Genomic DNA, 135,482 nt, shown 5'->3' with positions numbered 1-135,482 from the left:
TCCAGCCTTGAAATATGGCTTCTTGCAATCCCAGAAAAAAACGACATGGAGATGCAGGTGAAGAAGATGGTGACGATGATAGTGACGATGATGGAAACGTTTACCGAGGTTAAATCATGTGCTGGCCCAGTTCTCACTATTTTACATGTGTTAAATCTTAAATCTTCATAGTAATCATATGAAGACATACATTTGTCCATTGTGCAGATGGAGCGATTGATGCAAACATTAGATAACTATGGTCATATTTAGTACACAGCAGTAGGAAATTCCAACCCCTTGAGTACAGGCTTCCAATACCCATATGCTGAATTGCCCACCCAGCTATTCTTCCTTACCCTGTGATTTTTACCCAACATTTTTTATGTCATGGGCATCTGTATTCTATCTTTACAAATGCAAATATTTTACCTAGAATTATAACACTACTGAAAAATTTTTGTCAAGCAAGAAGTTTACAAAGCAAATACCATTAGATCATTTTAATTTATTATTGAATTTTCTATTCAGCACAGTGAAAACATTTTTATGTTTATGCTATTGAAATTATAGTCATCAGGATCATTTTTTGTAAACTATTCCCCGAACATCAGATTTATTGGCCAGTCATTTTGTCTATATCAAATGTGACTGATTATAGCTTCTACCCATAGGACTTTTCCTTTATGGTTATTATAATGGAGCTTCAGCAGACCCACATTTAATTTACATGAATTCAATCAGCTTGGATAAAAATTAAAATAAATCTAAGAGTTTCCCAAAGCCAACCCCAAGGGATTACCAGACATTAAAAGGTTTTAAACATAATGAGGGGAAAATTGTGTAGTGATTACTCTAGAAAGAGATTAAGGAATTAATGGAGGGGGTGTGTTGATGAGACACACTTTATTAACATAATCTCTAAATACGTCCTTATACATTATAATTTATAAAAATTGCAATGTACTATATAATGGAGAAATTGAATACAATCTTAAGAGCAATGAAAATTAACATCATAAATTAAAGGCAAACAAAAATGAATACTGTTATATTGGTATTATGTGCTGTTATGTTGGACATAACATCACTTATTCATAATCCAGTCAAGAAATATTTAACCTGAATTATATAAGAAGGAAATATCAGGTAAACCAAATTGAGGAATACCCTTGAAACAACTAGCCTTGTGATCTTCAAAAATATAAAGGTCAAGAAGGACAAAAAAGGACTAAGAAATTGTTCTAAATTAAATAAGATCAAAAAATGTGATAACCAAATACAATACATGATTCTAGACTAGATATGCTACCTGGAAGAAAAAATACTATGAATGATGTGATTGGGATAATCAATGAAACTGGAATACAGGCATATATTATATATAATTAATACAGCAATATGAAATTTCCTGAATTTGGTAAGTAGATTGTGGTTTTATAAAAAAATCCTTAGGAAATATATTATGAAAAATCAGAGATTAAAAATAATGATGCATTCAATCTATCCTCACATGGTTTAGCAAAAAGTTGTGTGTGTGTGTGTGTGTGTGTGCAGTGAGAATTAAAAAGCAAATAAGGCAGAATATTAACAATTAATAATTTTTGTAAAAGATATACAGTTGCTCTTTATGCTTTCATGAAAATCTCTCTGTAAGTTGGAACTTATTTCAATCTCCAAAATTTTTCATTAAGGAATTACAGTAAGGCCATAAAGAAACACTGGCCAAAATTGGAGAGAAATTGCTAAAAATCTAATGTAGAAAATGATAATGTTAAAGCCATCAATTTGGAATTTCCACAAAATTGTGGAAGTGTTGTAGAAACCCTCATATTATTTGCTTGGCGATTATGGCCCATGTACAGGATTGTATGTTGTGTATGTTATCTAGTTATACATACATATTAGTGTACAGGCTTTCTACCAAGAATCTTCTACTCTGTATTTATGGGTAATTTAGGGATTTTCCAGGGTAATTTTTACTATATGCAATTTTCAACTTACTTGAAAACTCTAAACTGGTTTTAAAGTGTTTCTTCAGTTTATTTCTAGAAAGTCCAGTTTCTCTAGAAAAATGCTGGGTAGCTGTATCCTGCACCCATGCATTTGCCCTGGTTTCCCGTAATTGCTCTGTCAAATGCCGGCTCTGGAAAATATTACCAAAATAATCTGTTGATGAGGCAAAACTGAGACTTTTCTTATCACAGGACACAGGTTGATAGTCTTAGCAGAATCTCACAGGAGAGCGAGCATAGCCAGGTTCTACAGGAGGACTTGGGGGTTTGGTTTAAGGTGAAGTTTTCAAGATGGGGCTTGCTTCAAATTGGGCAAAGTTCCTAATATGGCAATTTAAGACTGACATTTTCAGGTCAGTTAAAGAATAAGTAATTACTTAAAATTATGGCTGTATTGCCTGCGATTCTGAGAAGGAGATGCTTACTCAGATGAGGGTAAGTTAGGTAGTATGGTGTTAAGATGAATGGACTTCCACAAACTTTTTAAAACAAGCAACACAGTCATTTGAGACTTCATATTCCTGAGCAACAGTTGTCTGAAACAGCAGGGCCATGTTAATACATACTGTGTTTGTGGTTTCTACTCTCAACTCCTATTATTTCAGGCCCAGGAATGATAATAAATCCCCTGCATTACCAGCTCTGGGGTGCTTAATCAACTGTGGCAGGTTTCCTTTGGCCCTGCCTACACTCTTATAGATAATCTCTTTATTAAATTCTCTGTAATTACCCCATTTGAATATGTCATCTCTTTCTTTTTGGAACTGTAAGTAACTGTTAAAGAAAATTATGAGTAAGATAAACACTTGTTGATTTATATATATTTATGAGTTGAATAACTCCCATAGAATTGCTCTATTACCCAATATTATTCAGTCACTTTGCTAGTGCTATTCCCTCTCAAGTATTGTGAAGTCACTGAGGTGCCTCAAAATGCAAACCACAGAATAAAAGATCATGCTTCGTGCCTGGGTCAACTTGAATCCACATACAAATGTGGTCTCCTTGTTAGTCTCCTGGCCCTAGCAGAGGACAACAAATACTTAAATGCCCCAGACTTGCACTGACATGGTCTAGCTCTGTTCTTTGCCATAGTTCTGAAAACTCTATTTATTTGTATCTCTCTGGTCTCCATCACCATCATGAAAGCCTACACAGCCACTCAAAATTGCCTTATTTAAGCAAACACCAGCTGCCAAGAAGTGGACATTTGACTGTAAATCCTAGCCAAGTGCAAGGGGAAGCTACCAGCAGATTTCTTGCCTATTCTGCAGGCCTGTCTGCATTTCTAGTGCCATTCTTTGAATTTGACCAGAGGTGTGTTTGTGTGTGTGTGTGTGTGTGCGTATGTGTGTGTATTTTGAATCCCCCAGTACCACCACCTGCCCGTACCACCTATTCTTATGACAAACCCTTTGTGTAATATGTGTCCCCTAATTATCTAATAGTGAAAATCAGAAAAGAATTGCCTGCTGACTCCCCCATATTGTACTACAAAAACGTGAAAGAAACTAAATCTTTAAAAGAAACAAAGCAAAGCAAATAAATGTGCGTCTATACACATTGCCTGAATATTTCTCTGGCCTTTCTCCTCCCTACTAAGATTACCATCATCCTTAATATACATACCTTGCAAACATCTGCCAAGTGCTGTATTGAATTATTTATTATGATTTAACATGGCTGTTTGCTCTGTGTTCAAACTGTTTGGAGTGAAATAAAGAAAAGGACATAAGGCAGACACAGAGGAGCACAATTGTAGGCAATTTACACTAGGTTTCATTCATCATTCTTTGCTTTCATGCCAGGAACTTTTGCAGTTTTGTTATAATATGCACATTATATTTATGTCAATGGGATACAAAAACTCATATAACACATACCCCAATACTTTCAGGAATAAAAGTGAACTATACACAAAAGCCTATGTCATATGCAATTGCACTGGCACTTTAGAAAAGAGGGATAGTGTTTTCCTAAAGGACATGTTATGAATATCCAATGTATGAGCAGGAAATATGAAGCCCAAAGGTTTCATATTGGACTCTACTCTGAAGGAGCCAAGTAACTGAAACCTGGAATTCATGGGCTTCTCATACCATGTAATAAAAGACAACAGCTTTCCTGCTGAGACTATGTGTTTAATTTTTAATTTATATGTTACATCCTATCTAATCTAATATAGTGGCTAAAAGCCTCAGATTTCAGGTTAGATAAACCTGGATTTTCATTCCAGCTCTTACTCTTACAGGCTCTGTGGGCTTTTTTCAAATTGATTTCTTTCATTAAACCATGGCTACCTCAACTGATATTAGCCTCTACTTATAAGGCTATTATGAGAATTAAATGAAATAATGCATGAAAAATAGAAAGTATGATGTGTAGCGTATGCTAAACTTGGTGTACAGCAGTGTCATTTGAAGTTGCTATTTTAATATTGAACTTGCACTGAGTGATGGCCAGTATTCACATTAAGCCTACTATCTTCCTTCTGATGAAACCCAATCACTAACTCTTGCTAATTTGTTACTGCCTCCCAGTTACTAATATTTAAAAGTCCACTGGGGATTTTCATGTGGAAGTCCATCAGCACATTTCACTTAGTTGGTCACCATATACATCATGTCTATGAGCCCACAAAGTGAGGGAAAACATTCATGAGAGTTGTTGCAATGATTTCTAAATCCGATTTAGAAGATGAGAACAATATTTAAATATAAAGATGTTAGTAAGTTTATTTCAGGTCACTCAGAGTTATAAAGACAACCAAACTACTCTATATTCATTTAGTGCCCAAAAGTTTACTACGATCTTCACATATAGCACCTCTTCAATAAAAAGGAAAGAGGACTATTATTCCTGCTCAACATGTAACAAAACACAAAAATGGAAGCTGAAATATTTCATTTCCTCATTAAGTAAATCCATTAAATGATTTGTACAAGAATGTTTCAGATATTGAGGCTAAAACAGTGAAGCAGATAGAATCTTTTCATTACAGGTTCCTTTTGCTTTGTATAGATTTTACTGATTTATTTTTAGTTGACAAATAATTCTTGTGTACATTTGTGGAGCAAAAGTGATATTTTCACCTGCAAGTATGTAGACTTTGCAGCAAGAGTCAAGGAAGGTAATCAGCATACTCATAACCTCACTGATTATTATTTTGTTGGAGAGTATATTACCTACCAATTCAGTGTCTTCAGAGATTTTAAGTTCCATTGGGATTTTTACCTTCTATTAAATCATATCAGAATTAGAAACTGGAGTCTGCCGAAGAGCTATTTTTCACTGAGTTTTCTTTCCTTTCTTTTATTTTTATTTTTTTATTTTTTGACAGGCAGAGTGGACAGTGAGAGAGAGAGACAGAGAGAAAGGTCTTCCTTTTGCCGTTGGTTCACCCTCCAACAGCCGCCATGGCCGGCGCACCGCGCTATGGCAGGAGCCAGGTGCTTCTCCTGGTCTCCCATGGGGTGCAGGGCCCAAGCACTTGGGCCATCCTCCACTGCACTCCCGGGCCACAACAGGGAGCTGGCCTGGAAGAGGGGCAACCAGGACAGAATCCAGCGCCCCGACCGGGACTAGAACCTGGTGTGCCAGCGCCGCAAGGCGGAGGATTAGCCTAGTGAGCCGCGGTGACGGCCTTCCATTGAGTTTTCAAGAAAGGCTTAAGTGATGAGGTGGCATTAACAGAGAAGGGAGTGGGGGACCCACTGGAAGCCCTGAAGAAAGAGCATTCCAGGAAGAGGGAGCAACAAATGCTCCCATCCTGAGACAAGAGGAGGCTTGGGTTATTGACGAAATGGCAAGGTAGACCATGGGGCTGGGGCAGAAGGAGCCAGGAACTCTACAATGTAGTCTTTTAGACAAATGGAAAAGCTTTGGGATCTTTACTGCAGGCCTTGAGAGAGCTGTTGGTAAGTGGTAGATCTGGGACATGACCCTGAGTCTTCAAATTCAAATCTGAAAATGGCACATACAGAGGTCAGCAGAGCAAACCCTGGATGGCATCTTTAGGTACCACGAAAAGTCCCACACTGTCTTCTCCTCAACTGCCCATCTGGGATAACTAGAATCTATCTAGTTCCAAATCTTTTCAAAACCAGTGCATTCTCAGTCATTCTTCCTTTCCCTCCTTTTGCTTACAATGTACTAAGGGCCATCCAAGGGCCAAGAAAGTAATCACAGAAGACTCTGTGCTCTCTGCTGCAGCTGCTTGCCAAGTTTTAGTTCTAATAAAGCTGTTGTGACCTAAGATAGCTGTGACATAAGATCAGTCACGTAGTTGCCTTTATTTTCCTCTTGCCACAAAATAAAGATACTGTGACACGTTAATATTCCCAAAAGCTGTTTCATACTAGGAACTTAACAAATGCATAACAGTGTTGACGTCCTTTCCAGAAAGATGATAGGTTAACAATGTTCATTAAGTAATTTCACATCCTCAACCTGTGCCAGGTACCATGAAACATAAAAAATAAAATGCCCTGGCCCTGACCAAACAGGATTCAGAATTTTGTTCAGAAACAGAATGTGTCACCGGAAGCAACAACCAGAGTTTAAGGTCCTTGAAATCAAGAGAAGGGTCATGATGATTTGGCCAGGTCCCTTAGGCCCAACTCCCAAGGATGGCCTATGAATCAGTTATCTGATTGGACTGCAGGCTTCCCGGAATTAATAAGAATCCTTTGCTTCCTGATTTCCTACTTCAGACTATGTAACATTTAAAAAAAATAATCACATCAGCCTTTACACTTAGAAAAAGGATGCCAAGAACATTCAGCCTCCTCAAAGAGATTAACTAGAGATATCATCATAAGTTCATTTATGTTCTATTCAACAAGGCAAGCCAAATGATTGTTTTCTAATGACTTTTGTGGGGCCATTGACACACACTCACCCTCAACCTTCCACTGGCCCAAAGTGCTTGCAATTTCCACTTTTTGTGTCATTCATTTGGGTTAAATTTTTTAGCTTCATTAAAAGTCCTTGTTAAATGCAAGCAAGTTACTAAGAAATAGCCCATTATCTCATTAGTCACAGATTAATAAATCATTTTAATGCCCAGGAGAAAGGCCTTAGGATACTGTCAGTATAAATGGCTTGGGGACAAGACATAATATTTGAGAGAACTAGAAGAAAGAATTCAGAATCAGAGACCTTAAAATGTTCACATGTGCCAGTGTTGTGGTGTAGCAGATAAAGCTTCCATCTGCAATACCCGCATCACATTGAGTGCAAGTTCTAGTCCTGGCTGCTCCATTTCTGATGCAGCTCCCTGCTAATGGCCTGGAAAAAGCAGCAGAGGATGGTCCAAGTGTGTGAGGCTCTGCTACCCATGTGGGAGACCTGGAAGAACCTTCTGGTTTCTAGCTTTGGCCTTGTCCAGCCCTGGTGGTTGCAGCCTGCTGACGAGTGAACCAGTGGATGCAATCTCTCTCTCTCTTTCTCTCTTTCTTTTTCTTTCTCTCTCTCTTTGTCTCTCTCTCTCTCTCCCTCTCTCTCTGTAACTGACTTTCAAATAAATAAATAAATTTTTAAAAATGTTCATAGGAAAACTAAAGCTATCAGAGTATGTATCAGTGAATTACAGAAGACAACGGGAATGTGAAGGGAAGGCGAGAACAAGTAAGACCAACTCTGGCAATTTTCCAGTGTTCTCTAGGTCTGCTCTGGCGTTACAGAGAGGCCCACCCAGAAGGGGGTTTGGGGTTATCCTGATTTGATCTCTCTTAGCGTATAGAAAAACCATTGTCCCAGGCACTTAATTGACTTACTCATCTACTCTGTGAGTAAGTGGAAAAATATTAAAAATCTGGATTTCCAACTCCCTACCTGCTTTGTTAAATTAAAAGAAAAAATGTGGTAACTCTCAAGATTCTTTGGTTAGGGTTTTTCCAGATCTTATTTCCAAGGCTTTAAAGCCTTTGAATGAAAGTGACTTTCATTTCGCCTATTATGAATGTTTGTTCAAGAAAAGGCTATTAGAGAAGGCTCAAAGACGGATTATAAGGCAAAGGAACGTAAACCCCATAGAGTACTTCTTAAAATTCAGAAGTAGAAAAGTCCTCTTGGATCAGACGTTGGTGCAATATGCAGACACATTTCCTCTTTTCTTCCCACACTCTCATCTTAAAAATAATACCAGACAGTACTAGACATCAAAGGCAGCCAGCTGAGACAGGAGGAAGTGACTGTTCACACAGGGAGGGACTCAGCAAGGTAAGTCCCTAACAAACAAGCCTTGGTGATAGATGGGACAAAGCCATCACATACTTGATCCATGTCTTCAAAGACACATGGATCTAGCCCACAAAGAACATGGGAAGTTTTCCTGATAATGTAGGTGATTCAGTTTTGTAAAAGAAAAGTGCTCGATGTAGACAGCTAAAAAATAAATAAAAAGTCTCCTTTTTTTTTTAAGCTCAAGCTAAGACATCATAGTACAATGAAAAAAAAAAAAAAAGAGTGCTTGAATCATGTAGATCTGGTTTTATCTTGTTTTGTTTTTATTCCCGGCTTTAGGATTTAAAAAAAGGATCTCAAAAAGAGAAATAAAAAAGGTCAAAATACAAATTCTATTTGCGTTATATATTTATCCAGTATCTTTGTCTTCTGGACACATTATAGTTCCTTGGCAAAGGGCAATGTTAAGAAGTGAAAGCGAGGTACAATCAGCAACAATCTACTTTTCATTGGCCATGTCACAGGCAAGCTGTCGACCTTTTTCCTATTGAAATAACAGTAATAGAAACAACTTATAGTACCGTCACAAGGATTAAAATAGAAAAATAAATGATATATAAAGCCTCTAGTATAATGCCTAGCACATAATAAACACTCAACAAAAAATATATTCTCTTTCCTTCAGGTACCCTATTAGGAAAACCAATGAACTACATGAAACAATTTAAGACATGTTTGCCTATATATCCTAACCCTTTAAATATGATTTCAATTTTTTAAAATTTGGGTTATTTATAAATTAAAGATTTTTTGGTCCTTGAAAATGTATATTTGAAAGAAAAATACCTGGAGTTTTAATATATAAAATTAGTAAGACATTCAATTGAGGAGTAATAAAAGTTATAAGATAAAAAATGCAGAGTATTATGTGGGAATGGCTATAACAAGACGAGTGAAAGATAAACAGCAGAGTGGAAGAAAACATTTGCAATGGAAGGATTAATAGTCTTATTGTATTAAGAGCTTTATTTTCCCCCACCATCACTTAAGAATTTTATTAAACAATAAGAAAACACAAGATGAAGAAAAATAGTCATGTTTGAACACACAAATGCAAAAACTGTTCAAACATTCATCAAGCATATGAAATGATTTTCAACTCTATTAAAACAAAAAAATACAAAGTAAAATAAGGAGATATTATTTTGACTGTCAGATTTCCCAAATCAAATACATTTATAATTTCCAGATTGGCAGATTTAAAAGCCAAAGGAAGGCCACTATTTTTGGAGGAAAATATGGTATAAGCTCCAGAAAATTTAAATGCTTATCCTCTGTGTACCTGAAATAAGACTGTAAACAGAATTATGAATATAATTACTAATCAACGTACCATGACATTTGGTGAAATATTGTTTGAAATATTTAAATCACTGGAATCAGCTAAAATGTCAAATATGTCTTAGGTTGCTTTTAGCTGCAAATAACAGGAAAAATATTTCACAGTGGCTAAATACAAAAAAAATTATATATCACATGTATCAAAAACTTCATGGAAAACATATTTCAAGTATTAATTAACCTATTCACCCAAAGTTTCATAAATAATGACTGTTAATACCATCTTTATCTTCTGCTTGGCATATAGATTTTGTTCCTAGTAACTGTACTTGTCAACTTATGATACCACAACTCTAGGCTCCATCACAATTTTTAGCAAAAGGAGAACAGTATTTTTTTTTAACATATGGAAATATCTTTCCAAGAAACCTTCTGGTAGACTTCCTCTCACATCTCTTTGGCCAGAATCCTATTACAGATACATTCCTAAGTAAATTCCCATACTTGATTTTTGGAAGTACATGGCCTAAAAACAGTAAATGTGTGATTCCAACCATCTTGGATCTACTTGAAAGGAACAGGGAGAGTAGATATAACACTAGAATAGTCCATGCTTTGATTGAAAAATAAAATTGACATAGTTAGCTATCTCCTGTGAGTTATAATTGAGAAGTAAATGAATCCAAATAGGAAAGGTTTCCCTGTGATAACAATTAGAATCTGAATCTCAAAACCTTAATGCAATGACAGCCTAAGTTTTATTTCATTCATATCAACAGTCTTATGCAAGTTCCTGGCTCTTTTTAGCAGCTTGCTTCCAAGCATTGGCAAAAGAATCTAGTTTTTTTGCTAACCTTTGACCCTTTTGTCTCAAATACACTGCTTCTGAAATCATTGCAGAAGGGAATGAGAGCACATGATGGTTTTTATAGGTGCCCTTAGAATGTGTTGTATCACTACATACATCCACTGACAACTCTGGCTGGAACACAGTTCCACAGTACCTCCCCTAGCTGCAAAAGAGGCTAAGGAATACAGTTTGTGTGCATAGGAGAAGGATAACAAAACCTCAGCTTGGTTGTGTTATTTTTGTCTCAGTTAGAGGAGAGTTTTTAAATGACATACATTTGACTTTGTATTCTTGTCTCTTTTTCATTTTTGCAAACAATTGGTACTGCTTTGTAAATTAAAAGAGTTACGAATAGAAAGGGAAGGGGCAATTCTTGACTGTACCTGAGAAGTTCATTTTCCTAGCACAAAAATCTTCTTCTCCTTTTTATACGATAGAGAATTTTATAGGGAAGAAAATTAAAGTGGAGACTGTAAGCTATGAACACACTGCAGAACGTAGTAAAAGGGAAGTAGTAGAAACCAAGACTTTGTAGTCAGACATCTGAGAAACACAGAGAGACATAAGGGAATTGGCCTTACCACAATTTTACAATTGTTGTTTGTATTTTCATTTACTTTTTTTATGTGCCTTATAGTTGTAAATACACATAACACAAAAATTAACTACTATTTCCAAAGATGCAATCAAGTAATCTTAAGAATACTTGCAATGTTGCTTAGCCCCTACCACTCCAGATTTTCTAATCATTCCAAGTGGAAATTATATACTTAGTAAGCAACTGCTTCCTATTTCTCTTCCCCCAGCCCTTGGCAACCAATAATATGTTTCTGTCTCTATGGATTTGCCTATTCTGGATATTTCATATCAATGCAATCATACAATATGTGCCCTTTTGTGTCTGCTTCTTACATAATTTAACATGAGTCTGTTAGAACTAGTCTTGCTCAGAAAAGGCACTCACTTCAGTCTGTGGCATTTCAAAATCACTTTTTCTCTGTACAAAAAACAAGCCACAGAACAACTGGAAAAGGAAAACACAGATAGGAAATTATAATAACATATGATAAAAGCAATAATAGATATTTGCATGGAGCATTTGGGAAACAGGAGAGAATGTGATTATCCCAAACCAGGCAGACTGAGAGGGAATCAACAAAGGTAATACCAGGTTTTCATGTTAGTGGATTATGTAAGGTTAAAGCAAAGTGGTGCTGGGAAGAGAAAAGAAGCTAGGTGGGACAGAGGAAATATAATGAAACACGTACCTCAAGACATTTCATGCAAATTGGCAGCTCAGCAGTCTGCTAAACTAATTATAACTCTGGCAAGCACACAGAACATGGAGGATTAGAAATAAGGATGGTGACATTGGAAGAATTCTCAGTGATGAAGTTTCATCTTATTCATGATCACTGGGGCCAGTCTTTCACTCAAATTAGATCTCATCTTTAGTCACAATTAAGTTACACATTTTAACAGTTGAAGGATATATTGATTCATTATATTCACATTATTTTTCTAGTTGCACAAACAGATACAATCTTTTTCAAGGCAGAGACACAGAGAAAACATTGCATTGAATCATGAAGAGATGTCACTGTGCCTTACAGGCAATATAAACACCCACATCAGGACAATCGTGAGGCATTTATTTATATGTGGTTTTTTTTTTTAAGATTTATTTATTTATTTATTTGAAAGAGTTACAGAGAGAAGTAGAGCCAGAGAGAGAGAAAGGTTCTTTCACCCACTGGTTCATTCCCCAAATGACCTCAATGGCTAGAGCTGAGCTGATCTGAAGCCAGGAGCCAGGAGCTTCTTCCGGGTCTCCCACATGGGTGCAGGGGCCCAAGGACTTGGGCCATCTTCTGCTTTTCCAGGACATAGCAGAGAGCTGGATCGGAAAAGGAGCAGCCGGGGATTGAACCGGTGCACACATAGGATGCCGGCACTGCAGGCCGGTGCTTTAACCTGCTGCGCCACAGCACTGGCCCCTTGTTTCTACTTTTACTTCCTTCATTCCCTGTAGTCTTTCTTGCTATGTCTGACAAAGCCTTCCCTACCTTCAGGCTAAACAAGTGCAGAGGTTGTTTTGCCATCCAGGCCTAATCCTGGAACTAAAGGACTGCCTTGGCCAAGGGCTACCTTTGGAAAGAAAGCTCAGTGTAGAGCTTTTGGGAAAGTGAGTTTAACTAGTTGATTTGAGTTCACCTGCAGCTCCCCTTGACTCCTCAGATCCTAGTTTATCCCACATGCATAAAGAACATCTCCGGTGGCATTCACTACTGGAGAAACATTCCTGAGTTAGCAGATGATTGCTCTGTGCCCCCGCCAACAACCTGTGCAAAAATAAAATATCTCCTCCATCTGTACATCACTCTGTGACCCTAATTTCTATGCAAGGATTTCTCTACTCTTATTAAATTCTATTCCTGATTATAGAAAACAGAAATGGAAAGCCTATTGCTATATGTGTACCTTGTATTTCACTGTATTCGTGATAACCATGGAATGGTCATAATTTTAAAAAGAATTATTAAGTGTGCCAAACACACTTGATATCCAATTAGTTTATATCTTTATGACTTTTAAGATCAGGGAATTAACATCAAAAAGACACAAACTTTCTTCTGAATAGCAAAGAAAAACAGAGAAGCCAAATTCTCAGAAGAGCAGAAAAACAGATGGGAGAGACTGTGGAATCTTAACACATATAAGAGATTTAGGTAGCTCCAGAATAATATTTTCTGTAAGAAATATCATTACACTTGCCCAGAGACCAGAAAACCATTGCTCTTTAGCCAAAGAAAGCAAAAAAAGAATCTTGGATTTCATGCCAATCCATTTCCCTATGCACATAGTGCTAGCTAACAAAAATAAACATTGAAAAATAATCATTGTTTTTCAGGCATTCAGAGAAGATAATGTGTAAGTGATCTTGCTTCCTCCAATAGTTTAAAGAGGGAGAAACATGTAAAATGAGACAGATGGATTTTATGTAATTATTAGGAAAATGGAGCAAGAGGTTTTGAACCAATGATGTTCACATTACTCACAATTGCCACAAACACAAGATATGCTATGTTGAGCACCAGAGTGGATAAGCAGAGCAAATTTGGAGTGAGCAGACCAAGGCTTGAATATGAAGTTGCTACTCACATACCTGACTTTATACACGTTTGTCACTGCTTCTAAGTCTTATTTTCCTATTTGCGAAGTGAAGATACTAACAAAACATATCTCACTGGATAACAGATATTTCTGTTATTGTGTTCAATTACTGTTGTGATAATAACTGGTGCTTCATAGTGTTTTAGTAAGTATTCAATGAGATGATACATATTCTATGTCATGCACATAGATCTTAATAAATTTTGGTATTACAATAATATGCCTTAGTGCCATTTATTAGGCTGCAAATCTAAATATTCCAGATCAGCATCTCCTCAAGTTTTTTTTTTTTTCTTGCTATTATTATTTTTCTCTTCACTCTATCAACACTGTGGCTCTCCAACTTTTTGCCATAAAATATGGAACAATCTAAGGGTCAGCATTGTTGCAAGTTAATCCACTACTTGTGATGTTGACAGCCCATATCAGAGTACCGGTTCAAATTCCAGCTCCTCTGTTTCTGATGCAACTTCCTGTTATTGCACCTAGGAAAAACAGCAGAGGATGGCCCAAGTACAGCAGTCCTTGCCACTCACATGGGAGATCCAGATGCAATTCCTGGATCCTAGGTTTGGCCTGGACCAGGACCCCCAGCTGCTGTGGTTTCTCTCTCTCTCTCTCTCTCTCTCTCTCTCTCTCTCTCTCTCTCTTCCTCCCTTACCTTTCAAATAAATTAAAATTCTTTGAAAAATATGAAATAATATAGAACTGAGACATCAGAAATTACTGAGACCTGAATATTCTCCAAACATCCATCTGAAAATAGCTCTAAGACACTGAACAACAAAGAATAAACAGCAGAAAAGAGAACAGGAATGAATACAGTTTACAAAGAAACAGTTTGTTCATCATAAGGAAGGATTTTCTAATGCAGAGAGGTCAGTGTATGAAATGGACAATCACAAATTCATAAAAGCTATGGCTGAAGAAGACATCAGAGTTTATGTTTTCAGTTTTCCTCTGGGGTTTGAATTGCATCTATGCAATCATAAGCTGAGTGCCTTCTTAAGTTCCTTCAGTGACAAGAGACTCCTGCAGTCCCCAAGGATGTCATCCCATTTGGAGAAGGCTCTCCGGGGTTGGCAGACTTCTTTGGTAAAGGGCCAGAGAGCAAATACTTTGATTTTGTTTGCCCCGTATGAGTAATGTCTCATTGCTACTTCTGTTGCTACTGCTGTTGCTGATTCTTCAACAACTCCTTAAAAGTATAAAAATGATGCTTCATTCACAGCCCATACAAGGCCACGGGCAAAATCACATCTGCCATAGTGCACCAGCTGCTGCTCTAAATTGTGATTATTCTTCCTAATACGAAGTCAAAACCTCCCTCCCTCAAATGTTTTCATCCCTTAGCCCTAGATAAATATAAACAAATGATATAATCTATTCTTGAACTACCTCTATTCTTACTTTGAGATGTTAAGTAACTTGTTCAAAGTTACACAGCTAGGATTGAGGAGAAATAAGGCCAGGGTGAGATCCAGGATATAAAATGTAGAGCTTCACCCATTTATATCTTTCCCCAGAGGCACACAAAAATATCAGAGTCAAATCTGTTGTCAACAGGCCAGTGTTGTGACATAGCAGGGTAAGCTGTTGCCTGTGACACTGTCATCCAATATGGGTGCCAACTCAAATACTGGCTGCTCTACTTCTGATCCATCTCCCTGCTAATGTACCTGGGAAACTAGGGGAAGATGGCCCAAGGACTTGGGCTCCTGTCACCCACGTGGGAGACTCGATTGAGGTTCTTAACTTTGGCCTGGCACAGCATTGGTCATTGTGGCCATTTGGGAAGAGAACCAGAGGATGAAAGATCTCTCTCTCTCTCTCTCTCTCTCTCTAACTCTCCCTTTCAAATAAAAAAATAAAAAAGCCTTAAGAAGAAATTGTTTCCAACTTACCCAGAATATTTTTGCCTTCATGTTAAACATCTGATTCCTATTGGTCAAATAACATGGTTTTAAATATCATTATGGTGTTCATTCTCTTTAAATTAAGGTTTTTTTCACTCGCAGAGATCTTTCATTTAGGTCTTCTTTTTTTTTTTTCTTTTTTTTCAGAGTGTCTTGACTTTCCATGCCTAAAATACTCTCATGGGCTCTTCAGCCATATCCGAATGCCTTAAGGGCTGATTCTGAGGCCAGAGTGCTATTTAGGACATCTGCCATTCTATGAGTCTGCTGTGTATCCCACTTCCCATGTTGGATTGTTCTCTCCATTTTTGATTCTATCAGTTAGTATTAGCAGACACTAGTCTTGTTTGTGTGATCCCTTTGACTCTTAGAACTATCAGTGTGATCAATTCTGAACTGAAATTGATCACCTGGACTAGTGAGATCCCAGTGGAAAGAACGGGCCATCAAAGAAGGAGGTACCTTTCTCTGAAGGGAGGAGAGAACTTCCACTTTGACTAAGACCCTGTCTGAATAAGATCAAAGTCAGCGAACTCAAAAGGCTTCCATAGCTTTGGCAACTCATGACTAGAGCCTAGGGAGATTTCTGACACCATAAACAAGAGTGTCAAATTGTTAAGTCAACAACAGGAGTCACTGTGTACTTACTCCTCATGTGGGATCTGTCCTTAATGTGTTGTCTAATGTGAAGTAATGCTATAACTAGTACTGAAACAGTATTTTACACTATGTGTTTCTGTGTGGGTGCAAACTGATGAAATCTTTACTTAATATATACTGAATTGATCTTCTGTATATAAAGATAATTGAAAATGAATCTTGATGTGAATGGAATGGGAGAGGGAGTGGGAGATGGGAGGGGTGTGAGTGGGAGGGAAATTATGGGGGGGGGGAGGCCATTGTAATCCATAAACTGTACTTTGGAAATTTATATTTACTAGATAAAAGTTACAAAAAAGTTGATGCCAAGCCCTAAAAAAAAAATTAAGGTTTTTTTTAAAGTTTACTTCCTCCTTAATAGCTACAGTCAATATTGGCATTTCCCCCATCTTACTGGTCAATATAATTTTGCACAGTATTTAATAAATAGGATATGGATTTAGGGTGCCTATGTTTATACATAGGATTATTATTATGATTCAGTATTATATGTATTTCCACATGCTTTGCACATATATTCAAATCCTTATTTTATTCTGTCTTAATTGTTAGGAGTTTTGCCTGTATAAGTTTTCTATCCCTTAAATTAATGTAAATCCTTTGAAATGTGTAACAAGAAAAATAAAGCCACCCTCTAATTACCAATGTTTACTCAAAATTGGATACAAGCTCCTCAAATTGCCATCACTTCCAAATAAGAAAAAATGTTTGCAGAATGCCCTGTGGATGCATAGGAGGCCGTGTCTGAGATGTCCCCACATGACTCTGCTTCCTGACAGGCTCGTATCACCTCACACCCGTCCGTGTGCAGTCACCCCCTCTTGAGTGTGTATTGGACCCAGTGATTGCTTCTTACAAACAGAATATGGCAAAAATGATAGGTGTCACTTCCAAGATGAGTTACAAAAAGCTCTCATTTGCATTGTGCTGGGGCCCTCCACCCCTTACCCCTACCCCCACCAATGTTCTTTCATTCATTTGTTCTGATGGAGCTGCTGCCCTGATATGGGCTTCCTTGTGGAAAAAGCCAAGCAGTGAGGAACCAAGGCTCTCAGTGCAGCAGCTTGTAAATGAATGAATCAGGCCCAGGTCTATGTACATAAGCATTCCTCATCAAGTACTGACAAGGCAGTAGCCCCGTGACACGTTGATGGCAGTCATGTGAGAGCCGTGGGCTGAGGTCTAAGCCACGTGGGGATTGCAGACCTCCCAGAAATCATGAGATGAGATGGTTGTTGGTTAAAGATGCTGTGCTTCAGAGGTATTTGTTCCACAGCAACAGCTAACGTGATCAGCATGTGGTCTGAAGGGAATCAGACTGCTTAGTGGATAACAGCTTTCCTTTGGGAGTGATGAAGATCTAACTGTATAAAGGCAATGGTGTCACAACACTGTGTATACCAAAGCCATTGAATGGTAAACATCAAAATACTTTGTTTATTTCATGTTTTGTGAGTTCTACTTTAAAAATATTTTTAAAGGGAGCAGCACGGGGCCGGCGCCGCAGCTCACTGGGTTAATCCTCCGCCTTGCGGCGCCGGCACACCAGGTTCTAGTCCCGGTCGGGACGCCGGATTCTGTCCCAATTGCCCCTCTTCCAGGCCCGCTCTCTGCTGTGGCCAGGGAGTGCAGTGGAGGATGGCCCAAGTGCTTGGGCCCTGCACCCCATGGGAGACCAGGAGAAGCACCTGGCTCCTGCCATTGGATCAGCGTGGTGCGCAGGCCGCAGCGCACAGGCCATGGCGGCCATTGGAGGGTGAACCAACGGCAAAGGAAGACCTTTCTCTCTGTCTCTCTCTCTCACTGTCCACTCTGCCTGTCAAAAAAAAAAAAAAAAGAAATGTATTTAAGCTATATTTATTTCTGAGAAGTAAATATGCATCTTGGACTTGGAGAATCCAAGTCAGCCCCTTTCTGCTATGTTTCATGTTGCTTTTCTAGATCAGTGGTTCTTAACTCTGGCTGCCTTGTAGAGTCATTTGGGGGGCTTAAATCAGTCTCATCCTCAGAAATTGTTTGATGGGCATGGAATGTGACAACAGCATTACATAGAAATAGATTGCTATTCCTGAGAAGAATGAAGAAATAGAATACAGGAAGTCTTTGTTCCAGATGTTTTAAAGGTCAGAATTTGAGCAATACACTGATGAGGATTATTCTGTTCCAGTATATCCTGGGCATGTGGGTGGAATTGATGAAAAACACCAGGGTCAGGCCAGTGCCATGGCTCACTTGGTTAATCTTCCGCCTGCAGCGCCAGCATCTCATATGGTCTCCGGGTTCTAGTCCTGGTTGCTCCTCTTCCAGTCCAGCTCTCTGCTGTGGCCTGGGAAGGCAGTGGAGGATGGCCCAAGTGCTTGGGCCCTGCACCCGCATTGGAGACCAGGAGGAAGCACTTGGCTCCTAGCTTCAGATCAGCATAGCTCCAACCATAGCGGCCGTTTTGGGGTGAACTTACAGAAGGAAGATCTTTCTCTCTGTCTCTCTCTCTCACTGTAACTCTGTCAAATTAAAAAAAAAAGAAAAGAAAAGAAAAGAAAAACACCAGAGTCAAATCAATGTCTTTGATTTGAGGATGAAGTCTGAAATTGTGCAGGTTAAATAATAGGTGCATAGAGTAGCATAGCAAGGCAATGCAGTACGTCTTTGTAGGAATTTCCCAGTGAAAGAGATAATTTCTGGACCTTTCTTCCTAGAGTGTCTACACTCTGTGTCCATATATATATTTCCCTCTCATCATAGATGTTTACAGGTAGAAACTGATAGTCTAGGGTAAGGTACACAGTAGGTGCTAAAAAAAATAAAAGCCTGAACTGAATTCTGTCATTTTGCAATTCTGGATAGTCAGAGCAGAGAGGTTTATTAGTTACAGTTCTATCTTGGGCTTTTCTTGGCATTCTCTTCCTTTTGTAGAATAACCAATTCTATTAGCACTATGGATGTAGCTTATCCATTTCTTCTCACATATTTAGTACCTTTACTTTCTACATTTTTCAAATATATATATATATAGTCACATTCTTTTGAAAGGAGTCATAAAAATAAACTCCTATAAGATGTAAAGCCAACTTTAATTTGCCCCAAATTAAATTCAATTGATAATTGAAATGTTCAAAAGTATCTAACATGACTGAGTCATGTTTTAAATCATCATGTCATATATTAGACATTTCCCTCAAAGGGACTTTGGATCACAGGGCTGATAAGCATTTATCAATGAATGACAATCAATGGGAGATGCAGGCATGCTTAACTAGGGGGCCTGGATAGCAGCGAGTCAGAGCTCACCTCTTAGGTTGGGCATCTTCCCCACTTCACAGTGGCTGAGGGGTGAGTGCCTATTTGGTCACAGGAAAGTTCTACTCACCCCAAAGATTAACATATAACTGGAGCATACTCAGGGTGCTTGAATTTTAAAAATAAACCTTGTGGTGACCCCTCTTTCACTTTATCTGTGCGGCCAAACTTGAAGGTAGCCCCACTCTCAAGACCTACCCCACTCTGGCCATTTCTCCTCTCCTCCCTTCATGCCTAGTCTCTTCAGCACTTTCTGTAGGCTCCCTGTGTAGGTTCCACACAAAATTCCCACATAGTAACCTTTAGAGACTGGCTCAGAAGAACAAGCCATCTCACAATGAGTCAATCCACTAGCAAGGGAGAAGGTCATGAGTTACATTCCAGGCCAGCTCTCTGCTGTGGCCAGGGAGTGCAATGGAGGATGGCCCAAGTACTTGGGCCCTGCACCCCATGGGAGACCAGGATAAGTACCTGGCTCCTGCCATCGGATCAGCGTGGTGCGCTGGCCGCAGCGCGCCGGCCACGGAGGCCATTGGAGCATGAACCAACGGCAAAGGAAGACCTTTCTCTCTGTCTCTCTCTCTCACTGTCCACTCTGCCTGTCAAAATAAAATAAAAAAAAATTACATGTTAAAATCCTAACTCCTAGTACTTCAAAATGTAGTCTGACTTGAAGACTGGGTAATCACCAAGGTAATCAAGTTAAAGTGGACCCATTAGAGTAAGCCCTAATCTAATCTGACTACTGTTCTCATAAAAAAGGGAAAATATAGAAACAGTGAGAAGACAAAGATGATGCCAGTGGTGTAAAATAGGGTCATGCAGAAGCCATGAGAAAATGGGCTTGGAGCAGCTCCTTATCCCATTGTTCCTAAGAAGTTCCTGTAAGGAGGAGAAATTAAACAATTTCACCATAATATTAACAAGAAATAACCAAGAGCTAAGCTGACTGCAAAGGATCTGCATGGACTTGATAAGAACGATCCATGGCCTGTGTACACAGCCTCCTCAGAACCTTATTGGCCCTACACTGACCACCAAAAGTGTGTATAAACTGCGGGCTGAGGAGGCCCAGAGAGACTCTCTAAACAGACTCTACTGAGAGTGGCAGTGTGAAAGTCCTGGGTGGACCCTCTGTACTCAGACATTCCTGCAAGAGTTTTCCCCAGCCAGCCTTGCCCTTGCCTGATACCAAGGCTCTGAGCTCACCTGACGTTAAAGCCTTGCCTGCCTGAAGCCCAGACTCTACTTGCCCTTCAAGACCTGCATTCTTTAGCCCAGAGGCACCTCCCATGATGATGCCATAAGAATCCATCCATCCTCTGTGGGTAAGACATGTCCTGATGAGCTCCAGAGGTATTTTGGGGAACCTTGGGTGGTTGGTTTGCCCAGTGTGTTGTGTGAATTAAAATGTGTGCCTTTCCCACTGCATAATAAAACCCTTATTGGACCCAACACAGCCTTGGTGCTGTTACTATGCTAGCAACAGTACCCAATCCTGGGTTGGCACTGTGGCGCAGTGGGCTAAAGCCTCCGCCTGCAGTGCTGGCATCCCATATGGGCGCTGCTTCGATTCCTGGCTGCTCCACTGCTGACCCAGCTCTCTGCTATGGCCTGGCAAAGCAGTAAAAGATGGCCCAACTCCTTGGGCCCCTGTACCCATGTGGGAGATCCAGAAGAAGCTCCTGGCTCCAGGCTTCGGAATGGCTAAGTTCTGGCCATTGTGGCCATTTGGGGAGTTAACCAGGAGATAAAAGAACTCTCTCTCTCATTCTCTTTGCCTCTGTCTCTCTGTAATTCTGCCCTTCAAATAAATAAATAAATCTTTTTAAAAAAAAGAAGTATCCAGACCTTGGTACACAGTGATTTTGAACTCCTGGCTTACAGAGCTGTGAGATAGTAATTCTGTCATTTAAACCACTTGCTTGCAGCTGTAACAAACTTATGTAGGGAATTTGAGCCTTCTCTTCTTGGTGAGGAAACTCTTATTTAAAATTATAATCCCTAATTTTTAGGGATGATATCAGATTACCCCTAGAATGAGCCAAATTATTTATTCTAACATAACAAATAAATGGAAACTCCTATCTCAACAAAAAGAGATCCTATTTCATTATCAAAACATGCTACTTTGGTATAATGTAAAATAATTATTTGGTCTTTGTTCCAGGTTCCTGGCCAAGGCTTATGAAAATCTGTGGCATTTCCCGACATGACTTTTTTTCAGAGCATACCCCTGTGAACCATACCTGAGTTGATGCTAACAGCATGATTCTGGGAGCCCCCTAGAAAGATTCAGGATGGGGGCTGGTCTACAGAGACAGCAAAGCACAATTAGAGGTTTGGGACTTCCAGCCACACCCCCGACCTACTAGGAAGGGAGTGGTTGGAGATTGAGGTCAATCATTCTTATGTCATGAAACCTCCACACAAACCACTTAACAACAGGGCTCAGAGGACTTCCGGTTACATACATTAAGGTGTCTGGAGGGTGGCACCCCGGAAGGGCATGGAAACTGTCATTCCCCTCCCTTTATTCAAAGAAGTGTGTCTCTTGCATTTGGCTGTTCCTGAATTGCATCCTTTATAATAAGCTAGGGACAGTACAGGAAGCACTTTTCTGAGTTTTGTGGGTTTAGTGAATTATTGAAACTCAGAAGGCATTGTGAGAACCCCTGTATCTATAATTAAGTCAGACAGAGGTGCCAATGACCTGGAGACCTGATACTCAAGCCTAACATCTAGAATGAGGGTGGTCTTCCGGGGCTGAGTCTTTAAATCTGTGGTATGTGATAGATACTCTGGGGAGCTACTGTCAGAATAGAATTGAATGGCTGGACACCCAGTTGGTGTTTGGAAAATCAGAGAATTGCAAAGACAGACATTCAGATTCTGAAACATAAATAAAAGATTATAATCATTCTGTTATCCATTCATTCATCACTAACTTGTAAGGGACACCTGCAACATAGGAGGCTCTTGGCACTGATCCTACAACTCTTAGGTTGGCAATTGCTTCCCAGGAAAACTCAGCCCCAGAGTCACCCTAGAACTTGAGCCCAGTCTCAGGCCTCCTGTTTCCTATGATGTCTCCATGAAATTCAGCACCTCCTTAGCAGCTACTGCCTGGGCAGCAGCTGAGTACAGACAGGAAGAGTGGGAGAAGGTGGGTGAGGCCAGGAAGGAAACCAACCTTAGCCTAACCTCCCACCAGCTCTTCCTTTCTTCTCCCTCCTACTCCTGTTCTTAAGGCCTTTTTTTCTCTCTTTGGACATGAAATAAAGGTTGGATGAAATACAAATTACTAGTTGGAGGCCACAGCAGTTTTTAAGTCACCCACAATTCTCACCTCCAAGCCAATTAGATTTCCCTGAGCCAAGTCAATTTCCTTTCACCTCTGCCATATACTTATCCTACATGAACACCCCACCCCAATTTACTCACTCCCAGAAACACAGGCATAGGCCCTCTGTCTTCTTTGCCTCTCATACCTCTGTTCTTTGGGTGGATTTCTAAGTCACTTTCCCAGGTTTCTCTAGATTTTTGCACGCAGGTTGGTACAGGAGAACTGTGTAGTCTAAGCTTCAGGTTGGGGCAGATGTGGATTCAAACTCTCCCTTATCCCCTACTATGCATGTATTCTTGGGTAAGTTATTTAAAACCGCTGAAGTGGTTTCTTTTTGTCAATGGAAGTTTTAATTCACATACATGAAGTGTAGCTGGGTTGGAGGTATCAGCTGTCATAGGTATACAAAATCATTAAGATCATATAACTTTCAGGGTAACCTTAGAACCTATACTATTCTAAAGTGCAACTGAACTATTTCTTACCATTATAGTAAATTAGCACATTGTGATTTAGAAACTTGATGTTAAACCTGAATGGAGTAAAGCCATCAGGCAAGAAGGAACATTTTAGATTCTGCTTCTCCTCTTCTCACTCCCAAGGTGTTGATGGCTATGTTAGAGCAAAATAGTTATATGCTTACATACCTACAGGAGATTTTCTTTGTTCCTCCTTAAATTTCATTTGTAAACTTTAATGTGCAAAGTATTATATAGGATTATGTGCTAAAAATCATGTAATACACAATTTTCATGGATGATATAAGGGATTCTTTGAGTAATTCTTACTATAAGTGTTACCTTATTTCTTGATTTGTAACTCAATTTTAAAATAATTGTTTAATGCTTTAGCAGAGCATATGACATTGGCATACAAATGAGTACATATACATTTTCAGTATTTTTGATATTTTTCTTTTTTATTATTTATTTATTTATTTATTTATTTTTTATTTTTTTGACAGGCAGAGTGGACAGTGAGAGAGAGAGACAGAGAGAAAGGTCTTTCTTTGCCGTTGGTTCACCCTCCAATGGCCGCCGCAGCTGGCGCGCTGCGGCCGGCGCACCGCACTGATCCGATGGCAGGAGCCAGGAGCCAGGTGCTTTTCCTGGTCTCCCATGGGGTGCAGGGCCCAAGCACCTGGGCCATCCTCCACCGCACTCCCTGGCCACAGCAGAGGGCTGGCCTGGAAGAGGGGCAACCGGGACAGAATCCGGCGCCCCGACCAGGACTAGAACCCGGTGTGCTGGCGCCGCTAGGCGGAGGATTAGCCTAGTGAGCCGCGGCGCTGGCCAGTATTTTTGATATTTTTCAAATGTCCTTAGTAACATATTCTTATAGCAGTAAAAACAATCCTATAGAAGAACAGATCAGCAAATATTCTGGCTGTCCATATCCTCATACACACACACACACACATACACACAGAGTAACTAATCATGTGCCCTTTCAAGGCATTCTCCCCATCAAATTTATACTTCTGTATATATGCATCTGTAGGATTTCTAGCAAAACAGAACCCCCCTACATACATTACAATGTAATGTTTTTCCAGTTATCTATCTACCTATCTTTCCATATTCAATATGTTTGGTGTAGGGAGGAAAATTACCTTTTGTTTACCCATCCTAGGTTCATGGTTGAGGCCCCTATAACCACAATAGCAATACAAGATCAGCAAGAGAGAGCCACCACACGTTTTTAGTATGAGTTTTACATGACATAGGAGCCTTCATAAGAAAATGAAGACATAAATAAATGCTTAAACCTGAGTATATGTTAGAGTAGGTTTAATGAAGAGTAGATAGTCACAGAGAAATGCAATTACAGGACTAAAGGGTGTGATCGAACAGTAATAAATTCAGGAAAACTTAGCAAGGTTTGTTTGTCCAGACTCCCTTCTGTGCCTCTACCTCTTCAGAGATGAACATACTCCCTTTCGTCAAGTATAGGGAAGGGATTCTCACATGAGGCCTAATAAGCTGATAAATAAGAGGGGCAGAAAAACTCTTCCTAGGTGTAAAGATCTGCTTTACAGAACAAGGGCCAGGAAAGGTGAAGGTAGCTTCCTATTTCTGCTATTTTCTCAAATGTCAAGGAGCCAACCTTTAAATACCTATATCCTCAATCCCTTTGTTGTAATAGTAAGTATAGCACTAACTCAGTCTATTTCCTAAAGACTTTTCATGCATGTATTCAGATGTGTTGAAAATTTTATCCATCCATGTTCATATCAAACATTGTGATAAATTGTTTTGCTCAGTATTTTTCTCTTAACATTATTTTTAATTTACCGACTCTGTCTCTCTCCTTTCCCATCTTCTCACAATGGTTATTTAAGCTTTTTACAATTGAAATAAATGATTGTGTTTCTAGGAATTGCTTGCTCACATCCTTGCTCATAATTCTACTAAGCTGTGTCTCCTTGTCAGTTTGAATCATACAAATTATTAGTACCTTATAGGTTTTAAACTGTCAGCTGTGTCTTTGAGAATAATATATTTTGCTCATTTATTATCCATGATTTGGTATATTTTTCCATACAAAGTTGTAAAGTTATATATATTTAAATGTTTCTTTTTATAGTTTCTGAAGTTCTGTCCTGATTAAAAAGTTTTTTCCTATATCTTCACAGTAAATGTAACATTTTGGATTTTCTTTTAAGATTCTTTTTTTTGTATATTTAAGCCTTTAATACACCTGAAATTTATTTTTGTGTTATACATGTATGGCTCCTACTTTATTTTCTTCCAGATTAATTCACTGTCAGATATGGTATAGCAATTAGATAATAAAAATATTTTCTGTAGCAAAATAAAGTTCAATTTTATTACACATTTAAAATTCATAAATATTAGAATGTATTTTGGATTTATTTGCTCCAATGATCTATTAATTTATTTAAATGCCAGTGCTATTTTATAACAAGGCAATATCTTTTTTTTTTAAAGATGTATTTATTTGGAAGGTAGCGTAACAGAGAGGAGAAAGAGAAAAAGAGAGTGAGAGAGTGAGCTTTCATCTTCTGGTTCACTCCCCAAACAGCTTGGGGAGGGCCAGGCCAACGCCAGGAGCCAGGAGCTTCATTCTGGTCTCCTACAATGCAGGCAGGGGCTCATGTACTTAGACCATCTTCCATGACTTTCCCAAGCACATTAGCAGGGATCTGGATCAGAAGTAGAGCAGCCAGTTCATGAACCAGCTCCCATGGGATGCCGACACTGCAGATAGCAGCATAACCCACAGTACTACAGCACTGGCCCTAGCAAGGCAATATTTTTATCATGCTGTATATTTTCATACTTTTCATAACTACTTTTGTTACATATTCTTCCATAAAAAATTGTTCATGAAATAAATATGGAAAAAAATTCTTAGAAAAATATGTGCAGAGAAAGTGTTGGCTTTAGAAGTTGAAGTGGTTAAAGCACTCACTTCTCAGTTCAGAGTGCCTAGGCTCAGTTCCTTGCTCTAGCTGCTCACTGAATGCAGACCAGAGGAGGCAGTAGGTGATGGTTCAAGTAGTTGGATTCCTGCCACGCGAATGGGAGATGTGCGTTGAATTCCTAGCTACTGGTTCAAGCCCTTCCCAACTCTAGCTGCCATAAGCATTTGGGAAGTAAACCAACAGATAGGGCCTATCTCTGTTTGTCCCTCAAATAAATAATAAATTAAACATAAACTGGCTGCTCCAGTTCCATTCCTTCTCCTTACCAATGTGCCTGGGAAGGCAGTGGATGATGATCTAAGTACTTGGGGTTCTGCCACTAATATGGGAGACCAGGATTGGGTTCTGACTTCCAACTTCTGCTTGGCTCAGACCTAGTTGCCGAGGCCATCTGGTGAGTGAACCAGCAGATGAACGATATCTCTCTCCATCTCTACTTACCTCCTCTCTGTTTCTCCCTATGCCTTTCAAATAAACTAGTTAAATAAATCTTTTTTTTTTAAAAAGCATAATAGCTGATTATATACTTAAATGAAAATAATCATACAACCATTTATTAGCAAATAAACCAAAATCAGTCACATATTCTGTTTTTCTAAGCTCAGTGAAGTCCAAAAATCTATTTTACTTTTAAGAATTATAGAGAATACCTGAAAAGCTCACCTGTACACATATGAAATAAATATCCTTGTATCAGGATCAACTACTACTGTAGTCAGATCAGGGAGAGAACAAAAGTTCAAGCAGAATATTAGATGTAGAGGGCTGTTCTGAAGTGTTAGCTGCAGAACTGAGGCTTCCTGCCAGCAATCCTGTGATTAGACTATGTTGAAAGTGGATCCTCCTGCCCCGTCCAAGCTTTCAAATGACTGCAGCTCCTGCCAATACCCTTCACCATGACAGACCTTGAGCTATACCCATCCAGCTATGCTGCTCACAAAGTCCTGACCCACATAAACTGAAATCGCATGTGACTACTGCTTTGAAACACCAAGTTTTGAATTAATTATGCAACTACAGATAACCGACACAACACTTGCAATGATAGGCTTGTTTTCATTTCCCCTCTTATTCCTTTAAATATTTTAGTTTGAAAATTTTCCTTTTTAATATTTATAGTTAAACATAGGTAGAAGTGCTTATTAATTTGGTATATCTACTGTACTAGTTGTATAGTACTGCTAGAGTACTAGTGCTTCTGTTCTCTTTGCTAGTGTCTTAAAACACCAGTGTGGGGAGCAACTCGGACTAGACTAAGTTACTGGAATTAAGACTTATTCTATGCATCTGCTCTCCCACAATATGGCGCTGGGAGAGGAGGAAACAGCTTCTGCTCAGCTGCCTCCAGTTCAACCAATGAACAGCAGGACCTGCTCCTGATTGGAGGAGAGCAGCGTACTCGGCGTGTGGGTAGCAGAGTTGGGATTGGTGGAAGAGGACTATAAAGGAGGAGAGAGACAACATGCACCAGGAACATCTATCTGAAGGAACACCTGTGCAGCCCCCGAGAGAGCTGGCCGGCGGTGTGCCTCTCCCCCGCGGAAGTGGGGAAAGTGGCTAGGGGGAACCGCCCTTCCATGGAGGTGTAAGGGACGGTAGCCAACCCGGGAAGAACCAGCAGCAAACCCGGGGAGGGCTGAGCAGACAAAAGAACAGCGCAGGGTTCTGTGTCGTTCCTCCACGAAGACGGGGAGCGACAACCAGGAACTCGCAGTGACTTGATGTAGGCAGGCTGATAGGATAAAATAGATTAGATCTGTGAGCTGGAAGACCACACCCACTGTGTGATCTCATGCCTCTACCTGATCCCACCTGTACACCCATCTGCCAATCAGTCTATGTAACTACCCCCTCTCTGGGAGTAAATAAAAGGCCTGGAACATGATGGACCTGCCACTTCTTCCCCTTGTTGCCTGTGCCTTTGGGCATGGCCTTTGGGCCTTCCATTCTCTGCTTTCCTGCCCACATGCTTGCTCCAAATGGCTCCATTCTGGCCTGTTCTCTGCTTGGCATGGACCCAGCTTAGCTTCTAGACTTCTCTTTTTCCACTACATAAAGCCCTCACTCTCCTGTGCATTTCTCTCACTTACCATGTTGTCTGGTCTATTTGAGCCAGCATTCAGAATTCTTCTCTGAATAAGTGGAAAGAGTCCACAGGCTTATTAATATTGAAAATTATTAATAAGCAGCCCAATATCAACCTCACTTAACTACAGTTACCTTTTAAAGATCCTTTGTCAAAAGGTAGCCTGAGATACTGGAGAATTGATTTAAATATTTGAATTTTGGAAGGATGCAATTCAGCCTATAACAATAACCCAGTCTAGTCATGGGAGCTGCATTTCTAGTGAATTCAACCCAAAGAGGGAAAAGGTCTTCTGCTTTCTTCTAAGGAGACAGTCATATCCTCAATGCATTAGGTGAGTTACAATCAGTACACCATGGAAGAGAACCTCTTACAATAATGGTGACTTTTCTAGACAGTTCATCAGTCACCAGAGGATATCACAGCAGCTTAATAATAAGAAGCACAGAATGATCATAGTGAACTCCAACAGGCTGCAGTCCAAGCAAATCTGCAGTTAAGATCCTTCCTGCCCTCCTACTCTTCCAACAGTTATGTCTGTCAGAAAGGAAAATAAAAATAACATGTCCTTCTCACTCTGCAAGAATATAATTATCTGAGAAGAAATCACAGGCAGGCATACCAACACACATCTTCCATTATGAAATTCCACAGTTGTTAACTAACAAGCACCATGTGCAAGCACTATTGTAGGTACTAAGGACTCCAGGGTGGATGAAACAGTTAGCTGACACAGAGGCAGATGATAATCAGGTAAGCAGATAGTTTCAGACAGTCATATGCTACAAAGAAAATAATACGAAGAAATGGAACAGGATGAAGGCGACTTTTGTTATCGTGTTTATGGAATTGAATTCTGAGTTGAAATCTAAAATGATAAAAGGGAGACTGCACATAGAAGTTTAGTAAGAGCATTCTGCATTCCAAGCAGAGAAAATGCCAAGAATAAATGCCCTGGGGAAAGGGAAAAATCAACAATGACTTTTCTTGTATTCATGAAAATGAACTGAGAGCAATGTGGCTAGAAAAGAAGAAGATAAGGAGATAGTATTGTAAAAGCACGGGGTTCATCATGTAACCACAATTACAAGATTCTATCTCCTTTCATTAATAATTAAAAGCCATTAAAGTTTCAGAAAATGGAAATAGGTGATCAGACTCATTAAAATCCCACTGTGGTTATGGAGGGCAAGAAAAGAAGAAATAATTCAGTTGAGGAGGCTTCCAGTAGCTCAGGCAAGAGATGATGGCAGATGGGCTAGCTCCGCAGAAGGTGAGATGGTGAGACATAGTTGATTATGGCATTTATCTTTGTTTAGTAGGCAGAGGTTTTGAAATATTGACATCCTGTATTTGCATTCATATGACCCTATTACTAGGATGACTAGGTTAACACAATGCAAAATTTTCTATGAATTCTTTTTAACAAACACTACATTATTAAAATGATGTAATTGCTTGGAATGTAACTTGCATGCATGTATAAAAACAATTTTAAAAGAGTGGTAATAGCAGACTCATAGAATGACAAACACCCTAAACAGCATTCTGACATCAGAATCAGCCCCTAAGGCATTTGGATCTGACTGAAAATCCCATGAGAGCATTTTAGGCATGGAAAGCCAAGACATAGTGGCAAAAACAGTTCTGCATGAAAGATCACTGTGAGACTGCAGTGGAAAGAAGGGGCCATCAAAGAAGGATGCACTTTTCTCTGAAGGGAGGAGAGGACTTCCATTTTGCATATGGACCTATCTAAAAACCAACGAACTTTATGGACTCAAAAGGTTTCCATAGCCTCAGCAGCTCATGTCAAGAGCCTCGGGTGATCATTGACATCATAAATAAGAGTGTCAGTTGTTAAATCAACAACAGGAGTCACTGTGCACTTGCTCCCCATGTTGGACCTCTGTCCTTAATGTGGTGTACTATGAGAATCAACAATAAAACTTGTTTTCAAACTGTACTTAATACTTTGTGGGTCTGTGTGGGTGCAAATAGTTGAAATCTCTACTTAGTATAGATTTGGTCTTCTGTATATAAAGTCAATTAAATACAAATCTTAATGGAAAATGGAATGGGAGAGGGAGTGTGAGGTGGGAGGTGGGATGGGAGTTGGGGTGGGAGGGTGAGAATGAGGGGAAGAAACACTATACCCCTAAAAGCTGTACATATGAAATTTGTATTCATTAAATAAAAACCTTCAAAAAAGAGTGGTAAGTTCTCTATAGGGAATCATTCCTCCAGAAATAAGACATAGGGGCCCATTTCTCACTTTGTCTCCCTTCTTAACAAAGACTTTCATCTCCAGAACTGACAAGAAAATGGGTTTATTTAACCCCCAGGATTTTGTTGGTCCACCTTGGATTAAATCCTTGCTGCAACATGATCATTCCTGTGCCTTTTTTCTTAATCCTGCATTTGTTCTAACAAAGCATTTGGTAGCAAAGAGTGCAGGTAGCAGATTTCTGCCTCTATCTGTTTGCAATCATCCAAGTCTATGTTTACCCTAAAAACCTGACAAATGTGCACTGTCAAACTGTCTATCATAAACCCCTGGCTGGCTCTGCTCAGGGTTAGATCAGCTGGGTCACCAAGTACTTAGCAAGGATAGTGGGCACTTACTCAGCACCCCACTGCTTCCACCCTGTGCACAGGCTCCCTCTTCATTTGGTGGGTTACTGGGTGTCATGAAGTTTCAGAGAGAAGCCCCTCACCTTTCCTGGTTCCTTCTCCTTGTAAAAAAATACTTTTAAAAATTCATAGAAAAAATGGATTAAATGATGTCTATTTTGGCACAAAAAAGTGTTTTAAAATCTAATTCATGCATACTTTTTTTTTTCAGAATGTGCATTTTCCATGAACTCTTTGAAGACCCAGGCACTTCTCCCTCAATGAGCTATATTTATCTAGGGTAAAGCCCTTTCTTTCCAAGTTTTTCCAGGGGCCTTCCTCTTTACTCCCCTTGGACCACCCATTCTCCTCAGTTTGTTGTTGTGCTTCTTACAGACATTAAACCTTTATGGCCCATTAAACCCAAAGCTGGAATTATTAGCAACTGAAAAATTTTTGAGTTCTGTCGCTCCCCCTCTTCGTGGAGGAACGACACTAAACGCTGCCTAGGCTTCATATCCGAGTCACGGCACCATTATGTCGCTCCCCCTCTTCGTGGAGGAACGACACAGGACCCTGCGCTGTTCTTTCGTCTGCTCGGCCCTCCCCGGGTTTGCTGCTGGTTCTTCCCGGGTTGGCTACTATCCCTTCCACCTCCGTGGAAGGGCAGTTCCCCCTGGCCACATTCCCCACTTCCACAGGGGAGCGGCACACCGCCGGCCGGCTCTTCTCGGGGGCTGCACAGGTGTTCCCTCAGCTAGATGTTCCCCTTAGATGTTCCTGGTGCATGCCGTCTCTCTCCTCCTTTATAGTCCTCCTCCACCAATCCCAACTCTGCTACCCACACGCCGAGCACGCTGCTCTCCTCCAACCAGGAGCAGGTCCTACAGTTCCTTGGTTGAACTGGAGGCAGCTGTGTAGAAGCCTCTTTCTTCTCTCCCAGCGCCATATTGTGGGAGAGCAGATGCATGGAATAAGTCTTAATTCCAGTAACAATATAGTCCGAGTTGCTCCCCACAGTGGGAGAGCAGATGCATAGAATAAGTCTTAATTCCAGTAACAGTATAGTCCGAGTTGCTCCCCACAGAGTTCCTCTTTTTCTTAAAAGCAAGAAAAGTTTTAAGTTTGAACTTTCCCTGAAAAAGAAGAAATTTTTTTCCATTTTTCCAAGACACCAAAGGAGAAAAATAAAATCCAAAGTTTTCAAGTTTCCAAACTGAAATATTTTGACATTCAGATGGAGCCACAGAGCTGAGTATGCAGACAAGGTACCATAAATAGCTATCAGTGATTTCCTAAGCAATGAAAACAGTTTCTGTCTTCACTAGCATCTGTATTTACCTCATATCATATCTGATGTGCTTAGTGATAGAAACCAACTCTACAGGGTCACCTAAGTACCTGGAAGTGTGTAGAGTAAGCAAGTCATCTCAGTTCAGTCAAAGAATTAAAGCCTGGTGGTGATTCAGACAGGAGAGGGAAATCTAACAGGTGGCCATGTCAGGGTTTCAAATGTTGACATGGGGGACTATCCTTGTTTCTAGATTTTAGCAAGCACACAAGGCCACAATGACCTGCCTTCCGGGGGAGCTGAGTTTTACAAGTGTATGGAACTAACTAAGGCTGACTGGTAAATAAGTTATTGGAAAAGTGATTAAGACCGAGAGATGCCACTAAGCAGTGCTAGCAGTTGCACAATGACTTTCCCTTGAACTGCACAGCAGGCGTGATCTGGCAAGATTAAGCGCTGGTGAACCCATCTGTTACTATTTCATCTTTCTTTTATTCTTTGGTTTTAAAAATATTATGTAATATATTATCTAATAGAGTTTTCATCTTTTTAGAATACTTTTAGTTTCATTGAAAATTGATTAGGAAATAAACAATTCCCACCTACCCGAAGTGGTACATTGGATCTTTGTATCCTTTTTCTCTTATTATCTAAAAAAAAATATTGATGCCTGCTAAAAATTTCACTTGAAAGAGTAAAAGTCATTCTAGGCTGGGTTTCTAAATGATGACATTAGATGAAGGAGAGGGGTTTCAGTGTTTGGTTCCATTTGTGATCTCCCTTTGGAGTCAGCCAGCTTGATGCCTGAGCTACAGTGCTGGATATAACTAGGTCTAGAGTGCACCATTAGACTTCTTCAAGACAGCCAGGTGACTCTAAATGTGTCAAGATCTAAGACATGGAGCCATGTTCAATCAAAGGAGATGGAGTCATGTTCAATCAAAATAGGGGAGAGTAGATACAGCTAAAGGTCTAAGTTTTTCTTGCTTACCTCATTCTGCCTGGGGCTTCCTCTCAGCTTGTAGCCCAATGAGGTTAGTACATGTACAACAAGAAGTTGGAGTATCACTCAGACCCCATCCCTGGGGCTGTGGACATCGGATCAAGTCCTTCCTAGTGCGCTGGCCACAGTCACAGTATAGTAACCACAAACCAGTCTTTCAGCTCCAAGAAATAGTCAACTTTTCATTTCAATCCTCCTAGCTAATATTTCTATAAATAGTGTTGGTTTTTTACTTTTTTCTGAAAATTTTCTTACTGAAGGAAGGGATGGCTTAGGCTTTAGCAATTCTCTTTGGAGCTTTAACATTGTAAATAAACTAGATATTGTCTGGCAATCTTGCTGACATCTGCCTCTTTACCATTTCCCATTTACAAATGTAGGCAGCAGTTGAAGAAAATAGGAAAAAAAGACCCTCCAGATGCCCTGCAAATCTCCATTTGTGTTGTCACTCCTCTGGATTTCTGAAATGTTTTAGGAGTAATCCCTTGAAGTCTCATTTATTGGGCACTTTTGTTTTATTGTTTTGAGAACTCTCATCTCTTTTCCCTTCCTTTTTCAAGTCCAAGGGTATGGTTTACCTGGTACAACAAAGAACACTTAGCTTTGGTAGTACATGGAGTCTTTGATCTGAGTCCCCAAGTTTCTTAGTTTCTCTGCAAGGGTGTAAGAAAGCTGTAAAATAATGTTTACATGCAGTAGTGCAATACAGGCAGATCTTTATCCTGGGTGCTATGTCAGCAACAGCAGTCTATACCTCATAGTGAAATCTGCAGACCAGGTACCTGAGGTTGAGATTTGCTCTTTCTGATACCCACCAAGCCCAGAACTGGCACAGCAGAAGAAGGGTAACATCAGTGATGCCCTAAACAACAGCTGTCTCCACAATCCTCATGGCTACTGTCAAGGGCTTGTGGCTCAGAGATACTTCCATAGCATCTGGCATCCAATCCTTATCCAGACACTGCATGCAAACCAGGCACAGGTCTTCCCCATTTGAAGAAAACAACAGGTTTTTCAACTCCCAGTGCCAGCTTCCCTCCAAATCCCAAAGGAGAGAACAGAAGACTGAGAAGGAAGTGTTAATTGCTTCTGGGGGTCTGGAAATTCTGTTACATGGCTTGGGGCTAAAGCTGCAGAAGAACTGAGATAAAAAAGCCCAGTCTTGGTTAGAAGAAAGTTTGCCTGGGGGATATGAGGACTCTTAATCACTGAAAGAGAACAAATGATATCATTTCTCTAACTAGCATTTGCATTTCCCCATGCCACAGGTCTCTCTCTCCCCATCCAATCTAACTAGCCCATTTAAAGGGTAGTTGCCTTTTGTACTCTGAAAGACTTTATATTTTGGTAGACCGATTAATTCCTCTTTGTTAAATAAATCTTTTATTTACTTATTTTAATGGTAGAATTACAGAGAGGGAGAGAAAGAGACATCTTCCATTTGTGGGTTCACTCCCCAGATGTGAGCAACAGCCAAGGCTGGGCCAGATCCAAGCCAGGAACCAGGAACTCCATCTGGATCGGCCAAGTGGGTGGCAGGAATTCAGCCACTTGGGACATCATCTGCTGCTTCCTAGGATGCATTAGCAGGAAGCTGAATCAGATGAAGAGGCAGGCCTTGACCCCAGGCACTCCAGTATGGGATGCAGATGTTACAAGCTGCTGCTTCGTAACTAGCTGTGCCACAGTGCCTGCACCCAATTAATTGCTCTCACATTATCTAGTCACATGTACACGAATCTTATTTTCCTCATTGGGTATTAAGTCCCTTAAGTATCACAAATAAAATGTTTGCTTTTTCTGCCCTATGTGTAGGAGGCGACAACAGTAATGACTTCCCCCTCATATCAGGCAAAGTGAAATCAGAACCCGAACACCAAGCCTGTGCTGTTTCTGAAGCTGATTGTACTTTCCTTGTTTCCTTATACCACTGAAAAATAGAAACTGTCTTCCATCTACGGCTTCCCCTGTTCCTTTAAAACAATGAGATATGGAATCTCTTACTGTCATCAAGAATGTGGGCCTGGTTTTAATTTAAGGGGAAAAAAAAAGCCCATGTCTTATACCCAAACTCTACAGGGAATTCAGACCTGTAAAAACATGTGGAAATTAAAACATGTTTTCATAAATTCCTAGATGAGCTGGACAAGTAGCATAAGCTTTAGATGATAGGAGAATATCCCATGTTAAAACTTGAAACTAAATTCACTAAACTAAAATCTTTATGCAGGAATACTCCCCTCTCCTTTAGGATCCCATAAATAGTACATCTTCTCTATTTCAATACATCATCTATAAATAGAACCAAATTTTGTATGTGTGGTAGAGTGGAAGATTATGAAACTTCCTGGCTTTCTTCAAATATTGTATTGTGGATAAAGTTATGATTTTAGCTGGTGCTTGTTCAATAAATTTCTTTCTCTAATTACTGCTGTAAGATTTGAGGCCCCTGTAATTCCCCCAAAACATCTACATAATACAACATAGCAACAGTTATACAGATAAAAGTGCTACAAAAGGAAAATTTCAACTTAGCTTTTCACACATAAAATCATCACATTACAGCACCAAGAGTTGACTCATATCTTCAATTGCTCCCCATATGACCTACTTTAACATCCTACATAAGGTAATATGGGTTGACTCACTTTGACTAAATTTAATACTTATATGACTATTGCATCACATATTTCAAAATTTTGTACCATAGAAGTCCTAATATGCAATACTAAAATTATTGCTATCAATGAAATCATTTGTACTTAAGCATACTCTGGTTTCCTTTATTCACCTACACACATTGCATGCTGCTAGAACTAAATATATAGTTTTCAGAAAACCTAATGCAATCAAGTGACAGCCACCAATTTAGAAAATGTCCAGTGCTTTAAATCTGGTAAAGTAAAATTCTTCATCTCATCCCTTGCATTGGCTCAAGCAAGAAAGAACGGAAAAGGAAATGTAGGTACATGGCTCTAAAATACAATTTTCTTAGCATTTCATGTGGATTGTCTGCTTCTTCAGAGTAAGCCTCCAACTTGGCTGTCTACTTGAGAAACCCACAATGGAGTATCTGGGTTTAGGTATTGGATCCACTCCCAAGTCCCTGGAAGGTAGCAGGTGATGAGTCAAGTAGCTGGGTCCCAATCAAGTAGAAGATCTGGACTGAGGTCATGTTGTAATCAATTGGGGAGAGAACCAGTGGATGGAAGGTCTCAGTCTCTTTGCCTTTCAAATAAACAAAATACTAAAGCACAATTTTTTTAAAAGTCTTAGTGTTTCATTCAATTGGCTACTCTAAATCTCCTCGAAGTTGTCAGTTCTAATCTTTAGGCTTGTTGTCACTGACCAGGTGTTGGTAAAGATATGTGGAAACTGGCAGTCTCAAATAAATCACATTTAAAGGCAATTTGCCATAAGGCAATAAAATGTTGAAGTGTGCATTTAACCTAATGATGATTACACTCTAAAAGCTTATATCAGGAAAATAATTAGATAGATGAACATATAAATAATTTTATCACAGCATTAATATACCTTACTATTAGGACTAATAAGCATTAGATAAATAAGTATATATTTATATAGATAATATGTAAAATATGTAGTTTTATATATTGACAAAAAAGTATCCATAATATAATGTCTATACATGCATACACAAACATACTATATACGTAAGGATATATATGTACCCAAATAAATTTATATAAATGGTTCAATAAATATAGAGGCATCTGAATGACCAGTTAATATCATCAGTGGAAAACATTATAAGGTAAGGCTATTGGTGACTTAAAACATTTTCTCTGGGATAGGTGCTCTGGCTCAGCAGGTTAAGCTGCCCCTTGGGTCACTGACATCTCATATGAGAGTGCCTGGGATGGAATCCCACATCTGATTCTGATCCAGTTTCCTGCTAATGTGCACCCTGGGAGGTACTTGGGTCTCTGCCATCCTCATAGAAGACCCAAATGGAGTCCCTGCCTCCTGACTTTGGCCTGGTCCAATCCTAGCTGTTGAAGCAGCAGATGGGGATCTCTCTCTTTCTCTCTCTCTCTTTTTCTCTCTCTCTCACCCTCTCTCTCTCTCCTTTTCAAATAAATAAATATGTTTTAAAAAATCTAATATTGGTTTGAAACGAGAATGAATCAATAGGTTTCTCTGTAGCTAATTAACAGTTAAGGAACCAAACATCTAATTCTTCACCCTGCCAGGTTCTCATTGCCCATGTTAAAGTCAGATTAACTTGGCCTTCCTCAAAGAAGAATGTTAGTCTACTATAAATAAAACAGGAGTACTTCAGTGTCACAGGCAGATAAATTCATATTTGATTCTTTCAGTACTACTTTGTTTTTCCTATTTTACCTTGATACAGACCAAGGAAATTGTTAAGTTGGTTTGGATACTCTCAGTCATGAATTAAAGAGCACCTTCCTCTTCTCACTTTATTTAGTTTATGCATTCACTTGACTGATGTAATTGAGCATGTCAGCATTGAAATGCATGGTACAGCTACATCAGAGAACAAAACAGATACAGTTCCTCTAATAGCAGAGCTGAAAGTCTGGTCCAGGAGTGTGGCTTGGTTGGTGGATGGCTGTGCCCCAGTCTCAGCATGTTGGAATATTTTAAATTTACTGGGGACCATTGCTCAGGTCTGCATGGATCGGTACTGAGGATGCATCTCCAGATGGTACTGACAGCATGAGAAGATTTGTGTTTCCAACTCCTATGGTCCTAACATTCTGGCTATCATCGTGGAGGAGTAAGCTGAAAGAACCTGAAAACTGAATAAATGTTTTCTCCACTTCAAAATCACTGAAATAACAAATCAGTGCTTAAAATCAGCCTATATAACCTGAGATTGATTTTCCTATAATTATACATTTCCATACTCAAACAGAGCGAATTTATTTTCTAAATGTTAATATGTAATTTTTAAAATAGGCTTTAATAAGTTTTAAATTTGCAGAAAAATTGAGAAGTTATCACAGATTTCCTATATATTCTGAATCCAGTTTTGTTAATACTGACATGTTATATTAACATGGTATATTTGCTATAACTAAAACTAACATTGTTACATTATTATTAACTAAAGCCCATAATTTGTTCATATTTACTTAGATTTTACCCTTTTATATTTGAGGTGTTTTTTTTTGTTGTTGTTATTATTCTTTTCCATTCCAGGATCTCATTCAGATCACCACACGTTAGTTGTTACCTTCTTAGTCATCATCTTCTTGGGCTCCTCCTGGCTGTGACAATCTCTCAGACTTTCCTTTTATTTGATGAGCACAACAGTGCTGAGTACTAATCACATATGTGTAATGGTGTCTCTCTATTGGCTCATGTTTTCCTTAGGACCATGTTGGAATTACAGGTTTTGGGGAAGAAAATCACAAAAGTAAAGTGCCATTGTCCTCCCATCCTGTCAATGATGTATACTATCTATATGATACCTCTGCTTCTACTGATCACTGGGGCTGAGGCAGTGCTTGGTACATTTCTCTACTGCAAAATTACATCCTGCCTCCTTTGTCTACACTGTACTCACTGGAAAAAAAACAATTTTGTATGCCCTAGACTTAAGGAATTGGAAGTTGTTTACCGCCTTGAAGGTGAAGCAAGTATATGAATTATTTGGAACTCTCCCATAGTGGAGATTTGTTTATTCTCTCCACTATTTATTAATTCGATCATTTATTTATATCATTATGGACTTATGAATATTTATATTTTCAGCTATAAGTCAACATATAATCTAATATAATCCAACATTATTTTTCTCCTTGTATTACTGCAGGCCAGACTATTAAAAGCTATTTTGGTTTGTTCTTGTATTTGATATGCCTCCATAATTTTGAAGTTTTTTTGTTTCGTTTTTTAAGTTAGTATTCATTTTAATTGAGATACAATTAATATAAGGAAAAAATTTATTTTATTTTTTTCATAATTTACCCACTGATGATATCTCAGTAGATTTTTCATGTTTAAGATTTTATTTATTTGAAAGACAGAGTGACATAGAGAGAGACACTGACAGAGAGAAAAAGATCCTTCATCTTCTGGTTCACTCCCAAGATGGTTACAATGGCCAGGGCCAGGAACCTAGAACTCCATCTGGGTCTCCCATGTGGGTGGCAGGGACACAAGCACTCAGGCCATCCTCTGCTGCTTTCTCAGGCACATTAGCAGGGAGCTAGACTGGAAGCAGAGGAGCCAGAACTTGAACCAGTACTCTAATACAGGAAGCTGTTGTCACAGGCAGTGGCTTAACCCACTGTGCCACAATGCCAGCGCCCCCTACCACCAAATTTTCTATTTTAAATGTACACTTCAGCAATTCTATTAGAATACTCACTGTACTGTGAAACCATCACATCTATCTAATTCTATAACATTTCTGTCACTGCAAAAAGAAATTACTTACCAATTACAGGCCAGTTCTCCTCTTTGGTCTACCCTTGGCAACTACTAATCTATTTTCTATCTAGGATTTTCCAATTTTAAATGTTTAATATAAATGGAAGCATTTTGTGTTTGGCTTCTTTCACTTAGCATAGTATTTTTTTAGTTTCATTCATGTTGCAGCATATTCTAAGATTTCATTCCTTTTTATGACTGAACAATATTCCAATATATATAAAAATATTTTGTTTATCTGCTCAGCCCCAAATGGATAGGAAGTTGTTCCCATTTGGAGGCTATTATGAATAATGCAACTAAGAACATTTTATGCCAGTTTCGTTTGAAAATATACTTTAAATTCTCTTCTGAATGATTCTGTAAGTCTATAATATTTTAGATACTAGCACACAATTTTAAGTTAATTAAAAAATAATCAATCAGCACTATTTTTCCATTTTTATGAATTATCTATAACCCTATTTGTGGGGAGCAACTCGGACTAGACTAAGTTACTGGAATTAAGACTTATTCTATGCATCTGCTCTCCCACAATATGGCGCTGAGAGAAAGAGACCAAACAACCTCTACGCAGCTGCCTCATCAGTTTGACAAGCTGCAGGAGCTGATCCTGCTCCTGATTGGAGGAGAGCAGCATGCTCGGCGTGTGGGTAGCAGAGTTGGGATTGGTGGAAGAGGACTATAAAGGAGGAGAAAGACAACATGCACCAGGAACATCTATCTGAAGGAACACCTGAGCAGCCCCTGAGAGAGCCGGCCGGCGGTGTGCCGCTCCTCCACGGAAGTGGGGAAAGTGGCAGGGGGAGCCGCCCCTCCACGGAGGTGGAAGGGACAGTAGCCAACCCAGGAAGAACCAGCAGCAAACCCGGGAAGGGCCGAGCAGACAAAAGAACAACGCAGGGTCCTGTGTCGTTCCTCCACGAATGGGGGAGCGACACCTATTGTCAAAAATGAAAGAATGTGAGATGTCTCATGGTAAAAAGAAAAAGAATAAAACCTATCTTAAACTTATCTTAAAAATTAAAAAATATACACAAGGTATTTAATATATACCTAAGTGATTCATAAACTTTTAGGTCTATTAGTCCCTTCAAGAAGAAAATGAAACCATGGGTATAGTTTAAGAGTATCTTTGACAGAGGAGAGATGGATTCAGTAATCCAGTGCTACATTTGTTTTGGAAGCAGCCATAACTACCCTGTCTATAGAAAGGGAGATCCTGGGGCTGACGCCATGGTGTAGCCAGTAAAGCTGCTGCCTGAAAACCTTGCATCCCATATAGGCACCAGTTCAAGTCCTGTCTGCTTCACTTCTGATCCAGCTCTCTGATATGGCCTGGGAAAGCACTGGAAGATAGCCTAAGTTTTTGGGACCCAGCACCAACAGGGGAAATCTAGAAGAAGCTCCTGGCTACTGGTTTTGGCCTAGCCTAGCCCCAATTGTTGTGGCCATTTGGGAAGTGAACAAGCAGATGGAAGATTTCTCTCTGCCTCTGCCTTGCCTCTCCTTTTCTGTATCTCTGTCTTTCAAATAAATAAATAAATCTTTAAAAAGAAAGAAACAAAGGGGACCCCAATCTCTTTAACTCTTCATGTCATAACTTTCACACAACTGCAACTTTACACTATAATTTACTAGAGTAGAACACAGAAATGCAACAGAAAAGCTTAACACTGATTCTGGGAAATCTTTGTTCATAAAAACCCATGCGGACAAACCACTCTCACAGTGCTAGGACCGCCTGGTACAATCCCTTCTGAGTGTCAGGTGGCCTCATATTGCAAAGACCAGCTTCTCCACACCATATGGAATGTTCTGTGCAGCTTACGGGTATACAGCCCAAGTCTACCTGCTCACAAATCCCAGACAGAAAGCAGTTCTCTCCTGTGGTACCTGCTCTAATTTATTCCTTGTAACTGGATTAATCTCTTTCTGGAGAGTTTACATTCCCCCCAGGCCATATTCTGGTACAGTGATTCAGATAAACCAATCTCTATTGTCAACAGTTTATTACCCATAAGGGTTGTTTAATTGTGTCATTACATTGGAACACTGACACCCAGTGGTTTGTTGAACCTGCTGTATTCTAGTGCATGAGAATGCAGTATGCCCATCATTTTCTAACTCTCCTCTCAGAGATGTGATGTTATTGGTTTAAAATGAACATGGTGGATATTTACAGCACAGGAATTGACAAACAATAAAATCATTACATTTTTCCCCCAAAAGCTCATTGATAAACCCTCACAATAAAAATTTGCTAACACCCAAGTCCTGGTTTATTGCAGCAAATTTTGTCCGATTATTTATTTTGCTCTATGCTTCCTCTAGTATCATGCTTAAGCATTTCACATATCTCAGGGTTTGCCTCCATTGCAGAGACAAGAAAAGTGAGGTTTAGATACATTAAATATCCAAAAATGAATAGTTAAAAGACAGCAGATATGGGACTCAAAAACAAAACTTGTTGGCTCCGAATCTTCATGCGTCTATGAATGAGATTTGTGCCGTAACATTCTTAAACACACCCACTATTATAGTAGAAAAACTATTGTATATGTCAAATGTAAACTTGTGTGTTTGCATCTTTTACCTCTGGTGGCACACAACCAAAAATAAGTTAGAAAAAGTCTATTTTTTCTTATGGTAATTGCTAAACTAAGGCAGCTACTACACTTACTTTGTAAAGTAATTTTGGGAGAATTTTCATCATACAGTTCTGCACACTTGTTGTCCTTTACAACTTGAGGTGTTTAAAGACTTATACTACATTATCTCATTTCATATGAAATGCTTATCATCCCTACCTCCTATTTATACCTACGCTTTATAGCACTGCTGTAGTCTGTGTTTTGTTCATGGATCATTTGGAGTGTCAGTATGTGTCTTTTCCACTAGACAGTGGGAAGTCTGGCAATATTTATCTTTCTTGCTTCACAGATCCTAGATCACTGCTCTGCTTGGAGGTGCTTTGCAATAGATAGTTGTTGCATTAAAATGAATCACCTGAAGTCTTGACCAAAATGAGTTGACACTTGTTTTTATTTATTTTATGACCATTCCTTTCACCTAGCTGCATTGCCAGCCTACTGCTACTATATTTAAGCTCTCCCACCCTGACCCATTTTTATGGTAATTCTCTGCAGGTTTTGCCTTAAATCACAGGTAGGGCAGAAATGTTATTCAAGACACTGGGCACCATGAGTCTACTTCAGACTGTGTTCCATAACATAACATGACTCAATAAATTCTGTTTAGTATTGGTTTATATTTCTCTGAAGCAAATCACACAGTTTATAATTCAGGACTAGTGTTGAATTAACACCCACTACAGTTGGAATTATGGAAATATCTCATCTGTCTATATTAAGGAATAAACACTTTTTTTTAAAGAAGATGTACTTATTTATCTGAAAGGCAGGGTGACTGAGAGAGGAGATAGAGAATTCTCCATTGGCTGGTTCATTCCTCAAATGACTACAACAGCCAGGGCTGCTCCAGGCTGAAGCCAGGAGCCCAGAACTCCATCCAGGTCTCCCATGTGGGTAGCAGAGTCCTAAGTACTTACGCCATCATCTGCTGCTTTTCCAGCTGTCTTGGCAGAGAGCTGCACTGGAACAGTTGGGACTCATACTAGTACTGTGATGTGGGATGCTGGTGTCACAAGCAGTGGTTCAACCTCCTGTGCCACAAACCTGGCTCTAATACATGGTTCTATAATTACAGAATGTCTGGGGCCAGTGCTGTGGTGCAGCAGGTTAAAGCCCTGGCCTGAAGCTCTGGAATTCCATATGGGCGCCGGTTCCTGTCCAGGCTGCTCCACTTCCGATACAGCTCTCTGCTGTGGCCTAGGAAAGCAGTGGAGGATGCCCCAAGTCCTTGGGTCCCTGCATCCACGTGGGAGATGCAAAGGAGACTCTTGGCTCCTGGCTTCGGATCGGACACAGCTCCAGTCGTTGCAGCCATCTAGGGAGTGAACCAGCAGATGGAAGACCTCTCTCTCTGTCTTTACCTCTCTCTGTAACTCTTTCAAATAAATAAAATGAAATGAAATAATCACAGAATGTCAAAATGAGGCATTGTAACTCTTAGTGTATGGCTTAGCATGTTATAAGAGTTTGAGCAGTGAAGTGTGGGAGACTGAATTTGCCATTAACCTTAACTCTGAATGTCCTCACAGCATTAATCAATGGATTCTACCACCTTCCAACCTCCTTACTTTGAAATTACGTCACCATATTTTGCTTTTAGACTCTCTAGAATTGGATGGTATAAAATTCTCTATGAAAGTACTCAGTATATTATTAGTCTGAATGTTTGGGATACTTCTTGTAAGGGACATTTTTGCCAACACATAGCATTTTTCTCCTATCTCAATCTTGGGAGGGATTTTGTTATTATTGTTATTTCCTTTTGTAACCCTCATTCAAAAATCATCTATTTAGGTCTGTAATTATTTACTCTTTCTCTTCAGTTAACACTCTCTAGGTGGAATAAATAGTATTATTACATCATGTGTTCGAATATTTTGCCCAAAGCCAATCAAAGAATTTCTCACAAACACTATCCTGTTTTTTAAAGGTGAATATGTTTTATTTTTAATTTTTTCCCAAAGAAATCCTTTATTTAAGGAATACGAACTTCAGACATTTTATAAGTACAACTTTAGGAACATGGTGATTCTTCCCACCATACCCACCCTCCTACCCTTACTCCCACCCTTCCTCCTCCTCCCTCTCCTATTCCCAGTCCCATTTTCCACTAAGATCCCTTTTGATTAACTTTATACACACAAAACCAACTCAATGCTAAGTAAAAAGTTCAACAATTTGCATGAATAAAAGACTGTTCCTCAACAGTCAAGACGAAGGCTGTTCAAAGTCATTGCATCTAGAAATTAATTTCACACCTTTTTTTAAAAAATGTAATTAACTTTAAAGAAACACCCAAGAATGATACATGCTTTGTGAGCACTAAGCCATAATTGTAATAAAACTCTTTGAGGCAGAATTCCTACATGGGAAGTTAGTGCACAATGACTCTTGTTGTTAATTTAACAATTAACACTCTTATGTATGATGTCAGTGACCAGCCAAGGCTTTTGATATGAGCTGCCAAGGATATGGAAACATTTTCAATCCACAAACTCTGTTAATTTAGACAGGGCCATAAACAGAGTAGAACTTCTCTCTTCCCTTAAGAGAAAAGTACCTCCTTCTTTCATGACCACTTTTTTCAACTGGGGTCCTTCATCTAGGGCATTTTTTGCCACAGAGTTTGGGCTTTCCATGGCTAAAATGCTCTCATGGACTTTTCAGCCAGATCAGAATGCCTTAAGGGCTGATTCTGAGGTCAGAGTGCTATTTAAAGCAGTCGTCATTATACGAGTCTGCTGTGTGGACTTCTTCCCATGTTGGAACATTCTCTCCTTCTTAGTTCTATCTATTATTATTATTACCAGACACTTGATCTTATCTATGTGATCCTTTTAACACTTAATCCTATCTATATTATCACTTTAACCTTTAACCAATAATGGATTAGGGTACCATTGTCCCCACATCCTCGCCAGAAGTTGTTTTTTGTTGATTTCTGTATGAAAGTCATTCTAACTGAGATGAGGTGAAACCTCATTGTGGTTTTGATTTGTATTTCCCTGACAGTTAGTGATCCTGAACACTTTTTCATGTGTCTGTTGGTCAGTTTGATTTCCTCTTTTGAAAACTGTCTGTTAAGTCCTTTGCTCATTTCTTAACTGGGATGTTTGTTTTGTTGTTGCAGAATTTCTTAATCTCTTTATATATTCTGGTTATATATCCTTAATCAGTTGAATAGTTTGCAAATAATTTCTCCCATTCTGTCAGTTGCTTCTTCACTTTCTTGAGTGTTTCTTTTGCAGTACAGAGGCTTCTCAATTTGATGTAATCTCATTTGTTAATTTTGGCTTTGATTGCCTGTACCTTTGGGGTACAGGCAATATCTTGCAGGTTTTCCCCAATGTTCTCTAATCATTTGATGGTATCAGGTCATAGATTTAGGTTTTTAATCCATTTGAGACGAACAATCCTATTAACCATTCTAACAGATCCAGATATAAGACCAAAGGTAAAGTGCATACCCCCAGGCATGGAGGAAACTGACCTATGAAGCATTTCTATTAGGGATGAATTTGAATTTTGTATTAAATGATACTCTATACAAACAAGGTTGGCTACATTTTATAATGTTTTTTTTTCTATTCTGTCATTTTTAAGTAATATAGCAGTCTCATGCTATTTTACAGAATAGTACAATAACACCAGTTTCCTAGGGTTTTCTCAGAAATGACTTTGTTCCAAGCTTCCAGTGTTTCCATAACACTTGTTTATTGGTATTGAGTCTGTCCACTCTGGGTTTTTGACCATACTTTTATTGAATATTGGCTTGAACAATGTTCTGCATCTTGATTCACAGTGAAGAAAGGTGATCAGAGCAGAGGGTTTGTGCAGAGATACAGGTAAACATCCTCCCATAGAATACATAGGTTATTCTCAGAGAGTTATCCAAATTGTTAACACTTCTAAGTTTGGGAAATCTTAGACTAAAAATATAAACTTCCTTCTTCCCATCATAGTCCCAATTGACTAAAAATCCTTCAAAGAGAAGCTTACACATCTCTCCTCTGAGTGTAACCAACTCACTATTCTCATAACCTCCAGCTTCTTTTCCTTGGTTTAGGCAGAGATTATTGCAGGTAAGATGGAAAATGCAGCAGAGGAACAAACATGCTTCAAATTGTTCCTTCTGCATTAATGTAAAGAGTCAAATGGAGAAAGTCAAAGGTTGAAAACTGGTACCTCTTAAAAAGATGTGGAAAGAACTCTGGACTCACTCTAGAAAAAAGTGTTAGTGAAGAAAAACTGTCTTCTGCCTCTCCTTCTGACTCCATGTTTTTAATATCCTGATTCCTCTCCATCCAGGCATGTCACATCCTCATTATTATCTGCAGGCACATTCCCCTTAAAGAGGCTAATACATATCTTCTTATGCCCTATCCATCAAATAAACTATTATTGTACAACACTCATCTAGAATGTGTCCTATGTGAAAAAAGGGAAAGAACTAAGATGGATCCCCTTTTTCACACCAACCCTTAAGCTAAATACTTTGCATGTACAATCACAACACTATAAAACAGGTACACATGCTCAGCCCCATTCCACAGATGAAGTATCTGAGGATTAGCATAACTTAAGTAACTGGCCTCACTAGCTAGCAAGCACTGAAGCTGAATTAAAAGCAGAGCTTTCTGTTCCCAAAGTCATGTCTTTTTTTTTAACTTTACAGCTTACAAGATCACATTTTTGCTTTCTTTCTATTAAATAACACATACATCCAGAACTTCCTTTAGGGTTCATCATATTGGTGGTAATTTCAGACCTATATACATTTTGGTTTGACACATCTTCCTGTGGGCAGTTCTATCACTGCCCAATTATCACATCAAATAGGCAAGACATTCAGTCTACCTATGTGAATGTCATGCCTATGAGGATATTGAAATATAATGCAAGAAGATAATTTTAAGACAAAGTGACAATCAGTAACATTTATGTCTTGCTTTAATATATTCAGCAGCATAAAGGAGACAGCAATTCCCTACTCATCTTCTATGACCCTATGTCAGATCACTCATGTCTCCTTGGACTTCATAAATGCAGTGACTAATATCTCTATAAAGAATTTTCTTACAGGGTATTAGGGATGAGAGTAGCCTTCTGCACTCAAAGAGGAATATTCAGATGGCATATAGGCCTCTAAAAATTTCCATCTTTATGCCATGGATTCTTAATTCATATCTGGGTTTTAGAAAGTTAACATTTGCAAAAATTTATGAATGTATCACATTTCTTCATATGTATGCAAGATGCAAATTTCTTCCATGTCCTCCAAATTAGCTATGGTCCATGAAGTTAAAAATCAGAATCTCCTACGCCACAGATTTTGTACAGTAATGTTTGTTCCTATCCTATTATCTTGAATTGCAGCTTAAATGATTAAACTCCTTATTGCTCACTTAGAGTAGTGAATTCATGAGAACAGAAAGCAAGCTTGGATTCTTCCATCATTGCTTTGTCTAATGATTCTGAAGACTCTACTGTTTTCATCAAAAGGCTATCACTGAACTCAAGAAAATAATTTGAACATTAATAATTGACATATAAAGTGGAGTAACATAAAATAAATATGTCTTCCTTGCAGGTGTTTTTGGAATCTCTGTGGAAATAAAGCAAAAGTAGAAATTTCAACACTTTCTGTGTACAGTAGCTACCATGCCTTCTGGCAGTTCTGTCCATGAGGAATACTTACTTTCTATCCTGCAGCATCTTAAAGTTGAAAGAAGCATTTCAAATCAACTTCCCTGATGGAGAAGGCATTTGACTCTGAAATATTCTTTGCTCAGAGAAAGCCATCCTTACAACATATAAACTGGTCCTCTTGGTGATGAGGTCTTGACTTAGCTTGTAAAGCAGCTTAGTCCATTGTTAGAGACAGAGTCCGAAGAGTGAGGCCATCGTTCTGTTGAGTTAAAATCTGAACTTACTCAGTCTTTTTAATTTAATAAAATGTTTCTTGAGTAACTACTCTGTGGCAGGTACTATGACAAGTCTCAGGGTTACAGTGGAAATTTTAACAGATTCTATAATTAACCTCACAGAGACTATACATCTAGTTTAGAATGGCTCTTGAAGTGAGACAAAGTGAGTTCACACCCGATTTTCCAGGAGAGCCTCAGAATTGGAGATGGTCCAGTTCCCTCACTGTCTTGTTTCCAGGCTGTACATCTCAAATGTCTTCATGTGAAGTGTTTTGTGCACCCCTTCAATATCCCAGGCAGCCTTTTTGATGGAGGAATCTGTTTCTCACTGTCCATATGAATAATATGTTGCCAAAAATGAGAAGCAATACTCAATTCTGCTGTTGCTAAAACAACAAGATTATCTCATTGTGCAGAGCCAATATCTATACTTTATAATCTCTCTCCTGATGTTACTTATGCTCTGACTTATGTGAGAAACACCACAAGGTATCTAACTAATAGAGGACAGTGAGAATCCATAGAAAATGCCATCTTGCCTTTCCAAAGAATCAGCTAACTAAAGCAGAGCCCACAGTTCTCCTCTCCTCATGCTGCTGTTCTCCCATGATGGCTCTGAGACTATAGGGCTGGGGCTCTGCCATTTAATCTGTACTCCAAAGCTTGGGGTAGGCATTCATCTCAGTTTCAAACTCTAAACATGATCACACCATTCTACTTAGTCCTACTTTCTTCACTCTATCAGGATACTGATACTGACAGCACTCCCTGATAAATTCCCCAAATGAAAAATATCAGAGGACAGTACTGTGGTGTAGTTGGTAAAGCCGCTGCCTGAAGCACCAGCATCCCATATATATGGGCACCGGTTCTGGTCCCAGCTGCTCTACTTCCAATCCAGCTCTCTGCTATGGCCTGGGAAAGCAGTAGAAAATGGCCCAAGTCTTTGGGCCCCTGCACCCATGTGGGAGACTCAGAAGAAGCTCCTGGCTCCTGGCTTTGGATCAGTGCAGCTCCAGCAGTTGAGGCAAGTTGGGGAGTGAACCAACAGATGGAAGACCTCTCTGCCTCTGCTTCTCTGTGTAACTCTGACTTTCAAATAAATAATAAATAAATCTTTAAAAAATATATCAGCTTGTTCTTTATGGGCAAGTGGTCTAAGACAGGGATGCATGTGGATTCAGGTGCAAACAAGTTCCACTTAACCAAGTTCTAGAGTTGAATGGCTCTTTAGAATTGCCCCACAATCTGGCAATACCTTTCTCCCTTATATTACCCAGTCAGTGGCAATGGGTGATCCTAGAGGACAATGGTAAGTCTTTTTAGCTGGGAATAAATCCCAGCAGAGGAACTAAGGATCTCAACTCTTTGTGTAGTGGGCAGTGGCATCCACTATAATTCCTAAATGACTCAGTAGAGTACAGAACCCACCTACCCACATTAGACATCTGCATGAGGAAAGGTAAAATATCTGCATGCATGTTAAACCCTGATATTCCATGGTTCATCTGTCACCACCAGAGTAGCCTAGACTATCTTGCCAAGTAAACCTACCTTGTAATATTGGAGAGTACATGACAATGAGAAGCACTTTACATGATAGTGGTCTTTAAAGTTTGTACTCCATTCCCCACAGAGTGAGAGACTTTAGAAAACTGTCTCTATTTATATTGTTATCTCCCATTCCTTTGTGGTTCTCAAAATGTGTTCTCAGGGCCCTCATATCAGCACCATCTGCAAACTTGTGAAAAATGCAAATTTGCAGGCTCATCCCACATCAACTGAATTAGATACTCCAAGTATGGGGTCCAGAAATCCATGTTTTTTTTATTATTTTATTATTTTTTTGACAGCCAGAGTTAGACAGTGAGAGAGAGAGAGACAGAGAGAAAGGTCTTCCTTCCATTGGTTCACTCCCCAAATGGCTGCTATGGCCGGAGCTGCACCGATCCGAAGCCAGGAGCCAGGTGCTTCCTCCTGGTCTCCCATGCGTGTACAGGGCCCAAGCACTTGGGCCATCCTCCACTGCCTTCCCGGGCCACAGCAGAGAGCTGGACTGGAAGAGGAGAAACCGGAACCAGAACCCAGCGCCCATATGGGATGCCGGCACCGCAGGTGGAGGATTAACCAAGTGAGCCACGGCGCCAGCCCCTAGAAATTCATGTTTTAACAGTTATTCCAGCATCTCTGATTCATGGTAAGTTTGGGAATTACTTCTCTAATTCAATTCCTTCATTGGCCCCGATAACATTCTGAATGTTCAAGCCAAAGCCTTGTGATCCTTTGAGCATCTTTTTTGCATGTAGGACCCCATACTACTCTTTATATTGCTCTATTCTATTCACTGCATATTATGTGTTAGGATCTATGTAGAAATGTGTCTCTTCTAGAATATACCCTCCTCCAGGGAAGATATTAGGTAATTTTTTTTACCTTGCACTGGTCTTGACACATAATGAGTTCTCAATAAATTCATCCCACTGATAAATATTTATTTGGAACATATCCCTTGCCATGGATTTTTCTAGATATTACCAAATGGTTCTATCTAACAAGAAAATATTGACAGTCTCAAAAATGAATGCAATAAAGTGACGCAGATGCTACAGGCAAAATGATATTTGTAATAATGCATTGTGTGTCTGGCACTCTTCTAAGTGGTTTGCACAAGTTAATTCACTTAATCCTCATAGTAACCCCAAGAGGTACAATTATATAAAATAAAAAGAACATAATTCATCCTAAGGAAAAACTTTTGTTTTGTCTAACCATAACTAATACTGTTGCTTCTGTGTATAAAAGGCAAAAGAGTATCCCCATAGGTATAGCAAAGGTAAACATTTGGTTTCCTTATAGTATAATATTTTAAAACTTTATTTTTCACTTCCCATAAGTGAAATAGGAAAGGGAGCAGAATAAACTAATTAATGGTAAATGTCTTAAAAATCATAAAACTTTACTCTCTAAGGGAAAAACTTAAAATATTTATTTCAGAGACACACACACAGAGATTGAGACAGAAAGGGCTTCCTTCTATTAGTTCACTTTCCAAGTGCCTACACTGGGTACAGCTGGGCCAGGTTGAAACTAAGAGCCTAGAACTCAATCCAGGTGTTCTCTATGAGTAGCAGGATGCCAACTACATAACCCATCATCTTCCTTCTCCTAGAGTGCATATTTAGCAGGAAGCTGAAGTCAGAAGCAGAGGCAGGACCTATGATAAGGGATGCTGATTTGCCACTAAGTGAAATGCCTGCTCCTGTGCTTTTAGGCACTAGGAGCAAAAGAAAAAAATATTGGAGCAAGGAATCTTCAAATCATAGGCCTGAGATAATCATCTTGCTTGACGTTCAGGGTAAAGTCATCCTGTCCTTCTCCAAAATGTGAAAACATTCTCTTTCTATGGTATTTTAATAATAAAAGTAAAGAAACTAATTTTCAATTCTGAAAGCGTTGGTGAAATGCAGAATTTTAACCCTATTAATATATAGAATAATTTCTTGAATTCCCTATTTTGAACTTCTCTTTCAAAATAATTTTTGACTAGTGTTTAAATTATTCATCATTATTTACATTAATTGAATTCAGCAATTTTCCCTAATCAAACTCCTCTGAAAGCTTATATTATCAAGAAATGAAAAAAAAAAACCTATATTATTGGGCCACCAAAACTATTTGTAATTAGCATGATAATGTCATATTAACTATGAACATGGAAAAATGTTTAGGAATAAAGCAGAACTTTAAGTATTAAGCCTATCTCTTCTCAGTACATGTGAAATAAACTATGCAATATTTATCATGGTATTTACATCAGGATACCTTGTATTATAATATAAGGCTAAAAATCCTTGAAATCCAAGAAAATCAACAGGTAGTGTGTTCGTTTATATCGCTTACCTTAAGGGTCCCAGTTATTCACTTCTCCCTCCATTTGCTATACGATTTTGTAGTTCTCATTAAAGAAGTAGAATACGTTTCTTGATATCTGACTTTGAATTTGGCCACATGGATTACCTTGGTCAACAGAATGAAACAGTAGTGAGAGTATATCAGTTTCGAGCCTAAGCAATGAGAGGCCGTGTATGGTTCTGCTTTTTCTCTTGACCTCTGCCATCTCAATGAAAAGAGTATGCTCAGCTTCCAGGTACAAGAAAGAGAAAGAGAGAAGCCTGGGTCAGAGCCATTTACCAAGCTCCTTCTAGGCAGGCCAGTCCCTGACACATCCACAGATGCAGAGTGAGGAATAAACACTTGTTGTTGAATGCTGTGGAAGTTTGTACTGTTGTGCAGCATTACTCTGGCCATGGTTGACTAAAATAGATGGGAGTATCCACTCTTTGTTCCAAGATGCCTTCGGATTCAAACTTGTTATTTAACCAATACCAATAATGGCTCTTCACCTTGAAGTACCAAAAATAGGAAAACAAGAAACTAGACCAAAAACAAAGACTAAGGACAAGAAATGGCTCCTTGGAGTGGCTTTCAATTCACAGATGATAACAGAGAAGAACTCAGTCCTCTCAATGAAACTCGGGGACTATAGCTTGACACCTTTAATTAAAAAGACATTAAAAAATTAACACAGAGCTCTTCCTGCTTTGCTCCTGGGTAGCTCATGAAAGATTGTTGCTTTGCTGTTAGAATGCCTAATATCTCAGTCCAAGCCCATCTGCTTCTCCTCCTACAGGAAAGATTGTGGATGTCAGTGCCTCCAGTGAGAAACTGTCCTGTTGTGGTTTAATTTCCTCAGCACTGATAATGTAAAAGCGATCTGGCAGAGTGAATTAGTGCATGATTCCAAAGCACAAAGTTCTGATCTTCTGCCATATTCCTGACATAAATCATCACAGTCAAATATTTTTCACTGCCAAGCACGTAGAGAGGCCTATTTGAACTGACATGATCTTCTTTTATCTACTGCAAAAGAAAAACACCTTTGTGTGGTGTTATGGGGGCATAACTCCTAGGGCAGTGATTCTATAACATTAATAGGCTTACAAATCAGTAAACTATGTTAAAAGCAGAATCTGATGCAGTCACAGTAGAAAGTGAACTTGAGATCCTGAATCTATAAACAGATCCTCTGTGCAGTTGATGCCATTGGAACAAAACCTGGAGGCCACTCTTGTTAATCTATGAGCATTGAACAGTGTCCACTATGATGAAGTTAACCCAGATTTTAGGATTGATGTTCAGTACTAAAAGAGTAAAATATGGTGAAAAAAAAAAAAAGAGTTCAGGGAGTCAATCTGGTTATTTGAGTCAAAGATTTTAAATCTCACACATTTATTCAACCTGAGGTATATCCTTAGGCAAGCTGTTGCCTCTCATCCATATTCAATGTATTTGCCAATAATATGGGAACAATTATTGTGTGAAATGAGTTAGTTAACCCATATAATATTTTGCTTCCTAGTTACCAATGAACAGCAATCACATCATTTAATATAGTAAGATTTCAATTAACCATAATCTCACTTTCCCTAATTAACTGCCCTACTTCACACATTTAGAGGGGAATGAATCCTCTATTTCTCATTTATCTGTTTATTTTGTGAAACAATGTTTTCATAATAAAGAGACATGGGAACAAGATTTGCTATTATGTCTGAGATGTTTAGATGCCATTCATTCAATAAAATTTAATTTTAGGCCTATAATTGGATAAAACTGATGATGAGGGCTTTGAAGTACTCAAAAGTAAAGTTTCACACCCTAAAGGAAGCTAAATTCCAGAAAGGATCAGGATTCATTTTCTTTGATGGTGTTATCTTCCTCTTGAATCTATTTAATTAAGATTTCCTAGAATTCTGAGACTGAATATATTTCCTTAGTAACATTCTTTTGCTTTTAAGATGCATTTGATTTTGTAGAAAATCAAAGAAGTTCTCTCCATAGATATGAATTTAGAAGCTGTCCAGAGCAGCTACTCTGTTGTCTAAAAGAGATTATGTAATCTTCACACCTTCAAAACTAGATTGTTCACAGTTAAGCATCCTCAATATACGTCACTGGTAAATGTCTTTGGAAACCAAAAGAACAAAATAAGACAAAACAATTCATAGTGTATATTCATTTGGATGGATGGAAATGACTGAACTCGTGGGCTCTTTTTCTTTTTCTTTTTTTTTGACAGGTAGAGTGGACAGTGAGAGAGAGAGACAGAGAGAAAGGTCTTCCTTTGCCATTGGTTCACCCTCCAATGGCCACTGTGGCCTGCGTGCTGCGGCCGGTGCACTGCGCTAATCCGAAGGCAGAAGCCAGGTGCTTCTTCTGATCTCCCATGGGGTGCAGGGCCCAAGCACTTGGGCCATCCTCCACTGCACTCCTGGGCCACAGCAGAGAGCTGACCTGGAAGAGGGGCAACCGGGACAGAATCCGGCGCCCTGACCGAGACTAGAACCCAGTGTGCCAGCGCTGCAGGCAGATTAGCCTATTGAGCCGTGGCACTGGCCTGAACTCATGGACTCTTGAAACTAATTTGTTAACTCTTGAAACTTGGTAAAAATCACTTACTTACTATCACTAAATCTCACACTCCTCATCTGTAAAGTTAAAACAACAATACCTAATTTTAAAACTGGAGAACATATTTGCTCAATATATGACAGCTATGGTATGTATGTCTATCATTTTTCCTTATACTTTTCAAATAAGATAACAACTATCTAAAGCAAAAAGAAAATAGAAAAAAGAAAAATTTGTTCAGAAGGTTTTGCCTCACAGCCTTTCTTGTAAAAACACAAGAATGAATGTGGAGATTTCTGTTCATTGAAGCCTTATTAAACTCAACTATTCTGCTTTGGTTCTTCCTCTTCTGGACCCCAACTTACTTCTTCTCAGAGAGCTTACATTCTATATATTTGCTTTGATTCTTCTTATAAAAAAGATTTATTTTATTTGAAAGTCAGAGTTACACAGAGAGAGAAGGAGAGGCAGAGAGAAAGAAGTCTTCCATCCTCTGGTTCACTCCCCAATTGGCTGCAACGGCCAGAGCTTTGCCGATCTGAAGCCTGGAGTCAGGAGCTTCTTGTGGATTACCCATGTGGGTGTAGGGGCCCAAGGGGCCACCTTCCACTGCTTTCCAGGCCATAGCAGAGAGACCGTATCAGAAGTAGAACAGCCGGAACTCGAACCAGCGCCCATATGTGATGCCAGTGCTGTAGGCAGTGGCTTTATCCTCTATGCCACAGCACTGGCCCCTATACATGCTTTGATTCTACAAAGAATCTTCCCCCATAGAATCAGAAAAACCCCAACTCCTTAACTATGTACGAAGTCACCTATGCCAGCAGCTGCAGGGTGTCTAACAGGTAACAAAGCCTGAAGCTATGGAAAATCACATATTTCTCAGGAAATGAATTGCAGGCATTCAATTTAGACTCAGGGGTGGGTTTTTTTTTCACCTATGAATGCCAACCCTAGGTTTCACCATGTTGGCTGACTTTGTATTTCAATTATAAACATTCCTATTATATAACCACAGAATTGCAAGTAGATAAATAAAAGTTAGCCAACATATGCATAACTTGTAATATTCAACTAAAAACTCAAAAATAATGTGGGAATTGAGATTTTTTTTTTTACCTAGAAAATTTTTATTTTTTAAAAAAAAACTTTTATTTAATGAATATAAATTTCCAAAGTACGACTTATGGATTACAATGGCTTCCCCCCCATAACGTCCCTCCCACCCACAACCCTCCCCTTTCCCATTCCCTCTCCCCTTCCATTCACATGAGGATTCATTTTCAATTCTCTTTATATACAGAAGATCAGTTTAGCATACATTAAGTAAAGATTTCAACAGTTTGCTCCCACACAGAAACATAAAGTGAAAAATAATAGATGATTTTTTAAATGATGATGAAATCAGATCAGACCTATTGTCATGTTTAATCCCAGTGAGAGTCAAGTTGGGAATTGCTAATTTCTTCTTCTTTTTTTTTTAACAGAAGATCAGTTTAGTATACATTAAGTAAAGATTTCAACAGTTTGCACCCCCATAGAAACACAAAGTGAAATATACTGTTTGAGTACTCGTTATAGCATTAAGCCTCAATGTACAGCACATTAAGGACAGAGATCCTACATGAGGAGTAAGTGCACAGAATTTTTAAGTTTTTTGGAAGAGTTGCTTTTCTTAATGGACATTCTTTATATTTCCAATGTAAATAGTCATCTTCATATATTGAAGGCCTACTGAGTTCTAGATGCATATTTATTTGATGCAACATTTACAATAACTTGATCAGCTAGAGAGTGTTATCACCCAATTTACAGAAGAGAAAATTGAGAGGCAGAATGGTTAAGTAAAATCTTGCCCAAGTCAAAAAACCAAAGTGGCAGGACTAGGAGTTACATGATCTTCCTGATTGCAGGTTGAGAACTGAGTTTAAAATACAAAGCTATTTTTATAAGACCATGCAAGTGTACTTCAAAATGAACTTCACCTTCAAATCAAAGAAATGACAACTTCCAGGCTACCCCTAGTCACCATTTAGCTTCCTTCTCTTTATGTTTCTTTTATAAAAGCAGCTCATGCAATATTTGGCTGGTTTCAGTTTCCCATGCTTGTCACATACCTCTCTATCCACTATTTCAGGATAATTCTGAGCTACTGAGAAGTACTATATCAAAACAGCTGAGACCATGGGAGAGAGCTGGTTAATGAAGGTCTTGGAAAACACAGAAAGCAAGGAATTATTGAGGAATGGAAAGTTTATGCAGGTCTACATATTCATGAAAGAGATTTCCTCATGAAGGCAAACTTGTGTTCAGAGCAACAAAACAAGAAATTAAATCCTTTGCAGAGTCTAGCTTTGGGGAAAATATTTCTAAAAGCTCTCTTTAAGCCAGACTTTGGGATAAAAGGAGTAGAGGTGGCAGCCTGAGGAGAGAGAGATGCTAGCCAAGAAACAGGAGGAATGTGGTCGATGAGAGGAAAACAAGAACCTAGAGAGGAAGCTCAAGGAGAGGAAAAATGTGGAATGGGGAATGCACAAAATGAAACATACCATGATGTCTAAGGTGACCACAGCCTGTGACATCAAGGATTTTCAGTGGAGATCCTCAAAGATACTGAAATGAATGGAAAGATTAAATTCTGATCATGGTTGATGCCACAGGGCAAGACAATGTCTGACTTTGAGTCACATTCAGAATCTAAACTATTCCCCAGCATCCCAAGAGAAAGTAATTCAGACTAGCCAAGGAGTAGGGTGAAGAGAGCTAGATCTTCAATTCCTCTGGAATTCTAAGTGTTTAAACATCTCACAGAACCTATGCCTTATATTGTCTTCATAGCACAGCTGTATCTTCGTATTGACTCTAGCTCACACTTCACATCACACCTCCAGTTTTTGGCTAAGATTAAGTGTAGATTACACCTCACGGTTGTGTGTCCTTAGCTATTTGTATAATCTGAGTCTTAATTTATCCCAGTATATAATTAAAATAATAATGACCATTTCACAGGATTATTGTAAAGATTAAAATTTAACATCTTGGTTGCACAAATGTGTGAATGTGCCTGTATACATGCCCAGCATTTGGCATAATGCCTTGTATGTGGAAAGTACACAAATCACAGATGTTTGCAGATCTGTTTAAGTCATAAATACCATTTTAAGATCTGTTGGCTTTAATCTAAAGTTCAATTCCATAAACTAGGAATTCAGAACTCTCACAGCATTCCAGCCAGTCTCCAAGACTGGTTTTTTTCTTTTCTCTGTCTCTTGATTCCTGCATCCAATATTGGTAACATTTAGAATTAATGAGTGTAATGTTTGCTCTCTCTGCCACCTCTAATTAACTACTTCTTCTCATGTACACACACCATTTACTTGCATTTATGCATTTTTGAGACAATTCAAGTTTTGAAATTAAGGGGGCAGGACCACCTTGTAACTCCTTTAGCAGCCCCACCACCTATCATTTCTATTCTGTTTTTGTTTGTTTTTCACCCCACTCTTGAAGAATAACAAGAAAATCTATTCCTTTTTTTTTAGATTTTTATTTATTTATTTATTTGAGAGGAAGAGTTACAGACAGTGAGAGGAAGAGACAGAAAGGTCTTCCGTCTGCTGGTTTACTCCCCAAATGGCCATAATGGCTGGAGCTGTGACGATCCAAAGCCAGGAGCCAGGAGCTTCTTCCTATTCTCCCACATAGGTTCAGGGGCCCAAGAACTTGGGCCATCCTCTATTGCTTTTCCAGGCCATAGCAGAGAGCCGGAAAGGAAGAGGAGCAGCTGGGACTAGAACCGGCGCCCATATGGGATTCCAGCACAGCAGGCGGAGGATTAACCTACTGCACAACAGCGCTGGTCCCAGAAAATCTATTCCTTTACAAAACACAGAACAGTAAATCTCATACTTATGCCCATTGGTTCCAATTCTCATTCTAAGTGTTTTCCCCCTAAAATGCCATTGCTTTCCTCTATGGAATTCTAGTGAATTAAATGTTCTTCATTCTGATGTGTTATTATTAATATAATAAGGAACACCCTGGTGGTACATTTCAGTAAGCCTATAATAAGTTTACCAGAGCAGCTACTGAGTTGTTTCCTTCTCTAGAGTTCTTCAAAAGTAGATGTTGATGAATGTGTATGTGCGGCAGGGAGTCTGACATTCTCTATTTTTTCAGCTATTCTAATAATATAAGATTTTAGCATTTATAATATAGGTTTTTATAAGAGATCTCAGGAGGAATTCCATTATGTGAGGCTCAGAGAGCTTCAGATACTTAATTAGCAGCAGAGCAAAGACAAGAAATTGGGTCTTGTGACCCCTGGTCCAATGTTCTTTACACCACATACTACATTACACCCGATGTCCTCACTCAACCAAGTAAACCTCTGCAGGCCTCTGATTAGAGACCAGGAAGTACCCTTCTTCCTGATCAAGGCTGACCTCAAAGCTCTAACTCATTTACTTCTATTTTAGTTCTTCCAGAAAAAAATAAAAAACATGCTTTTCTTTTCAAATGATGCAGTGTTTGGAAACATCCTCAAGAAGGTTCTTTCCTTTTTTCAAAAATAAATCTCATGGTCTGGTTTTGTTTGTTTGTTTGCTTGTTTTTGGTGAGGTTGCTCTTCAAAAGGACCCGATGCACTTGGGTTATGCAGCCATCTGCCACTACATGCTCCAGTGTTGTGGTTTTAAAAAATCTGGCCACCCTGCCTTTGATATAGAAGAACCGCATGGGGTTGAGTCATACACTGCGGAGAGAACACAGCTAATTATGGGATGTGCTGGGCCCAGAGGAGATGTTAGCTGCTACATAATTACAAGTGCATTGCAAGGGGACAGAGTCATGGAAATCCAGTTAATATAAAGAAGACAACATAAAAATACTAAATCCTAAGCTCCAAAGTACTAAAATGTAGTCTCATTCTTGGATTTTTAGTCCCATGAACTTCCTAACTTACGATCTGGTTTGTTGTCATGGCTTGTATCCATGATCTTGGAGTGCTTTTTGGTTTTAAGAAAAATGTTATTTTAATCATGCTAGGTTTTGATTGTTTCAATTAAGATAAAAGAATAGTTGTCCAGGACACATGATACTTTGGTTCTAACCTCAGTTCTCCAATGAAAGAGTCAAGAGATGCCGGACAAGTCACTGAGGTTGGGAGTAAGTAAATTGAGAGAGTCTCTGAAGTTTCTTCTCATGACAAACAGAAATAGTCCACTTCAAAAAAGTTATTGATCATCAACTTCATGACAGGCAAATATTTGGAATTCACAGATGAATAAAGCATACTGTGATAGCCAATTCACCAAGTTTATTAGATTCCTCTAAATACCCTAAAATTGAATGCAGTCACAATAGTTACAGGAGCTTTATCCTTTTGACATTTTCATTCTTTTTAATATTTCAGCTCAAAGTCTGATAAAGGAAAGTAACTTCTCCTGATGAATGGACTAAGAAGGTGACTGACATGAAAATGGAAATAAAGCTTTTCAGTGATACTATTTCATGGTCATGTTCAATGATGCCTAGACGATGTCTTACAACATTCTATTTATAAGACATGAAACTGCAGACTGAAATCAGACAAATAAGAGAGGACTATGAAGGGATGCTTGCATTATTCTTGCAAGGCACAAATTTGTATGTATGTGAGTATGTGTCTGTATCATATTGTCCTATCAAGGGTAGCATGGTTTAACATAGTTGAGATTCTTATTGGGGTCTGAATCAAAAATACCTATAAACCATAGGGATTCTAATCACACAATAGGGTTCTAATGCAGTGGATCCGGAGTGATGCCATTGGCTTTTGTTAATTTTTTTAAACAAAACTTCATTGTGAAGTAATTCACTTATAATTCATTCTTTTTTAAAATGTTTACTTATTGGAAAGGCAAAGTGACAGGGAGAGAGGGAGTGAGGAAGGGAGGGCAGGAGGGAGGGAGAGAGAGAGAGAGAGAGAAGCAGACAGATGGGGGTGGAGTAGAATCTTCCACCTACTGGTTCACTCCTCAAATGTTTGCAACAACTAGAAGTGTATCAAGTTGAGACCAGGATTCAGCACTCAGTGGGGCATCTGGATCTCCCATGTGGGTGGGTGGCAGGAACCCAAGTACTTAAGCCATCATTTGATTCCTCGAAGGATGCACATCAGCAGAAGCAAATATTGGGAGCCGCAGTGGCATCAAAATCCAAGTACTTTGACATGGGATGCAGGTGTCTCAAGTGACAGTTCAACATACTGGGCCACAATACCTACTCCAATATAACACACTATTCTAAAACATACAACTAAATATAAACACTGAGACTTTTAGTCTATTGATCATCAATATTATCTGATTTCAGAACATTTCATCTCCCCAAAAAGAAACCTTCAGGACCATTAATAGTCACACCAAACTCCTCGTTCCCCAGCCCTTGGCAACTAGTAATGTACTTTTGTCTCCATAGATTTGTCTATTCTGGACTTCCATACAAATGGAATCATATAATATCCATGCTTTTACATTTTGCTTCACTTTTTTTTCTTAGCATAGTGTTTTTTAAGGTTCATCCATGTTGTTGCCTGTATTAGTACTCCATTCCTTTCCACAGCTGAATAATAGCTCATGGATGGATACACACACCAGACTTTATCATTAATCAGTTGTTAGCTATTGCCATGCTTTCACATTTTGGCTAATATGAGGTAGACAGACTGAATGTTATTACTCCTGTTTACTTATGAAAACTAAAATGACCCAAAATTAACATTATTCTTCTAACTATTTCATAGTTAGTCCAAATTAGAATTCTGGTGCTTTACGTTCTCTTCTTGGTCAAACAGTTTCTGTGGGTAACACATGGGTTAAAGAAATAGGCTATGCTGCCATAATAATAAAACCCACATCTTTTTGACAATCATTTTTTACTATAAAGCTACCCAAACTGCATTTGTAGCTTTAATTTATGAGATTAAAGCCATATTTGTTCACATAGTTGGCTAGAATATATACTTGGGTATTCTTTTAAAGAGTCAGTAGTATATATACATACCTTTAATGAATAGGTATGATTTTCTAAATCTCCAAGTTAAATGTCAACAGTACTTCTAATAAAATACCGCATAAACATTTTTAGCTTTCATGAACATCCAAACCATGTGTGCAGAACATTTAGGATTGGGTTTCTGTATCATTCCCTAATCCATGCTTCCTTCACATCAAAAATCAGTGCCGGCACCCTGGGTTCTGGTCCCAGTCGGGGTGCCAGATTCTGTCCCGATTGCTCCTCTTCCAGTCCAGCTCTCTGCTGTTGCCCTGGGAAGCAGTGGAGAATGGCCCAAGTGCTTGGGCCCTGCGCCCGCATGGGAGACCAGGGCGGGGCGCCTGGCTCCTGGCTTGGGATCTGCCCAGCACGCTTTCCGTAGCGGCCATTTGTGGGGTGGGCCAGCAGAGGGAAGACCTTTCTCTCTGTCTAGCTCTGCCTGTCAAAAAAAAAAAAAAAAAAAAGCAAGATGATTCTTTGGAAAGCTTAAAATAAGTTTTTATGTTAGTGTCTTCTAGAACTGATGTCAAAAAATAAAAATGGACATTGATTATTTTCAACTGGAAACAAATGCATTTAAGTTAGAATGTGGAGTCACATATTTACCTATGTAGTAAAGTTATTATCAAGGAAACATTGTTCCTAATCACCGTTCCTTTGACCATGGCCAGAATTATATCCTTACTGACAAAGTTTACTTTGTTTACTACTGTTTGCTCAAGGCTTATGACGTTCTAATTTCCACAACTGTGTTTATCCACTTAATTTTATAGTAAAACCTGCATTTGGAAGCTAGTTCCATTTTATTATAGTTTCCCACAAACAAAATAAAAATGTGTTAAGCATATTGATCAAAAAATGACTGCTGTTTTCCTATTTGATTGGTACTGATGTTGGAACATTATAATAGTGAGAATGATACCTAACTGTACAGAGTTAGAGAATCTTAGGCTCAGAGAACATCACTACATCCCTTATTCAAAATGGAATCCCCAGTAGCATGCAACACTCCGTCTCTTGGATCACCAGGAAGATGCCATTCCTAGTCCTGACTATGTACCAGCAGCAAATCAGTGCTTAATGTAATGAGGTTTGTCTCAGTTGGCTTCTCCTTTTTCCCCAAATCAAAGAGCCATGTCTATCCCAGGATTATACATGCTTCTGCTTCCCTTTCTAAGAGTTAACTCCCTGGTCAAACCTTCTGGACCTATAGCACAGTCTTCTCTCAAAGTTATTTGCAATGGTGAACCCCACTTACAATGTCCTTGAAGTACTGGTTATCCAGTAGCTTAATGATTAAGGCTTAGGATTTAAATTAAGTTTGAAGACTGAAGTAAATCCCAGGTCAGACACTTGGTATCTTTGAGCATATGCTGTAAACATCAGTTTCTTTATCTGTAAAGCAGCAATAATGAGACTACTTGTGGGGTATCTTGATGACTAAACATGCTAGTATGGTATCTGGCATATAAAAAGTACACAAACGATCAGCTCTAATTGCTAGCATCCTCACTGTCTACCTGCACATCTGTGTTGGCCAGACTTATTCAGCAACACAGTTTACACAGCTCCTGCAAGTCTAAAGTACTGCTTGCATGTTTCTCTGAGCTCTGGGCCAGTAAAACACAATGAAGATGCCCTTATCACCACGGAGGTGAAGTGGGGAAGTTCCGACCAGTCTTGGGAATTCCAGTCATGATTGACCCTTCGTCAGCCAGATATCTGGACCCAGATAAAAAGAACACAAGTTCCATGCCTCCATGGCTCTATGCACACATCCCTTCTAAAGCCGGGGCCTCTACATTTCTAATGAATAACTGGCTAGATTTTGGACTTGAAGAGGGACCAAGTTTCCTTCCTTTCTGTATTTATTTGGTGATTTACCTTGTACTGTGTTTGGGAAAGAGTTAATGCTAAATAAATAAAGAAAGAAAGAATGAATAATAGTTATATTTTTCAGTAAATTAATGGATCAGCCTAAAATAGAAGGGATTTTTTCTTGTTATTTCCTAACTCATTGTGGGAATTCTTTGTTTGTATTAAACCATGTTCTTTCCCATGGTAATCAATTCCCTCTAAGCATGACTTAGTTTGTATCCTATTTTTACCTCACCTCTCCTTATTAGAATTTCTCTCTCTGTCTCTCTTTCTCACTCTTGCACTTGCTCTCATTGTCTTAGCACCAATCAGATATGAACGGGAGACAAGATAGCAAAAGCTTCCCTAAATCAAGCCCTACCCAACCTGACAGATATTCAGAACTTGACCTCTGTATCCAATTCAAGCTCCAAACCAATCAGAAGCAAGGAGTGTCCAGAACTAAGAGCAAAGACTCCCTACTGCCTACTTCCTGATCTGTGTGCATGCCTAGACTAGCCCACAGTGATCCATAAGAGAAGCTCCTTGGGCAGCAGTAGTAAGTACTACTGCCATTCGGAGTGTGTTGTGTGAAGAATAAAACAATAGCACCTTTCAGAAAACTGAACTGTGTGCAGAACTAAGCACAGTGTGCTGAGGGAGAACTACCATGCTGCCTGAACCCTATAGAAGCACCTGTTCAGCTCCTGTTGGAGAGCCAGTTGGTGGAACCTCTTCTCTCTGGGTTGTTTCCATTGCATTCAAGCATAAACCCTCAGTAAACCTTTTCTAGGTTGCATATTGGCTTCCTGTCAATTTCTATTTGCAATTGAGTCAAACAACCTTGGGTAAGTAACAAATATATAAACTAATCAGGTAAGCAACTCCTAAACAAGGCACTCAAAAATCAATGTAACACAAAATTAAAACCTTAAACTAACAGAAGCCCCTGTCTGCAGAGAACCTAATATGGGTCACTATAATGAGACAATGTCAAGTTATATTCCAGGGAGATGAGAAAAGGACAGCTATTGGGTAGTCTTTTTCTCCTTGGGAGCCTAATGATCTCTCATTTAGAAAAAAAAATTTATTTATTATTTTTATTGTATTTGTTGGGGTGGGGACAGAGAGAGACAGAGATTGAACAAATGCCTGCAATAGCTAGGGCTAGGTCTGGCTGAAACCAGGAGCCTAGAACTCAGTTTGGTTATTCCTACCTACATGGGTGGCAGGGACATAAGCACTTGAGCCATCATCTGCTGCTTCCTAGTTGTTCATCAGCAGGAAGCTGGATCAGAAATGGTACAGCCTAGGCTCAAACCAGGCACTCCAATTGTGGTTGTGAGTATCCCAGGCAAGGACTTAACTGCTGTGCCAAACACCTGCACCACTAATGAACTCTGAAAGTGCCTACAGAGAAATGCTGTTTTACATGTGATATCTGAATAAGTCTGGTCATTAGGTTGTTGCTTTTCTAGCTTTTCTCTGGTTCTTCCAGAGTCACACTTATAAGAAAAGTTCATGCCAAAGGCATTGTGGAATCACTGCCTGGCTATTTGCAGAACTGTATCAGAGAAACTAGAGATAGCAGAGAGGTTATCTACTTCCTCTTCAGAGGCCTGCAGCAGTGTTGTCCTGAATACAATCAAATGCTTCATTTCTTCAGATGATCACTTATAACCACAATAGATGGCCAATGGGTAAAAATGACCTAAGCCTGGTACTTCCCCCTATCAGTTGAAACCTTCAGTTAAGTGAATCATAGCAGTTCTTTGAGAAACAGAGGGCAATACCCACCAATGACTAGTAAAGAAACTTCCAAGGATAACTGAGGAAGTAATTAGGAAAAATAAAGCAGAAAGGAAAAAAAAAGGCATATATTAATTCATTACACCCTGGTGAAAAAGCAGCAAGGTAATTACTGTGTCCATCTTACAAAGAAGAAAATTGAAATTCAGAAAGATTCAATAACTTGTTTGTCATTCAAGAACTGAAATCTGTACACATGTGCATATACACACACTACACAAACACAAAACTACGAACAGAAAATGTCTGAACCTTGGTCATTCATTCTCTCCACACAATTTCTCCTATAAGGCAAATTACCTAGAAATTATTTCAATTCTATAGTCAATCATCAAAAATTGGTGGTAAAGTCAGTCTATTGTAAGATCTAAAACAGGGAAAGGGAGAGGGAGAGAGAGAGATGATATTCTTAGTAACTCAAAAACAGGTATTTGAAGAAGTATATGGGGTTGAGAAAATGATAAATGGAATGCCTGAACATCAATACACAGTAGGGGGCAGGGGAGTTCAGAGAACAGTGGATCTTAAAGATGGTCTATTTCCTCCGGGTTTACAGATGAAAGGTTTGGGAAGCCCTGCACCTGCCTCCAAACCAAATTCTACCGATGTGCCAGGATCTCCAGCCTCTTCATCACTGGGTTGTTCTGAAAGCTGTGGCTGCTGCTCTAGAATACATCCCGTTTGCCTCTAAAGGAATGGCTTTTTTTGGCTCCAGGGAGAGGAGAGTGGGAAGATAAAACAAACTTGAATTCATCTGTTCTTACTCATAGGCTTCCCATCAAGGATGAGTTTTATCCTTATTTAGAATCAATACTAAGTAAAGAAAGTATAAATATACCAATTGAAAAGCTCCTTCTGTGGAGATCCTGGCAGCCACAGTCAATTGCCTGAGGTTTGGAGACACCATGCATTTTCCCTAGGTCTTACTCTGAAACCCTTAAGTGTGAAACCATAATTTCCTGGGACGCTCAACGTAACAGTATCTAAGGTCTGTTAATAGGATTCTTTATTTTTTTCATTCTGAGACAGAAGTAAATCCTTAATAGATTGATGGAGGATTTTTTTTAACCCTAATTGCTTGTATTGAATATTTTTTACCAAGAGATATAGGAACAGTATTTAAGTACTGACGCATGAAGTAGTATGTTTGAGAACAGTAAGTAGAGCTGGGTGAAACTGGAAAATCTCCCCCAGGCACTTTCCATAAGTTTGATTCGTGCTGAGGAACTCAGAACTCAGTGTGCTCTCAGGTTCCTGTATGCCACCATAAGAAATGGTGAATCAGGTGACTTTAATTCCCCTATTGTCCTTCCTGCTGAGGAACACCTTAGCCCAAGGGACATCAAAGTCCCAAGGAAGTTTAGATTCTTCATTTGTGAAGCAGGAGTGTTGAACTGATGTGTCTCTGAAGGAATTCTATTTCAAGAAAAGGGAGGGGCCTGAGCTGTGCATAGCAAGTAAAAGCCACCAGCTGCAGTGCCAGCATGCCATGTGGGCTTTGGTTCAAGTAAAAGATGCTCCACTTCCAATACAGCTCTCTGCCATGGCCTGGGAAAGCAGCGAAAGATGGACCAAGTGCTTGGGCCCCTGTACCTGTGTGGGAGACCCAAAAGAAGCTCCTGGCTCCTGATTGGCCCAACTCTGGCCGTTGTGGCCATTTGGGGAGTGAACCAGCGGATGGAAGATCTTTCTATTTCTCTCTCTCTCTCTTTCTCTCTCTGCCTCTGCCTCTGCCTCCGCCTCTCTGTAACTCTGCCTTTTAAATAAATAAATAAATCTTAAAAAAAAAAAAAAGAAAAGGGAAATGCATTTCAGGGATGTGTTTAAAGGATTTAGGACTACATTTGCTCCCTGGGCTTTAAGAAACCTGAAATCTTTCTAGGTCAACAAGTCTCAAGTTGGGCTCACTTTGTTGAGGACTAAGGGGTGACTCATTTGCATAGAAGGTGAAACCAAAACTATAGCTTTGAGTGATGATTCTAGGTCTAAGGGTCATTTTTATACTATACTAGGTCATTTTTATACTATACTATACTATACTATACTATACTAGGTCACCTAGACTCTCTCCTTGAGACTTTATGAACATAAAATAAAAGGCAGATGATTTTGAAAACAATGAACTATTGTTCCTAGGCTTTCTAAGGACTAGCCTTTGAAGATATTGTTTATAAAATGCTTTCAAGGTATGGAAAATGTGGAAGAACAGAAAATTAGTGCAGCTCTTTTTTGATTTTATTCATTTGAGAGGTAGAGTTACAGACAGTGAGAGGGAGAGACAGAGACAAAGGTCTTCCATCCACTGGTTCACTCCCCAAATTGCCACAATGGCCAGAGCTGGGTTGATCAGAAGCCAGGAGCCAAGAGATTCTTCTTGGGTTCCCACACGGGGGCGGGGGCCCAAAACTTGGGCCACGTTTTACTGCTTTCCCAGGTCATAGCAGAGAGATGGATCAGAAACAAAGCAGCCAGGATTAGAACAAGCACCCATATAGAATGCCAGTGCTGCAGGCAGAGGATTAACCCACTGTGCCACGGCCCCATCCCCTGGTGCAAGTCTTAAAGTTTTAGAATTAGCATTGAGAAGTTTGGAAAATCCTACCATCAAGTTTCCTATATGAAGTTTCTTAAATTGGCATTTCTACCTCATATGGCCAATGAAGCCACACTTGACACAAACCATCAACTGTCATTGTTTCTTGTTTGTAACTATATGGAAATTATCACTCTTTTGGATGTATGGAAAGATCATTTACCTGCACCAAATAATCATCCCATTCATCTCTCAGTTGATTGCCCTCTTGCAGCTCTGTTTTTTCTTTTCTTTTTCTTTTTTTGAAAAAAAAAAAAAAACAACATTTATTTATTTAATTGAAAGGCAGAGTTACACAGAGGAAGAGGCAGAGGCAGAGAAAGAGCAGTCTTCCATCTACTGGTTCACTACCCAAATGGCTGTAGCAGCCAGGGCTGAACCAAGCTAAAGCCAGGATCCAGGAGCTTCCTTATGGTCTCCCAGGTGGGTTCAGAGGCCCAAGCACTTGGGCCATCCTCTGCTCCTTTCCCAGGTACATTACTAAGGAGCTGGATCAGAAGTGGAGCAGTGGGTGTATGTATGGGATGCCAGTGCTTCAGGCAGCAGCTTAAACTGCTATGCCACAGCACCAGCCCCACCGCTTCCTTTCTTAATTAACTCCATCAGCACAAAGTTGTTTATTGGTACAGTGTTGATACTTCAGTGAGACTTCAACAGTTTGCTTATTCCAGCTATTAACATCAGATATCTAGCCAGCGCCGCGGCTCAGTAGGCTAATCCTCTGCCTTGCAGCGCCGGCACACCGGGTTCTAGTCCCGGTCGGGGCACCAGATTCTGTCCCGGTTGCCCCTCTTCCAGGCCAGCTCTCCCTGGCCCTGCACCCCATGGGAGACCAGGATAAGCACCTGGCTCCTACCTTCAGATCAGCGCGGTGCGCCGGCTGCAGCGCGCCGGCCTTGGTGGCCATTGGAGGGTGAACCAACGGCAAAGGAAGACCTTTCTCTCTGTCTCTCTCTCTCACTGTCCACTCTGCCTGTCAAAAAAAAAAAAAATCACATATCTATATCTCCATAACTTGCCTGGTATAATATTTGCATATCGTGGTCACTCAGATAGCTGTGATTGTTCTATAACTAGTTTATAAAAACTTTGTAGTCGTTTTTTTCTGTGGATACAAAAGCATGAATCAAAAGCCCAAGTTCGCCACTTATATATGAGTGCCATTGATTTGTATCATTCATTGGTTTGTGGGATTCTGTCCCATCATTCAGGCCAAACCTTATATGTGTCTGCAAGAGGAGCACAAAAATCTAATCTTCCTATAAATATAAGCCTAAAATAAAAAGTCACAAGAATCCTCCCTCAAAGTCAGGATTCTTAAACCAAGGTCAGCAATTAAAGGACCAAGGTCATCTGCCCAGTGATCTAGCTTTACCCATGGGGGCTGGTTCAGTTCCAGTTAAGCTCTGGTAGGGAGGATGGAAGAAGAGAAGGAACAACTCCAGATAAGAGAGACCAGAGGCTCCACACAGACTGGAGTGGTTCCATGAGGTCCAGTCTACTTCCAAGCCATAACGTGGCTGGCATACTAAATTATAAGGCCATAGCCAGTAATAAATAGCAGATTCAAATGGATACAGATAACCAGACTCAACCATATCCATGTATCAATCAGTAGGAACAAGAAAAATTTCTTTAAGATGAAATAAACATACTTGGGATCTTGTAGACTCACAATACATTGCAGTATTATTTTAATGAATGGGCTCTGAAAACAAGCATTTATCTTAGTGAATAAGAGGATTTAGACATACTATTTCCAAATCCTTCTGACTCCTCAATTTTATTCCTATAAATTTAAAATTTAAAAGGGAATTATACAAACCAGATAGCATTTAGGAAGATCTTAGCATTTAGTAAGTGTATGTTAAACTTAAAAAAGATAGGAGAGTGTTATGACCACATCACCTTGTCATCACTAGCTAGCCTCTCTTTGACGTTTGACCTCTAGACAACTTCTGCATGTCTTTTCTGCATTACTCCACTCTTTTCTTTTCTTTCCCTTTCCTCTTGCTCCTCTTTTCTCTCTCCTATTTCTTCTCTCTTTTGATCTCTTATATACTAGATCAACCATAGTAGTCTTTCAATTGTCTGCTGCTCTCCAAAGAGGGATGGAGAGGGGTAGGGAGACAATATCACTGCTGGAGAGAGGAATAGGTAGCTTTCCCTCTTAGATTTGCTGGTGAGAATTGATCATTGCAGTAAAGATGGATGACAAGTTATGAGGACAGTCGCTGCCATACATCTCAGTTGCTGAGGAAAAGTGCAGTACAGATCATGTATCTTTATCTGCCACGAAATTGCTGTGACCTAGCTCCATCTTTCTCCTCTCCAACTTCTATGCAATCCACTAACAGCACTCAGTTCTTGGTTTAACTGCCTTTGATTGTGATGAGGGTAAAACCAGCACATAGCACCACTGTCCACAAGACTACTGCCCAGGATATACTACTTTCTTTTGGTAATAACAAAGTGTTTACTTAACAAATTTTTTCCATAAACAAATGTCACTCAGCAACTGATTTAAAGGAAGACAATCAAATTCAGGGGCTCACACTGAGGCACAGAGGATTAAAGCCACAGCATGTGGTACTGGCATCCCACATGGGTGCCAGTTCGAGTCCCAGCTGCTACACTTCCAATCCATCTCCCTGCTAATATGCCTGAGAAAGCAACAGAGGATAGTCCAAGCTCTTGGGCCCCTGCACCTATGTGGGAGACTCTGAAGAAGCTCCTGGCTCCTGGTTTCAGATTGGCTCAGCTCCAGCCATTACAGCCATTTAGGGAGTAAACCAGCAGATAGAACTCTCTCTCTCTCTTCCTCTCCTTCTCCCTCTCTCTCTCTCTGTAAATCTTTCAAATAAATAAAATTATCTTTAAAAAATACAGTTAATTAGCAAAATGTTTTAATGAATCCATAATAACATGTATACATGCAAACATCTCTCTAACACACGTTAGGGTTCTAATACACATTAAGATGGTGGTGGCAGGGGGGAGCTTGTTGCTCTAGTCTAGGAGAAGATAGTTTAAAAAAGAGGAAAGAGTGAAGTCTCAGAGAAGAGTTAGGGAGAAAACAGCAGAGGAAACACTACGCAAATTGGAGGACACAGTGGACCTATGTGGATCCCAGCAGCTGAGAGCCTCCACACCAGCACTGGAGAGTGAGGGAAGACCAGACTGCAGCAGCCCAAGCCACTGGCAAAAAAGCTGCAAGAAGAGCCTAAAGGGATCTGGCTTGAGCCCTGTGGGGGATAGTGCACCTGCAAAACTAGAGGAAAAAAAAAAAAACAAAGCAGGGGCATTCTTTCTCTCTCCTCAATCACCCTTGAACAGTGACTTGTAACAAGCTGATAAAGAGCAGGCACCATTTTGGACATATATAATAACTGTGCCACATTGGGTCCATGCCCAGCAAACAGCCAAGTGGAGACTCCTGAGTCTGCTGGGGAGAACAGACAGGGCTTGGTGCTCATGACTGTGGGAGGCATATGTGCTAGGACTGTGAAAGCACTGATGCTGCGTTAGAGGACTCAGGGTATGGCTATAACTTTGGGCAGTCACTGTGGGAGGCTCTGCATGATCAGGGCTCCCTGGTTATCTAGTGAGGAACATTGCTGGGGAATCTGAGCATACACTGAGGACAGTCCCAATCCTCTGTGTGGTCCTTGTGACAAAGTGAACAAATAATATACCCACTGGGGTTAGTGTCTAGGCACTGGTCTCCTTAGAGGAGAAGAGGTCAGCTGAGTCTGCCTACACCAAGAAACAAGAGCAAACCTCTCCTATGATTTAAAAAAAAAAAAAGAGGAGATTTACCACGCCAAACCTGGGTGTGTCACCTCAGACACCTCATCACCCTGGAGCACTGAACAGAGTTTTTTGGCCATACCCACCGCAGGCCTCCAGGTATTCCCTGAAGGCAAACACTCCATTAATCCACTCAGACATAGTCCAAAGATAAAAGCCACCACAGGGGAAAAAAATGCCAAATAACAAATGCACCATTCAAGAAACCAGAATAAGGAAGACAACATGACACCCCCAAAAGAACACAACACTTTAATACTAGATTGTGAAAATGATGAAATTGAAGAAATACCAGAAAAGGATTGATCATAGGACTACTTAGAAGTAATCAGAAGCAAATGCACAAACTAATGAAATCCATACATGACATGAAAGAAAATTTCTCCCACGAAATTGAGATCTTGAAGAGAAATCAAAATGAAATCTTGGAAATGAAGAATTCAATAGAACAAATAAAAAATGCTGTAGAAAGCCTTAACAACAGAATCACTGAATCAGAAGAAAGAATATCTAACATAGAAGACAAAGCACAGGAAATTATACAGTCACACCAAACATACCAAGAAATTAGAAAAAAAAAAAAAAAAACACTGTTGGTAATCTACAGGATACTATCAAATGACCCAACATAAGGGTTCTAGGAGTTCCTGAAAGCATGGAAAGAGAAAAAAGATTAGACAGCCTTTTTAGTGAAATAATAATTAATTTCTCCTAGTTTGGAGAAAGAAAAGGACATCCAGGTACAGGAAGCACATAGAACTCCTAATAGACATGATCAGAAAAGATCTTCACCATGAAAAATTTTAATCAAACCCTCCACAGAAAAACATAAAGAAAAGATTCTAAAATGTGCAGAAAAGAAATGCCAGATTACTTTCAGAGGATCTCCAATTAGACTCACAGTGGAATTCTCATCAGAAACCCTAAAAGCTAGGAGAGAATGGTGAGATATATTACAAGTAATAGAGAAAAGAACTGTCAACCCAGAATCTTATACCCTGCAAAGCTCTCATTTATGAATGAAGGTAAAATAAAGACCTTCCATGACAAACAGAAACTGAAAGAATGTTGCACCACCCATCCAGCCCTGCAGAAGATGCTTAAGGATGTGCTACACACAGAAACACAGAAACATGGTCATCACTACCAAAGTAGGTAAATGAAGAAATCTCCCAGTAAAAGTACAAAGGAAATCCAAAGTAAAAATAGGAATATTTGAGGAAAAAAGGCAGGGAAAAGTCATTACTTATTAATAGTCACCTTCAATGTAAACAGCTTCGACTCTCCAGTTAAAAGACAGATTGGGTGAATGGATTGAAAAACAAAACCCATCTATTTGTTGCCTACAAGAAACACATCTCACCAACAAAGATGCACACAGACTGAAAGTGAAAGGATAGAAAAAGATAACCCATGCTAACAGAAATCAAAAAAGAGCTGGTGTGGCCATCCTGATATCAGACAAAATGGACTTTAACAAACCCTCTTAAAAAGAGACAAAGGGCACAATATAATGATTAAGGGATCAATTCAACAGGAAGATGTAACTATTATAAATGTATATGCACCTAATTACAGGGCAACTGGCTAGGGAATCAAAAGGGAGATATAGAATCAAATACAATAATAATGGGAGATTTCAATATCCCATGTTCAGAAATGGCCAGATCAACCTGACAGAAAAGAAAAGAAGCAAGGAAACAGCAGAGTTAATTGACACTATAGACCAAATTGACCTAACAGATATCAATAGAAATATTCAGCCTACAGTCACAGACTAAATTGTTCTCAGCGGTGCATGCAACTTTCTCTAGGACTGACCACATGCTACGCCATGAAGCAAGTCTCAGCAAATTCAAGAAAACTAAGTCATGCCATGCATTAGAGATTTTTAATTAATATTTTTAATCAAGTATAAAACAATAAAGAAAAATAAAGAATTGTCAGCATACAGCTTGATGGATTTTCACAAAGGGACACACACATATAACCATCATCTCAACCAAGAAACAGAATATTCCAAACATTTCATTGTCCAGAGTTCCTGCACTATCGGCCAACTAGCCTGTTTCTGAACTTTTTTGAATGGATCTAATCCATCTCTAATCTCTTGTCTGACTTCTATGGTTAATTTAAGCTGCTACATGAAGCATAGTTCATTTGTTTTCAATGTTGTAGATGAGTCCTTATCAGTTGAATGATCAGGTTTGGGTTCACTCCCCAAATGGCTGTAATAACTGGGGCTAGGCCAGGACAAAGCCAGGAGCTTGAAACTCCTCCAGGTCTTGCTCTTGGTTGGAAGGAGCCCAAGTACTTGGCCCTCTTCTACTGATTTCCCAGGCACATTAACAGGGAGCTGGATCAAAAATGGAGTAGGCAGGACTCAAATGATGCTCATACAGTATGCCAGCATTGCAGGCAGCAGCTTCACTTCACCCACTGTGTCACAATGCCGGCCCAAATTTTTCTAACTATTAAACAATTCTTTCTCATATATGCTTCCACATGGCAATTACTCAAGCCTTTCCATGAAAAGGAGTTTTCAAATTGTATGACTTTTTATTTGTTTGAAAGACATATAAAGAGGCAGAGACAGAAATACCATCCATGGGTTCAGTTCCCAAATATCCAAACAATCACTGCTGGACCAGGACTGAAGTTAGGAGCCAAGAACTCAATCCAGGTCAACCACATGGGTGGCATAAACCCAATTACTTGAGCCATTACCCATTGCCTCTCAGGGTGCACATTAACAGGAAGCTAGATTCATGCACGGAGCCTGGACTTGAACCCAGGCTCTTTGATATGGGATGTTGGGTTCTCAAGCAGCAGCTTAACGAGTATACCAAATGCCCACCCCTCAGATTATCTATTTCTTGTTTCCCTTTCCCAGGTTCTGCCCAGCAATCATCCTGTGTCTCCTCAGACCTCCTTTTCTACATAACTCACTCTTCCCAAAGTATGAGTATTGGGGCTGGTGCTATGGCTTAGCAGGCAAAGCTGCTGCCTGCAGTGCCCACATCCCAAATGGGTGCTGGTTCACATCCCAGCTGCTCCACTTCCAATCCAGCTCTCTGCTATGGTCTTGGAAGGTAGTGGAAGATGGCACAGGTCCTTGAGCCCTTCACCCACATGTGAGACCAGGAAGAGGCTCCTGGCTCCTAGCTTGATATTGGTACAGCTCTGGCAGTTGCAGCCAATTGGGGGAGTGAACTACTGGATGGAAGACCTCTCTCTGTCTCTCTCTGTCTCTCTCTGTCTCTCTGCCTCTCCTTCTCTGTGTAATTCTGACTTTCAAATACATAAACAAATCTTTAAAAAAAACACAAAGTATGAGTATCAGAGAGTTTGAGGAGTAATATTTTTGCTTTCTTACAAATATAGAAAAATGTAAAACTACATGGACAGAGGGTGTTGAATAATTTTTTCAGCTCTGCCTCACTAAGTCTTCACACTGAAGAGTCATTATTTTATTTGAAATATTATGGATGTTAACACAATTATATATAAGAACAAACATTCCTCCCCACATTTCAAAAAATTTATCTAAGTCAAAGCTTTTTTTCCTGCTATCCAAAGTAGGTAGAGATAAATGAAACTTAACTATAGTGGACTAAAAGTCGGGGCAAATATTACATCAAAACAAATGGATGCTGAGAGACCACATGTGTGGTTAACTCAATCATGGAAAAAGCCCTGGAGTATGGAAGAAAGAGAGACATGCTAAAAATGGAAGAAAGGGAGCATACCAGGCAATACAGCTGCTCCACCAATGTCATTCTTGCCCATCCCAAAAGGAGCATAAATAGAATTATTCTGGAATTTAGCACCACTGATATTTAAACCCAATTTCCAGCAAGGTCAAAACTAATAGCAAGTTATTTGTTTTACTAACTTAGGTTGCAAACGCCTTGGGCGGATCCTGTACCTTCTTCTATATCTCACTCAGCGCCAAGAACACTGCTAGCCATCAACAAAACCATAATAGAACTAGAGCCTTCTCCAAAGGCCAATGAAAACATACACACTGAGCTAATGGGGATATTTACAGGCAAATGATTCCGGTTTCCTTTCTGAAAATGCCACCAAGGCGGCCTTGCTAATTAGGTATTAGTGAATGACACTGACTGACTGGAATGATCCACCTGCCTTTGTGTGTGCACCAGGCCTATTTTCTATGTTCTCAGCATGTACTTCTGTGTAAAATAGCTACTATTTTTGAACTTTTCAAAGGCTTTTTCTAAGATCTACCTTTTGAATTAACAGAAAATTGGGAATAATTTCAGGAAAATGGGAATATAGAATTTAACACTACAAAGAGTAAATGTATTCATTTGGAACTGTTCAGATATTCCTCTCCCACTCTTATTAACTTCCCTGTGGTGAAACCTAGAAAAATATTTTGTCCAGGGCAATCTTCAAATGCATAATTTTCCCAGCATTCCCAATATAAAGATCTTTGAGATGGTCTAATTCAACCCTTTTATGTGTTTCTTAAAATAGTACAGTTTGATGGAGCTGGGCATTGTGAACATGGGGCACTAAAGTAGCTCAGACTCAAAGATGAACAGGTCTCTCTGTGGTGAAGAATGACTGACTTCAAGCAAGATTCTGTGAACCTAGCCCACATAAGACAAATGTTCGTGCTTGTGAAGCTCAACAGTAATTCATGGAGCTTCTATTTTAGGTCCTCATAACACAAATGTTTTGTTCCACTCATACTCTTTCTCCAAAATACTAGCAGAAAATGATACAACTGCGAGTCATGGCCTTTATTCATCAAAAATAAATAAATAAAATTTCTTGGAAGAATCCAAATATACTATCCAAAACATACCAGAAAACTGGAATGCAATATGGTAGAGTAGAAAGAGAATGGACCCTGGATATGGATATAGCTGTCAATGTCAGTTCTATCTCATTTTTAAATGTTTATTTATTTACTTTTATCTACATGAAAGTCAGAGTGATAGCCAGGATGGAGCCAGCCCAAAGCCAGGAGCCCAGAACTTCATCAGTATCTTGATGTGGGTGGCAGGAGCCCAATTATTGGGCTGACATCTGCTGCCTCCTAGGGTATATTAGCAGGAAGTTGGATCAGAAGTGGAGAGGTCAGGACTCAAACTGCCACTCCAATGTGAACTCTGCCATCTTTTATTAGCTTTTTTGCCTTCTAAACCTCTCTCAGCTTCATTTTCTCATCTATAGATTTGGGACAAGTAATGACATTCTTTCAGAGCTCTTTCAATTGCAAGTGAAAAACTTGGCCAAATTTGATTAAGCCAAAAATAGTGGTAGGCATTTGGTATAGTGACTAACATACCACTGGGGATGCCTGCATCTCAGATCCAATTGCCTGGGTTTGCGTACTAACTGCACTCTTGATTCCAGTTTCCTGCTAATATGCACCAAGGGGAGCAGCAGTGATGGCTCCAGCAACTGGGGCCCATGTGGAAGATCCAGACTGAGTTCCCAACTCCCAGCCTTGGTTGTCATAGGCATTTAGGAAATGAACCAATAGATGGGAGATTAAGAGACCTGTGTGTGTGTGTGTGTGTGTGTGCCCATGTGCCCCTTAAGTAAACAAATGAATAAAATTTAAGCAAAAATAAATAAGTGAAAAACAACAGATATTTATGGACTCTTTATATGGCACAACTGAATTCAAATGCTCAATATTTTCAGAAAGTAGTATCTTCCATCTTTCACTACCTTCTGAGATTCCTTAATTTTCAAGCATATCTTCCCATGATAGCAGCTCCTAGAACTAAAATGTAATATCCTCAGAACCAAGTTCAATAGAATAACACATCTCTTTGAATAAGTTCCAAATGGAGTTTGGGAACTGAACCTCATTTACTCTGACCAGTTTTATTCATAGACCTAAAGGCAGCAGAAGGAATGCCAAAGTGTATGCTGTTACCTAGATAAAGGTAAATAATTTTAGGCAAGGCAAAAATTAACCCATGTCCTCTACAATAATAATCCTCTTAGGGATATGTCAAAAATAAGCAAAGAAACAAAAATTATCCTTCAGCCTGTAATTTTCATTAGGACAAATAATAAGGTAATTTTTCTTGCTAGACAAAGCTTTTATATCCAAGAGATATTTTTCTGTATTGACCCCAGTTTGGAGCACATACTACATAAACTAGTGGAACCCCCATGACCTATACAATGTTGAGCCAAAACAATGAGAAGTAATTAGGTACGAGCAGCAAGGTGATAAGATTTTCATTGAATTAAAAGGAGGTGAGGCATTCAGCTAGGCAAAGAGGAACAGAGAGACCATTCAAAGTAGAGGCAATAAAACAAGCTGATAAACGTTTATTTTTCATCTAAATATGTGTATTGTCAGTAACATCAGCATTCTAACAAATAGAAAATGGCATATGATCAAGAGGATTTGTAAATATTGGTAGGAAGAATTTGCACAACTCCAGCAAAAATAACATTTACAGAATTAAGTTGTTTAAGATGTCATTAGCAAGGAAATATTTTAAATGGCTGATTCAACACAGTTCTTTGAAAAGCTACTCCTCTGTAACCCAGTCTGATTTCAATGGGGTGGCTGGGTGCAAACATAAATTTGGCAAATGTAATTTAGAGCTTTTCATTATAGGACACAATTAGCTTGCTCCAGTAAAAAGTGATAACTTATTGGTTTAAGTACGTTAATGAAAGCCTGGCCAGAATGGGAAGCAAAAACTTTAGAATGAGAAAATCGTATTAATATACATGATGTGGTTTCTACCTAGTGCCAAAATTAAAGTTATTTCCTGGATTTCAGATACAGGTCTATCCAACAATAACTTTATTTTTAGCATTTTGAAGGTAGACTTCAAATAAATTATGGAAAGCAAGACAGAAACATTTAATCAAATGTGAAAAGAGGCTTTTTAAACACATTGGGAGTGCCAACCATAAATAATTTTTGTAAGAAGTACTAAGCCAGACTCACAATTCTTCCGGTAACACACCTACATCAGGCATCAAGAATCCTTATTTCTGGCTAGGATGAATTCAGATGAGTTATCCTATTCTCAAAAAGACAACTACAGAAGGCTCCCCTTCCTGCCAAAAACAGTATTCTCTCAAAATAGAAACCCTTCTCAGTTCTCCTTAACAGGTCTGTAATGATAATCTCAGGGAATTTACCAGTCTGGAGTGTTTTATTTCATGCAAATGGAATGTTTCCAAGGTTTGAAGAAATTTGCTCCATATTTCGGGAAATGAACTCTTGATTTTCTTTTACATATTATTTTAATAGAAGAAGCAATAGCTCTTTTCTACAAGATATTTGAGCTTCTGATTAAAACTTATTGTATGCTCTCAATAAAGTAAAAAGAAATAATTAAAATAAATGAACATGAAAAATTAAAATCTGGAGAAAAGGAGAGTTGATTAAGTCCCTGATAGCAAAACATTCAGTTCTAAAACAAACAAAAAAATCCAATGACTCATCCCACTGTTCTGTATTGGTGTGAAGTTGTGTCTAAATATGGACACACTGAGTGTATATTCCAAGTACTCAGTCGGATGGTACAATGGCTACAAAGTGTCTCTGTTGCTTTAGGTGCTGGAGCTTTGTGATGTAAAGGGACCTATCTGATATCTTCCTCTAACCAAGAGCTTTGAAGTCAAATCGGAGTTGAAGATGTACCTAAATATATTAAGACTTTTGATTATAAGAAGAATGTGCATAGCTTTCTTGGTGATTTATTGTAGAAGATCAACTCATCCCTGGGGTCAGGTTCCATAGAAGGATTCCTAACTTCATCTCCAGAAAACAAAAGAGGCTCTGTGGATGGGGAAGATATAAGCTATGACATGAAAGAAAAGGGCAATAGAAAGGCAACTACTTTTTTGAGCAATACTGAATGTGCAAATGCAGAGTGAGCAGTGGGACCACAGCTCCTGAGGTGAACTGTAAGTGTTCAGAAGAGGGGAAAAACAGAGCACACAATGATTAAGTGGAGGGTAGGAGAAAGTTAGAAATGGAAGTACAGAAGTACAGACAAGGTCTTGTAAAACCTTGTTGCTTGTCATTAGGTTCTGAAACTTTATTCTAAGAGCAATGTGGAGGCATCTAAATCTTCAGAAAATCCTAGATATGAAATATATCCAAATAAATCTGATCATGTTTTTTAAACATCTTTCCCCCCTCTTGATCTAAGTCACTCTCAGCCTAGTATATTGCAATAGTTACCTAACTTGGCCTCCTGCTTTCCCTGTTCCTTTCAGGTCTTCTGGTCATCCCTACACTTGGACTTCGCTTTACTTTTTTCCATAGCACTTATCATCTGATATTCTTTTTTTTAAGATTTTATTTTTATTTATTTGAGAGGTAGAGTTACAGACAGTGAGAGGGAGAGAGAGAAAGGTCTTCCCTCCGTTGGTTCACTCCCCAATGGCCGCAATGGCCAGAGCTCTGCTGATCCGAAGCCAGGAGCCAGGCGCTTCTTCCTGGTCCCCCACGTGGGTACAGGGGACCAAGGACTTGGACCATCCTCCACTGCTTTCCCAGGCCACAGCAGAGAGCTGGATTGAAAGAGGAGCAGCCTGGACTAGAACTGGCACCACATAAGATGCCGGCGCTGCAGGCGGAGGATTAACCCACTGCTCCACAGCGCCGGCCCTTCATCTGATATTCTCAATTGACTTAGAAGTCCTTCATTTGTTGTCTTCACCATAAGGGCAGGAATAAACTGATTTTGCTCTCTGCTATATTATTTGCCTTTAAGAAGGTGTTTGACACAACACAGATATTCAGTAAAGTTTTGGACCTTGAGAACTTACTTGTCCTTTCTGTAGTCAAAATCCTCCTGTGGGTTTCCATATCGCTCTGGATGACATTCCAGAATCTTTATGGCTCACAAGACCCTGCAGAATCTGGTCTTCCAGCAACCTCTGCTGTCATTTCCTGCCACTTCCTGATGTGTTTTCTCTGCTAGAGACACACTACCTTCTCCATCCTGACCACATCATGCATGCTTCACCTCCAGGATCTTTGCATGTCCCATCCCATTTCTCTTCCCTGAAACACTATTGGATACATAATCCAATCCTATGCTTCCTTCAAATCTACTCAAATGTTCTGGCTGGTGTTGTGGCATAGCAGGTTAAGGTACCACTTGTGATACCAGCATTCTATATGAGCATGGGTTCGAGTCTCAGCTATCCACTTGTGATCCAGCTCCCTGCTAATGCACCTGGGAAATCAGCAGAAGTACTTGGGCCCCTATAGTCACATGGGAGACCCTGATAGAGCTCCAAACTTCTGGCTTCAGCCTGGTCCAGCCTGGGCCACTGTAGCCATTTGGGGAGTGAACCAGTGAATGTAAGATCTCTCTCTCTCTCTCTCATTCCTCCACCCCATTTCTCCAATTCTCTGTAACTCTGCCTTTCAAATAAAAATAAATACATCTTTAAAATATCAACTCAAATGTCACCTACCCAGGGAGGCCTTTCTCCATCATCTTCATACAATAGCAAACTTTGACCATGATCTATGTTACCTTCTTCCCCTGTGCTGGCTTTTTTGTTAGTTTCCACAGTACCGAAAAAAAAAAAATTTAAAGTAACACTAAAAAAATTGTGTATATATTTCAATTTATATATTTATGTATTTATTTATTTTTACTTCATTTGAAAGACAGAGCTAAACAGAGAAAGAGACAGATAAAGTTAAATCTTCCATCTGTTGGTTTATGCCCCTAATGCCCTCAACAGCCAGACTGGACCATGGACCAAGCCAAAGTCTGGAATCTGGAACTCAATCCAGATCTCCCACGTGAGGGGCAGGGACCCAAATATATGAGCAATCATTTACTGTCTGCCAACGTGCATATTAGCAGGAAGCTGGATAAGAAGCAGAGTAGGTGCATTTTGAGTCAGGGACATCAATATGGGATGCAGACATTATACACAGTATCTTAACCACTATGTAAAACACCCAGCCCATATTATATATTTCCATGTATCATCCATCTGATCCTCAAAGATCAGCTCTATGAAGGAAAGGCCTTTATTTTGGTCATAACTGTTTCTAGTACTGGTACTTTCTAAATACCTTTTCCAGTGAGATGCCAACGAGGCTATCAGAAAGCAGACTGGTTATCTAGAGGAAATTTAATATAACTAGTTATGAATTGATTAACTAGCTAAGTGAAAGGACACAAGGAGACCGTCTCAAAAATCTCAGAAGTAGCAACCATCAGAAACAACTGACCTCTTGTGCAGGAGGTTCAAGGAAAGCAGGATTAAGAAATCACAGAAAGCTAGAGGGGCACCCATGCAGAGCTGAAACTTGATCTTGGAGGAGGGGCTTTCTGCCAGGTTGTCTCTGACCTTGGAGGATAGCCTAGTAGGATCAGGACTCAGGTCTTTGAAGAGTCAGCCAACAGGCTGGACTGGTGGAATAGGAATTGAGGAAACAGGTTCTGTTCATGTTGGAAGAATTCACTGCACACTGGATTCACCTGGGTGAAAGAGCATTGCTGGGGTGATAGTACTAAGAATGGAAAGAAAGGAAGCCCACAGCACCTGGGAGCTGGAGGATCCCTTCATCCTCTCTGACCTTTCTGACCTTCTCTATTGCCCTCTACTGGCAGAGCCTAGTATGGAACCCATTGGTCAAGCCAAAATTTGGTTTATCCAGCCACAACCCCAGCAACACAAAGCTGAATATAGAAGGGTGAGTTTGAATCAGAGTCAGTAACTTAATAACTTGTACAATATTCATCAAATATTTGTTGAAAGAATTAAAATGCTTTGGAGTTTCTTCAAAAATAATTTACATTGCTTGAAAATTGAACATGCGGCTAAAGAGAATAAAACCCAATAAAAACAAAATTTTGCAAAGTGCACAGAAGCAATTGAGACTTGTCTAGGGGCTAGGGTTAAGTACAATAATCAATTCTCATCACATGTAGTAAATAATATTCTGTTTCCTAACAGTTGAGTCAAAAATGGAAAAATGCCATGAATTAAAAATTAATTATGATAGTTAGTGCAGGTAGAGCAGCAGGGAAGCCTAAAGGTAAAGTTAATATATTTTTTCAGAACAGAGCTTTGATCTTTCCAACCATGAATGTTTGCTATAAACTCCACTGTTCAGCACCGGGCAACATGAAATAAAAATGTTTAAAAGTCTTGTGTATATTTTATCTCACAGCTATGTGTGTGTCTGTATGTGTGTATGTGTGTCTGTGCATACATCTGTGTGCCCAGCTGTTTGGTTTCATCTATAAAAGAACATCACTATCTAAACTACAAAGCATCTCATTTGAAGAACTAGATCCTGAGGAGCCACCAGGAGGAACTAAGAGAAAAATGCATTCTTGTATAATAGAGTAAGTCCACTTGGGTGCTAGGAGTGACTGAATCTCTGTGAAAGACATAAGCAATTGACTTGTTGCTTGAGGATGTTTAAGATTGAATATCTAAAAACACAATTATTTTTCTTTTGCAGTATTTCATGCTGAGTTTTTCTTTAAAGAAGTAAGATGCCAATAGACCTATGCTGTTCTCAAGTTCTTTCATAGACAATATGAAAAGGCCATCAGCCTAAAGAAACACACTTGTATCACTCTTTGTTGTAGCAAAAAACAAATTCAGTTCATTTTATACTTGTACTGTTACATTTTAAAATGCAGGTGCTAGAGGAGTCCACATCGTGGCATAGAGGGTAAAGTCACTGCCTGCAACACCAGTATCCCATATGGGCACCAACTGGAGTCCCAGTTGCTCCTCTACCAACCCAGTTTCCTGCTAACACATCTAGTAAAGCAGCAGAGAATGGTCCAAGTGATTGAGCCCTTGTACCCAAGTGGGAGACCCAGAAGAAGCTCCTGGCTTCTGGCTTCTGACTTCAGACTGGCCCAGCTCCAGCCTTTGCAGCCATTGGGGGAGTGAACCAGTAGATGGATGGGTCGGTCGGTCAGTCAGTCTCTCTCTCTCTCTCTCTCTCTCTCTCTGTCCCTGCCTTTCAAATAAATCAATCTTTTAAAAAAAAAGCAGGTGCTAGTATTTAGTCCTGTTTGACATCACTTAAAGGTGGGTTTTGTTTCATTATGAGAATGTTTCTGCTTACTCTAATTTTGAAATATATAATAAATGAAAGATACAGTAATATGCCGGCGCCGCGGCTCACTAGGCTAATTCTCCGCCTTGCGGCGCCAGCACACCGGGTTCTAGTCCCAGTCGGGGCGCCGGATTCTGTCCCGGTTGCCCCTCTTCCAGGCCAGCTCTCTGCTGTGGCCAGGGAGTGCAGTGGAGGATGGCCCGGGTGCTTGGGCCCTGCACCCCATGGGAGACCAGGATAAGTACCTGGCTTCTGCCATCGGAACAGTGCAGTGTGCCGGCTGCAGTGTGCCGGCCGCGGCAGCCATTGGAGGGTGAACCAACAGCAAAGGAAGACCTTTCTCTCTGTCTCTCTCTCTCTCACTGTCCACTCTGCCTGTCAAAAAAATAAAATAAAAAATAAAAAAAAAGAAAGATACAGTAATAGCTAAGTTGACTATCCAGATTGCATGAATTTTACTATTGGAAATTTTGGTCCAGGTCTGGTGTTAGGTGCAGTGGGTTAAGTTACCACCTTCTACACATGTTTCCCAATTCAAGCCCTGGCTGCCCTGCTTCCCATCTAATTCCCTACTAACGTACTTAGGAAGGCAGCAGACAATGGCCAAGTACCTAGACTTCTGTTACCCACATAGGAGACCCAGATGGAGTTCTTTGATCCTGGCCCAACCTCAATCCTCATGGCCATTTGGGAAGTAAACCAACAGATGCAAGATCTCATTCTCTCCATGTACTTCCCTTTCTCTCTGTCACTCTTTCAAATAAATAATATAAACCTTGGTAAAAATAATATGAAATTTTTGTCAGCAGAATCAAGTCAGATATGGAGTTATGAAGAAGTTGACACATGACCTTGAGATGTTCTTAACTTTAAGGCATATATGTCTCAGGCACTGGTGGTACTACTTGTACCAACATAGTTATTCTTTTAATCTCAAAAATAAGGATTGGGAAGGCAATGTTAAGAGAATGCAAAGATAAGCTATGGAGTAGGAGAAAATCATTGCAAAGGACACATTTAATACATAATGGTGGCCAGCGCTGCGGCTCACTAGGCTAATCCTCCGCCTTGCGGCGCCAGCACACTGGGTTCTAGTCCCAGTCGGGGTGCCGGATTCTGTCCCGGTTGCCCCTCTTCCTGGCCAGCTCTCTGCTGTGGCCAGGGAGTGCAGTGGAGGATGGCCCAGGTGCTTGGGCCCTGCACCCCATGGGAGACCAGGAGAAGCACCTGGCTCCTGCCATCGGATCAGCGCGGTGCGCCGGCCGCAGCGCGCCGGCCGCGGCAGCCATTGGAGGGTGAACCAACAGCAAAGGAAGACCTTTCTCTCTGTCTCTCTCTCTCACTGTCCACTCTGCCTGTCAAAAAAAAAAAAAATATATATGGTTATTCAAAATAGACAACTTAAAACAACTCAGTTAAAAACATAGGGCTGGAGTTGTGGTACAGTGGGTAAAGCCAATACTTGTAATGTCAGCAACTCTTATTGACACCTGCTCATGTCCCAGCTACTCTGATTCCAATCTAGTTCCCTTCAGATGGTCTGAGAAATGCAGCAGAGTAGGGCTAGGGTGTTTGGGCTCCTGCCATCTATGTGGGAAACCTGTTGAAGCTTCTGGCTCCTGGCTTCAGCCTGACCCTGTCTTGGTTGTTACAACCACTTGGGGAGTGAACATGCAATTGAAGATTGATCTCTCTCTCTCTATCTTTCCACTCCTTCCCTCTCTCCCTCTCTCTGTAACACTTTTAAATAAATAAATAAATAAATATTTTTAAAAATCAGGTAAATTCCTAAAGAAATACTTACAGAAGATGCACGGATGGTAAGTCAAAAATTAAAAAAAAACTATTCAGTATCATATGTCATTAGGGAATTTCAAATTACAGTAACAATCAATGATACTATACAACTATTATAATAGACAAATTTATAATACTGACTATACAAAATGCTGGCAAGGATGTGGCACAATAAGGACACTCATTCATTGATAGTAGGAATGCAAAATTGTCCAGCCTTCTTGGGAGAGAGTCTGGTAATTCCTCATAAAACTAAATATACTCTAACCCTATGTTCCAGCAATCATGCTACTGGGCATTCACTCGAACGAAAGGAAAACATGAGTCCACATAGAAACCTGCACATGGATGTTTATAGCAATTTGGTTCTTAATCACCAACATTTAGAAGCAATCATTAAGAGAATGAGGAAGAGGAGAACAAGGTGGAGAAGGAGAAAGAGGAATAGAAGGAAGGATAGTGTATGGAGTTACCTTTGGGATAGACAATCAGCATTGTCTGCCAGCATAGTTGCATTAAGCCAATTTTGTGGAGAGTAGATTTAAATTCCTATTACAGCTGTACAAAGAGAAAAGGAGGCAAGGAAATGGAGATAGTAAGCAGAAATGCTATCTTAGGGATTTTGATAGAAAAGACACATGAAAATAATTCCAGGAAAAGATATATGATCAAAGAAGTTAGGAGCTGGTTTTAGTTTCACTTTTAAGATAGGTGACATGTGCCAAGTACATAGTAAGTATCCAATACATTATTTTTTTCTTTGCAAGTATTTAAGTAATTAATTTGTTCATTCAAGAGGACAAGAGACAGAGAGAAAGACCTCCCATCTACTGGCTCATTTTCCAGTAACTGGAAATGGGCTGGGCCAAAGCCCAGAGCTGGGAACTGAATCTAGATCTTTCATATGGGTTGCAGAGACCCAAGGACTTAATCCAACACTGCTTAATTCCAGTGTCCACACTGGCAAGAAGCTTGATTCCAGAGCTGGAGTGGGGCATTGAACCCAGGTACTCCAGTGTGGGATGCAGCATCTTAACTTGCCTGTTAACTTTCAAGCCAAATGTCCAGCCCTGATTGTTTTATTTTTAAATGATAGTGAAAGTTCTGAATATTGAATGTTCACTACATGGCAGGCACTTCTCTAAGTACTTACGTTTTTCTTTAAATTACCTTTAAAAAAAAAAAAGAAATCTCATTTAATCTTCACGACCTCCTTATAAGGTAGGTATTATCATTAAACCCAGTTTATGTTTGAGAGATAGTTCATGATAGAACTAGGCTTTGGACCAAGTGAGTCTGATTCCAAATTCTGCTTTTACCATCCTACTCAGTGATGAGCAGGTGAATAGGTGATGTCGGGTGGTGAGCACACAATGAATAAGCAGAAGACATTGGGAGATAGTGATAAGAGAGCAACAAGGAAGGATAACAGATAGTGAGGTCCAGGACATGCACTACAAAGACTCTGGGGTTTTGAGGGAGGAAGAAGGGGAGACGGCCTGGAAGTGACACTGGAGGACAAGGCTGACAGTGACACACAGAAGCACTTCAAGCATTTCCGGCCAAAGGACAACATGAAAAAATAACTTCAAATTTGGGCATGCAGTGAACTTGGCAGTTCCTTCGGGTTCTGTCCTTGTCATTGTATTTTTATCCCAGAGAGAGGAAGTTCTTACAAAGTCTCCGAACTCTAGCCCAGTCTTGCTAACAGTTATGCTCAGTTTAGGGGTGAAACTGTCAGGTTAACCAAGAGGATACCAAGATGATTTTCAGTTTAGTGGTTCTCAGACCAGTGCCCACAGGCAAGTATTTCAAAAATAAAGAAAACCTTTTACATTTAGGGAATCTCCTGGTGTGTGAGATACTGTAAATAGTATAAGTAAATGCAAATCTCCTACTTCTATTTCTTTCCAGGACAGCTTCAAAAATGAATAAATAAATAAAGTGAATGCTTTATAAGCCTATTAGTGGGTGAGCATTTGGCATAGTGCTAAAAGTACCACTTGAGACTCCCTATCCCACACCAAAGGGCAGGAGTCTGATTCCTTGCTTTGCTTCTGATTCCAGCTTCCTGCCAATGTACACCCTGAGAGACAGCAAATCATTGCCCAGTGACTTGGTCTCCGCCACCATTGTGGCAGACTAGGATTACATTCTGAGCTCTTTGGTTCAGCCTGACTGAACTCCAGCTGTTGCAGACATTTGGAAAGTGAACTAGTTGATGGAAGATCTCTCTTGGTCTCTTTCTCTCTCTTTCCACCCCTCTCCCATTAGAATAAAATGAAAATAAATAAAAAGTAAAAATAACTCCTAGTAGATGTAGATAAGGGGTGAACAAGGTATAGCCAGCAGTTTCAATTCAGTCATTGGCCTATGTTTGTATGGTCTGAATGCTAAGAGTAGTTTTTACATTTTTAAATGGTAGCAAAAAAAAACCTAATGATATTAAATGCCACATAATAACACAGAATTCAAACTATAAATTAAATAATTAAGATTTCATTAAATATAGGCATTGATAGATAACATAGTAATATATTTTGATTACAAGAAGTACTTTGAATTCCAATTAAGTAATATGTTCTCCTAAAAAGAGAATTCCATCCTCTACATTCATTTTATTTTTAAATATATTTTTTAATTTAATTGTGGAAATTAGCTTTTTTTTCTTTTATAATCACCTATATAATATTTTTAATTTTACCCCTTAAACTGAGAATCTTAAAATATCTAGCTATCTGGCCTCATGGAGAAAAATTTGGTTATAGGTAACAGGTAGACAAAGTTTATATTGCTTTAGCAACCATCACTTCAATATTATGAATGTGACATGTAGATGATTGTGTATAAATATAGCCATCCAATCATATGTTCACTATTCATTTACCACATAGACATTTACTGAGCACCTATCATATACCAGAAACTGTCCTAGGTGCTGAAGATACAAGTTAAAATGGATGGTCATTGCACTCAAGAATGTCGCAGTATTATTATCATATTGTAGCAATAATTTTGGTAGGATTTAAGAATAACAAAGTTTCTATAAAATTCTCCTTAACCTAAATATACCCTCCTGTGTCTACCACTCAATTTCAAGCTATTGGTTATTGAATTTTTAATATATATAACATCTGAAGAACTCACTGGTTTTCAATCTCAGCTAGAAAATTAGAGTGGGTAAATACAACCCCTCTCTCCTACATTCAACTTTATTGGAATAAGTGACTAGTGACCTTTGCCTCCTGTGCTTACCCCCTGTTATGTTATTCAATATATTGAGGGTCCTGGCATACTAGTAGGACAAAGTCATCCCAGGTATATGGCTCTGCCAAGCTGGATTGAGCATTGCTTATTATTATAGCAATGTGTTGCTCATTTGAAGATTCAAGATCTAAAGTAATTTCCATATTTTTCAGTAGCCAAAACTTATCCTGTTCTTTCTAAATTGCCTCTGACATCAATTGCCCTGCAGGATCTCACTGTGGGTTTATGGGATTGAACAGTCAATGAATATGAGGCATTCTTAGAGCATGCAATCATAACTTGTGTTTAGCTTTCATAACAGAATCTTATCCAAAACCATCTCAAAGATGCCAAAACCAATCCAAAACCACTTCCTAGGTCCACATTGCATAACAAGTGGATATGTTCCTTCCTAGTACATGATGAAGGGCACAAGGTAGCTACATGAATGATCATATGAATGGTGAAGGTATTTGACTATGATGTTTAAGCTATAAAAATGGCAAAAATTTTGGTTACATGTTGTTCATTGAACATTTTTATACTCACATTTATTTCTCACCCTTCTTTAACTCCTGGGAAGAGTCTATTGCTTCCTCTTTTCCATTACATCTTAAAAATAAGAAAAATCAGGAATGTTAAGACTTTAATAACCACAGATTAAGAAACAGGAGAGAAAGAAAATTAGAATTTAGGGGTTGTACTGATAGAAACAAAGGAATCGATGATGTGGTGATTTTCAACATTAAAAAAGTTTTTTCATTTCCCAACTATCTTGTTTCCCTACTTTCAGTCACACCATTGGGTTTATCTACCTGAGAAATAGCAAGGAACTGGAAATTCTTGTTTGTCTAATCAGTTACCTGTCTTCAAAAATGTATTCTATCACAGCAGGAGAGATTCTTTCTGAGTCTTGACCACAGAAAAGAAATGTTCATTGCTGTTATGTTAGATCACAAACACACAAAGCAGGGAGGTGTCGCTCCCCCTCTTCATGGAGGAACGACACAGGACCCTGCGCTGTTCTTTCGTCTGCTCAGCCCTCCCCGGGGTTTGCTGCTGGTTCTTCCCGGGTTGGCTTCTGTCCCTTCCACCTCCGTGGAAGGGCGGTTCCCCCTGGCCACTTTCCCCACTTCCGCAGGGGAGCGGCACACCGCCGGCCGGCTCTCTCGGGGGCTGCACAGGTGTTCCTTCAGATGTTCCCCTTGGATATTCCTCGGTGCATGTTGTCTCTCTCCTCCTTTATAGTCCTCTTCCACCAATCCCAACTCTGCTACCCACACGCCAAGTACGCTGCTCTCCTGCAATCAGGAGCAGGATCAGCTCCTGCAGGTCATCACTCAAGCTGGCGAGAGGCAGCTGCGTAGAAGTTGTTACTCCCTTCTCAGCGCCATATTGTGGGAGAGCAGATGCATAGAATAAGTCTTAATTCCAGTAACTTAGTCTAGTCTGAGTTGCTCCCAGTTGCTCCCCACAGGGAGGTCTTGTACAACTCCCAGTGTACTTTGTACAGAGGATTTGGCAGTGCTGGAAGAGGAAGCAATACAGGTATGAGTTATAGGCTGAAGGGGACAGAAATTGGAGGAGTAAAGGTAAGAGAAAAATTAAGTGCAGGGTGAGCAGTATCACAGGCAAGCATAATGATCAGAGGCCCAGAAATGTGCGTTGATTACAGGCAGATCCTTATGCCACTCCATCCCAGTGCTCAGCCACAAAAAGGGACATTTCTTCCCTATCTTTATCATGGTCTCTAAATTAATCAGCATTATCAAAATTCTTTATGACTATAGTAAAAGAGACTTGTATTTTAACTTAGTGAAACCAGTTTGTTTCTATTTTAATAAGAAAGTAACATATGAACTAATAATAAATTTTTAGCTTTGGTTAAGTCTCATCTACATACATATCATTATCAAAACAAGAGTCATAATTCAACTCCATTTTGTGCATTCAACATCCATGAGAAGGCTCTATTATGCCCAAGACTTTGTCAAAATTCTTAGAGCCACTCTAGATTTCTCTGTCTCCCTCTCCATCTCCCCAGACATGGGCATAAGCTAGAATCAAAATTAGTGATTTCTATTTCCTAAATATGTCTCTAATCTGCCCACTCCTTTCTATCTGGACTACCACTGCTTTAAACTAGACACCTGACACTCAAACCTTCATCTGAATTTATTTTCTTTTTAAAAATATTTATTTATTTGAAAAGCAGAGTGACAGACAGATACTTTCCAGCTACTGGTTCACTCCCAAATAGCTGCAACAGCCAGGGCTGAAGCCAGGAGCCCAGAACTCCATCCTGGTTTCCTACATGGTTAACAGGGGCTCAAGTCCTTGGGCCATCATCTGCTTCTTTCCCAGGCACATTAGCAGGGAGCTGAATGGGAAGTGAAGAAGCCAGGGTTCAAACTGGCACTCTGACATGGGATGCCAGCATTGTAGGCAGTAGCTTAACCCCAGCTTAAATGCCCCCCATCTGAATTTATGATACAAACTAAGTGCTCTTTTTCCATGTCACTACTTTAAAAGAGAGGCTTTCTACATTGCAAATCTGATCTTGCCATCTTCTTGTGTACTTCTCTTTGGAATCTCTCACAAGCCTGATGAGCTTACATTTATTCTATCCTTTCAGTGCACTTTCTCAGTGGCCTTTCCAGAACAATCTTCTCATGTCTGAGGGGCTTTACATGGAATTTCATCCAATCTTCTATGCTGCCTCCTGCCTTTGCAGCTTTATTGTGATACTGGCTATTCTTGCATACATGTCTCATGAAACTATGTGTTCCATAAATGTGGGAATCCTGTCTCTCACAGTATGCCCATGGCACTGACACAGTATCTGGTGCATGATAGAATGGTACAAAAGATTGGTGACTTTTAAAGCAGGTTGACAATTCCAAAACAAAGAGGTGTTTGTTGGCTGGGTGCAGGTACCACAGTGATAACTGTGAATATATCCCTGATGGTAATTAGAAAACCCAATGACCTTGAAAACTAGAACCCAGGGGAGAGGGCTAGGGAAACTGATAGTACCAGGGGAAAAAAAGAGAAATACTTAAAAATAAATTGTCCACTGCATAATTTTTCGGAGAACTGACCCTTATGTGAAGGATGGCTCAAAAGGAAATTACTGCCTGACAGGGGAGCTTAAAATACCAATTATTTCCTTCTTAAGTAGGGCCAGACCAACTCAACAGAAAACCAGAGAGCATGGGCACTGCATTCCTGGAAGGAAGCTGCTAGTGCTGGTGCCATCAGCCTGGTGATGAAGGACACATGATCCAAGAGCCACCCAGCTGAAGGTTGGTACACCACAGAGAGACCTGCTTCTTGGAAAAGACCTCTGGTAATTAGGAATTCAAGCTTAGATCCGACTTTTCAAATGAAGCCTTCTAATTTTCCTGTTCCCTCCCCTGAGCTTCTTCCAGGAAATCTGCCTTTTCCTCTGCTGTGGTCGGGAAAGATCAAATGCGCCTTTTACCGAAAAGGCGAGACTTGTCTCTCCTTACTCCTTCATGTGTGCCCACAAGCGATGGCTCATACAGGGACAGTGCTGAAGACTGACATGGGGCCTCCTCCTCTTTGTGTCTGTGACCATTTGTGGGTAACGAGGGTCAAGGTGGTAGATCAGTCCGAGACATTAAATAATGGTAGAACGATGTGACCATGAAAACCACCACTTTGAACAGAATTTTGTGTGTGTGTGTGATATATTTTGAGCCCAGACAGTTTCTGCCTGCGTCTGTGCCATTCTTTAGTGACTTCACTCACTTCATACTGATTTTACCCAAAAACTCTACCCAAATAATTGGACAAAAATCAGAATAAAGGAAAAATACTCAGCCTACTCTATTAACTGGAAATTTAAAAATAGGAGCTGTTTCAATAGGAGAAAGATCTGACTCCACCTTGGTACCCATCTTTCCTCGTAATAATTGAGGATTATTACATAAGATTTCCAAGCCTGTTCTGCGTTTCTCCACCTGCTTCCCATGGATGTTCAATATTTCTTTCCAGTCGTTTTCGTCTATCTTCCCACCTTCTTCATTCTGCCTGGCTGCGTCAGTGCTTATAATCATTACAGTATAGATTCATTCCTCTTCCTCTGTTTTTCTCTCCTGCTTGAGAACTTCGGAAAGACGGGGGCTTACCACAATTATCTCAACTTTTTTACCTTCAGGACACTCTTCCCTTCTGATCTCCTCTTTCTGTGCCTCTACGCTGGATCATAAGCTCATCATGAACAGGGATCGGGCTTACATCTCCACACAGAAGGCAATGCATGAATATTGGCTGCCGATCTAATTGGGCTGAAATGTCGGTCTGTTATACATTGGTGTTGAAGTACACTGCTGTCTCTTTCTGAAACCTTCATCTTCTCACAGTAAGTTAGCCACTGCAGATGAAAACTTTCATCATCTCTTGGTGTCGGCGCATGAGAAGGCTACAGAGGAGCAGGTGTCATTAAGAGTGAACACAGTTTTGAATTTGGGGAAGCAGTGACAGTGGGATCTAGGTTGTTTCTCACTCAGAACTTAAAATAAAAACTTTCAGAATGCTCCACCAGTCACCCCAGTGAGGCCAGAAAAGCAAGGTAGTCCTGGGAATGGTGATCACTGGGACCTCTACAGAACAACCATTGGCGCAGATGTGCTATGTTTTATAAATTATAGGGTTCCTTGTCCAAGAAACAACTCAATTTCCTTGACGATCCCACAGTATTTTTAGCTATTGAGCTGACTAGTTTCCGGTCTGAATAATATTCCTCTTTTGCTTGCTCAATTCTTGATTCTTCCTTCCTTCCTCCTTGCTGTAAAATAGTATGTTTACTGTGAATTTCTAAATCACTACCATATTTACTTATGCTTGTACTGCCAATAAGGTCACCCCCACTTCTGCCTTCTTGAGGGGAAAAATATAACTGGAAAAAATGAAAAAGAAAAGTCTGGTTTTATGTGAACAGATACATAGTACTTTATTTTCCAACATATTTGAGCCCTTCCAGGCTACCAAGCATCATTAAGCACTTAACACACATTATCCCACTGAATATTTACATATCTACAACTTAATATCTGTTATTGTCATTAGCTTTCCTTATGAGGAAATAGGAACAGAGAAACTTTCCCCAAACTATTTGCTACTATATGGTAAGATGAGAATTTGAACCTAGGTCAGAGGGACTCTAAAATTTACCTCTTTACTATCACTCTCTTGTGATTTTGTAGTCTGTATCTTCATCTCCCATTGTTTCCTCCAATCCTGTCATATTCACCAATTTCAAGAAGAGTCCCTGGCCTAAAAGAATTGTGTATCAAAGAAGACTACAGAAATCATAGTGTCCCTCATACAAATGATAAAACTAGGCTAAGAGAATTTAAATCTTAGATAAGACAGCAAAGCTACTTTAGGCCATCTCAAATCAAAACTAGGTTTTCCTTGCCCCCCCCCTTATCTGTTGTCTTTGTAATAACACCATGACCCTTAATTTTTGTTATGAACTTTTAATGGGGAATATGTTTTTCATTTAACTCCATAGGCTCTCTTTTGGCAAAGAATGAAACATCTCTAAGGGAGAAATCCAAATATATCCTTTGAAGCTATTAGCCACATATCAGATGCATTAAAACTTTCAAATGCCTTAAAACATCTGGATTGTGAAAGGTTATTATGTAAAGCAAGGTGTTAATTCATACTTTTTCACTTTGGAGGCTATCCATAGGAATTCACTCAGCTGATAGATTAGACTAAATATAAGCACGTCCAGTGCTAGGCAAACTGCAAATCAGGCATATCTATGCTAGGTGACCTCCAATGTCCCTGTTTCATTCCCTTGCCTCCTAACACTCATTTTCTTCCCTGCCTACCTATCACCCCCTACAGTACCTCGATGGCTTGACTGCCAAATCACAGACTGTACAATCTGCCTGGTTTCTCCATCTATAACCCTCCCTCCTTTTTCTTCCTCTTAATTCTCATTCCCTCTGATCTCACTTAAGGCACGGGGGTCTCTGTTGTTCTCTTCCATACTTATCTCTGTCCTTTTCTATGACCTTTCAGTACTGTCTTTAGTTTGCCCCCAACAGGAGAATTCTACAACAGAAGAGTATGGCTGTGATTTGGGGATCATCACAGTACTTTTTATTTTTGACCACGTGGTCAAACAGAGGAGTCTGAATACCACTCCTTCAAGTTCTGTCCTTTCAGTTGTTTACTGAGCACTAAAATTTAAATTTGGCTCACACTGCCCAAATCCTCACCTCCTCTCCCCATTCTCTTTTCAGGCCCTGCCTCACACCCACTTTACTTCACAAAAACTGCTCAGGGGAAAGAGACCAGGTACCCTCTCTGGGGTCAAATCCAGAGTATTGTCTTCATTTTTCTCTGATTTGATATTTGGCCACTACAATTGTTCATGAACTTAACGCACCTCTCTTACTGTGTCCATTAACCCTCTTGCCTGATTTTCCTTCTAACAACAATGCTTTAGTTCAGTCTTAATCATGTACCTGTTTCTCTGTTTCATCCTCCTTAGTGGGTGGTGTTCTCAAGATTACAAATTTGGGTCTTTTTCATGTGTGTAGAAAATCTAATCCATATCATGGAATCAAATACAATTTATAGGCTGCTGATAGACAAAGCTAAAACGCCATGTCTAAAGCCCTTCTCGGGGCCGGCGCCGCAGCTCACTAGGCTAATCCTCTGCCTAGCGGCGCCGGCACACTGGGTTCTAGTCCCAGTCGGGGCGCCAGATTCTGTCCCGGTTGCCCCTCTTCCAGGCCAGCTCTCGGCTGTGACCAGGGAGTACAGTGGAGGATGGCCCAAGTGCTTGGGCCCTGCACCCGCATGGGAGACCAGGATAAGTACCTGGTTCCTGCCTTCGGATCAGCACAGTGTGCCAGCCGCAGCGTGCGGCCACGGCGGTCATTGGAGGGTGAACCAACGGCAAAGGAAGACCTTTCTCTCTTTCTCTCTGTCTCTCTCTCTCACTGTCCACTCTGCCTGTCAAAAAAAAAAAAAAAAAAAAAAAAAAAAAAAAAACCAACCTTCTCGGGACCACACCTTTATTTATCTCCATCTAGCAGAGACAGCAGATGTATTCACCCATGATAAAAGCAAAACTCAGCCGGCGCCGTGGCTCAATAGGCTAATCCTCCACCTTGCGGCGCCGGCACACCGGGTTCTAGTCCCGGTTGGGGCGCCGGATTCTGTCCCGGTTGCCCCTCTTCCAGGCCAGCTCTCTGCTATGGCCAGGGAGTGCAGTGGAGGATGGCCCAGGTGCTTGGGCCCTGCACCCCATGGGAGACCAGGAAAAGCACCTGGCTCCTGGCTCCTGCCAGGATCAGCGCGGTGCGCCGGCTGCAGCGGCGGCCATTGGAGGGTGAACCAGCGGCAAAGGAAGACCTTTCTCTCTCTGTCTCTCTCTCTCACTGTCCACTCTGCCTGTAAAAAAAAAAAAAAAAAAAAAAAAAAAAAAAGGCAAAACTCATCTTTAAAACAAAAAGCCTACATCTTCTACATATCATCACTGTTTAACTAATACTGACACCACAGATCTAAGATCATCTTCTCTTTCAGCCCCCAGTAGTAGTAGCATTCATTTACTGAGTTTTGATTTGGGGCCATATTCTTTATATATTTTGATCTATTTCACTGAAAAGAGTCCCAGAAAATAGAACCTGAAATCACTATTTCACAACGGATGAAACTATGGCTAACAGAAATTAATTTGCCCTAAGTCATGCAGACAGTATAAGGTAGTAATGGGATTTAAATGAAAGGCTAGTAGCCAGCACTGTGGCATAGTAGGTTAAGCCTCTGCATATGGTGCCAGCATCCCATACGGGCACCAGTTCGTGTCCTGGCTGCTCCACTTGTGAACCAGCTCTCTGTTAATGGTCTGGGAAAGCAGTGGAGGATGGCCCAAATGCTTGGGCCCCTGCACCCATTGGGGAGACCCTGGAAGAAGCTACTGGCTCCTAACTTCTCACTGGCACAGATCCACCCAAATTGTGGACATTGGAAGTAAATCAGCAGATGGAAGACACCTCTCTTTCTCTCAAATAAATAAATAAATAAATCTTTTTAAAAAAAATGAACGATTAGCTGACTTAAAACTTTTGCATTTTCACTCTATGAGAATTTTAACCCAAGTACCAGTACAGAGAGTCATCAATATGTAATAGACAATACATTTTGAATTACTATGAAGCACTGAATACTGAGAACTTTCAAAAATTGCCTGATTTAGTCCACACAATAACCCTAGGAGGTATAGGAAGTATGTATTATTATCCTATTTTATAAATATGGAAACTAAAATTAAGAGACTTGTGTGAATAACTCAATAAGCAAGATACAATGCGGTAGTTTCAGGACTCAAAACCAAACTCATAGTTTCAGCGATTTTCCTCAACTGAAAGCAGTTTTATTCCTCCTCTCCCGCTTTATTACCACTGTTACAGCCCTGGTACAAACCCTTACTGTGAATTTCACCTGATGCTATATGTCTCTGTTCATTCCAATCCAGTGCACTAGGTACATGGTTTGATTATTATCACAGATCACATTATTTCCTAACTATTTACTTGTCAGGAATTTCATAAAGCAAAGTATTTCATCTTGCTCAGCTCTATATCCATCTTAACATCAATATAGTTTAGATTAATGGATACAAAATTTCATATCCTACCTGATCATCAGGTTGGCCAAATCTCTAAGGTTTCATCCCTAGCCACCCATCAGATAAACCCAAAAGGAAAGGAATGGATGAAAAAATGAAAAAGCAGTTCAGCAAATGGAAATTACCACAGGCAGTTCAATGATTGTACTTACTTGACTTTCTCTACTAAGTCATTGACAAAAATATTATGACAATTAAAGCAAGGGTGCAGTCCAATGGAACACAGCTTTATTATTTCTTTGTTTGTGTTGAATTTAAACACATTAGAGACTTGCAACTGAGCATGGGCAAACAATCTATTTCTTTATCCTATAATCACACCCAAAACCACATCAGAACATTAAATATAATGAAGCTATCCCCTGTCATTAAACTTGAGCCATGATGTGTCATATAGTGTGAATAAGATGGTGTTATGTGGTTTTAAAAGTGGTGGTTGTTTTTGCCACAGATTTTCAAAGATGTTAACTTCCTATGAATTAGCATGATGTTGGGAACTTCAAGAAGGTTTTCAAATTTCAGAAGGAACTGGCCAATATCTACACAAACACCCAAATTTGTAGGTACAAGAATTGATTCATTTGAAGAAGACATTTTTCCTTCCCATAGACATATCAGCTGAGAAGCCTCAGATATGGTGAGTCTAGAGAACCAAAGGGGAAAACAGAAACAAACTGAGGGCTCCTTCACAACATGACAGGAAAGACAGTGAAGAGATGTTCAGAACACTGGAGTCTGATAGGACAAAGGCCCATTCACACCTCAATTCATACTTTTTTTTTTTTTTTTTTTTTTTTTTTTTACAGGCAGAGTGGACAGTGAGAGAGAGAGACAGAGAGAAAGGTCTTCCTTTTCCGTTGGTTCACCCTCCAATGGCCGCTACGGCTGGCGTACTGTGGCCAGCGCACCGCGCTGAACGGAAGCCAGGAGCCAGGTGCTTCCTCCTGGTCTCCCATGGGGTGCAGGGCCCAAGCACTTGGGCCATCCTCCACTGCACTCCCTGGCCACAGCAGAGAGCTGGACAGGAAGAGGAGCGACCGGGACAGAATCTGGCACCCCAACCGGGACTAGAACCTGGTGTGCCGGTGCCGCAGGCGGAAGATTAGCCTAGTGAGCCGCGGCGCCGGCCTCATTTCATTCTTGAAGAATCACTAGGTCACATTCCTCTCAATATCTCGCACATCTCTGATTTCTAAGGGTGGCTATTCCAAAAGTGTGCATTTAGTCATTATTCACTTTGGGTGAAAATAATATATAGTCTACTTCACATAAAGATGGAATGCCTTATTCATGAACAAACGGCTGAAGTTTTTATTCCACTGTAAACTGTATTTCTCTTTCAAAAGAATCTGACTTGCTGTGAGTTAAATTCAACTGTTTTCTCTTAAAATAGGCAAGACATTTCATCCTTTATTCTCTACAACTGAAATGAAGGCTTACTTTACTTTTAAGGTATTATTCACTAAGTTGCTAAAAACATTTTATACAGCAATCTTCCCCACTAAATCAGAAAAACCCAAAAGACGAAGGGATGGACCAAGGACTTCAGTGACTAGAAGTCTGTAACTTCCCCTACTATATCGATCTAGGAAGATTCAGGACGGCCCGTGCTGGAGGTCTGAGTTCTATCCTTGAGCATTCTGGTAAAGGGCATCATCACCTGAGGATCACTGGTGGCGCTTAGCTATGCCTAGGAAACCAAAGTAATAGCACAACATGTAACCACATAGAATGGTTGTTACATACATTCTTTGTTTTTACAGATTAGCTGTTATCAGAAATAGGAAGTAGCTGTAACTCAAACTGTGCACACCAAAGTGGGACGAAGGTGTCCTAAGCAGAGGCTTAACCTGCTGCACTACAATGCCTGCCTCTCAACATAGGAATTTTTAGAGGAAGACAAAAACATTCAGCCACAGCGCCCCATAAACTATTTTCACAGCACAACAAAATGGCATACATTAAGAAAAGCAGACACAAAGGTAGCACTCATTAGCATGAAACTAATGGGACCTTTTCACACAAAGTAAAACCCAAGTCCCTGAGCATGACTCTATGAACTGATTAAACATGATTGGATGGAAATTTATGTTCATATATTAAAAAAGAAGAAAAGCTGAAAAATCAAACATCAAATTATACATTTCAAGAAGTTACAAGTCCAACCTAAATGCTAATCATGAAAAAGGAAAAAAAAAATAAGTGGGCCTTTAGATAAACTCAATAAACAACCTAAGGGCTACTTCTTTGAAAAAACTAATTAAACTGATATGCCTCTTGAGACCATTCAAGAAAGGGAGAGAGAGGGAGATAGAGAGAGTGAGGGGGAGGGAGAGAGAGTACAAATAACTTTTACTGGAATAAAAGAGGACAATAATTTTTCTTTCAGAAATTCAAAAAATAATGAGGAGATTATATGGTTTTCAGATAAAATACAGAATGTGCAGTTAAATTTGAATTTCAGATTAAAAACATTTTTAGTATGTTTCTGAAATATTGGTTGTTTGACATAGATCATGATGGTTTTTATATTTTTAAAGATAAAGATAGTGAAAGGATAATTAAAAATCTTTCCATACTAAACTAAAAATATTCCAGGTCTGGATGAAATCATTGGGAATTACATCAAACATTTTAACAAGAAATTATCCCATCAAACACAAATCTTCCAGAGAACAGAAAAAAAAGCCAGTATTTCCAAATTTTTTTCCTAAAGATTTATTTATTTATTTGAAAGTCAGAGTTACACGGAGAGAGGAGAGACAGAGAGAAAGAGAGAGAGAGAGGTCTTCCATCCGTTGGTTCTCTCTCCAATTGGCCACAACAGCCAGAGTTGCGCCGATCCAAAGCCAGGAGCCAGGAGCTCCTCTGGGTCTCCCACACGGGTGCAGGGGCCCAAGGACTTGGGCCATCTTCTACTGCTTTTCCAGGCCACAGTAGAGAGCTGGATTGAAAGTGGAACAGCCAGGTCTCAAACCCATATGGGATGCCAGCACTTTCAGGCCATTAATCTGCCCCCACCTCCCCAAATTTGCATTATGTAACCAGCAAAAGCCTGAAAACAATCCTGACAATACTATAAGAGAAAAAGAAATCTGGTCAAATTCATTTTTCAAAATTGGTCCAAAAGATGTAGGACATATGAAGATAAAACAATGAACATGGTTGGGTTTATTCTAGGAACAGGAAGATAGTTTAACATTTTGAAATCAATGTCATTCACAGTAAAGAAAAAAATTACATCAATTTTTAATGTGTAGAGAAAAGCATAAGATAAAATTCATGTTTACACAATGATATGTTGCCCATACCTTGCTCTGTTAACAGTGCCATCAAGCTGGTATATGGCACATAATATGGGATCAAAAGTAGATGCAATAATTGCATTAGCAATTTCAGCATTACTCCAGATAAAAATATTTTCATCTAAAAAAAATATGAAATGGAGGCTGACACTGTGGCACAGTGGGTAAAGCCACCGCCTGCAGTGCCAGCATCCCATATGAGCATTGGTTCAAGTCCTGGCTGTGTGACTTCCAATCCAGCTCTCTGCCATGGTCTAGGAAAGCAGTGGAAGATGGCCCAAGTCCTTGGGCCCCTGCACCCATGTGGGAAGATCTGGAGGAAGCTCCTGGCATCTGGCTTCAGATCGGCACAGCTCATACCTTTACAGCCAACTGGGGAGAAGATATGCGGATGGAAAACCTCTCTCTCTCTCTCTCTCTGCCTCTCCTTCTCTCTCTGTGTAACTCTGACTTTCAAATAAAAAATAAATGTTTTTTAAAAAAATACGAAGTGGGGAAGAGTCTAACTGTGATGGGTCTAAATTCTGAGAACTCTGTTTACATTTCTGGAGTCACTACAATGGGTCAAGATAGGAATGTTTGAGTTGAGCCAAATGAAAAGTCTTGCAGAGATTAAAACTGCTCTGCAGCCTGAACCAGTTATATAAATCTCTTCCTTGTATCAGTGATATTATAAGGGGAAAAAATACCTGTGCAAATGTAGTAAACAGTTAAGTTGGTGGAACAGACCCTGTTTTAGTTGGTTCTGCCTAATGGGGGAGGTTTGAGGGAGGTCCTGATGGTATCCCAATGGAAAGCTCCCAGGGGTTGGGCTTAGGATATAAACAAGACTGAATTCCAGGCGCATGTTGGAAGGGAGGGCTGCCTTGGTCAGTTCTGCACCAAGAAACTAAACATTCTAACATCTATGTTGTCGTGCCTGCTATTCCCAGAATGGGCTCTCTTTCATGGAATGAAATATCAAAACTGGTTTAAAAAAAAAAGCAACCAATTCTTATCTTTGATAAGATGGTTTTGCATACTTGCTTGGGTTTCTGGCAATTAAGGCAACTTTTTGATTCGATTGCTCTTCATGGGATGTGAGGTCACGTAATGGGTTAAGGTAAATAAAGAGGAATCAACATTCATTGTTAGATATAGAGAAGATGGTTCTTTCCACATTATTAAATCACTTTGCATTATTGGCTTCATATTTAGGATTTTTCATTTAATTTTATGAGAATTCCTTCCTTTGAAATCAGAGTCTTCACTGTAGTTTGCCTGATGCCTGACACTCATTGTTGAATGGAAAAAGAAACACATTCAACACTGAGAACCATAGTAAAAGGGTGTACGTAAAGGTTGAAATGTGTAAGGAACCTCTAACAGATGCTAAGTGGAGTGGAATAAGATGAAGCTGTAAAGAACTAGATTGGGTGTGGCAGCCTCATATACCACAGTTTAAACTTTAATCTCACCAAACAACACATTTTTTGTCCAGAAAGATTCTGTGTCCCAAATTTGCCTATTGCAAGGCTTTTCAACTTTTATCCATCAGAAGCCAGGAATTACAGAAAGCTAACTTAGGGTCCCAGGAATGTAGGGGATGAAAAGGGAGGGGAAGAATATGTGAATTAATGAAAAGAGCAATTAGGAGTTCCCAGCTGGTTGCTTTTACTCCAAACAGAACAGCAATATATTTGTGAATTTTTAATGTACTGGTTTACATTGAAAATTTCACTGGAACAAAATAAAGCAGTTCACTTGCTTGATTTGGAAACCACTGACAATGTAATTGTACTGTCCTGCAAGGCTGCTAACTGGGAAAGACTGCAGAGACACCCTTAACAAGCTACTACCATGGTAGAATAATGCCTCTCTAGGTACCAGCATTGTGGTGCAGTGGGTTAAGCTGCTGATTAGAATGACCACATCCCATATTGGAGGGCCAGAGCCCTTGCTACTCTGCTTCTGATATGGTTCCCTGCACGTATACCTGGGAAGCTGCAGATGATGGCTCAAGTACATGGTTCCCTGTTGCCCACTTGGGAGACCTGGATGGAGTCCCTGGCTCCTGACTTCAACCTAGCCTGGCCCTTGTCATTGCAGACAGCTGGGGAATGAAACCAGTGGGATGAAAGATCACTTTTGTTCTGTCTCTCATCCCCCCCTCCCCACCACCACCATGTCTGTCACTCTGCCTTTCAAATAAATAAATCTGAAAAAAAATATTATTCTCTGGATGCCAATTATTCTAGGTAGAACATTCTGGCTTTTCATCATATTTATTGATCACAATGGACTCTGCAATGCTAGAGTAACAAATAAACTCTGACATGCCCCTGGCTTCACCCAATGAAAATTTGTAACTTGCCAACAAAAGCCAATCATGGAAGTTTCTGACTGCATGGAAATCTGATTGTTTTCTGCTACTGCAGGTGGCTCAAGGACTTACCATGTTGTCACTTAAAAGTTATTGGTACATGGGGCTAGTGGATGGAGAGGGAGCTATCTTGAAAGCAGAGCAGCCAGGACTTGGACCAGTGCTCCAATATGGGATTTCCAGCACTGCAGGCAGTGGCTTAATCACTGCACCACAGCTCTAGCCCAAGTCCTACTTCTTATTTGTAAATGTCCAGTGCCTTATATCTTACATAGTTAATGGCTTAATCCACTATTTCTATGTACCAGTTTCCAAGGAATAAGTTTGAAACTTGTTTCTAGTATATCATTAAACTGATCCTAGCTGTTTGCACATATTTTTCTGTCTGGTTAACCTTGCCTATAACTTCTCACCAGAAAGATAGATAATTCCAATAGAAAAAAAAAAAACACATACACAGCCATCTGTATTTCAAATGTACTTATTTCAATGGCTATTTAAATACAGAAATCTATAGTTCAATGGGTGCTAGAAATATAAACTGTACCAGAAGCAAGTCTGAGGATACTTAACTACAAGGAACTTCTTTTTTTTTTTTTTTTTTTTGACAGGCAGAGTTAGAGAGAGAGAGACAGAGAGAAAGGTCTTCCTTCTCTGTTGGTTCACCCCTCAAATGGCCGCTACGGCCGCGCACTGTGCCAATCCGAAGCCAGGAGCCAGGTGCTTTCTCCTGGTCTCCCATGCAGGTACAGGGCCCAAAAACTTGGGCCATCCTCCACTGCCTTCCCGGGCCATAGCAGAGAACTGGACTGGACGAGGAGCAACCGGTACAGAATCTGGCACCCCAACCGGGACTAGAACCTGGGGTGCCAGCACTGCAGGTGGAGGATTAGCCTAGTGAGCCGTGGCGCCAGCCAACAAGGAACTTCTTGAAGCATGGTAGCTGAGACTGAATGTGGTGGAGGCCAACTGCATAGCTCAAAGTTCTCTCAGTTAACTTCCACAGGTAATTCAATGTTTATTAAATTAATAATTTGCATGTGCTGATTTGAAGCTTGCATATATATATATATATATATATATATATTATTGAAACTCAGCTACAACTAACAGTACTTAAGAATTGATGGGGATAGGCCGGCGCTGCGTCTCACTAGGCTAATCCTCCGCCTTGCGGCGCCGGCACACCGGGTTCTAGTCCCGGTCGGGGCGCTGGATTCTGTCCCGGTTGCCCCTCTTCCAGGCCAGCTCTCGGCTGTGGCCAGGGAGTGCAGTGGAGGATGGCCCAAGTGCTTGGGCCCTGCACCCCATGGGAGACCGGGAGAAGCACCTGGCTCCTGCCATCCGATCAGCGCAGTGCACCAGCCGCAGCGCACCGGCTGTGGCGGCCATTGGAGGGTGAACCAACGGCAAAAGGAAGACCTTTCTCTCTGTCTCTCTCTTTCACTGTCCACTCTGCCTGTCAAAAAATTAAAAAAAAAAAAAAAAGAATTGATGGGGATCCTTCTGCAAATCAATCTGTACTTAGTTTCATTATGCTTGAAAGTTCTCTATGGATCATGCAATCCTGGATTGCCCGTGTTCCAGGCAGACTGTTTCCACTGCCCAGTTCTTGTTGGGACACTAAGATCAAGAGTATCCAACCCCTGCTCAAGTATGGATGGTGGTCTTGTAACTATACAAATACTAGAATGGAAAATAAGCCTGAGCCCTCAACAGACATGGAAAGGCCTGAGAACCAGGAAACTGCTAATACCTCTATTAAGGCCTTTACGCTTACGCCTGCAGTTTCCATCCCAATTCTGTAAACACTCTGTCACTGTGTAATCTCACAAGAGTCCTAGATTCAGTAGTTCTCTGGGAAAAAAAGGAGCAAAAATCTTTGACTATCATGCTCCATTTCCATATGTAAGTTTTCCTTAAACTCAGCTCTGGTCCACGGTATTCCTAGTGAGACACTCAAAACACCAACTCAAACACAGAGATAAAAAGTGCCTGTGCTCAGAGAAACTACAGTGCAGGCAGAGAAATAGAAACATCTGCTCAATGCCATGTAAGCCCTCTGCCTGTCCCAAAGCCAGTACAGCTTCAACAAAGAGCAAAGCAACCGCTTAAGTGAGAAAGGAAAAGTAGCCCAATCAGTGGGGTTGTGGGGGAAGAAACTCAGGAAAACACAACGAAGCAGAAGCAGGAATGACTGAAATGCCTCCTTTCCCTCAGTGGAAAATCCTGATATTTATTAAAAGAATTCCTTTGCAAATATCTCTGTGAAAGGAAGAAAAGTGCTTCTACCAAAGATATTCTTTTCAAAATTAGAATGAAGAATCCTAAAATTCATTTAGAAGCATAAAGGGCCCAGAAGAGCCAGATCCTGAGGAGGAAATTATACTACTAATTTATTATAAATAATAATTAACAATTATACAACTGGAGATATCACAGTATGTGACTTAAAGTATACTGCAAAGCTATAATGACTTAAACACCATAGCACTGGCACAAAACCAACACCTAGATCAACAAAACCGTGTTGAGAACACAGAACGTAATCCATGTAAATACAGCCAACTGATTCTTAAGAAAGATGCCAAGAACATACAGAGGAGAAAGCATAGTGTTTTAATGGATGGTGATGGCAAAACTGGATATACATATGTAGAAGAAGGAAATTAAATTAGATCCCTATCCCTCACCCTATACTTTAAGATAGATCAAAGACCTAAATGTAGACCTACATGTAACACTTGAAACTATGAAATTGCTAGAAGGACCCTAGGGAAAACTCTTTAAGACATTAGTGTAGACAATGATATTTTGAAAGACCTCAAAAGCACAGGCAACAAAAGAAAAAGTAACAAATGAGTTCATATCAAACACAGAAACTTCTATACAGCAAAGGAAACAATAGAGTAAAGAGACATCAAACAGAATGAGATAAAATATTTTTTTCCACAGGCAGAGTTAGAAGGGGGGGTGGGGGAGAGAGAAAGGTATTCCTTCCATTGGTTTACCCCTCAGATGGGCAATACGGCCAGTGCTGCGCCGATCCAAAGCTAGGAGCCAGGTGCCTCCCATGTGGGTGCAGGGCCCAAGCACTTGGGCCATCCTCCACTGCCTTCCCGGGCCACAGCAGAGAGCTGGACTGGAAGAGGAGCAACCAGGACAGAAACCGGCACCCCAACTGGGACTAGAACACCGGGTGCCGGCACCACAGGCAGAGGATTAGCCTAGTGAGACATGGCGCCAGCCTATGAGATAAAATATTTGTAAGCTACTTATCCAACAACAGATTAAAATCCAGAATTTATTAGGAACTCAAAAAAACTCCACAACAGAAAAGCAATCAATCCAGTCCAGAAAAAGGCATAGGAACTGAACAGAGTTCGCAAAAGAAGAAATACAGCTGTCCAATAAATATGTAAAAATGCTCAATATCACTAATAATCAGGTAAAGTCACCAATACACAATGTGATATCACCACACCCCTGTGAGAGTGGTTATGATTTTTAAAATCAGAAAGTAATACATGATGGTGATCTGGAAAAAGGGAACACTTACATATTGTTAGTGGGAATATAAATGAGTACAACCACCGTGGAAAACAGTATGGAGACATATATTAAAACTAGAGTGGCCAGCGCTGTGGCTCACTAGGCTAATCCTCTGCCTGTTGCACTGGTACTCCAGGTTCTAGTCCTGGTTGGGGCACCGGTTCTGTCCTGGTTGCTCCTCTTCCATGCAGCTCTCTGCTGTGGCCTGGGAAGGCAGTGGAGGATGGCCCAAGTGCTGGGGCCCTGCACCCACATGGGAGACCAGGAGGAAGCACCTGGCTCCTGGCTTCAGATTGGCGCAGTGCGGCCATTGGGGAGTGAAACAATGGAAGAAAGAGTTTTCTCTCTGTCTCTCTCTCTCACTGTCTAACTGCCTGTCAAAACAACAACAACAACAAAAAACTAGAGCTAGAACTGCCATATGATCAGCAATCCCACTACCAGATATACATTCAAAAGACACGAAAACATTGTGTCAGATACCTGTCCCCCCATGTTTATTACAATATAAAACACAATAGCCAAAATATGGAGTCAACCAAGTGTCTATCATTAGATGAATGGATAAAGAAAATATAGCATATATACAGAATGTAATACTTCAGCTATTAAAAAAGAATGAAATCCTGTTATTTGCCACCAAGTGGATGAAACGGGAGAACATCACATTAACTGAAGTAAGCCAGACACAGAAAAATAACTACCTCATTTTTCCCTTCACATGTAGGAGCTAAACAAACCTTAATCTGAACACAGAATGTTAGCTTGGAGCAATGGAAGATGGGAATAGAGGGGGTCTGGATAACAGGTAACAGCTACAAAACGACTTCTTAGTATAAAAGAGAATTATAGGCCCGCGCCGTGGCTCAATAGGCTAATCCTCCACCTGTGGCGCCGGCACACCCGGTTCTAGTCCCGGTCAGGGTGCTGGATTCTGTCCCGGTTGCCCCTCTTCCAGGCCAGCTCTCTGCTGTGGCCAGGGAGTGCAGTGGAGGATGGCCCAAGTCCTTGGGTCATGCACCCCATGGGAGACCAGGAAAAGCACCTGGCTCCTGGCTTCAGATCAGCGTGATGCGCCGGCCGCAGTGCGCCGGCCGCAGCACGCCAGCCGCAGCACCCCAGCCGCAGCACCCCGGCCGCGCTGGCCATTGGAGGGTGAACCAACAGCAAAGGAAGACCTTTCTCTCTGTCTCTCTCACTGTCCACTCTGCCTGTCAAAAAAAAAAAAGAGAGAGAGAGAGAGAGAGAATTATAGTTGTTAACTCGGTATATATTATGTGAACAAATAGAAAAGAGAAGCTGCCAGCCTACATTCTTAAAGTAATGTCAGGAAAGGAAATGTTGACTACCCTGATTTGATCACTACATACTTTACACATGTATTGAAATTTCACACTCCAAACCATACACGTGTATAATTATTTCTAATAACTTTAAAATAAAGGGGTGGCCAGCACTGTAGTGCAGTACATTAATCCTCTGCCTGCAGTGCCAGCATCCCATATGGGCGCCGGTTCTAGTCCCGGCTGCGCCTTTTCCAATCCATCTCTCTGGTATGGCCTATGAAAGCAATAGAAGATGGCCCAAGAGCTTGGGTCTCTGAAGCCATGTGGGAGACTCAGAAAAAGCTCCTGGTTCCTAGCTTTAGATGGGCCCAGCTCTGGCCGTTGTGGCCATTTGGGGAGTGAACCAGTGGATGAAGAACCTCTCTGTCTCTCCCTCTCATTGTCTGTAACTGTACCCCTCAAATAAATAAAAGTCTTTTTTAAAAAATTAAAAGCCCTAAGGTTTCTGATTTTACCATTGATTTTCTTCAATTTTTCTCCCACCCAGCTACTCTGAGCCGTTACTCCTCCTAAAAATACAGTATTTTTGAAGTTTTTCCTAACTTTACTTTCTTGGGTATTACGTTTTCATGCCAGCTTCTTGCCTATGATTATATCGATCCATGTATCAGTGAAACAAAGAAAGCTTAGAATAAGCCCAAGACCTTGGGCCATTCACCTCATAGGTCACTTTGACAGATTTATTTAAGAAATTTTTTTTCTAATTCAGTTTTGTTTTCTTTTACATCCAAGAACATCTTCAACTTCATGGCCAAATTCATAGACGCATAATGAGTTCACTTTTACTAGTTCCAAACAGTTTACTCCTTCCACCAAGGCACAGAGCACATCAGTTCATACCTCTAAGCAAAGGACAAACTGGGTGTTTTCATACTTAGCCTACCGCCACAGCGCTGTGTGGTGTGACTGCCATCTGCTGGTGGGGGGCTGACATTACAGGATGGACCATCATGCACTCAGTAGAAAAATGATCAGGAAGCACTTACTGGAAAAACAAAAGCTTTCTCTGGAGAAATGAACAAGTTTCTTCATAAACCGTGTCCATCTGTGATACCCTCCTCAAAATGTCTTTACTCAGGAGAATCTGAATAAGAGAAGAAAATTGGTGTGTGGCAGACTGCCAAGTACTAAAAACAGAGAGGAAATGGTGTTATCAGCCACTGACCCTATTACTGCAGCAGAATCCATCAGCACAAACCTAGAGGCAAACCTCATTGACTCTGGCAACAAGTGTTATGAGCTGGTGTTAAAATCAGGAACAGATGGGCATACCTTCCTTAAGACACTGACAGCAACTGTGACCCCTTTCCCTTTAAAAGAATAGAATTGGTTTCTTAGAACTCAAATGACTGAAACATAGGCAAGAACATTTGGAGAATAAGGGTTTGCTTCTTGTTATAAAATCCATGCTTCATTGTTTAAGAATCATAATCATGCTTCAGAAATGTTTGCACAAGCCCGCCCTTGAAATCCGAGCCAAGCCCTTTGCTCAGTCTTGGCTATTTTTCCCCAACTCTTATCTTCAAGATTTTTGTAGCAATGAAAGCCAAGTCCCTACTGCTGACTTCAGTGGGTGTTGCTGCTTATTTCCATGTCAAAGAAGGGGACCTTGTATAATTGTGAATAGACAACAACAATGGGGAAGACTTTCCCACGGAAGACACCCCTGATGGTGGAATAAAACTCAATTTCTTGAAAGAGGCTTATTCACTGTAGAAGCCAAAAATGCCACACTGAAGGCACTGTCTACTATGAACACAAATTTCTTCACGAAAGGCCATGGGAACTGGAACAAATTTCACATTTTATGAAGCCCAAGTTACATAATAAATACTATACTTTTATACTTAGGTAGTAAGATTTCTCCCATCCTCAGAGTACATCTTCCCCCTCTTCCCGGGCTTTCCCCTCCATCTTAGTAAAGGGCCACACATCTGCTCATTCCTTGGAACGCTAAATGCACACCCTTGCAAGCTCTGCACCCTCATTCACACCCAAGCCATCTCCATGTCTTGGTAGCCCTACCTCACCATTCCCATCCAGCTGCCCTTCTCTATATCCATAGCGACCAGTTCAGTCCAGTTCACTATAACCCCCTACTAAAAGGTTCCTGCATTCACTTGCCAGGCCCTGTCCCATTTTCCATTCTCAACAGCACAGCTGGATAAACATCAGAGTGACCCAGAGAGTAAAACCCAAACTCCATAGCATGGTTTATAAGCCCTGGCATGCTCTGGCTTGCATCAGTGTTTTACTCTCATCCTCTTCCTTTCTTTCCCTCAGTGATAATCTAGACAGTCTGGTCTTTGTTCTACTCTTTTTTTTTTTGACTGGCAGAGTTAGACAGTGAGAGAGAGAGAGACAGAGAGAAAGGTCTTCCTTCCATTGGTTCACTCCCCAAATAGTCGCTAGGGCCGGCGAGTTGCAGCCAGCACACTGCGCCGATCAGAAGCCAGGAGCCAGGTGCTTCCTCCTAGTCTCCCATGCAGGTGCAGGGCCCAAGCACTTGGGCCATGCTCCACTGCCTTCCCGGGCCACAGCAGAGAGCTGGACTGGAAGAGGAGCAACCGGGACAGAACCAGCGCCCCAACAGGGACTAGAACCCAGGATGCCAGCGCCACAGGTGGAGGATTAGCCAAGTGAGCTGTGGTGCCAGCTTTGTTTTACTCTTTCAACCCTCCAAGGTTGCTCCCTCTTGGGATTTTAGATGTGTTTATTCCTCAGAAAGTCACCTGATTTGTGCAGGCCCAGACTCTCTTCATTCTGGTCTCACAGCACACATTGTCTTGCCTCAGTGCACCTCCCCGACCACCCTGTTAAAATCACCCCCTTCCTCCTACTACTTCATTATCCTGTTTCACTGTTTCACATCGCCTACCATAACTGCAATTATCTTCTTCCATCTTTGTTTCTTTTCCACTTCTTCCTTCTGTTCAAATATTAGAATGTAAATCCATGAGCATACACCTTGCCATTTCATTTGGCTCTGTATTGTCGGTACCTAGAACAGATCTGCAACTTGTTCTTAATGGAGATACGGTGAATGAATGAATGTGTCTACACAGTATACATCTAATTACATTTGCCTACAGAGTTTTGTTATAAAAAAGAATAACTGGCACTTCTGGAACATGAATATTGAAAAGGATTGTGAGTGAATGAGAGGTGGTGTTCCCATATCAACAATTTTTGTTTAGTACCTTAGGACAATAGAAGACCCTGAGAAATGACTTATGTACAAGTGGCTAGTTAAGAATGGGCTGTCAACAAAGACTTGTATGGGATTACAAGACACCATACAGGAAAGAGAAGAAACACACCAAGTGTTGATGTGACCGTAGGTAAAAGGCCCAGAGAGAAAAGATTTGGCTGGATCCCAAGGGGGACTCCAGAGAGGAAGTAATGCTTCAGAATCATCCCAATCTGAGACCAGGGATCTGGGAGTCCATATTCCAGTCCTGACAGACACTGGCTAAGGGGCCCCAGGGGTGTTGCAAACTCCTGGGCTCTGTTTATGGGCAACAAAAATATGGTAGCACCCACCTCCACCACCCCATGGCATTGTGACCTGGAGTATATGGAATAACACTTCTAAGCATGAGTTTAAATGAACTCCAATATAAGTAACTTTCTCATAGAGAAATTTTGTGTATTAAATAATGCATAAGAGAACTTGGAAAGTAGCTATTATTTATGATTTGGTTCTTAAGGCAATTTGGGAATTGGAAGAGATGTCTAGGAAGTTAAGTTCTTATTTAAGAATAGAAAGTGAACAATGCCATGGGTATATCATCCAGCTCTATGTATTAAAAATTAAAAACAGAAATAGGGAATGTAGAGAAAAGCAGTGGCAATAGACTCAGGAGAACATACATGCGTCCTAACACCTATACAAGGATAACAGAAAGCTTACATTTCACAGACAAACACCCTTGAAACATTTCTATTGAGGGCCCTCCGGGTGTTGGGATATTGACAGAAATGAAAGAAATTCAGCTCCTGGAACATATAGGAGGTAAGAGGTCCAACAATTTTCAGCTCCCTAAGGATAACAGAAACAGTGGAGCCACGGTGATAAGAAATGGATTCAGCCATCTAAAATATTTATGCTTGCATTGAGAGAAACATTAAACAGTTATTGGCATCATTTTAGATTTGTCAGCATGTATGGTCAAGAAATTACTGTAAACTCAGAGAAAAAGGAAGCTGGAACATGTTCCATTTGCTGTGACCAGCGTCCTCTGCTGGTTAATTTAGGCGAATTCTGCAGTCTCAGTCAGCTTCAGAGGAAAGTGAATATGGTTTATTTTCTTTCACATGTGTGGCTAGTGAGATCTGTTTAATAAGCTCAGGTAAATCTTTGGGTAAATGCTAGCATGGGATAAATCAGGAGAAACCATCAAACCCCAAAACTGGAAAAGTGGCAAGCACAGTGAGATGTGGGACCTGACTCTCCCAGCAGCCACCTCACTCCCTTTTTTGCCCATATGCACACACTCTGCCCTATCAGGTCTTCACTCAAGCAATGACCTGAGAAGGGGCAAATGTCACCAGTCATTTTTGTGTTTAGTAGTGTTGTGAATATCAAGGAAGGTAAGGCATTTAACAACAGCATCTGACACATAGTCAAGATTCAATGAATATTGTTTTTATTATTCCTATTTAATGGGTGTTAAAAATGAGGATTAGGGAAGCTTTAAAAAATCCCCAAAGGTTAGAAAGTTAATAAATTGCAAAGCTAAATTCAGCCTCTTGAACTTTTGACTTGAAAGGTTATGCTCTCAACCCATATTTCTGATAAAATGGCATTAAGTGAGTTCTATGAGTCAGGATTCTCTAAATAGATCCAATAGCAGATAGGAGGATAGACATAGATAAAGACACAGAATATACATACAGATACACAAAGATATGTAGACATAAAAGTGGATATGGATATAGGATTTAAAATAGATACAGGCACAGTTATAGGAATAGATATTGCATCTATAGTTATAGGTTTAGTCTAAGGAATTAGCTCAAAAATTGAGGGGTAGTGGCAAGCCCAAAATCTGTAGGGGAGGACTGCAGGTTGGAAATTTCGCAAAAGTTGATTTTGTAATCCTGAGGCTGAAAGCAGTCTGGAGGCAAAATTTCCTTCCCTCAGAGGCACCCTAGACAACTGATTGGTCATGGCTCACACTCATGATGAGAATAACATGCCTTACTCAAAGACTACTGAGTTAAATGTTAATCACATATAAAATCCATCATCACACCAACAGTTAGATTGCTGTTGGATCCAACAACTGCTTGCCGTAACCTAGCCAAGATAACACATAAAAATTAATAATCATGTGAGACAATGAATACAAAAGTCAATCAAGAGGCCAGTGCTGTGGCATAGTGGGTAAAGCTGTCACCTGCAGTGCCAGCATCCCATATGGGTGCTGGTTTGAGTCCCGGCTGTTCCACTTCAGATCCAGCTCTCTGCTTTGGCTTGTGAAAGCAGCAGAAGATGGCCCAAGTCCTTGGGCTCCTGCACCCATGTGGGAGACCCAGAAAAAGCTCCTGGCTCCTGGCCTTGGATTGGCCCAGCTCTGGCCATTGCAGCCATTTGGGGAGTGAAACAGTAGATGGAAGACTTTTTTCTATCTCTGCCTCTGCCTCTCTGTAACTATCTTTCAAAAAATAAATAAATCTTAAAGAAGTCGATCAAGAGTGCCAATCATTAGGAAAAAAAAAAAAGGCAAGAGAATGTAGTAACACATTTCTAAACAACACACCTAATAATTCCAGCACACTATGCTTCACTTTTCAACTCTTATGTTTTTGTTCACATTTGATGGATTAGCTGAGGGAGCTACTGATAAAGGCCCACTTAGCCTATTAACACATGGACTCTAGAAAAGCTGAAAATAAGGAAGGAGAACTCATTGTAATTTTTACAAGCAAAACACAATTTGTGTTCATGAATAATGTTTGTGAAGTGTTGCAAAATTACACTGCGTGTCCCTAATTGTCATTCACCCCTGAGGGTGAACAGCTCCTTAAATCACACAAAAACTGAGTTCCCACGTAATAATCATGATTCATCATCTTTCTGTTTATTTTTAGTGTATTCTATTAAGGTTAAATTTGTGAAAATTCCTCCTCCACGATTTTTCAAAACTTCTTTTATACTCTCTCTGTGACAGACAAAAGAACAAATTGAATTAGACAGCACCATGCAATTAGGGATGCCTAAGCCTTACAGTTCCTACATTATTCTTTAGAAATTTGGAACTTTTGAAGGAGACTCAAACTAGGAAGTAAAATATTGCTCCTACAAGAAGTCACACATGTACCTTAATGAATTAGTGAAGAAACATGTCTTATTTGTCCAAAAGTATAGATGATACCCTAGTATCGTTTAGTAGAGTAGATCAACCACTCATACTAATGCTTCAAAGCAGAGGGAAGTCTCTTTGTTAAGGGTCAGAGAAGGCATCATTTTTTTAGTCATCATAGATCTCAGGGCATTGGTAGAGTAGAAAGAGCACGTGGCTTTCAGAACCACAAAACACGAAATTTCCTAGCAATTCAGAAGCTCTTCAAGTCAATATTGCTAAAATGAGTTTGAAATGTATTTATAGAAGATTCCAAGTTCTGCACTAGGACAGGGAGCTATGGGAGTCCCAGTAGTAGCATCCTCCTTCAATGTTGCCACCAACCAATTTAGTTCTGGTCTCCTACCTTGAAGGCCTATTCAGAAGAAAAACAAAAGCCCTGAACTGAACTAGACTCCCCTTATAAGATGAAACTTAGTTAAGTACGACTGGTTACCAGTTTTCCTATAAAACAGTCCCCAAGATAGCTTAACAATAATTCTTCTCAATCATATACATTATTTCCCTAACAAGAATTCAATCTAAATTCTATTTTCTCCATCTATTTCTCTTCCTTAAGCTGGTTTCACAAACTGTATTTATCAGGATTAGATCAGAGAAGCAGAACCACTCAGAAATTTATATAATAAGGGATTTACTATAGGTATTTAATCTTAGAATCTACTGAGCTACAGCTTCAGTGACTGGGGAAGTCAGTTGGCCCTGGTACTTGGGAATGAAAGATGTGGCATAAGAGTAATAAGCTGGAGTGGTAACCTCCGGGGATTCGTTGGTACCCATGAGGATGCCTGAGATCTGTATCAGATTGCACAGCCCTGTAATAGTCAGTTTTTTGGTACTATAACAAAACATTAGCACAGATTCCTTATTGCCTCTTACAGTTTTGGAGGCTCACAGTATAAGATTAGGCAGATGCCTCTGGTTTGAGGCAATGATGGATCACATAGAGTAATCAATACATGGTAAGTCATAAAACACAAAGTTAACAGGACCCAACTCAGGACTTTATAACCAATCATCTCGTGAGTGTTACCTTATGAATTCACAACCCAATAAACTAAGGACCTCCCATTTAGCCTTCCATCTAGATATTAAAAATGAATCAAGCCTTCACCCTCTTAGTACCATCAACCCATGACTTTAGGTCTTAATCATTTGCAGGAATTCTAGAGCCACATGAAAAGGAGGAAAGGGGCCCCCTTGGTCATGTAACTGAACCCACACCTGATGCCAGGGTCAGAAAAACTGAAAAAGGGAGTCTGTCTGGAGTTGCCACATGCCCACAAGGTAAGATCGTCAGATAAGGGACAACATGTCTGAACTGTAACAGCACCTCCTGCCAGCACCAACCTCTAATACATAAAAGGAATATTGCTGCTGCTTCACTTCCACCTTCCAGATCTTGTGCAGAACATCTTCTGTGGCTACCTCAGTCTGGGCTATACATGAAAGGGAATTGCAGTTCCAGATTAGCCACATGGACATATTATAAATCTATTTCATACCCCTACTAATTTGTTCCCCAGGAAATTTTTGACATAGTCCATCTATGAATACAGCTGTCAGTTAAACAGAAGTTTTGTGATGTAAAGATGCAAAATAGAGAGACAAAGAGAATAGTAACACTGGAATAACATTAGAGTCAGTCCACCCTGCATAGTACAAGTGAGGAAAATGAGATTCATTAAATTATAAAAGCTTGCCCCAGGTCTCATAATTTCCCAGAGGCAATACAAACAAATCAGTTTACCTGTCTGTTAATCTGTCATCTATAAATCAAGAATGACATAGAGTAGCAATTTCCAGGTAATTCTACTCCTGGAAAGATATACCTAGACTTCCATAAACAGCATCTATGAAAGAGTAAATTTGTGGCCTTGGCATTCTTTTCTCTTTTTTAAAACGATAGCACAGAATCTATATTCATAATTTTTATTTGGGCTTTCATATTTTCTTTATGCATGGTAACGTCTTCATGATAATGAGTCACCACAAGACTCACCTAACAAAACACTTTTCTTTAAAAGCAGTTTTTCAATAATTTTAATTTGTGATGCCCTTATATAAGAGTTCAACTAAATACAATCAAGGTATAGGTTATAATAAAGTTGATATTCTGAACCTTCACTGTAACAAGGTGGTATATTTTATAGTATAGAATATAACAGCATACAGCCCCAACATCAAATATGAGCTCTACCATTTGCCAGCAAGTGGGTCTGTAGCAAGTCCTCCCGCTTCAACTTGCAGATGTTATTTATTTTTTCTTTAAAACAGAAATGAGTGTTTTTGGATTAAATAATTCAAATACATTTACTGAAGAACCATGACAATAGAAAGAGCATAAACATAGGAGCCATTATTTGCATCATTATTATTGTTATAAGCACTACCAGTAATGTTTCTAGTATTAAGCATTAATTATTAATTAGTGTTGTTGATAGCAATTAATCACTAAGAATATATTGGGCCAACATAACTGAATATGGTATAGAAGGATATTCTTATTGGAAAGAATTATTTGGGGGCCAGCACTGTGGTAGCGGGTTAAGCTCCCACCTGCAGTGTTGGCATACTATATGGATGCTGGTTCATGTCCTGGATGCTCCTCTTCCGATCCAGCTCCCTGCTGATGGCCTAGGAAAGCAGTAGAAGATTGGCAAGGTGCTTGGGTCCAAATGCTCACATTGAGGACCCGGAAGAAGATCCTGATTCCTGGCTTCAGCTCTGTTGTGGCCATTTGGGGAGTGAACCAGTGGATGGAAGAACTCTCTCTCTATCTCTCCCTCTCTTTGCCTGTAACTCTGCCTCTCAGGCAAATAAATAAATATTAATAAAAAAACAAGTGATCAATTTTAAAATATTTTTTAAAGATTTATTTTATTTATTTGAAAGAGTTACAGAGAGAGAGAGGGAGGGAGAGAGTATTATAGAGAAAAAAAAAGAAAGGTCTTCCAGCTGCTGGTTCACTCCCCAAATGGCCACAGTGGCAGGAGATGGGCTGATCCAAAGCCAAGAGCCTGAAGCTTCTTTCAGGTCTTCCATGTGGGTGTAAGGGCCCAAGGACTTAGGCCATCTTCTACTGCTTTCCCAGACAAATTAGCAGGGAGCTGGATTGGAAGTGGAACAGCCAGGACTCAAACCAACATCCATTTGGGACTTTGGCACTGCAGGCCAGGGCTTTAACCCACTGCACCACAGAGCCAGCCCCATAAATAAATCTTAAAAAAAAATTTAAGAATTGTTATACTAGTTTTGAGGTTCCAGAATGAGAAATAGGAAGTGTGTGAAATTAAGTGTTTATATGCCAAAATCCCCTATTCATGTTCATTTTCAAAATTGACAAATGCATATCAAAATGTAGCCATGCTGGTCCAGCAGCCTCTTTTTTTATTTATTTATTTTTTTATGTAATGAGTATAAATTTCCAAAGCACAGCTTATGGATTACAATAGCTTCCTCCCCCCCGTAACTTCCCTCCCACCCACAACGCTCCCCTCTCCCACTCCCTCTCTCCTTCCCCTTCACATCAAGATTAATTTTCAATTATCTTTATATACAGAAGATCAATTTAGCGTATATTAAGTAAAGATTTCCACATTTTGCTCCCACACAGAAACACAAAGTGTAAAATACTATTTGAGTACTAGTTATAGCATTAATTAAACACCTAAGAGTAATTGTGTATTAATTACAGAGTTCAACCAATAGTTTTAAGTAGAATATAAAATGCAACTTTTGTATTGTTGTGGCTTCCCCCCCAACATCCCTCCCTCCCGTGGCCCTCCCCTCATCCACTCCCTCTCCCATACCGCCCTTCATCATGTTTCATTTTCAATTACCTTCATATACTGAAGATCAACTTAGTATATACTAAGCAGGGATTTCAACAGGCTGCACTCACACAACCGAACCAGGTATAGGGTATTGTTCGACTAGTAGTGTTGTTTTTGAGTTTCATAGTAGAACACATTAAGGACAGAGATCGTGTGTGGGGAGCATGAACCCAGTGACTCCCGTTGTTGATTTAACAATTGGCACTCTTATTTATGATGTCAGCAATCACCCGAGACTCTTGCTATGAGCTGTCTAGGTTATGGAAGCCCCTTGAGTTCACCGACTCTGAATTTGTTTAGTCAAGGCCGTATCACAGTGGAGGTTCCTTCCTCCCTTCAGAGAAAGGCGCCTCTGTCCTTGATGGCCTGATCCTTCCCAGCAGCCTCTTTTCAACTGCTCTGGACCACAGAACAAGGGGCTTTCCCCATTTAATGTAGGAACAATTTATTCTGAAGCTGTTGGGTTCATTATTGACACTCAGTACCATTTTCACTACACAAGTAAAAGCTGTACTTATATTTATCTAGAAAGGATTTTATCCACAACTCTACAAATCACCTGATTCACAAAGATATCCAAGCTTTCTTGATGTCCTCATCCAGTATGTGAGCATGTTGACAAACAAGAGAGCAACTGAATTCAGTTCATCCCCTTTGAAGTCCCATTGCTATTTTGACCTACTCTCCATCTCCTGTCCACAACTCTAGCTTTGGCTCCCTGCTCCGATATATCAGTCTATTGGCTTGAAATATCAAAGGTTTAATTCTTTTCCACTGACTGTCCATCACGAAAGGTCCAGTCTCGCCTCCCCTCAGTCAGCTGGAATCCCCAGCTGACAGTGCAAGCACCATCTCGGATACTGTCAGTTTCTGTGCCAGAGGAAGATTAAATGCTTGACCTGAAAGTGTCATGAAGTAGCTGAAATAGCTGCTTCTCATGATTCATTGGCGAGAATGGTGAGATGGCTCCATCCGTGATAGAGCCTGGAAGTACAACTTAATCAAAACGGAATATTCCATAATATGCTCTAATGACTAACACATAGAATTTCCATGATTCCAATCAGTAATATTTTTCTTTTGTTTGTTTCTTTGTTTAATTATTTATTTGACATGCAGAGTTAGTGAGAGAGAGACAGAGAAAGGTCTTCCTTTCCGTTGGTTCACCCCCCCAATGGACGCTACGGCTGGCACTCTGCGCCAATCCAAAGCCAGGAGCCGGGTACCTCCTCCTGGTCTCCCATGCGGGTGCAGGGCCCAAGCACTTGGGCCATCCTCCACTGCCTTCCCAGGCCACAGCAGAGAGCTGGACTGGAAGAGGAACAACCAGGACAGAATCCGGCACTCCAACCAGGACTAGAACCCCGGGGTACCAGCACCACAGGTGGAGGATTAGCCGAGTGAGCCGCAGCGCCGGCCTTCTTTTGTTTGAAAAACTATAGCCTACAGAAAGTTGTTTGCTTGTTTCCTGTGAAAAACTGTTAGTAGTAAATCCTAAGATATTATCACTATATGAAAGGATTCTAAAATCAAATGTGTGTAGTATATTGATTAAAAACATCATATGTGAGTAAATTTCAGTTTACAAACATTTCTAATAGCAAATTTGCAATGTGTCCTAGATCTCACACTCACATGATTCACTCCCCTCCCATTCCTCATCCCAAAGAAGAATAAAATAAAGGCAACCTGATATGTTTCCATGAGTCTCACAAGGAGCTAGACCAATAATGTTCAACAAAGCCTCATCTATAACAATACAAAAGCAGCTGAAATTCAAGGTCATCCCAGATACAGAAATAAAGCAAATGCCAGAAATCACATAGTACTTAATTTCATTTCTATTACTCCTCCACTCCATCCATAGCTCCTGGCTAAAAGCTTGGTGTTCATAAAAAATGGAATTAAAAGATAAATTTGTTTTGGTGCAAAAATATAAAATCCATGCATAGATCTTTTCATAATATGCATATTCTGTGGACTCTTTGAAAATATTTCATACTTTTGTGTGAAAACATTATAGAAAGTCTAGATCAATAGTCATAATTAATATATAATAACTTGTTTGATTCTCTGTAACTCACTCAAATGTGTTCATTTAAGAATAAGAATAAAGAAAGAGATAGATCTACTTGAGTTCAGAAACTGGAGAAGAGATGCTGGAAATAGCACCTATTTTGGTATTCCTGGGTTCTGATATTTATATTTGTATATAAATTATATAGTTTGTACATTGATTCCTTGAAAACATGACTTGGTCAAATGAAAAATGTATGCTACTACAGACCTATCTCCTCCCAGCTACACTCTTGTATGATTGTGCCAGCTTTGGCTTAATCATGACATCAGAAATGAAAATTATTTTTCAGTCACCCAAGATTGCCAAGTTTCAGTCAGAGGGCTGCAGAGCTAATTATAAAGGGTTTGTCTTTTATCTGATTTCATCAGATGGTGTTTCAGCAGCAGTATGAGTAAAAACATGGTATCTTTAAGTATCTCCATTCTCTGCAATCTACACATGATCAATAAGACTTCACCTTTGTATTTGCAATTTCAGGAAAAAATACATTTTTAATCTAAAATTTGACACAAACAACTTTGTCCTTTTTTCAGCCTAAATTCCCAAATTATAACTTTAAGAACTTTTAAAGGCCTTGTAGCATAGCACATAAAGCCACTACCTGTGACACCATCTTCCCATATGGAGGCCGGTTCGAGTCCCAGCTGCTCCATTTCTGATCCAGGTCCCCACTAATGTGCCTGAGAAAGCAGTGGAGGACGGCCCAAGTGCTTGAGCCCCTACACCCGCATGGGAGATCAGGAAGAATCTTCTATCTCCTGGCTTCAGCCTAGTCCAGCCCCAGCCAATGCAATTATTTTGGGAGTGAACCAGTAGATGGAAATTCTCTCTCTCTCTCTCTCTCTCTCTCTCTCCCTCCCTCCTTCCCTCCCTCCCTCCCTCCCTCTTTCCCTCTCTTTTTCTCTGCAGCTTTGCCTTTCAAATAAATCATTTTTTTAAGAAAGGAAATATTTATGAAACATGGTGTATGTATGTCTGGGTATGTGTATTTTTAAAAATGCCAGTGAGTGAGCTGTAGTTGTCAGGGACTCATTGTAATGTTAGCAATGACAGTGACCTAAATCAAGTCTATTTTTATAGGATAACAACTCTGATGGTTAGAAGTCCAGCCTTATGGTCAGTGGCATTAAAATATTAACAATGCTACTTTCTAAGTGATACATTGGGAAAGTTATCTTATTTCTCTAGGTCTGTTTGGTTGCTTACAAAATGCAGGAAATAAGATCTCAAGGTGGTCATAAGGATTAGAAAAATTAGATGAAAAAGAGCTGACATAGTGTGTGGGCAATGAATGTTTGCCGCTGCTGTCATCCAGATCACTGCTGCACTTGTCCATGAACAGAAATGTGTCACAGTCATAGAAACAGGATCATGAAAGATGCAGGACACCATCAACCCTGGAAGATCAGTCACTTCTGACTGATTATTAGGGATATATTTCAAGTACGGAAGATTCAATTGTGGTAGAATTAGTGCTAACCATACTTGCATCTTATGAAATATCACCCTTAATGCCCACCTGCACCATGCAGAAGCTGCTTCCTCTTAAGAGAAGGTGTTATGATTAGAGGTTTTATGTTTCTGTTGTTGTTAATTGTTGCTTTGGGTTTTGGTTTTTGATGTTATTATTGTTGGTTTTTTTATGCTTTGGATCTGAAATCTAGAAACCAAGGTTTGAATATTAGCTAGGTCATTGAAAAGTTGTGTGATCTTAGATGCTAAGTCTCTTGGCCTCATAATATCTCAATTTCCTCATTGTTAAAGGTGAGGGTTGCATTGAGTATTATGATAGATTTTAATGCTTCACAAACTATAGAATGCTGGTTGATGCTTAAGAAAAAGTCCCCAGAAAGATATTCCTAGCCTACAACTATGTTACAAAGGTGGAGGAAGGACAACAGCTTCTGTGGGGTTTCATTGTCTCAACATTTTATTCTGATCTGCATTCATTCATTCAGTCACAATTTTATTAAGTATCTAATATGTGGCACATATAGCTTGATGTGCTGGAAATGCAACCATGGAGAAATCAGATATGAAAACCACATTCTAGGTAAAGAGACAATTACCAGGTCACCAGATGCTCTATCTCAGAGAAGCACAATGAGGACAAGTGGAAAATTGGTCAGAGTTCTCTCTGAACAGGTAATCTTTCAGCAGAGACTTGAATGAAGTAGAGAATGAGCAACGTGACTGTCTCCAGAAGAATGTTCCTGGTAGAGTAGATGCCAATATAATAAACACATTGAGATGGGAACACAATCAGAATCTTGGAGGAACAATCAAGGAAATCGGTTCACTGGAAGTCTAGTGAACAAGGAGAGGACTGGTAGGAAGAAGAGTTAAGAATGTTTCACACTTGGCCGGCGCCATGGCTCACTAGGCTAATCCTCTGCCTGTGCCGCCGGCATCCCGGGTTCTAGTCCTGGTTGGGGCGCTGGTTCTGTCCTGGTTGCTCTTCTTCCAGGCCAGCTCTCTGCTGTGGCCCAGGAAGGCAGTGGAGGATGGCCCAACTGCTTGGGCCCTGCACCTGCATGGGAGACCAAGAGGAAGCACCTGGCTCCTGGCTTCGGATCGGTGCAGCATGCTGGCCGCAGCAGCCATTTGGGGGGTGAACCAACGGAAAAGGAAGACCTTTCTCTCTGCCTCTCTCTCACTGTCTAACTCTGCCTGTAACAACAACAACAACAAAAAAGCCTCTCTCTCTCTCTCTTTCCTTTCTCTGTAACTCTAAAAAAATGGGGAAAAAAAGAATATTTCACACTTGAACACTGTGACAAGTATTTTGGATTTTATTTGGATGAACCAGAATACTCAAAGAGTGTGAGAGTTGAGTGATGGTGGGGAATGCAGATAGAGGGAAACATGACATGGGCATGGTGCAGGAGGGAAAAGCCTGATATGTAGCCTCAGTGAATGGTCCTAGACAACAAACACCTCCCGTCCCTGCAAACTTGAAGAGTGCCAAGGTGAGTGATGACAAAGGCAGCCACTCTCAAGACTAGCCAATGCCTTCACCATCATCTCCGAGATGCATTAAGACTTTCAGAACAGCATTTGACACAAATCAAATGAGTTAACATTCACATTTAAAGTGATATTTGGCAGAGACACATTCAGAGGCTGATGTGAATGCAGAAAAGCTGACAAGAAGTCACAATGGGAAAAAAATAAAAAAGATCTTGTACCTTCTCACAAATGTATAATAAAACAAAATGGTTTAAAGACAGTGTTATTATTGCTATATGTCTAGTTCTTTTAGCTTGCTGCTTAGCACATCACATAGTAGGCACACAAAAGGTTTGCTGTGTGAAGCAATGAAATAAGGAAAGAAGGAAATGGAGAAGGACCAAGGAGAGAGAGAGGACAGGAGATGAGAGGAAAGAGGGAAGAAAAAAGAAGGAATAAATGGTGTATCAGACTGTAAGGGTTACAATAGCAATTGATCACTTAGTGGCTTTAAAAAGTAGAAATTTATTCTTACACAGTCTGGAAGCTGGAAGTCCAAAATGCAGGTATTAGCAGGATTGGCTCCCCCTGAAGAGTCTGATAGTGATTCCATTCCTGCCTCTCTCCCAGTTTCTGGGGGCTTCTTATAACCCCTGATGTCCTGGGCTTGGGGCTGCATAAGTCCCATCCCTGCCTCTGTCTCCATGTAGACTTCTTTCTGTCTCTGTGTCTTCTCTTTCTCTTGTAAGGCCACACATCAGTGGCCTAAATCCAGTGTGATCATATCTCAAGATTCTAATTACAACTGCAGATTCCCATTTTCAGAATAAGTTCATATTCACACTTTGCAAGTATACATCTCTTGGGGGACAATTGAACCCACTATGAGTGACACAGATTTTTTAATATGAGAAAAACTACTGATAGGTCAGCTTTTCATATCAGGAATAGCATTGTGTCTACTCCTATGATTTGCTTTAATTAGCATACAGTATGAAAATTTTGTTCTATATAGGTATATTTTCAAAGGAAGGAAAACATGTTCTAAATTATTTTGGTTTTCTTGAATAAACGTGCATCAAAAATGGTTACCTAGCTTCAGAGAGTCCAGTTCCTATTTTAAGAGAGATGAAAGCTTGGGATCACTATTGTGCTTTGAAGTACTCTTTTACTTGGTTCAGTTTAAAAGAGTTTGAGAATTATTACATTCTGATTATCATGTAAAAAGAACTTTTCTTAGCCAACAATGCATGGAAACAGACTTTTGTAGTGCAAGTGTTTAATAGTCAATAAACATGTATTTGCATTCTAAACAGGATACACAATGGTCCAGCAATCACTAGACAGCCAACATATATCAACATGATTCTCAAGTAGGCAACGTGTCCCATAAAAGCAATTGAACATTGTGTGCTTATGTATTAGGTGGTTTCTTCAACTTCATGACTTGTTTTATATGGATTCTATATTGTTACATCAAGTTACATGGCTGCACATACCAGTATTTTCTTTCACACATTTTTATAAACATTACAAAGAAAAATAAAGCTAGCAATGATTTTTCAAAATAGGTTATCTACAATCTAGAGCAGTTTGGAAAATGCTGATCTGGGGAAATGCTAGCCCATGAACTGTCATAATGATACATTTCAAAGGCAGGGATGTGTTTCACTTAGGAGGAGACCTCCAAAAACAGCACCCACAGGCTGCAGATTCCACCTAAAAGTCAAGACATAGCCAAAAATGGATGAAAAGGCACCAGATCAGCCATTCCAACTCTTTCACTATTTCCTAGCAGGAAAATCTCATCTCCAGTCAGGCAGGTCGCAACACGCTCGGTCTCATTGTGCTATGCTGCTTTCCATCTCCTCCCAAATAGAAAAGTATACCTCCTTAATTTACTTCATCCGTCTCCATGTGAATCATTTGTTGAGGACTCAAGCTTTTTTTGAACTTCTACATGTTTCACTATCAGTGTCACATAAGTAACAATTTTGTAATTACTGCTTACACTGTTCAGGTTTCCATTTGTGTTATTCTTGTTCTTCAGTGAGCCCCTCATAATGTCTTCTTGCTCTGTGAACATCATAATACTTTATACATAGAAGCAACTAAAAATTAGTGAAATCAAGGCAGGCATTTGGTTTCATGGTTAAGATGCTAGGTAGGACTCCCACATCCCATAGCAGAGTTCCGAGGTTCAAGTCTCTGCTCTGCTCCAGATTTCAGCTTCCCAATAATACGCACCTTGGATAGCAGCAGGTGATGGCTTATGTATATGCCTTCTTGCCACCTATCTAAGAGATGCAGATTGAGTTCCTGACTCCATTCTTTGGCCTGGCTCAGACCCAGCTGAGCCATTTGAGAAGTGAACTTCTGGGTAGATCTCTTTTTCTTATTCTCTCTCTCTCCTTTTATGTTTCTGCTTCTCTTTCTCTCCATCTCTCTGCCTCTCAAGTAAATAAATAGTGTGTGAAATAAATGAAAGAATTGTTATTCTAGTTGCTTTTTATTGAGTCATCTGAAAATAATAAACAGTACAGGACTTACATGAAAGGATTAATGAACTTCCCCAAGGAATTAGCTTATGATCAGAGAGTAATTTATGTACCACAAAACCTACATCCATTACTCACCAATGTCTTTCTGCAATAAGCAAGTGTCCTCAAAGAACAGCAATGTTTTTGATCTCGTGTGTATGAACGCATAAGATTCAGTCTGCAGTCTATGTAGAATTGAAAAATAAAGCTACTAACTCCTTACGCCAGATACATAGAAACAGTTTGATTCCCACCTTCAACTTCTGTTCACCAACTAAGCAGATGTAAGGACTTTGAGGTTGGGAAAGATTGCATTTAGAAAGTCTTGCTCTTTTCTAGGACATCAAAATATACAAAATTCATTTTTATTCAGTCTCATTTCAGAAAAGGTCTAGTTTCTGCTCCCATAGAGATTGACATTCTCAGTCAGAGAATAGCAACTTCAAGGCACCTGTTATACCTCTGTCTTCCAAATCATAACCATCATTAAATGACAAAGGGACTCTTTCTAATTAAGGGAAGTTCTCAGAATCTAACAAACCAACTCTCAAGAAGCTGTTGCCTATCAAGTAGATTTGTAAATTTTCATTTCCAGTCTTAGGTCTACACTACCTTCAAACTGTTCGTTTTCCCTTCCAGTTTTAATTTTCCACAAAATACCAACAATTGGTAATAGCTCTCTGATATTTTTGTCACAATTCTTTTGCTCTAAGTTTACTTTTGCCACTGTTTTTCCATCCCTCAGGCTGAAAAGAAAACTCTAACCCTTTCTCACAGTCATTTTCTTTTCAGTGTCTCAGAAGCAAGAGAGCATAAACCTGTTCCCTCTAACTCCTTTCATCTGAAGAAATTTTCTTTTTTTTCCTTCTCAAAGCTATGATGTGCCAGACCTGGACCAAAATAGAACTGGTTGAAGGGGCATAATCACGGGGAAAATGATAACCAAATATCATCAGAAGGCCCTGTAAGTTATTTTTATTTAAAATAATTCCACTTTACCATATAGTTTTTATTTAAAATTGCTTGTTCTCTTGGTTGCAAAGAGAAGAAATCACCAGATCACTGTTTCTCATATATTTTTAATTCTTTGGAAAGGCAGATGGATAGAGCTCCCAAGCACTAGCTTACTCCCCAAATGGCTGCAACACCAGGAAAGTAACGGTCCCAAGTTGGGACCCTGTATCCCAAACCAGATTTCCCACATTGGATGGCAGGAACCAGGTTACTGGAGCTATAATCTCTGCTTCCCAGGGTCTGCATTAACAGGAAGCTAGAGTCAGGAGTTGGAACTAGGTATCTGACTCTGGCATTCTGATGTAGGAAAGGTGTGCATTAAACAGTGTCTTAACTGCTAAACAATTGGATGCTTCCTCTTGTTTTCCGGATGAGCATCCCAATCACTCTCCCATTTGATGGCTTACATCTGCTCACATTATATGATCCTTCTCCGAATCTAACATACTGAAACAAATGATTATCCTTGCAACCCAACAGGTACGAGTAGTGTTAAAATACAGTATTAAAGAGGAGAGCATTTAGAAAAGTTTGTTAGTTAAAAGAGGAGGCATAGCATCCAAAGACACTATTATACCATTTATAAAAGAAGAAAAAAAATGACAGTAAAGGATAAGAAGTATTTTGAACTCAACAACACTTTTCTCTGTTTTAAGTGCTACTTTAGCAATGTTGAAAAATGCTGGCAGTACTTGTTACACTGTGAACTGTAAGAGCACTGATGTAAGAGCACTACGACTGGGCGTTTCTTTGGAACATAGTACCTGAAAAACAACGTGGCAATGGGTGCTGCATCAGCCAAGGCTCAGTAGAACAGAAACCTTTCTAGGGGCTGGCATTGTGGTGTAATGGGTTAAGCCTCAGTGTGTAACACTGGCATAAGGGCGCCCACGGAGTCCCAGCTACTAAGGTTCCAATCCATATCCTGCTAATGCTCCTGAGAAAAGCAGTGGAAGATAGCCCAAGTGCTTCGACTCCTTTACCCACATGGGAGACCCAGATGAAGTTGCTGGCTCCTGGCTTCAGTCTGGCCAACCCTGGCCATCTGGGGAGTGAATCAGTGAATGGAAGATCTCTTCTCTCTCTCTCCCCTCTCCTCTCTCTGTAACTCTGCCTTTTAGTAAATAAATATTAAAAACAAAAAAAGCCATCCTAGGAAATGTGAGGTGTGATTTGGGGAATGCATCTTGAGGCTTAGGCCACAGCTAGAAATCATGGGGAGTGTGGTGATTTCCTTTCAAGAAATCATAGAATAATATGGAGATCAGCACAGGTATCTCAGTTTCCTGCAGCACTGAAATAGGCGATTCTCAGAATGGTACCAGGAGACTGATGACCTCACTGCATACAATGTTGAAGCATATAATTCTCAAGAGGATGTCCAAAAACCATAAGAAAACTCTACAGTGGAGTTCACCCATTTGTCAGTCCTCAGCTGCTGCCAGAGAATAATGGCTTCTCCTGTTCCATCTCACATGAGTGCCTCTCATTAGTAGATTCTGAACAGAACCTTATGTCAAAGGAATCTTTGAATTCTGGGCATTAAGTCCCTATGTTATGCAGGAGAACTTAGAAGTGTGGGATGAGCAGTATAGGCTGCAAATTTATATAAATGACGTATTTGACTTATTGCTTCCTACCCCCAGAAATTTATTTTTATCTATTTGAAAGGGGAAGGAGGGAGAGAGGGAGGTATAGAGAGAGAAAGAGAGAGAGAGAGAGAGAGAGAGAGAGAGATCCTATATCTACTATTTTACCTTTTAGATGCCTGCAGCGGCCTGGCTTGTGCCAGGAGCTAGGAACTCTCAATCTAGGTCTCCCACAGGGGTGACAGGAACCCATATACTTGAGCCATCACCTACCTGCTGCCTCCCAGAGTGTTCATTAGCAGGAAGCTGAAATTGGTAAGGAAACTCAGACTAGAATCCAGGCACTTTGATATGGGATACAGGTATCCCAGGTGGCATCTTAACCACCACATCAAATGCCTATCTCAATTTCAAGAATTCAAGCTGAGAAATCAATGGATCAGTATACATGATATGTAAGGATGTGCAGCACAGCATTATTTATAACAGAAATAATAGTAGCTATCTAAATAACCATCAAGAGGGGCTTAAACAATTATAGGATCCCATAGCATAATTCTCATGTGGGAGGCAGTACTAAGAGCTTACCAATTTTTGATTCTCCTCGCCTTTCTCTGTGCACATGGAAGGATGCATGTGTCAGTATTCCCAAAGTGAGGTGGTACCAGGTGACTACTTTTGGCCAGAGGACCAGGAACAAAGAGTTTTGTGTTATTTCTACACTGAGGCCATGGAAAGCCTTTAGGGTTCTTCTCTTTGCTGCAGTGACCAGACATCCCTTGTTGACATGAGAGTTATAAAATGGAAGAGGTTTCAATCCCCAAGTCACAAGTTAGGGGCACTAGACCCTCAGTCAACTGTGAAAGCAGAGAGTAAGCCTTGTTTCATTGAGCCACAAGTTTCAGGGATTAAACTTTCACGACAGAATAACTTTGCCTATTCTGAGTAATATAATTTATTAACCATAAAAGATCAGTAGTTTTGTTCTTCAGTGCAGGGAAAGGATATTGGTTTGTAGTGGTCAATAAATGTTTTGACTGAAGGAACAAATGGATAAGAGAAGGTTACAAATAGTATCTATAGTTTTTTTTTAAGATTTATTTATTTATTTGAAAGTCAGAGTTACACAGAGAGGGGAGAGAGAGAGAGAAAGAAAGAGAGAGAGAGTCTTCCATCCACTGGTTCACTCCCCAAATAGCCACAATGGCCAGAGCTCACCAATCCAAAGGCAGGAGCCAGGAGCCTCCTCTGGGTCTCCCACGTGGATGCAGGAGCCCAAGGACCTGGGCCATCCTCTACTGCCTTCCAATGCCATAGCAGAGAGCTTGACTGGAAGTGGAGCAGCCAGGACTAGAATCGGCACCCATATGGGATGCCGGCATCCCAGGCCAGGGCGTCAACCCACTGTGCCACAGCGCCGGCCCCACAAATAGTATCTATAGTTTTATAGTTTGATTCCTTTTACCTAAATTGTATGATTACAATTTATACAATTAGAGTGTGTACATGAGATTAATGGAGAAAGATGATTCCAAAGATGCTCACCAGAATGTTAACTGTGGCTCTCCAGAAATGTAAGGTTTCTGATCATATTTGCTTTCTTCTATATACTCTTCCAAACATTGGCTAATTTTCCTAAATTGTGAGATAATACATGCATAATAACACTAACAACTAGAGCAAAGTAAAACCTACCTATTAATATTATTTTATTACATATTAACAAGGGAAATATTGTAAATGGTTTCCAAAAACTTTTGGATGAACTAATAATTTATTACAGGCATTGAATTTAATTACATAGGCTTGGGAAACAAATCTAGAGTGCTTCTGGGGATTCTGCCCTTAGCAGCAGAGTGACCTTGGCAAATTTACCTCTTGAAGATTCAATTGCTGCTCTTCAGACAGGCTCTGGACTCTGAATAACTGGATTTGAATCCATATTTATTTCCTTTAGCAGTAGTATGACTAAGCAAACTGCTTAATGCACACAGTTTCATCATCTATATAATGGAGATGTATTACCTCCCTCCCTAGGATAAGTAAATGAGCTGCTGTATGTCATGGTATGACATCATGTAGACACAAAGAACTTTAATTCTGGAGCCAGATTGTCGCTGCCCAAACATCAGCTCTGCCACTGGTTAACTGTGTGTCTTTGGAAAATTCTCTTCACCTTGCTTTGTCTTAATTGTCTCATCCAGAAAATGGGGGTGCTAATAATGTACTTGTTTAGAAGGTTCTTAAAGTGAGTGAGTGAATGAATCAATGTTTACTGACTTTTGAGAAAACTTCTGGCCATATTTAAGTATTTACAAGTATAATAAACAAATGCTGTATGAGATGTGTTTGAAAAAGTGCCTGACACAAAGAAAGAATCTATGAATTTCAGTTCTTGTGCATAAACTCAACCTGATACATATTAGGTATTACCTAGAAGTGACATGCCTCTCAGGGAAAACTACAAGCTTTAGAGGACTCCCTTATTTTTTGAGGGTATTACTTAGAAAGTAGGTGTCTCCAATGAACCTTGTGTTCTTGTTCAAATATCTCACAGTATCATGTGATAAAGGGAATGCAGGTTGGCTAGATGGCTATTGGACCTGTCCCTCTTTAGTCAGAATTACTTTCTTACATATAAATATCAAAGTGGAAGGGTTGTGCATATGAAGAGAGGTTATCACAAATGCCCAGAGCAATGGTTTTTAGGTTGAGTTCCACAGATGCATGCCCTATCCCATGGCTCTGCAAGGTAGCTCAGGAGCCTTGGAGAAATGAGGGTGTTAGTAAGTGGGAAGTTTCCAGCCCCCTCTCCACTCCCACCACAGTACCTCCAATTCTGCCTGCTTTGCAAATTGACAGTCCACATATGTCATGGAGATGTGTTGAAAATTTAATATAGAACTATTACTTATTAAAAGATTAACTAAAGGGGTTTTATTTCTCCCACCTAGAATTACTTGAAAGGACCAAAAATGCATTTTTCTCACACTTCAAAAGAATAACCAGGCCCCGCTTTCTAGGATTGCCTCTCAAGCCTCCCCTTGCAGAGAAAAAGAAAACCTTTCCATATCCCTTCCCCCATCTACATCTCTGAAATCCCAGATCTGAAGAATCCCCTAAGGATAATTCCTAATGACATATCTGAAATTCAAGGCTTTGGACACTATTGAGACCAAGTTAAGGCCGGCGCGGTGGCTCACTAGGCTAATCCTCCACCTTGCGGTGCCGGCACACCAGGTTCTAGTCCCGGTCGGGGAGCCAGATTCTGTCCCGGTGCCCCTCTTCCAGGCCAGCTCTCTGCTGTGGCCAGGGAGTGCAGTGGAGGACGGCCCAAGTACTTGGGCCCTGCACCCCATGGGAGACCAGGAAAAGTACCTGGCTCCTGCCATCGGATCAGCGCGGTGCGCCGGCCGTGGAGGCCATTGGAGGGTGAACCAACGGCAAAGGAAGACCTTTCTCTCTGTCTCTCTCTCTGTCCACTCTGCCTATCAAAAAAAAAAAAAAAAAAGAGAGAGACCAAGTTAAATCACCTAAAGAGGAATGTGTCTCGAAAATTGGCAAGGGAAGCTCCTAGGATTCTAGGAGACAGTGTATCCCAAATTTGAATAAAACAATGGTGCTACATGCTTTTTGCAAAGTATTTTCCTCTGAGGCAAGCTAGTCCTTCTCAGAGGTGGGCAACATGGACAGTCAAAAGGACTTGGATTAAATACAAAGCCTTTGTAACCTCAGCAATGATACTTGTGGCTGAGATGGAGAAGGAAAAAAAAAAAGGAAGTGGTGCAGCCAGAAACCACCCTCTCTTGATGGATCATGTGGTCATGGATAGGAGCCAGGGCAGCTGTGAATATTATGGGCTGATGGCCAGAATTATATTAGTCCTGGAGCCCTGTCAGATATAAGAAAGCCTGGGAAGCAGTAGAAAGGGTGGACCTTGAATGAAAATTGGCAAGAAGAGACCTGGAGACAGATTTGATCTACTTTAAACAAATATATAAATATGACATATTCTGTATCCCAAGTACCATGTAGTAAATAGAAGTGCTATTTTTTGTAAGACTTAGGGAAAATAATTTCTATTGCTTTATGAAAATGTTAGAAAAGCACTCGTTAAACCTCACCACTCCTACTAGCCACACCCTTGCTCACATGCTCCACAAGGGATTCCTGTGAATCTTTAGTCCTTTTGGTTCTACATCTAAAGCCTACATACAACATTGTTCATGCCTAATGGCATGTTCTATGATTCATGTAACAATCCTTTAGAGCAAGACAGAGAGGCATCCCAGAGAAATGGAAAGATCAGAGTAGCAACATCCATGAAGACACTGAATACTGTGTCATAGGAGTAGCTCAATTGCAGTAAATCGAAGAATGATTTTTTTTCTATCCTGCATCTCACTCCCTGGCTTTATTTGTACCCCTAGTCTTTTCAAAAATAATGAAAATATACCAGATCACAGCTGGAAAATACGGCAAAGCTTGGTCTTTCACCCTCTGATTATTTCCACCCCAGGGAAGAATGAGCATGAAAGTGCTGTGTCTAGTGGCTGAAATTGAGGTTCTGTCGGATTTAAAATATTCCAAAGAAAATAAAGAGCTGATGCCACAAGTCTAGAGATTAAGCTCTCATTATCACTTTTCTCTGAGAATTTGAGAGAAATGTGGAACAAAGTCACTGAAGCAGAGCCAAAAGCCACTCTCATTTTGGTACAAGAAGCTCCTGCTGCCTTTTCCTCTGTGCAATTTATCGTGAAAGCCTGGCTTCTATTCCAGCATATAAGAGAAACTGGAAGTCAATTTAACCCACCTCTTTTGAAAGAAGTATTTTGGGTGATCATGGGAATTAAAACAAAAAGGGAAAAGAATCCCATTCCATACCAAGAAAAATAATATTCAGCAACAAAAAGGAGATAAGTACCACTATTTATGATCTCAAATTAATGAAGATTCCAGGCTGCTAAAAAGCAAGTGCTCCTCTCAGAAACCTCAAGGGTGTGTCTCTGGATGACAAAAGTAAGGGGGGTCCTGACAGAGGTGGTCTTCCTGACTTCCTTCTTCTTCTTCAATGATTCATAGTAATTTATGATCCAACCCCATGGGCAATGGAGGGTAGACGGCTGGAAGAAAGAAGCTGGATTACTTCGGGGAGAAAATCTGTCAAGTTAAACACTGGTCTCATCCATGCATAAGGATGAAATTCACATGGATTAAAGAAGGATGCAGGAAGAAGAAACAAGACTCGGCAATAATAGATTATTTAGTAGACGTTGCGAAAGACTTCATACACCTAAAAGCAGAAAGTACAGATGAAAGTGCTAATGAAATTTGTTTAAAATTTTTATGTCTCGTGCAGCATTGCAAATAAAATAAGTAGGCAAATAGATAACAAAATATTTGTAGCATTAAAGAAAGATAAGCATCTATAACATTAAATTAGTTTTGTATATCAAGAAGTAAAATCAAGAGTGGAAAACATAAAGAACATAAATACTCAACTCTCAAAAAACAAATTATCAATATTATGTGAGGGGCTGATGCTGTGGCATAGCAGGTTATGCCGCTGTCTACAGCACCAGCATCCCATACTGATGCCGGTTCAAGTCCCAGCTGTTCCACCTCTGATCCAGCTTCCTGCTAATGCACCTGGGGAAGCAGTAGAGGATGGCCCAAGAGCTTAGCCCCTGTCCCCACATGGGAGACCTGGAAGAGGCTCCTTGCTCCAGCTCTAGCATTGTGGACCATTTTGGAAGATCTCTCTCTCTCTCTCTTTCTGTCTCTCCCCTCTGCTGGTGCATTCATTAAATGGCTGCATCAGCCCAGACTGGGCCAGGCTGAACCCAGGAGCTTAATCCAGGTCTCCCACATGAGTGCAGGATCCCAAGGACTTAAGCCATCTTCTGCTGCTTTTCCAAGAGCATTATCAGGGAGCTGGATCAGAAGTGGAGCAGTGAGGACTCAACCAGAACCTATATGGGATGCTGCACCACAGGCAGCAGCTTAACACGCTGTGCCACAGTGTCAGCCCCAGAAATATTTTTTTCAAATAAATCTGCCAGTTTATAGTTTAACTGAATACTAGTTATGGGATTGCCATGTCAGGAGAAGCTCTTTATGCTTTCAACCAAGCCAGCCAGGAACCACAGCACTGTCCCACAGCTGGTAATGATGCACTTCTAGATTTTGATATGACATTTTCCAGTGCATAAAATAAGATTTTACACCTATTGACTCAATAATTGCACTTCTAGAAATATGACCCAATGAAATAGAGATGAAAACAAAAGAGTCTGTCCAAGGATATTTATAGAGGCTTCTTGTAGGCAGGCATTCTGCTGGGCCCTGGGGAGACAGGACTCACTCCCCACCTTTCCCTGTATCTCACCCTATTTGCTGTGATCTTTGGGCCTGCCTCAGTCAGTGACTGTGCTGTGCTATGCTGCTCCTGAAACTGTGCAGGAAGCACCTCATTCATCCTAAGCAGCTAAAGGGGGAGCAGGGGCCTTCCAGTTCTCTTCAAGTCAATGATTTTCTGCTAATATCTGCTAGCAATTGGATCAATGTTTTTTCCTGTTCTCTGGCTGTTCCTACTCCTGTGGGGAGACACTCTTGACATAGGTGAAACTGCTTTGTAAAATGAGATACTTGCAAACTGGGGGTAGACAAACCTAGATTCAAACCCAGACTCTGGAGGAAGATTCCAAGATGGCAGAATAGAGAAGGGTGTACTGCGTTAGAGTAAGGTGAGATGAGACTGCAGCAGTCCACTGGTGATATAGCCGGAAGGAGAGGTTGGCATGAGTTCAGCCTGGAGCCCTAAGGGGGATAGGCTACCTGCTGCCCCAGTGAAAAAAACGGCATGTTTCTGTCTCCCCATTATCCCCACAGCTGTTTCGGACAACCAGCTGAGAGAAGGCAGGAGCCATTTGGGGCC

General features: G+C 40.1%; 1 long non-coding RNA gene across 1 annotated transcript; it reads right to left on the bottom strand.

The window, feature by feature from the left end:
* Nucleotides 1-14,114: 14,114 nt before the first annotated feature.
* LOC127490757 (uncharacterized) lies at nt 14,115-54,066 on the bottom strand. The gene is made up of 2 exons (XR_007919150.2): nt 52,116-54,066; nt 14,115-18,622 (listed from the first exon to the last, which is right to left on the bottom strand). It is a non-coding gene; the product is annotated as an uncharacterized lncRNA (long non-coding RNA).
* Nucleotides 54,067-135,482: the final 81,416 nt, after the last annotated feature.

The sequence above is a fragment of the Oryctolagus cuniculus genome, chromosome 6 (assembly GCF_964237555.1).
Source record: "Oryctolagus cuniculus chromosome 6, mOryCun1.1, whole genome shotgun sequence".
NCBI lineage: Eukaryota > Metazoa > Chordata > Mammalia > Lagomorpha > Leporidae > Oryctolagus > Oryctolagus cuniculus.
Note: the sequence above shows the minus strand (reverse complement) of the source record. Positions and strands in the feature narration are given on the sequence as shown.